The sequence below is a fragment of the Melozone crissalis genome, unplaced genomic scaffold (genome assembly GCF_028551555.1).
Source record: "Melozone crissalis strain CALT ecotype California unplaced genomic scaffold, PUWL_Pcris_2 ptg000056l_1, whole genome shotgun sequence".
NCBI lineage: Eukaryota > Metazoa > Chordata > Aves > Passeriformes > Passerellidae > Melozone > Melozone crissalis.
Genome location: NW_026535834.1, coordinates 7,260,630 through 7,404,074, shown reverse-complemented (window position 1 = coordinate 7,404,074; position 143,445 = coordinate 7,260,630). Strand labels below are relative to the sequence as shown.

Below are 143,445 nucleotides of genomic sequence, written 5' to 3'. Positions count from 1 at the left end.
AAAGGAAGAATTTGTACTGGCTTCTCCAGGTGGAAGGTCCAATGCAAACTCATGGTATCACCAATTCCTGTGGTCATTTCTCACCTCTCAGCTCCACTATACAATGATAATTTAATTCCTGTGGTGTCCTAAGGACAATGGAAAGCATTGTCAGCCCTGTGGAGAAATCGATAAATAAGATTGTTAGGTTATGTTTGAGCCCATTTAGGAGTCTTTCTGCCCCACTAGAGATCTCTCTGACTAGAGGTTCAAGGGTGAAAAAAACCATGGAAGTTTTCCCTGGATTTCCACCATCTCAGCTTCACAGAGGAGTCCACTTAAATTCACCCCCTCTTACTCCCTTGTCTAATGGCTTGGGCCCTATTGAGGCAGGAAGGGACCATGATTAGTGCTCCAAGCTGCTGCTGTGATGTGAACACCCTGGGTTTATTGCTGCTGATGGTGACAGCAGCAATAAACCCAGCATCAGCCACAGGACAGCTCCTGGGGGGACCTGGGAAGGCAGCAGATGGCTGGTGGAGATGGGAATATCCAAATGCTGTCCTGGGAGGGCCTCCTCTGGAAAGCACCTTTCCCACCCTGCTTCCCAGCTGATGAGCACAGGAGGATTGAACAAAATTAACTCATTAAGGCTGGCAGTGTCCTGGGGGGTGTAAAACCAACGGGGGCACAATTTCATTTCCATTCCACCGCTGTTTTCCCTGAGCACTGCAGGTGATGGGGGTGTTTGGGGGCAGTTGTGTCACCTCCTCCATGGTTTTCCCTTCAGCCAGGCAGTCTGTCTGTCTGCCAGGGGAGGGGAGATCAAACATCCACTGGCTGGCGACTCATTAGCTCTCCTCCGTGGGCATTAGTGGTTAACAGCATCATTAGTTTCAGTGGTAAAAGGAGGTTTTGCAGACCCCAGGAGAGAGAGGCTGTTAATCCCCCGGCATTTCACACAACATCAAAACATAGCAAGATCTGTGTTAGGAAAAAAGGGCAGAAATACGGTTTGCTGTTAAGGAACTTACAATTAAAACACTGACCTGAGGTGGCTTTGTTTTGTTTGTGAGTTATGTTATAAAACAGTGATTTTAATGTTGTGAAATACCTTGTGATGTCAGGGAGCAGGCAGCAAAATTTCCACCAGGATCCTGGGGTTCCTTCCCACTTGTGAATATCTGCAATATCCTCTGTCCAGGTTCAGCCCTGAGTCATCTCCCTGCTGTGGGACAGAGGCAGAGTTTATAATGAGGATAAAGAGGCAGCTTTTGTTTGGTGAAGAAACTTTGACCATTTTATGTGTTTTAGGTCTCAAGGGTTGCAGCAGGAACAGGCAGAGGAACACCTGAAGTCCATGCCCACATCGTTGGAAGCTTTCCAAACACTGTCTGGCATTTCACTGTGACCCAGAGCCCTTCTGGTGCTGCTCAGCAGCTGAAGTCAAGCATCAGATGAATACTCCAAAGAAAGTGTTTTTTTTGCTGGTGGAGCTGCAGACTTTTCCAGATTCATGATGTGTTGGTAACCTTGCAAGGAACACGGCCTGCCTCGCTTTTCCAGACTGCAGGAGGTCACACACAGTTCAGACAAGCTTTGGGGAAACAGCTGAACTTCAGGATGTTTGTGTGAACCCAACCCCTGACCTCCCCAGCTTCACATTTTACTGATCCACAAGTACAGATGGAATAGTTACACGGACATCTGTTTGTGTGTGCTGTGGAAAGACACTCAAATTGTTACAGAAAATGAACTTTCAGGGCTGTGAACGTATTGCTGTTGTGTCCCAACACTTGGCAGAAGGAGGAGCAGCACCTGGGATCTGGATGATGCCTCAGGAACACATCCATCCCTGAACAAAGTGGGATTTGTTACTGGTAGGACTTGAATACCTCAACCCCTCTGAGGAAATGGTCTTTACACCCCATTTGTCCTCTCGTGTCTGAGCACCCCTGTGTGCACCAGAGCTATTTAGGCACTGTGTGGAACACTGTGCACAATGTTCCTGAAAGCACATAGAAGACCGGCTCGTTGTTGGAGGAGAAAGGTGGGTTTTACTGCTGCAGCAGTGAGCTGTGGATGCAAGCACCAGAATGCAAAGGTGGCCTCGTGATTCAGCTTGGGCTCCAAGAGGTGCTTCTGGATTTTGAGAGGTTCTCTTCTGGCCATTTTCTTTCTCTTCTGAGGGCTGGACTCCCTCAAAAACAGAAAGTAGAATCACAAGTGGTTTAAATGTTACCCACTGCATGCTATGTTGATTTATATATAAACCCCAAAGGATTGATGGATCAGGGAAAGGAAACTAAAATGGAGTGAGGTTTGCATTTCTGCAGGGTCCTTGCAGGGCACAGAGGGATGCTCAGTGACAGGCAACACCCATGCCCAGGACCTGGAACCCCAGGGGCTGGGGACCACCTGTGACAGTGTTCACAGGGATCTTAGGATGAGGGAAAAGATGAGGATCTGACACCATGTTTCAGAAGGCTGATTTATTATTTTATGATATATATTACATTAAACCTATACTAAAAGGATAGAAGAAAGGATTTCATCAGAAGGCTAGCTAAGAATAGAATAGGGAGGAATGATAACAAAGGTTTGTGGCTTGGCTCTCTGTCTGAGCCAGCTGACTGTGATTGGCCATTAATTACAAACACCCAACATGGGCCAATCAAAGATTTACTTGTTGCATTCCACAGCAGCAGACAATCAATGCTTACATTTTGTTCTCGAGGCTTCTCAGGAGGAAAAATCTCAAGGAAAGGATTTTCCATAAAAGATGTCTGCGACAACCACCCCCTCTGCCAGCATCCCCTGCCCAGCCTGGCACGCTGCTTCCCTGTGGATTTTGGGATCCTTGGCCACCAGCACTCAGCTCTGCAGGAAAACTGTGCTGCATCTGGCCCTGCAGTCTGATTGCTGAGCTTGGTGAAGCATCACCAAATGTGCTCTTCCAGCCCAGAAAGGGGCTGTGGAGACCAGAGGAAGAGAGGTGGTTCAATATGGGAAGCTGCAGCAATTTCCGACGGGCCCCTTTTCCTGCTTTTCCACTCCAAAGCAGAGTGTGGAGAGGGGAGCAGCAGCATTTCCTGACAAGTCTCTTCTGGTAGCTATAGAAACTTAGAGCACAGGCACAGTAACAGAAATACACCTCTTTGCTGGAGCTTCCTTCCTCTGTGGGTCGTGACTTTTCCCTGACACAGCTGCCCCAACCCTGCTGGGCCCCAGGGAGCCTCAGCCCAGAGGCTGAAATGTTGATTTTGTTTTTTTTTATTTCCAGCTGGAATTGAGCAGTGTCATTTGATTGCCTGTAAATGGAGAGATGCCGAGGCAAAGCAGGGAATATCAGAGACCACCAGGGATTAACTCAGGGCAGAGATCCTAAGCATTGCGTTTGTGACAGCAACAACGTCAGTGTGAGAGGGAATGAATCCCTTGGAGAGAGGGACAGATTGGAGCAGAGAGGCTCTGGGGAGGGCAGGGATGCCAGGAGCAGCTTGTTGGCTCCCTCCTGCCTGCAGGTCTGCCAGCCTGGGCTCTGGCTGGGAGCCCTCTGGCTCTGTGCCATTCCATGGGCATCCAAATGGGCATCCACATGGCTTTGGTGCCCAGCACGAGGCCTGGGGACCTGCTGGGACAGGGAGAGGTTCCCTCCACTGCACCTGATGGACTGAGACATCCCCTGAGGTGATTAGCAAGGACACAGGTGGAAGGGAAGAGCTTTTTTTTTTTTTCCTTTTTTTTTTTTTTTGTCTGTTCTCTGGCTTTTCAGGAAATGTCTGCCCATGGATTGTGGCAGAACCTCCTGAGACATCGGCCCTAACACACATTTCCATGCTCAGATGTGTTCTACAGCTCAGCACCCCACAGTTTTTATCCCAGATTAGGGGCAGGGAGACATCTGAGAAGTGCCAAGTCAACAACAGATTGTGTTGCTTGATTTTTCTGCCCCCCTAACAAATGGAAAAAAAATAAGCAAAACCCACTAGACATGAGATTTATGAGCCAGTAGCTTAGTCTGCTTTTGGTGTTGGCTTCTGCCCTGTGCCAAGCCATGGTGGCTGTGACTCTGCTCTATTTTCTCCCCTCGAATATTGTTCAGGGGGAATAATTTACTTAAAATTATTTGGTTAAAATTATTAAGCCTGCAGCTTGCAGCTCTTTGGGGTTTTTAGTTGCTCGGCAGGCAGAAGAAAACTGGATTTATTTTATTTTTTGTGTGCTTTTTGAGGGAATAACAGGTGGCTTTCCCATTAGCAGGGACCTCCTGTGTGCAGGGGATGCTTGGGTGGGCTCCAGAGCAGAGCCTGCAGCACATTCCTGCACAGTGCCATGGCAGGGGGCTGCAGTGGGGACCAGCAGGAACCTCCCCCTGCCAAATCCTGCTCTTGGGGGGTGATGAAACCCCCACCTCACCCCCATCCACCTGTATAAACCCTGCCCTTCTCCCAGCCCTTCAGGATGTGTGGAATCTCCTCAGCCCCATAAGGGATGCTCAGTGTGAGAGGGTGAGGGTGAAACCCTGAGCTTGGTGCTGTCAGCAGAGGGGGGATGCAGGGACCCCAGAAAAGTGAAATTATGGGGTAGGGAGAGAGGGGAACCCTTTGGGCAGGATCAGGTATGTCCCATGAGGTGACAACCTCCCCTCCCTGTGTATGGACAGCACCTTCTGCAAGGCTGCTCCTCCAAACTCAGGCTGTTTCCTCTGCTGCCTGTGGCGTCTGTTCCCATGCACTGCTTTGCTGCTGCCAGGAAGTTTTTCCCAATAATTTTCCTAATGGATGCCTTTCTTTGCTTCAGATAAAGCCAATTTCCTCCTCTGGTAGCCACGGCGGATGCAGAGAACAATGGATACCATGTCTGGGACAGGGACTCTTGTCCCACTTCCTTAGGATGCCCAGACCTCTGCAGGGAATGAAAAAAATTCAGAGAACCCACCCAAGGGGGGAAAAGAAATCCCCAAAAAAGCACTACTGCAAAGAAATGGTTTGGGAAAAGCTTGGCAAAAAATGGTGGGAAGCAAAAATTTAAAGAAAAATGTTTGCGGCTGCTCCAGGACAGGTCCTGTGAAACACACACAGGTGCAACTTTTGAAAAATTACTAGAAATTAAAGAATCTCATCACTGTGAGCTTCAGGAGTTAGGAAGCAGCCAAGGGTGACCAGCATGACGGAGGAAAATTGTGCCCAGGCTTTGTGTGCTGTGTTGCATTGCTGCAAAGGGAAGGTGCTGCCTGGGAAACCTCAGCCCAGGAGCCAGAGACCCACTTTGGGGAGCCAACCAGTGCTGTGAAGCTGCTTATTGTGAAATAGGCAGCTGAATGTATCCAATTATCACCCTGTCTCTGGGTAAAGCAGACAAAACCTGAGCTTGTTTGCTCTCTCTCTCTCTTTTTTTTTTTAAATAGCAGATGGTGAAAAAGTCTGCAGCCCCCAATTCTTTAATCCCTCCTGCGTTGGCTGTTGTTTCCAGACCATGTCAGGTTGCTCTTTCCTGGGCCTGCTCCAGCTCATCTGTATTATCCCTAAGCCTTGTGGAGCGCTGCCTTGTGCCCAGGGAGGGCTGTGTCACCTCTGTCACCTCCCATGGGTGCACCCAAAGGTGGCCCTTGGTGCCCTTTCCTCCTGAGCATCATCCCAAGGGCCCACCACAACCTCCTCAGCTATTTTTATGGGGTTTTAGACCTATCCAAATGCAATTCCCTAGTCTAGATTTGGATGTTATTTATCTATCCAAAACACCGCCCCTTTACCCCTTTGCTCTTACTGAATTTTGTGTAGTTCACTCAAAATAAATGGCACGAATTTATTGTTTTTAATTATCTGTCTTCCAAAAAGCTGGCACTCCTCACAGCCCAGGGTTATCCACACACTTTCTAACATGCTCCTGAGTCTATCATTGAGTTGCTAAAGTGAATTTTGAATTTTTGGGGAGTAGGTGCCCCTTGCAGCCTGGCAAGGAATGCATGATAACAGCTTGAGGGGTGCAGGTTTCCTCCCCTCTGTTGTGCCCTCCTTTATAACCTCACCTGGATCAGGTTTCCTTTGTTTGTTTGCAGAGTTGTCAACCAAGAAGGTGCCAAGATCTTCCCCTAAGTGAGGCTCTGTCACAGCTATAGCTTCCCTGTATCTTCCTCTTTCTCCATCCTCCCTTTCCTGTATCTTCCTCTTCTTCCATCCTCCCAGCCAGTTTTCCAAGAGCAGGAAGGATTGACGGGAATTTGCTCTGGCAATTTCTCTTCCCTTGCTTTCCCTCTGATCTAATATTTCTAAATTCCTTAACAATTTTCACCCCTCGCTTTCCAGCTCCTGAGATCCAGGCCATGGCCAGGATGCCCTGTGCCCTCCCTGGACACTCCACCTCATTTCTGCCCTGTCCTGTCATTGCTGACCCCAAACTGGGACCAGTCTGGCACATCTGAGTCACCAGTTCTTTGGTGGGTGAGGGTGGCTGGCACAAGAGCTGCCTGCTCCCAGTGCTGGCTGCTCCAACACCCATGGATTTGTCCATTCTCCAGGTAGAGCACTCCAGGGATATTTGGGAGCCATTCCCTGTTCCTTGAGGCTGTTGCAGAGCCTTTCAATGCGATGTCAGAGGTTAATTGTGTTTAGGTATTTGGTGCTTGGCAACATTTAGGAAGGACAGAGAAAACATAAGGGACCGGCGTATGTTCCCAAATGCTCCGTAATGATGTCAGCTGAGGAAGATTTCCATAGGAGCTGGAGCATATGGCAAGCTTTAGCACTGCAATCATCTGCCAGGACATGTGCTGTCACCTAATTACACACCCACATTTGTCTCCCCTGCTTTACATTTTGCCTGATTCCCTGCAGAGGCATCAGCCATGGGATTTTCAGGCAGAGCACTGAGGCTGCTCCATCAGAACAGTGGGACATTCCAGGCAAGGACAGCAGTGTCCCTGTGGGCATCTCCTGGGCTCTGTCTCTGATGTCTGAGAGCTGGCTGAGGAGCTAATGCACCTCTTAGCTCCCATGTGGCTAAAATCCAGCTGGACAGACTCCTGTGGAGATAAGATGCAGGGGATAAGAGCAACGAGAGCAAAGATGTCTGTTTAAGACATCAGCAGGTCCAAGGTGACACTCTGTTCCACATCATTCCTACATGCTCGTCCAACTTGTTCTTAAAGATTTCCAGTGACGTGGACGCCTGTGCTTCCCCAGCTAATCTATACCCCTGCTTAATTAACCTTGTAATCACAAAGATTTCCTTAAGCCTCCCTCCAATGTGCTGCACTTTAATTCACCCCTGCTTGTCCTGCCTGTGCAGAACTGTCTCTGAAGGACCTCTGAGGACTGGTGGAAGCCCTTCCTTCTCTCTGTCTTTTTCCCCCCATTTCCTTCAGACTTCAGGTTTTCCACCCTCTGATCACCTTTGTCTCACCCCTTCAGGCTCTGATGAGTTTGTTTGCACCCTTCTGTCCTGGAATTTGGAATACGCACTAAGATGTTTGTATTCTATTCCCATCTGTCAGAGGTGAGGCAGTTATCTCTGTTCATGGGGCAGTTTTTTCTTTATCTCTCCCACAGCCAACCCTCCCTGCAGGAGATCTCTGCTGTCCATGGCCACTGAGTGTCCCTGCAGGGCTGATCCAATCCCAGCATCCCATGGGGAGATGCTCTGCCCAGGGGAGGAGCCAAGCATTCCTACCTGGATCCAATCTGAGGTTTGGGACACCCCAGCAGCCTTTGCCCCCTGCATTGCCAGAGGAGCAGCTTTCTGCTGCCCTGCATTGCGAGAGGGAGCCCAGGCCCATCTGCAGCAGCCCTGGAGCTGCAGAGGAAAACTCCCCCCTTGTGCAGGATCCCTGCTGCAGCAGAGCCACAGCTGGCACTGCAGGAGGGCTGAGCCCCCATGGGATGGGGCTGGGACACCACCCTGACACACAGCGGGCAGGGCATGCTCTGACTCTGGCACTGTTGTTTTGTGTTACCGCACGATTTATTTTATTTTTATTTTCTTCCCTAATAAAGAACTGTTATTCCTGCTCCCATATCTTTCCCTGAGAGCCCCTTAATTTCAAAATTACAACAATTTGGAGGGAGGGGGTCTACATTTTCCATTTCAGGGGAGTCTCCTGCTTTCCTTAGCACACACCTGGCTCCTGTGGTTGCTTTCCAGCCATGAGCCTTGCCAAAGGAAGACCTTGTATACCTTAAATCCAACAACTGTCTCAACTCACCCCTTTTTAAAATGGCTTTTTGAGGAAAGAAAGTATCAGTGGCTCTCATGGGCCTGTCACAGCAGTGAAGAGGGGGACGGACATGGTGATGGAGAAGATGAGGATCTGCTCATCATGGTGGGATTTCACAGAATCCAGAATGGAATCCCAGAGTGGTTTGGGTTGCAAGGAACCTTAATGCCCATCCAGTCCAACCCCCTTGCCATCGAGCACTGTCCCAGATTGCTCCAAGCCCTGTCCAAACTGGCCTGGAGCACTGCCAGGGATGGGGCAGCCACAGCTTCTCTGTGCCAGGGCCTCCCCACCCTCTCAGGGAAGAATTTCTTCCCAATATCCACCAAACCCCACCTTCTTTCTTCATTTCTGACTGTCTCCAACCATGGCCTTCTAGTATGGAAAACAGCATTTCTAAAGTGGAGGAAAAAAAAATAAGTCTCTAATGATCCAAATGTTTTGCGCTTGGAGTTTGATTTCAATGATATTTTCAGGGCAGCTTTGTTTTTATTGTGTCTCGTTTGGAAAGGACGAGAACATTCTGTGCTGATGAAATTGTTCAGCTTAATTGCATGCTAAAAGCATGTTGATGTTTATGTTGTGTGAGTATTAATTTTAATCCCCAATATTAATCAGCAGCAATGTAAACAATGTATCAAGTATTATCTTTTGCCAGGTTGTATTTGTATATAATTTAATATTTACAACAGGTGTTTAATATTTTATATTATGTGATAATGTTTCTCTGTTATTGCTCATCAGGGACATGAAAAGAAATGAAGGCTCTAAATGTCAGTTGGGGAGTTTGGATTAAACATCTGGAGTATTTTTTTTCCTTAGGGGAAGGGCAGTGAAACACTTGGGCAGATTTTTGGGGGTGGGGAGAACTTGGTGTGACCTCAGTTGTCATACCAGTTGGTTGTCCCCATCTGATCATCACCCCAAAACCCTTTTAGCCCCATTTTCCCAGTGGGGAAGGGAAATTCCAGAAGTGTCAGCTTGTGGGGTGGACTTATCATAAAATAGCTCTGAAAACTCATAGATTTTATTGTCCTGACTGAACTATTTCCTTATTTTGCAGGAAACAAGATTGAAGGCAAGATCTGGACTGGCCAAATTTTGCTTTGATTGGGACACTGGGGTCCTTGAAGTAGCTTATAAATGAACTGCTCAGAAAATCATGTCCAGTATCTCCTGCTGCCAGAGTCTGATAAAATTTAGCCATCACGCCTTGTCAGGACTGAAGATCACAAATCCAAATTGCCTCCAGATCAAGGCTGAAAACATCTGCATAAAAAATTATTTTTTACCTGTAAAACTGGTATTTATCCCTCAGGTCTGCTCTGTGCCTGGAACACCCAGCGCAGGCTCAGCGTGGGAGCTGTGGCCATTTTCACCCCAAATTTGTAAGGCAGAAAGAGCTGCTGTGATCCAAAATACAAAATAACCTGTATCTAGTAGATTTACTTGAAATTCTTGAAATTCTACTCTTAAAGACATGGCTCTTGATTCCCAGTACCAGGAAAGAGCAATCCACACTATTTTCTTCCAAAATTATTTTGAGATTTCATGGAAAGACTTATGTAAGAGCTAAACAGCATTTTCATTTTTCATGCATGAACCACTTGGACATTTTTTGACTTTTAAACTAGAAAGGGGTTTTTTATTACTATTATTTTCCAGGAAACCATTTGGTTAAATTATATTTTAATAGTGTTTCAACAGACTCTAGTACAGGAAATAAAGTAGTTACAAGTTATGCACCTAAGCACTGATTTGCATTATATTTCCCCACAAAAAAAATATATATATATTCATTGTTGCTATGAAACCAGAAGTTTTGCTTAGATCAGATCATTTTGTTCTCATGTCATGGATAGAGGGGCTGAATGAACAACGTACTGCCAATGGTGTTCATGTTAAATCTCCTTAAGGGAACCTTTCACCTCCCACACTTCCCAAACAAATAAGGTCTTTTAAAAATGGTTTTGGGTAAGTTCAGTGCTCCTGAAAGTTCCTCCTGGGAGACGCAGTGAGAGGAGTGCTGGGGCTGTGTGTTGGTGTGGAAATCTGAGTTTTGCAGTGATTTATGTCTGGGTTAAGTTGAGGTGTGGCTTTTGCTGATGCATCAGTTCCCTCCTTCAATAGAGGGGGGTCCCTTGAGAATCCTCCTGCTCCTGTTGGGAGCCCAGAGTGGCACCAGGATGTTGATGATGAAATAATGGCAATGAGAATATAATTTTTGATTAAACAGCTTTTTCCAATTGCCTTTTGGAAGAAAACTGTGGTTAGAAGAGATTCACTTGATTCCTAGAGTTGAATCTTTAAGGGAAAAAAATAAAAGGTGAAATTCTGGGATAAAACTTCCTTTGTGTGATGATGTGTCAGTCCTTGGGCAAGGCAAGCAGCTTCTCTACTTCTTTTGGCTGCTTCTATGTATGTACAATGCGCAAGTATCTATATAATCTATATATCAATATCTATATCTAAAAAAAAAGATTTATGCATGCTATGTGTGTAAATATATATGTATAGTGTATGGCTTAAATTTAACAAAAATTCTTGAATATATGAATATATATGTGTGTGTATATATATGTGTGCCTGTGTCTATATATATATATTTATATATAATAGCACATAAACGCTTATATATTTATATATACATATAATAGCATACATATTTATATATACATATGCACACACAGAGAGACATATATAGATAAAAATATATATTTTTTATATATATGTATATATATTATAGCACATAAAACCATATATATTTATATATGCACATAACATACACACAGAGAGACATATATAGATAAAAATATATATATCTTATATAAATATATATAGTATATATGTGTATATATATATGTGTATATATATATGTGTGTGTGTGTATGTATATATATATATATGTATATATAGTTCTGAAAAAGGCATCAAAGACAGAAACTTTCTCTTGCCCCTGCCCCCATTTATTCCTAATTGTGGATGATGGATTGCATTTATATGGCTCTCTCTAATCTCTTTTCTTAAATACAAATATACCTCTGTAAGAATTCCTTGGGAAGAGCTGTGGGCAGAAAGCTAATTCAGCCTCCTTGCTGATTCATATTCCTTGCTTGCCTCAGACATAACAGTGCTGGGCTTGTGGAAGTTGGTGCTTGCAGAAAACCCCCACCTGTTGGAGGGAGCAGCTCTGGGGTGTCTCGTCCTTCCCCCGTTATCAGCCCTGGCTGGCTGCAAGAATAGAGCCAGTGTAACAGCCCGGGAATGGGAAACAAGGCACAGCGGCCAAAATGGGAATGAAAGTCTCTTTTTAGCAGCTGAACAGAAGATAGGAGTTAAAATATGCAAGTCCATGATGGAGCAGGGAAAATGTGTGCTTTGTTAAAATTAACTGGTGAGGGCTGCTCCCCATCCTTCCTCCTCAGCCACTGTGGGAACACCATGGCTCTCCTCCAAACAGGGGCTCAGTTTTGGGTTTGCCTTGTGCCAGCTTCCACCCTTGGGTAGGAGGCACTGGAGGTGCTGTGAGCTGCAAAAATCTAAAAACTTCCTCAAATATCCATCCTGAATGTACACATTTATATGTGTGTGGATGCACATATATAAATATACACGCACACATGTAAAAATAAATGCATGTATATACATATTTTCAAGTCCTCAGCTGCTCTGTTTGCAACATAAACTTCCAGTCTAACTAAAAAAAGAAAAAAAAAAAAAAAAGAGGAGGAAATCAACAGTTGGTGTTTCTTGGAGGGAAGTGATGCTGCCTGCAAAATCAGTTTGTTTTTAGGGCGGCCTTTGCTGGTGTATAACTCATGTCGGGAGTTACCTCCAGCACCTGTGGCAAATTCACTCTTGGTTCAGACTGAATTTGCAGGAGCCAGAGAATTTTAACCTGGCTCCTACCCCTGCTGCATTAAAGAGGAGAATTGTTAACTACAACTCAGCTCATTAAAAGGGGGATGAAAGGAGAGGGCAGCTCGGAGGGAGGGGAATTTACTCAGCAGGGAGCAAGGGGATGGAAAATCCAACATGTGGGACTCCAGGAACTGGCTGGGAGGGCACATTGACAGGGGGAGCCCTTAAAATTTTGGGAAAAGCTTTTTGTACTCCAATTGTACGATTTTCCATAGTGGAGGGACACCTGAGAGTAACTTGGGATGAGCTTCATGCCACAAACCCACAAATCCAAATGGATTTCTTTGAGGTTCTTCAGAAACTCTGGCGTAAACTTCCAGTAGTTGTACTGGTTAAACTGGTGGCCTTGTACAGATACAGAGCAGACAGCTAAGGATGAGGTGCTCCCTTTCTCTTTTGCATTTTTGAAGAAAACCCTCTGTAAGAAAATGCCCTCAGCTTTTGGGGCAGGAAAGGAGCAAGATCCTCATTCCTCACTGTGGAACCAGTGCTAATTCCTGGCTGCTCTGGATGGGTGCAGGAGAGGGATTAGGGGATGCATGAAGTGTAATTTTGTGATCAAAGTGAACTTTTGGGGTTTTTGCACTGGGCTGTGACACTCAGGGCGGCTGTTTGTACCTCCACTAGGTTAAATCAGCATTGTTATCCCTTTAGGAATGAGTAGATATTACCACACTTCCCCTTGAAAAAAAACAATTACTGCATCCATTGGACAGTACATTAATTGACACCGTTTAATTACAGCCTGATTTATCTCTGAACGAAATAAATTTCAAATTTCCAGTGTATTATTCCATTCAATTACTGCAAATCTCTGTCCATTTGCAGCCACAGACAGCTGGGTTGGCAAAGCTGGGCACACACACCAGCACATATTCAGCTTTCCCCTCATCCCTGGGGAATCAGCTCCAAACTCAGACCCAGCAGCCTGATTTCTGCCTCTGGTGCCTTTTCCAAGCTTTTGTGGAGGTGGGATGTTTTCCAGCCATTCCCAGGAAAAGGAGGTCGGGTCTGGGGCCAAATCAAGCTGATACAGAATTTGGGAAGGAGCTGAAACACCTTTATGGAATGTGGGATGATATCCCAGCCTTACTGAGGTCAGAGAGGAGTTGGTGACCATGGCCCTGGGGTTGGGTTTTCTCCTGGAGCCTTTGGTGAGGTCTCCAAGGTAAATCTGGAGTGAAGCCAAGCTGGAATCCAACAATGCTCATCCTTTTAGTCCTTCCAGCAGAGCTGCATCATTTAACCCCAGAACTAGAAGGTACCAAAATTTACTAAAATTTAGATGGCTAAATTTTATCAGACTCTGGCAGCAGGAGAAACTGCATCATGATTTTCTGAGCAGTTCATTTATAAGTACATTTCAAGGACCCCAATATCCCAATCAAAGCAAAACCTGAGGTACCTATAAGGGAACCTTACAGACCCCATTGTTCCAAACCCCTGCCATGGGCAGGGACACCTTCCACTATCCCAGGTGGTTCCAAGCCCCATCTGACCTGGCCTCGTCCCAGAAGCTTACATTTCACAAAATTCCTTGTGTTTTCAGCCACAGAAGCTCAACAAATGAAATAATCACGGGAAGATTTGCCAATCTGGCATAAATTTGTGCAGAAAGAGCTTTTTAGCCAAGGACAGACAATTTGCTGTCAGTGCTGCTAAGCAGTCACAGGAAACGTGGCTCTTTGACAAGTTTGTGATTAGGGGACCACTGAAATAGGCCCCTTTTAAAAATAAATAGAATTATAAATAAATAGAAATAAATTTTAAAATAAAATAAATGAATAAAGAAATGAATAAATGAAAAATGAATAAATCAATAAATAAGAATATTTCATATACCATAATTATATAAATTTATACATACTTCTATACAATATATTATATATTATATTATACAACAGATATACTATAATATAAAAATATATAATATATAATATATAATATATAATATAGAAGATATAATATATTATATAATATATAATATATAATACATTATATTATATATTATATATTATATATTATATATTATATATTATATATTATATATTATATTATACATTATATTTATATATTATATATTATATTATACATTATATTTTAAATTATATTATATCTATACTATAATAAATAATATTTATAAATAGATAAATAAATAATCAATCAAACAAATAAATAAATGGATGAAATAAGTACACCTCTGGCCATATGCTCTTAAAGCCCATCGTATTCCACCCCCCTGCCATAGCAGGGACACATTCCACTATCCCAGTCTTAAAAAGTGCAGCAGGAGAGGGAGGTTTTATTTTATTATTATAATTATTTTCTGTTACATTGGCATTTTCTGAGCAGCCTGAAATTGGGCAGGAACTCAGGGGAGTCTGGGAAACAACACAGGCAAAATTCCTGCAGCTTTTGCCCTTAGCTACAAATCTCTCTGTGTTAAACATGTTTTCTTTCAACACAGATGCCCTCACTGCTTCATCCTGGGGCTATGAAATACTCAGGCATTGTGAAGAGAAGGAAGACAGCCCCTTTTCCAGGGACTCTCCAGCTCTGTGGCAGTGCCAGCTCTGGCTCTAGAGTATGGATTGGAGCAGTGATTTCAGCTTTACCAAACACATTTTTCTTAAACATATGTTTAAGGTTGGGCATTTACTAACCTGAGACCTAAAAGATAATTTTGCCCCAGTCCCTTTCCATGATCAAGGACACTTCCCACTGTCCCAGGCTGCTCCAAGCCCTGTCCAACCTGGCCTTGGACACTGCCAGTGATCCAGGGGCAGCCACAGCTGCTCTGGGCACCCTGTGCCAGGGCCTCACTGCCCTCACAGCCAGGAATTCCTTCCCAATCTTTAATATCTTTGAGCTGCTCACCAAATGGGCTTTCTTGCAAAGAAAAATGACTTTTCATTCCAGGTTAAGCAATGCTGTTCCTTTTTTCCTCCAGCCCTGCAGTTTCTTTTTCATTATGTCTGGGAGAAGGGAACACAAATAGAGACACAGGAGAAACCTGACAGAATTCAGACTAATAGGGAATATGGGACAGCATTTTTGCTTTTAGATCTGTACTGAGCCTCTCATCTTTATTAGAGGAGTTGACAACTGAGCTTATTTCTCTGTGTGATAAATCCACTGTAGTAAAAGGCTGTTTCCAGATGGCAACAGCTGGCACATAGGAGTAAGATATAAGCAGAACATCAGATACACAGATATAAGCAAAACATCAGATACTCCCAACCAAAACTGTTGGCTGGTCAAAAATTCTTCAGTTTTAATGGTGTGCGAAACGCCACGTGAAACACATTCCCTCAATAAAAAGCGTGGGGGATGTTATTTTCAAATGAGCTCTTAAATTAAGAATTCTTTTCTTCAGCCTCAAAGTTTTCCCTCCGTCCTGGATCAGCAGAAAAAAGCCAACACGGCTGATCTTATCCAACTGACACGGGAGGATTGGAAAGTTGGGAGTAGGTGGTGACAGGGATAATTTGGGTTGTAAAGTGCTAATGACCTCCTGGGATCATCAGAGCGTTTGTTTGGGTTCCTTTGGCTACAAATGCCTTTGCCATGAAGGCACAGAGCTGCTTTCAGTTCGGGAAAGGCAGGATGGATGCAGAGGCTGTGCCTGTGGAGAAGCTCTGGTGGCAGCATCTTTTTGCCCCCCAAGCCATGGACACGGAGCTTTCACAGCTGGAACAAGTTTTTCAAAGCAAGTTAAATCTCCTGCTCTTCATCCCTGTATCATCCACAGCTCATTTGTTCCACATTGGGATGGTGTCCCTCACGTTCCCAGCCTGGATAGGAGGTGGGCAGATTTGGGAATTTGAGCAGTGTCCTCCCCTTCTTCCCTCTTGCCACAATTTTCTCCTGCTTCTGGCTGCAAGTCTAATAAAACAAAACCCTGTGCATTATGCAAAGCCTTTAATTTAAAATGCTATCCATAAATCCGGTCAGTTTTATTTTGCCATGGATGGGGTTTTAGCTATATTTGCTGGTTTGCTTTTTTTTTTTCCCCCTAGGATTTCTGCTCGGAATCCTTTTAGAGCTGAGGTTGGGGTTTGCTCTAGGGAATGTCTGCCCTCACCCTCCAGCCTTTAAACTTCTTCCCTGTGTAAAGCCTTGCACGCAGCCACAGAAGTGTGCTATATATTATGTATATGCTATATATTTTGTGCTATATATTGGTTTTGTGCTCTGTTTTGCCTCTGATTATGTATGCTCTGTCTGATGTACATGGGCTGTGTGCTGTGTAGCCATATATTAACATACCAAATACATTTACATTCCATAATTGTTATAGAGACTCCTGCAATGCTTTGGGTTGGAAGGGAATTTAAAACCCATCTCGTTCCAACAACCTTGCCAAGGGCAGGGACACTTCCAACCACGCTAAGCTGTAGGGGGATACAGTATGGGTAAATGAAGATGGTATAGAATATAATCTTGTCCCCTAAAGAGTTGCAACTGAACCAATTACCAAAAATTAGGAGCAGGCCTAATGTTAAAAGGCCACACCTGTAGCCAATAAGAACAATGGTATAAAAGAGTAGATTGATAGAATCAGGAGTCAGATGGTTATTGCAAGGACCAGGAACAGCCAGTGCTTAGAGGAGCTGCCTGTGAGAAGCAGCTCTGAGGAGGTATGAAACTCTGGCAATATGGAATCCTTGCACTATAATGATAATAGAACTCTTGATATACAAGACAACACTAAGCTGCCCCAAAACTCATCCCATCTAGCCTTGAATACTCCCAGGGATGGCAATTTTTGCTCAGAGCTCCTCAGGTTTGGTTAATTTTACAGAGGCAGCCCCCGGGCCTGTCCTCAGGCCCACTCCAGCCTGCCGCAGGCCGAGTGGTTTTTCCCAGGAAAACTCTCCAAAATCAGCTCTGGCTCCTGCTCAGAGAGTATTAGTGTGTGGATTACGTGTAATGCAACCCATTATGCAAGGCAGCCGGGATGGCAGCAGGAATTACAGCCCCAAAATCCCATGGAAATGTGGGTTTAGCAGTCCTGGGTGAGCGCTGGGCCCTGAGGCTGCTCCCAGAGCACAGAGAGGAGGGAGCTGAGCCTCCAGCATTCCCTCCCCAGGGATACCCCTCAGTGCATTTCATGGAATCATAGAATATCCTAAGCTGGAAGGGACCCACAAGGATCAGGGTGCAACTCCTGGCCCTGCACAGACACCCCAAAAATCCCACCCAGTGCATTGTCCCAGCTCTGCAGCCTCAGGGCTGCACCCATTCCCTGCTGTGAAAAATGCGGATTTTATTATTGGCTTTTTGCAAATATTAAAATGAATATTATATATGTTGTGTTAGAAAGTAATGCTGTATTAATTCTCTTAAGCAGTGTGTTAAATATAGTTTTAGGTTATAACAAAATGTTAAAATAGAAACTATGCTATGTAAGATACTTTTTTTAAAGAGAGGACTGGCAGTGAGACGGCAGCCACAGGACACCTGAATGTTTCAGAGAAAAAGGATCTATTGCTCCATTATCAGAAGAAATGAACTTCTTCCTGCCTCATTTAGGCAGCATGTCACCATTAGGATTGTGAGGAAGAAGTTAATGATGACCAGACAGAATCCTCTATTTGAACAGAATTTACGCATCATGTATGAGCTGTATGAATATGCAACAGGTTTTTGCTTTAAGGGTTAATCCTCTGTTAACGTGGGGCCTTTTCCAGCCCATGCTGCCCAGAAAAGGTACCCAGACATCCGTAACTCTTTGTTTCTATTGTCTCATATTGTCCTAATTCAAATTATCCAAATTATTATTACTCTAACTGTATTACTATTTCTATAACCATTTTACTGCTAATAAACTTTTAAAATTTTAAAAACAAGTGATTGGAGTTTTTCACACTGAGGAGCCTTTTCAGAGCCCCACCACCTTCTGGATGAAGAATATTTTCCTGACATCCAACCTAAACCTCCCCTGACTCAGCTCCAGCCATTCCCTCAGGTCCTGTCACCTGTGAGAGTAAAGAGTTGGTGCTGCCCCTCTGTAGGAATGTGCTCCCTGTTGACAGAGTGACAAAACTATCCTTTGTCCCCTTAAAAAGGAAATAAGCCCAGAAGTTTCTCTCTTCAATTAGGTGAAAAGACATCTCACAGGACCTGGGGGACTTCACCTCAAACTTAAGGATAGCTAATTGGACAGAAGCCAAAAAGTCCCACCAGAGCAATTTACTAGAAAAAGAACAAAGAAACCGATCACTTTTGGGAAGTGTTTTACCAAGGGCAAGAACCTCTTGCACCTGGCTCAGTCTTTCTCTGTTTTTTTGTTTTGCCTTTTATTAAAACCTTTTTGTTTCCAACACTACCACAGAAGCCATCCTGCTGATTTTATGCCTTCTAAGGTAGCTGAGCTATCTTGGGTGTGAAATAGATCTCCAAGAGCTTGTGAGACCTTGAGGAGACCCACGTTTCACCCCTCTGCTTCCCCTTGTGAGGATTTTGGAGGCTGCAATGAGGTCTCCTCTCAGTTGGTGTTTCAGGTCCTGGTGCACATCCCAGCAGGAATGGTGGGGGATACATCCCTGCCATGGGGTGCAAAGTCCTTTTACAGCATCCTCAGGTCCTTGGTGAATCCTCTCTCTGCTCAGTCCAGAATGACACAGCTGGGACAAGGCCTGCTGTAAGGTCATGATGTTTGTGGGACTTTTTTCTCCTTTTTTCTCCCTCCAATCCAAATCCACTGACTATTTTTATCCCTGAGCTATCATAGCTTTGTCCTTTGCCTTTTTGGAGTATCATGCTAATTGGGTTGGAACAGAGGCTTTCATTACCAAAAGCAATAGCTCACAAACAGAGTGGCACCAATCATTTCCCAACCAACTGCAGGATTGTTTAATCCAAGGCTGGATTTTAAAGCCAGTGGCACAGAGGGATGGGGATGTCCCACTGGCCTGGCTGTGCATTCACAGGGATGGTGATAATTATCTGAGAGAGGGACATAGGCAGGGCATTGAATGCTTTTCAGGCAGGATTTTGGGGGTTGAGAAAAATGTCAGATTTGATGAAAGATGACTTGCTGCAGAATCCATCCATACCCCAAGCTGAGGTATGACCTGTTCAAACCTGTGAGTCTATAGTGGAAAATGACAGAACCTGGAACTGCAGTGGTTGTAGGTAATGGAAAAGCTGGTGGGGATATTAATATCCCTGCCTTCACAGAATCATGGAATGGTTAAGGAAGACCTTAAAGCTCATCCAGTTCTACCTCCTGCCATGGGCAGGAACAACTTCCACTATTCCAGGTTGCTCCAAGCCCTGTCCAACCTGGCCTGGGACACTTCCAAGGATCCAGGGGCAGCCACAGCTGCTCTGGGCACCCTGTGCCAGGGCCTCAGCACTCTCATTACGAAGAATTCCTTCCCAATCTCCCACCCATCCCTGCCCTCTGGCACTGGCAGCCATTCCCTGGCTCCTGTCCCTCCATCCCCTGTCCCCAGTCCCTCTCCAGCTCTCCTGGAGCCCCTTCAGGCCCTGCCAGGGGCTCTGAGCTCTCCCTGGAGCCTTCTCCTCTCCAGGGGAGCACCCCCAGCTCTCTCCCAGCCTGCCTCCAGCCCTTGGAGCTTTTCTCTGGACTCATTCCAGCAGATCCACATCCCTCTCATATTTGAGGCCATGGAATTAAGTGTAAGGTTAAGCTTAATTACATCTCTCTGTTAGATGTTAGGATGAAACCCCTCAGGAGGGCTGGAGCACCCGAGGGTTGCTGCTTTCCAGCCCCAAAAGCAAAAATGGGGATTTTTTTCCAGCCTGCCCAGCCAGCCCAGCAAGGCAGCCTGGATGGCCCCTCTGTCTCTCCTCCCAAACTGGGATCACTGGGTGCAAATGGTAAAGTCACTAATGCGTAGAGGAGAAGCAAAATGTCCTACAGAGAATTTGTTTGGCCAGCACCAGTCCAGGTTGGCACAGAGGAGTGGAAGCTGCGGAGCAGAGGCTGTAAAATCTCCTTGATCCAGGGGAAGCACTGCTCTGAGGGGTTTTAGGGCATTAGGAGAGCACAGAGCTGGGCTGTGGGGTAGGGACAGAATCCCCTGGGCTGCGTGGTGCCTGCAGAGCCTCTGCTAATCCCTGACCCCGTGCAGGTCCTGCAGGGAATCCAGGGGGCCACCACAGATGCTCTGCTCCACAGGAACACCTGGCAGGTCAGGTTCTGTCCTCTGGAGAGCTGCTCCTGGAGGTGGGGAGAGAGGGAAAGCAGTGAGGAATCGTTTGTGATTAATGAAATCAGGGTGCACACATCCACAGGGATCAGATCAGCCCCAGTGGGGATGTTCAGCAGGGCAGGGTTAATCCCCTGTCCGTCCCCTCCAGCACCTTGCACTGACACTGGCCACAGCCAGATGCTGCTGGGGAAGGTGTAAGTGGTCTGGGAGGAGGCAGAGACCCCTCTACTCCCAATGTTTTCCCTCCTCTGCCCGATTTCTCTTCCATGCCAAGGGGACTGTGATGGGTGCTGTGCTCTGGGCTGCAGGGTGAGCTCTGTGTGCTGGAGGATTTCTTTATTTCTTTTTTGTTCTGAGTTGCAGCCACCAGAAGATGCTGCATTTGGGGATGCTGGCTGAGGCTGCAATGTGACCCACGACACTGGGGACATGGTGGGGCAGTGGGCTCTGAGACCTTGTCTGTGCCTCTCCCTCCTGGGGACACCACACTGGGTCAACCACTAGTCCAGGAGAATGGATATAAACTCAAAAAGTCCAGCCAGCTCAAGGAGGGGATCAAGGCAGGGAATAGAAGCATTTTTCTGCATTTATTTGGTGTTTGAAATTCTCCCTGGCAGCTCACACTTGGCAGGTTAAATCCCTCTCCCTCAGTCTCTTGGCACTAAGCCCACTGGAGGCCGAGCTGCAGCCCCAGCCCTGTCCCAGCCATGGTCTCAGAGGACATGCTCATGGATTTTTCCGAGTCCTTCCCTCCAGCAAAGGCAAATGATGGGTGAAGCTCAGGCTGGGGACAGGCACGGGGTCTTCACTGTGTGCTCCTGCCTCCAGGGATAACCTGAACACCTCCCCAGCCCCAGGGCAGGATCGTGGCTCCATCTGCCCCTGCTCCCACCTTATTGCCCTCCTTGGACCCTGCCACTCTCTGCAGGGCAAAGGGCTGCTGCCCATCATGCTGCTGCTGCTGCTGCTCTTGAGCCTCCCTGACTGCAGATTTGCTGTAGAAATGCTGGATTTTTTTCCCCTAGAAAAAAGATTCGTATTTTCTTAGATCTGCAAGGCTAATTGAGCAGAGGAATCGATTACCATGGCCATGGAAAATGTCTTATCTCTTTAAGTCTATAAAGCACTCACGCTGATGTAGTTAGGAAATACCTGTGAAGCCCCTGAGGTGTGTTCTGCCAGAGAGCAGAGCGGCTGATGGGGTCCCTTCCCTTGAGAAACACAGAATCCAGGGAGCTCTGCCCATTGCCTGCTGCCTCTCCAGCAAGGGGCTCCATGTTGCTCCAGTCAGCAGGAGTTGTCCTTGTCCTTAGTGGTGGAGAACACAGAGGCAGCTTTTGAATTGCTGGGATGATGCTGGTGTGTCTCAGCTCAGCAGTGCTGGTTATCCTTGCTTCACCTCTACTCCTTGGCCTGAAAATGTGGGATTGGCCAATCCTAAACGTGCTGCAAGCACTGAGATCATGAAACACTCAGATTCACAGGATCACAGAATGGTTTGGGGTGGAAGGGATCTCTTAAAGCTCATTCAGTCCCACCCCTGCCATGGCAGGGACACCTTCCACTGTCCCAGGGTGCTCCCAGCCCTGTCCAGCCTGGCCTTGGACACTGCCAGGGATCCAGGGGCAGCCACAGCTGCTCTGGGCACCCTGTGGCTGGGCCTCACCACCCTCAGAATGAAGAATTTTTTCCTGATATCCCACCTGGACCTGCCCTCCTTGAGCTTAAAGCCACTCCCCATCGTCCTGTCCCTCCACCCCTTGTCCCCAGTCCCTCTCCAGCTCTCCTGGAGCCCCTTTAGGCCCTGCAAGGGGCTCTGAAGCCACTCTGGAACCTTCTCCAGGCTGAACAGCCCCAGCTCTCCCAGCCTGTGGTCACCCTCATGGGCTCCTCGTGGTTTCTGAGCTCCAGGAGGAAATTCAGTGAGAGGCACCAACCCCTGGTGTATTCAGGGAGTTCTGATGTTTTAACCCTGCCTTCTGCTGGGAACCTCAGCATCCCTTTCTGACACATGCACCTGTGCAGAGCCACGTGGAGAATTACAGGCACCAAGCATTACAAAGCCAGACTTTGCGTTTTTCTTTGTGTTCAGGATGAATCCTGGGCCATTAGCAATACCTCCTCTCCTTTTTATTTTTATTTCTTTTTCCACCAGGTAATATCAGCAGCCTAAGTGGATGCTTTCTATTTAGTTTTATAATTTTTGTTTGGTTTTTGGGGTTTTTTTTGTGGGTTTTTTGGTGTATTCTTTGTGGTAAGAACCACGTAGTGAGCAATCTGTGTGCTCCAAACATGATAAAGCAGAGATACAGCCAGACCCCCTGCTTGGCTGGAGATTGCTGGATAATATACGGCATTCCGGTGAGATAATAACCCCAAATGGAGTGAGGTTTTCTCCCTGCAGCATTTACATCAAATACTTAGGGTAGCCAGCCTTTTGTGGACAGACGAGTCAGAGGTGGCATCATCTGACTGGAGAACAGAAAAGACTTGAAATAGGGGGATAAAAAGAGCCAGTCATTGAGATGATTTCATTTTTCTTGTGCTTGCAAGGCTTGGGAGGCCGTGGGATGAAAGGGGACAGAGGGAATAATTGGAGTTATGAAGTGTGGGCAGCCAGCTTGCTGCTGGGGAAGTTAACGAGCTCTATGAAAATCAAATCCCCAGCACGAGAACTCACTATGAGGATGCTCCCCCTTGGTGGTTTTTTTTCCCCTGCTGGCTGCCAGCAGGTCCTGGAAAATGGGATTTTGCCATAGATGATGCCAGCAGCCAACCTGCTGTCGCCAGATTGGTTTCTTGGAAAGGGAGCAGAGTTTCTAGGCAAGGCAAATGCAGAGTCTGGAGTGTGCCTGCCTTCCCCAAAGCACTGCCCTGTGCTGGCAGGAGGGTGCAGAGTCTGAGGGTCAGTGCTGCTATTGACTGTGAAAGGTTAGGGCTGCTGTAAAACAGGGCAAATGACATATTGCAAAGGGTGAGCTCAAGAATCTGGGAGAAAATCTGCTAAACTGAGGGCTGGTGAGTGGAAATCAAAAGGAGAACAAAGTGCATTCCCTATGTGCCATTGATACGGGATGCTGCTGGAAGAAAATGAAAATGGGACCCCAAATGTAAAAAAGCAAAATAAAGATGAGGAAATATTTAAGAGAACAAAGACCTTGGTGCATTCCCTATGTGTCATTGATATGGGATGCTTCTGGGAAAAAAAGGAAAATGGGACCCTAAAGTGTAAAAAAGCAAAATAAATATGAGGAAATATTTAGGAGAACAAAGACCTTGGTGCATTCCCTATGTGTCATTGATATGGGACGCTGCTGGGAGAAAAGGAAAATGGGACCCTAAAGTGTAAAAAAGCAAAATAAAGATGAGGAAATATTTAGGAGAACAAAGACCTTGGTGCATTCCCTATGTGTCATTGATACGGGATGCTGCTGGAAGAAAATGAAAATGGGACCCCAAATGTAAAAAAGCAAAACAAAGATGAGGAAATATTTAAGAGAACAAAGACCTTGGTGCATTCCCTATGTACAATTGATATGGGATGCTTCTGGGAAAAAAAGGAAAATGGGACCCTAAAGTGTAAAAAAGCAAAATAAATATGAGGAAATAGTTAAGGACTCTGCTAAATGCTGGGGAAGCCTCTTTGGGAATGTGCCACAGAGTTCTGGTGGTTACCCTCAAAAAGGGTGAGCTGAAATCACAACAGGTGCAGCATAGTGTTGGGAAGGGCAGGGGAAAAGGGCCTATTTTAGGCAAGGAGCTGAAAAATATCATCTGTGTTTGTCCAAAGATGTTGGGAGAGGACACCATAGAGGCTGCCTATAAATACAGAGGGAATGTAAACACCAGGGAGGGAAGCAAACTGATTTAACTGGAAGGGCTGTGTCAGCAGAAAGCCAAATGGCTCTGAAGCAGGCAGGAATGAATCTGAGAGGGGATCAGCACACGGCTCTGGGATCCTGGGGTGCCTGGGGCTAATGGGATTGCTGAGGGTGAGAGACCTCAAAACCAATTTTGAGGCAGAGCTTGTTAAACTGATGAAAGATCTGACAGAGCAGCAGAGTGGGGGCTGAGCTGGGAAATCCCTTTGGGGGTGAATTACTGTGACTTGCATCCACAGCACCCCAGTGAGCCCACGGTAATAGGAGTAGGCACTATTCATAGCACTACAGGGTTCTTTATTTGTATTTTCCATGCCTATCTCATGCTATTTGTAAGGGAAAAAAACCCAGAAATATTTGAAATTAACACAGGAATATCTGAAAATGCCTCCCTGCCCCAGGTTTGATGGATGTCAGGATTAGCACAGGGGCTTCAGGAAGGTCCCTGCTGTTGGTACAAAGGAGCTTGTGAGGGTCCTGTGCTGCTGAGCAGAAGATGCTCAGGAGAGGCTCCCCTGGGGCAGGAGGGTGTTTGTTCTGCAGCAGGAACAGACCCAGGAATGATTTCCCTGTTTTTTGCCCCAGGCATTTCAGTTTTGTTAATCAGAGGAGCTGTTAATTCGCTGGGCTGGAATGAACCTCGTGAGGAGGGTGTTTGGATAAAGCCTTTGGGAGACTGTGCTGTTTGGGCACAAAAGGGGTTTGCTGAGGCTTATGTGGGGTCACAGTGGCCTAATTAGGATTTAGGGGAAATGGTGCTTTTTTTGTAAATGGGTTTTTAGGTAAAGGAAGGAGGTGGCTGGAATGTGCTGTTAGATGTGGAGTGTAGCATTAAATGAGCATGTAAATGAGATGACTCTCATTAGAAAAGGGCAAGTTTGATGAACAGTTCCTGAGAGCTTTCCCTGGAATGATGCCTTTGACTTCTGCCTCCTGCCTTATTATGGCAGGACAAGGAGTCTGGGAGGGTGGGAGGGATAATGAACTGCTGGGAGCACTGGGAGAGCACAGCTTTGATGCTGGTAATAAGGAGCAGCCATTTCACCTCATCCCAAAATTAACCTGCTCGGGAATATGGCAAAAGCACCATCAGGCCCAGGGGGCTGAGCTTTGGATGAGAGTTATGGTCAGAGTTGGTTTTTGGCAGGGGCTGCATGGGCTGGTGAGTCTTTTCTGAGTGTGCTTATGTTCAAATCCAGGTTTGCATGGGAAGTTCTTCCCAGCATCTCCCAAATTTTTCCCCAGGAGCATCTCAGCACCCAAGCCATGGGGGAGAACAAGGCCAGAGTTACCTCCTGCACTTGGGATGAAGCAGGGCTGGGTTTTTCCTGCCTAAAATAATCTTGACTATTAAGCCTTGAGCCTGGACCTTCCCAGCCTGACAAGAGCACTTCAGGATGATTCCCCTTGAGCTCTCTCCTTGCTGAAACAACCTGTGTGTGCTGGCTGTGTGCTCCAGCCCAGCTGAGTGCAAAGGCTCCAGGGATGAAAGCAAAATCCCATTTGTCTTTGCTGACTGCAAACAGTTGGAGCATCAGAGATCTCCATCCCATTTAGAAGCAGGCTGGGGCAATTTTTAGGTAATTTAGGCAATTTTTAGGCAAGGGATGTATTTTGCTGAACGAGGTGGTTTTTTGTTACCTCTCCTTCAATAGAAGATGAAAATCTTGCTTCATATCAGCTGTCTTCCTGAATTTAGTGATCACCTCCTTTGGTTTATTGGAAATAGACTGACAGACATGAGGAGAGCCTTAGGGATTAGTGGAGTGGAGCTGTCCTTATGGAATCTCTGCTGGATCCCCCAAGTGAGGCTGAAAAGGATTTTCTGAGCTCCTCAGCACTCCTGGAGGAGGTTTTAAGCTCCCAGACACATGTCCAGTCAGATATCCCCAGGTGATGGAGATGTTCATGGTTCTCCTAGATAACTTTCCTTTGAGACAAGGAGATTGATGCACTGAGACCATCAGATCCAAAGTATTTTCCTTCTGGGCCTGTATTTTTCTGGGTTGCAACGAAAGCTGTCTCATTCTCCCTCCAGGCTGCTTTTCCTCATCCCTCCTGCATCTTTAACTGAGGGTTTGTCAGGGCCAGGATTAACCCCACAGCCAGTGTAGGTTTAGGCAATGAGGGTCTGGTGTTGGTTACACCCCTCAGCAGGAATTGACATTTCCTAGTTCTGGAAGCTACAGGAACCAACCCTCAAACTGCAGCAGCTCCCACGCTGCTCCCCTGACTCTGACTGCAGCCACTGGCAGCCCTGTAATTGTCACTGTAATTGCAGGGGACTTGGAAACCCTGAGCCCTGCCAGAAACACAACCTAATCTTTCCTGAGCTGTTGCTTTTGAGTGCTGAGCGTGGGGATTTGTTCTTCTCGTGGTGCCAGGGGATCAGTCCTGACCCCAGGGCTGGCAGGGAGGCTCTGGGCGCTGCTGCTCCCTCCCAGGGCAGGACAAGGAGCCCAGGTAAGCTCGTTACAGGGGCTTATTCAGCAGATGGACGAGCTGTTGCCAGGTAGATCTCGTTGCTCATTAATATGCCATTGGCCTCATTTGTGTGCCCTGCTCACCCCTGGCTGTGTCCTTGTGTGGTGCAGGGATTGTGTTTCCAGCCCAGCCTGTCCCTGGCATCCTGTTCCCGTTGTTCCTCAGCTTCCCAGATGGCAATAACTGGTGAGGGACCTGGATATGGCCATCCCCAATCCTGGGGCTTGAGAAATGTCCTGAATGTGGCACTGGGTCACAGTCCCAAGGCTGTGGAGGAATGATGCCCCATCCCTGGATGAGGGATGCAGTGACAGGACGATGGGCAGTGGCTTTAAGCTCAAGGAGAGTAGGTAAGGTGGGATATTAAGAAAAAATTCTTCATTCTGAGGGTGGTGAGGCCCTGGCATAGGGTGCCCAGAGAAGCTGTGGGTGCCCTGGATCCCTGGAAGTGTCCAATACCAGGTTGGACAGGGCTGGGAGCACCCTGGGACAGTGGAAGGTGTCCCTGCCCATGGCAGGGATTGGAATGAGATGGGATTTGAGGTCCCTTCCAACCCAAACCATTCTGTGAACCTATGATTGACTGCAAGAGATACCAAAGGCTTCTATATCTTCTCCAGCTGTGTCTCCCAGTGTTACAGAAACCCCTGGGGAGGGTGTTTGTGAGCATGCTGACATGAGGACAGGTGGGTGACACAAAACACCTCAACCTGCAGCACAACAAGGAGCAATTTGGGGCTGCTGCATTTACCTGTAACATCTATCAAAACTCCCCCAAAAAACCAAAGCCTGGCAAAATTCCTCCTCCTGTGCCATTCTTTCTTAAATGTTTGCCATCAGTACATTTGGTTCTCCATTTTCCCTGGTACTGAAGTGAGAGATTTCATCATGATTCACACTGTGTTCTGCTGAGCAGCTTCAAGCAGCAACTGGGGAGTCTGTTAAACAGGCATCCAGCCCGGAATATTTTGTACACTATCTAAATGCAGAGCTGTAATTAAAAGACATGCTTGAAATAAATGACAGAGGGCTTGGGGTTTGTGGTTTTTTTCCCTCCTTTATTTTTTTCCCCTTCCCCAAGGGAGATAGGAAGGCGGGTGGAAGTTGCACTGAAGTACCAAAAGGCACAACAAGCACAATTGAACAAATAATATCCAACAACACAGGTCGACAGAATTGCTTTCAAATGCTGCATGTTCAGTTATCACCCAGGGAACTTTCTGTCTGATTAAAAATAATTATTGCTGGCATTAAATCTGTTCAGAATTACTCAGCGCAATTCGTCTCCCGCCGCACGCCGCTACCATATGCCTGGTCTGCTGAGTGAAAAATGTCTCTTTTATTCAGAGAAATAATGCTTTGTAAATATTTAAAGATGAATGTTCTGGATCAGTGAGTGGCTATTTTTTTTCCTGATGACAAATATGTGCAAATGAGCTTGGTTTTGGCTGCAGCTCCATTTGAGGCAGGCGCTGTATGGGGCCACATTAATCCCTCAGTGAACTGCAGGGGATGTGCCAGGATGATTTACCACGGGGACAGCAGAGGGGTCACAGAGTCATGGAAGAATTTGGGTTAAAGGCCATGTCCTTCCAAAATTAATGCAATCAGCAGAGATACCTTCCCCTAGAGCAGGCTGCTCCAAACCCTGTCCAACTTGGCCTGGAGCATTTCCAGGGATGGGGGAGCCACAGCTTCTCTGGGCTGTGGGCCTGAGAAGGGCCTGCTCACTCTCACAGCCAGGAATTCCTTCCCAATCTCCCATCCATCCCTGCCCTCTGGCAGTGGGAGCCATTCCCTGTGTCCTGTCTCTCCATCCCTTGTCCCCAGTCCCTCTCCAGCTCTCCTGGAGCCCTTTTAGGCCCTGGAAGGGGCTCTAAGGCCTCTCTGGAGCCTCCTCTCCAGGTGAGCACCCCCAGCTCTCCCAGCCTGGCCCCAGAGCAGAGGAGCTCCAGCCCTTGGAGCATCTCCATGGTCTCCTCTGGACTGGCTCCAAGAGGTCCATGTCCTTCTGCTGGGGGTCCCAGAGCTGGATGCAGCACTGCAGGTGGGGTCTCATGAGAATGAAGCAGAGGGGAAGGATCCCCTCCCTCACCTGCTGCCTGAGTCGCTTTGGATGCAGCCCAGGACACTTTTTGCTTTCTGGGCTGCCAGTGCACATTTGTCAGGTGATGTCCAGCCTTTCATCCACCAGCATCCCAAATCTTTCTTAGCAGAGCTGCTTTCAATCTCTTCAACCCTCAGATTGTAAAACAAGGGTTGCCCCAATCCCAGTGCAGAACCTTGTGCTTGGTCACTTCTGCTGCTGAGCAAATGGGGAGAAAACTTTAAAAGATTTTGAAATCTATTAAGATACCTGCAATGCCTTCCAGCCAACCATAGTTGCAGGCACCTGGATGTTGGGCAAATGCCATGGATTTCCCTCGTTCCTGCTGCTGAAGTCCCAGGAGGATCCATGGGATGTGGGCAAAGGTACAAGAGCTGGATCCCACACTGTGTCTGGATCTGACCCTGCTCCCCAGTATGCCTGGAAGGAGGGTTTGTTTAAAAAATGGGACACATGAACCTCTTGGCATGGCCACACTCCTGCCTGATGCTGACAGAGGCTCGTGGGACTGGATGGGATTGTGGGTTAAAGCTCCTGGGGCTGTGTGATGGCAGCGGAGCTGACGCTTTGCATCTTTCCCCTTTTACACTTCCAAAGTGCTGCAGGGAAAATGCTCATCTCGGTGCCAGAAAACGTATTTGCTGAGCACATTTAACCTCCAGGACAGCTGCTGTGGCTGGGTCCTGGTGATTCATGGAAAGGGAACAGGGCTGCTGGAGGGTGCAGGGAATATTTAAAGCACTGTAGTTTTCATGTTTTGTCCAGAGGCGTTAATTGAGATGAGATCTCTCCCACAGGTGAGATAACAGCCCTGCGAGGGGTGAGAGTCAGCCAGACACGTCCCTCCACTCCCAAAATGCCTCCCAGGGAGTGGAGGTGTTGGAGAGCACATCCAAAAGCTGAATTTCTTTCCCTCAGGATAAGCACAGGAAGAGGGATGCAAATCCCAGGTCTCCAGGTCTGCCACCTCTTCACCTCCATCACCTCTTTCTCCCAGGCAAATTCCAAGTGGCTGGCGATCCTGGCTGGTGCTGCTGGCCTCAATAAACACCCTCTGGATGTATTTGCTCTGTATTCCATTAAAACATGGAGGCAAACAAGGGGCATTAATGAATTCCTTCGTTTATGATGACAATACGTTTTCGAGTCCTCCTATTGATTTGCCGAGCAAGCTGATAAAAAGAGCAAACCTTGCAGTATTTACCGCCCCGAGCCTAAGTGTGATGTCTGAACCAACAGAGGCTGTTTGCTTTTCAAAATTCAAATGAGGACAAAAATAATCTCCTTTCCAGGAGGCCAGCAGGCCCCTGCAGGAGGGCTTTTTTGCCAGACTCACTCAAAGAGGTGTCACAGCCTGGTTGGTGTAGCTGGGATTTCCCCGAGATTTGGGGTCTGTGCTGATGCACACAGGGGCAAACGCTGGGTCAGGCTGTGAAAGCTGGAAACCAGAGCAAAAAAGCTTTTGACAGTCAGCTGACTCATCAACTCCACGTGGTTAATTAGGCATAGTTCCTAATGAAAGTCATTATTTACCTTGGAAAGCAGGAGACTGGGCTGCTCCAGCCTTTGCTGAGTGCAGGCCTGGGCTTTGATGTGTTTTCTAGGGAGGACAGTGGGAAACAGAGGCACATGGCTCCTTTGGGTGCATGGAGACAGGAAAAAACCCATGAAATTAAGAAACTGGAGTGACTGGGAGGGTCAGTGTTGCATCTGGTGCTCTGGGTTTCCTCCATGCTGTCCTATGTTCAGCGGGAGCTGCAGGATGGAGAGGCATGAGCAGTGTGAGCCCAGCTGGCCAGAGGCTGGTTTAAAACCACCCTGCTTAGATTAACTACCAAAGAAAAACAAACCAAAAATCCAAACAGGATTAAAGAATTTCCTTTCTCTCTCTGGAATATTGGAGACCACAGGCCATGCTTCTGCCTCTGTGCTCACCCTGAGAGCAGATGGAGCAAACCCTTCCTCTGCTTTGCACTCCAAAATGCAGCAGCATGCTCAAGCCTTGACCAAAGGGGCCATTACAAAGGCAAGTCAAAGCCTTGATTTAAACCAGCTTGTTCAAATATTTTCATGCTCCTTGTGGTTGGATTCCAGACTTTTACTCCCTGATTACTTTAGCCTGGAAAAAAAAGGGAGAAAAGAAAGGCCCAATTCAGTGGCGAGGGGATGGCACTGCTGAGCACAGGGTGCTACAGTTTCCCCAGGAATTCTTTTGGGTCTCAGAAAGACCCAATTCAGTAATGAGGGGATGGCACTGCTGAGCACAGGGTGCTACAGTTTCCCCAGGAATTCTTTCAGGTCTCAGAATGCCCTGCAGTAAATAAAAACAACCAAAGATTGCTAAAGATTGAGGGAGATAGTTTTGCCCATCTTAACAAGGTATAGGATGCCTTCTGGGAGAGTGAAGTTTGGGAGATGCTCCATGGACACTATTAACAGTTGTGGTTATTAATGAATATTATGATGAGCTTTTGGCACCATCGAATTGTTTTTGTTCAGGATCCTGAAGGGAGTTTGGGTTTCCTGACACCCCCCATGGAGAGTGAGGACTTTTCCATGTTTTTTGTTTCTCTGGGAGGGCAGGGGAGGCTCTGGGGCTGTGCTGGCTCCATCACTGACTCCAGCTTCACTCACAAATTATTTATGGTCATTACTGGCTTCTCATTCTTGGTGTCATGGAGATTCTCCACGAGCAAAAACCTTCTAGTGAGCTCATCTTAATGTCCAGCTTCATACATTTATTTCTTTTTTCCTGCAGCCAGGAATGTGCTTGCAGGATCCCCTTCAGCATCCACGAGCTTTGGCATCCAGGGGGACACTGGAAGGTTTCCCCTATATCCTACATGTAACAGGCACTTGTGTCCTTGCTCCTTTTGTTGGAGATTTTACCCCTGGAAATCCCCTCATGGCCACAATCACCTCTCCAAGGCCACAGAGCAGGCACGGGATCACTGGGGTTTTTTTTGCAGAAGATGATTTTTAGGAGGAAGGAAGCAGCTGATGGTGGTGTGTGTGTGCTCCTCCCAAACAAAGATAAAGAAGGGTGCTCCAAATAACTCTGCTCTTGCTGGCAAGGGGTATTTTTAACCAGCAACACGACACAAAAATAACACAGACGGCTGGAAAGAAAAAGGAACGGCTGCTTTGCTGGGAGAGGAGTTTGCTCTGTTTCATGGGGAAGGCAAGAAATATTTATTGTGCAGCCCTCTCCCAGCTCCCCATCAGCCATGCCATTCCCAGGAGGTGTTACCCATGGTGTTTGCATGGACATGGGGGTGATTTTAAATGGCTGCCATAAAGTAATAAAGGTTGAAAGGTCAGGCTTGGGTACAAACAGCCCCCAGGAGTGTGTTTTTACACCCTGGCCATGCCCTGAACCAAAGAAAGAATTGCTTGACTTTATGGGCTCCTTTCTCCAGAGACACTTGGGACATCTGAGTGTTCTGGTGAATGCTGTCAAAAGGCAGAAAATACAGCTCTGACTCGGTGCCAAACCAAGGAATGACCTTTTCCCACCCCTCCTGCCTGCAGCCTTCCTTCCCCACTGCTGGACCGTGCTGGGAGCGGGGCTGAGCCTGCCCCTGGCAGGGAGAGAGCTCTGGCACAGCCCTTGGGGTGTCTGGGCTTTTCTGGCTCTGATCAGAGCCTCCATGGCTCTGGGGCAATTTCTGTACATGCCTGAGAGCTGTTTTTTTCCCTTAGTAAAGAGCAGGAAATGAGCTGGGGTAAGGATGGGATGTGCAGTGTGTGGGGTGAAGTTTTGGAAAGAGGCTCAGACCCCAGGGCTACACGAGGCATGTGGAGACTGTCAACAGGCCTGCTGATATTCAGGTGGAAAAGTGGGAATATCCCCTTGCAGGTACATGCCTGTGGAGTTTTTATTGTTTTTTTTGTTTTTTTTGTTTTTTTTTTTTTTTGTTGAGGTTGGGTTTAAATGTGTGAGACAGTATTTTTTGTTTATGTGACTTAGGTGTTTTGTTATATGACTTAGATGTTTGTTAGTTTTTATCTATATTATATGACTTAGATGTTTATTAGTTTTTATCTATATTATATGACTTAGATGTTTATTAGTTTTTAGCTATATTGTAGTTTCACAAATTGTGAGTTCTACAATATTTTATTTTAACAAGTCAAAAATGGGGCTGCATTTTTTTCTCTATGATGTTTTTTAAGGATAAACTGTCTAATTAAGAAATGATTCTTACACTATTTTTATTTTTAACTTGATAACTAACTACTTGTGGTCTGTAATGCGGAATTTTTTATTTAGTTAGACAATATTACTTAAACTCATGAAGAAGAAGGTGAAGAAGGACTAGTCTGCTCTAAAATGTTAATCTTTATATATATATATATATTTCTATATTCTAAAACTTTGAACTTTAAGGTTTTTACTATGTGATATACACTTCTATTTAAACTACATACTCACAATTTTAGTTCTATCATTCACTTTTGGAAGCCTTCTTTAGGTTAAATGTAGTGTTTTCTTTGGGGTTAGTGTCTGTCAGCGCAGAAAGTTTAAAAATTCTCAGTAACCAGGGCTCTAACACACGCCCACACACGCAGAGGGGAAATGAAGGTTCTCTGGTGCTTGTCAGAGCATCCTTTGGGGAGAGCAGTCAGGAAAAGGAGCAGCTGCGGAGGAAAATCCCTGTTTGTGCTCATGGAGCAGCCCCAGGGCTCCGGTGCCTCCAGCCCCTCCCTCTGTGGTGCTGTGATGTGAGTCAGGTCCTTCCCTCTGGGATGAGTAATGGAGCTGGGATCACCTCTAACGTGTCCTGGAGACTCTCCCAGCTCCTTATTTCAAATGTTTTATTAGCAGGGATCGGGATGGAGTTAAAGGGTGGGGTGGGAAATGTGGAAGTTCCAAGGGGATCCCCCAGGAAATGCACCCAGTTCCTACAGCAGCATCCGCATTCCGTGGGGAGGGAGCCCCATAACTCAGCTTTCCTCAAGCTGCAGCAACCTCCAGTAAATCTTATTTGTGTTTTAAGGTTTAAAAGCTCCATGGCTCCTTTGCTGCAGCGTTGCAGCACCTGGAGGGAGACTCAGCCCGGCTGATCCTTGTGGTGCTGCGACTGTGCGTTGGAAAATGGGGTGGCGCCTCCAGCCAGGCCCTGGAGCAACCCAAAGGCAGCAGGAATTCAGTCAGAGTGAGGACCAAAAGGCACCTTTCTGGCTCAAAACTGTGCCCTCACTTTTCTTAGTGCTTCACAGAGCAGGCTGATGGCACAGAACCACAGAAACATTTAGGTTGGAAAAGACCCTTAAGGTCATCCAGCCAATTGTTCACCCAGCAGTGCCAACCCCACCACTCAGCCACGACCCCCAGTGCCACGTTTCTGGCTCCATTTTTTTGTACAATGGCTTGAAGAGGTGACTCCTGGCCTGTGAGTGGGATATTTTTACCTTCTGGGGTGCAAATAATGACCTCAAGCATGATGGGCTGAATCTGGTGGGTGCTGAAATGTCCATAAATATGGAAATTTACTGTGGGGGAGGGACTCATACCAAGCCCTCTCCCTTTCAGGATTACAAATAAATTGCATGGTGTGATTTTTAGGGTTGTCCTGTGCCAGGAGCTGGACTTGATGATCCTTGTGGGTCCCTTAGAACTGAGGATATTCTGGGATTCTGTGATAAAGAATCTCCTCCCCATAACCAGAGCGCCAGAATTGCGCTCGGGTCGGTGAATCAGAGGCAAGCAATTTATGTCAAGATTTCCCCTCTCTTGCAAATTATAATGTACTCTATTATCATTATAGGATTATGATTATGTCTAATAAGCAGGAATTTTGGGTGCTGGCAGCTTTTAAACTCCCCTGTAGGGATTTCTTTGCCTGTCCCGAGGCAAAGGCAGGCGGCAAAGTCACGCGTACGGAGAGGGCTCTGTGGTGGCCCAAAATGAGGTGGAATTTGGAGGTCAGGATGAAAGGGACCATTGTGGGGCTTGTCTGCTGCTCAGCACATGGAGGCCATGGTGTTCTGCAGGGCTCATCATGTGTCAGCTCTGAGCACAGTTGCTGACCTTTGATTTTGGCGCCAACGGGTTGGTTTGATGCTCAGCCCATCAAACAGCCCAGGGAGGCTTCAGGGTTTGAAGCTGTGGGGTTTGGCAGAAGTTTGTGATCATTCAAGGCAGCACAAGGTCTGGGTCAGGGGAGGGTTTAGGCTGGAAATTAGGAAGAGATTCTTCATCCAGAGTGTGGCTGAGCCCTGGAACAGGGTCCCCAGGGCAGAGGTTGTGGCATGAAGCCTGCCAGAGCTCTGCAAGTGTTTGGCCAGTTCTCTCAGACACATGGTGTGACTTTTGGGGTCATCCTGTGCAGGGCCGGGAGTTGGACTTGGTGATCCTTGTGGGTCCTTTCCAACTCAGGATATTCCATGTTTCTGTGATTCTGTATGTTAGAGAAGCCTTTTGGGCTAATTAAATTCCTCCACTACCTGCAAAATAGTCCTGCATGGGATATTTAACTGTATTATTAATTTCTCATAGGTACTGAGCAGTTTCAAAAGATGAAATCTCAAAACACCAATATCAAATTAAAAAAAACAAACAACCAAAGGTGAATGCTTTCTGTGATTTGCTGATCTTTCCAGCGTCAGTCTTTAAGATTTTGGGGGCCTTGGTGTAGACTTTAATAATTGCAGTTGGTAAGACTGGATTTAAAGGGCTATTATTGGTACATTAAATGTCTGGCATTTAGTTATGTGTCATTTGTATGAAAATTGAAGCCACCTTCTCCCTCAGATCTCCTGTTAATAGTGTTGTTTTAATTTAGGCTTGTTAATGGGCCATGTAATTTAAGGACAAACCCCTGTGTTTGAAGCATTCCCAATCACTTCAAGTCCCTCATCAGCACTCAGGACTTCCCTGCCTTTGCAGAAGGAGGCAGATGGAAAACACAGGGAGGCAAACTGCAGGTGGATATCTCCACTCCAAGAAAGGGTTATGTACATGCACATGTACATGTGAGTGTCCAGGATATCAGGGATCTGTTCTTGCCCCATCCCTGGAGTGTCCAAGGTTGGATGGGCTTGGAGCAGCCTGGGATAGGGGAAGATGTCTCTGCCCATGACAGGGGGCTGGAATGAGATGGGCTTCAAATTCCCTTCCAAACCAAACCATTCTGTGATTCTGTGGAGACATGGAATGCCTTTGGGAAGGTCTGTCTCCTTGTTGGAACAGCCCTCAATCCCCCCAGTTCTGGGATAAGTTGTTGGGACAGGGGATCCAGGCAGTCATGCCCAGCTCAGCAGCTGATGCTCCAGCTAGGAATTCTTCTCCCAGATTTCATCCCCTGGGCTTTTCCTTCCACTGCCTCCCTGCTGGTCTGCTGGGCTCCTTCAGCGCCAGGAGGAGGAGATGGAGGAAGGCTGTCACACAACACTTGCTCTTCTGAGGATTTTACCAGCACCCATATCTGCTCCTGAGCTTCTCACCACATCCTTGCTCTCTGCAGAAGGGTCTCATGTTCTGTGCTGCTCTCTGGTCCCATTTCCCCACCACAGCTCCCTCTTGGAAGGGAGGCTCTGCTTCTCCTGTGGCTTTAATTCATGCACCTCTCACCGTGTGAGACACCAGAGCACCATTAAGCACATGAACACATCTCAGGTAATTTATGGTCCAGCTTGGGAACTCCGTGGCTTCTGGATGCTGCTAAGTGGTTCTGCAGGTGAAATAAATATCACCCCTTCAGGATTCCAGCTGATAGCTTTATTATAGGTGTTTTTCCCAAGGGGAAAGCGTAGAATCTACACTTTAATTCTTCCCTGGTACCTGTTCCTCCTGAAAAATGTTGCTGAACTGAGTCAGGAGGAGAAGGAAAGCATCTAGGTGCAGAGTCAGTTGCCAGCACTTGGGATTTATGCCATGGAAAACACCATTCCATCAGGACGTGCCTGCCCTGGGCACCTCATCAGCATGATGGGAAGTTGCATTATTTTTCCTGTTGTGTGGATGCAGGATGGGCACCTCCACGACAAATCCAGTGCCTCACTGGAGGATTTTGTGCCTGTGATGGTGGGAGGAATCTCATTAACACAAACTTCAGAGGGATCCAGCCCTGCCAGCCACAAGACAAATGCAGCAGCGCTATCATAATCTATCAAATGGAGAATGACCTTTGCTATCCATTAGGATGAAATGAAAAGCTTTGGGCTTTAACTTGGTTAAAATGCACATGGTTGTCTTTTTAGATCCTGGAGCCCCGGCACATTGCTGAGATTAATCAAATTGTGCATTTTGCAAGTGCTTAAGCAGTATTGTTATGTAACTCCATCTCTGCGTGGCTTCAAGACAGAAAGCAGAATAATTACACTGAGCCTGCCTGTGGAATCATCCTGCTGTGGTCAACAGCTGAGGAGGCAGGAGGGGTTTGGAGCCAAGTGCCAACCCCATGTTCTTCAATCTTGAATTCAGCTTTCTTCTGGTCAGAATTAATTATGTGGGTCTCTAAGGCTGTGTGTGTGTGCCCAGCAGGGCTCAGCTGAAGGACATGGGTGCATCTCATTGTGGCCTGTCCTAAATCTCCCCACAGAAAGGGGTGTAGGAGTGGGTTTTTCTGGTATTTCACTTTGAAAAATGCTGATGTGGCAAGGAAATGTAGCCATGCTGAAAAAAGGCAGAGGAGAGCATTGCTGTGCTGGCATTGGCCATCAGAGAGGGGCCCACAGAGGGAAGCAGGGCCTGGTGGGGGTCTGGGGAATGGGCTGGATGCCAGTGGAGAACATGCCTGGAAAACCCTCTTTCCACCAGCTATTTAAGCAAGAGAGCTCATGGGTCCCTCCTCCTTGATCACACCTTGCCTCTGAGACGAGCACAAATTCAGCCCTTCCCTAAGAGAAGGAATTACCCAGATCATCATGTCCAAAGTGTTGTAGTCAGTGCCTCAGTGTCCCAAAGGACATAATCCAGTGCTGTCCTTCAAGGGATGGTGTTGGGACTGGTTTGAGCTGGATGATCTTTAAAGGTCTCTCCCAGCCCAGCCAACTCCATGGTTGTAAATCCTCACAATCCTCCTGAGCTCCTTGGCCTCCACCGTGTGTATCCTGCACCCAACAGCTCCTTGTGTTTGTCTTCCCTTCCCTTTCTTCTCTCAGACTCTTCCCTGCTTTTCTCCTGGTCACAATGGAGCCCATCTCCATCCTGGTGCTTCGTGGGCTGATAATTTGGGACCATCTGTGGCATGGGCAACTCTTGGTGCTCCCATACCAAATTTGAATCTATTTTTTTCTGCATAACCTCTCCAGTATTTCTATTTTCTTGGCAATTCTTGGCATAAGGTGCAGACAATTCTGCCAAGCCATGTAGGCAAGACAGTCAGAAGGTGCCTGATGCCTTCTTGTCTTCACCCGAGAGCTGCACCCAGCTCTGCATCCCTGGATTTTCAACCATTGCTGCTCCATGGGAAATTGGATCCTGCTGCACAGCCAAGTCCCATTCCCAGCTGACTTGAGCAAAAGCAGGAAACACTTGGAGCAAACAAAACAAACCCCAAAAGTCTGTGTAGCTGTGTGAATTAGGTTGGAAGGAATCAGTCTGGGGTCTCACCTTACAGTCCCTGGTTAGAAAAACTGCTGTGTTTATAGGTTGTAACCCCACCTGCATTTATTTCAGTGTCACTCTAAGCAGATGCTTTACTTAAGCCTATAAATATCTCTTTTTTCCCCCCTGCCTAAAGTATCTGCTTATTTACAAACAGAAATTAAATCCAGTTTAGAGGATATGATGTAACAGGGTCTTATACTGAAATAACGACAAGCTTTGGGTTCCAGCTGGTGTAGCTCAGCTGGCAGATAAGACCATAATACTACTGCACATAGACAAGCCTTGAAGCAAACATATATTCTTGTAGCTTCAGTGCAAAAGGCAAAAAAAAGTGATGATGAGAAGAGTTTGAGCCTTGTAAATCAACAGAGCACCATTGGCTGATCTGACAGGAGCTGAACAAAGAGGAGCTGGAAATCAATCCCTTAATGGAGAGTTCCCCTTGTCAGTTCCTGGAGTTGATGCAAGTCTCTGGGAGGATCTGAAATGATGAGCTGGAAATACATCCTTGTTTAAGCAGGGTCTTTGGGAAATGCCTCTTTAGCTCAAGTTGTGTGAACTTGCAGTCTGACAGTGACATCAGATAAATCACCTCTAAAGTGGGCGCGATCCTGGATTTCTGTTATACCAAATCTGGAGGAATTTCAGGTTGTTAAGCATTGGAATGGAGTGTTTGGGGAGGTGGTGGAGTCCCCATCCCTGGAGTTGCCCAAAGAACCACTGGATGTGGCATTCAGTGCTCTGGTCTGGGTGACAAGGCGGTGACAGTCACAGGTTGGACTGGATGACTTCAGAGGTCTTTTCCAATCTAAATGATTCTGTGACATAGGATGTGCTATTTATGTGTGAGCGCTGGTAATAAACAAGTTTGCATCACTCAGTTATGAATCCATATGTAAAATCCATTTCCAGTGAGGTCTGTGAATACCTGGAGGAGCTGCGTGGCACCGGATCCACGTCCTGCTCGGACCCTGCTCGCCCCTGGGAATGCCTCTGCTCTGGAAGCTGAGCCTTGAATGGGAACCAGTGACTAAATATTAACTCAGAAAAAACAAAAACCCTATTTAGATGTAAATGGAACCGGGGGGGGGGAGAGGGGGGAGTGGGGGGAGAAGAAGGAAGGAAACAGAAACACAGAAAATAGGAGACTACAAGCAGAATTATTTCTTTGCAGATTCCGTTTTCCAGACTTCCCTCGGTGAGTTATCAGCAACACTCCACATATTTGTGCAGCCCAATAGCTGCAAGGCACAAGCACATTCTCCAGGAATGGGGGGTGCAACTGGATGATCTTTAAGGTCTCTTCCAACCCAAACCATTCCATAATCCTGTGATTGCAGATCTGAGCATGGACATCAGCACTGGGCTGCTCCGGAGTTAAGAGAGATGATTGTGAAGGCTGACCTAGAACAGAGGCTGGACAGAGTTAAAGAATAAAGGAGGGATTTATTAAAAGGCCTCAGTGGAAATACCTCGGGCAGCACAAGAGCCCAGCCAGGACTACACCCAAGATGAGCCAAAATGGTCACAAAATGGATGACTGGTCACTCACTTTTTATAAGTTCTGCTCTATTTGCATCTTGCAGTTCATTGTCCCATTCCAGCTTTAGCCCATGCAGTCCCACCCTGCTTGTTTTTCTCTCTTCAGCCTATGTTGTTTGTGCTTTTGGGATTGAGATTTGGATCATTTGTCCTTGGTGCCCAGCTGGAGCAGGAATTCCTTCGTCTCCCTGCTCTGTGCAGAGCTCACCGTCCCCTGATATGAATCCCAGACCCACACACTGAAGCAGCACAGAATCTGATAAACATAAAAGCCAAAACCTGAGGCATCAAGAGCAACAGGAAGATGCAGCAGGAAAACCCTGCAGCAGGAAAACCTAACAGAGTAGTTTCCTCTTTGCCAGTAACACAAGATGCACCTTGCTGGGAAGTGTCAACACTTCAGCATTTGCAGAGCAGGGTCTGTCAGACCTCTCTGCAAGAACGCTAATTGCTTTTAGTGGTGAGGCTGCTCAGCTCAGTGGACAGACCCAGGTGCCTCTGGATCTGTCTCAGCTCCTCTGTGATCAGCCCGTCCTTGAAAAGCAGGTTATCCATGGGTGCCCACCTTTGGGTGGGGAGCTGTCACCCCTGGGCCTGAGAATTTGCAGCTCCAGGAAAGGCTGCAGCAAGCTGGAGATTAGATCTGAAAAGGCAGAGCTCATTTGTCTCCCTGATCAGCAGAATGAGTGCTCAGGATGTGCAAAATGAGGTTAAAACAATGTAATATATATCGTTCCAGCTTTTTTCCCCCCTCTTCTCTTGGTGTCACTGGCAGAAACTGACCAAGACAGAGAGGAGATCTGGGAGAGAAGGAAAGCTGTGTGCTCAAGGTCAGTGTCTTTTCTAAGCTCCAGTGGGAAAATAGAAAGCAAAAAGTCAAACCTCTGCCCCAAAACCCCGAGGCCACGTGGCAAATTAACACCTCTAAAAGGGGTTTCTCCACTGCTGCTCACATCAGTCCAAGTGTTGGCATCACACCTGGCTTGGCTGCAGGTGTGAGGAGTTACCTGTGTCCTACCCTTGACAAGCAGAAAAACCCTCTTTTTCTATCCTATTTTTTCCACTTGCTGGGAAAATGGGGGCAATTCCAAGAGTCTGTCATCCAGGTGCATGGGATTCAGCAGCTGCTCCACACTGGGGGCACCAACACAAGCAGAACGTGCTCAGGAGCTCTGCCAAGGGACCCTGCTCTGTCAGGGCTCCCAGCAAACCTTGTTTATTCCCGCCTTGAATCCTTCCTGTGGATGAAGAGCATGTTATCCTTGGAGACACAACCCAGAGCTGTGCTTGCAAATTGAAATCCTGGGCCCTGCATGTTTCCTGGGAAGCATCAGATCAGTGGTGAACACCCACAGCACGCTGCCCTTCACAGGGGCACGTCTGCAGGGGCTTTGCTGCTTGCAAGGGTCTCCTGCTCTACAGCAGAGGAAAACGTGGTTTTCCTCTGATGGTTTGTTGTTTTTTTGGGTTTCTTTTTTTTTGTGAAAGGCTTCACAGGCTGGGATTTGGAAGCATTCCCAGTTTTTGCAAATAAAACTGTGAGTCTGTCTGAGAGCGTTGGAAGAGGAATCTCAGGAACGTGGGAGCGTTCTCCCCGGAGCTGCTCTTGAGTTTCTCCTCTTGTTGCTTCAAAATATTCCTAAGGCGGTGGTTGTTCTGCACATCTCCAGGTGCTGGAAACAAAGGAGGCATGAGGCCTTACAGCAAGTTTGTTTGGCAAAAAATACAGGCCAAAATTAAAAGCAGGATTTGCCCCTGCAGTTACAGAACCGGAAGAAGGAAATATCCAACTCCGATTCTGCACCACGAGTGAGGACAATGATGGAACAAATTCCCCTGAGAAATCAGGAATGCTCCAACCCTGGAAGTGTTCCAGGCCAGGCTGGATGGGGCTTGGAGCAACCTGGGGTAGTGGAAGGTGTCCCTGCCCATGGCATGGGGTGGAATGAGTTGATCTTTAATGTCCTTTCCAGCCCAAACCATTCTGTGACTCTGTGACAAAATATGAGCAGTGGTCCCTGTGTTGGTGACTGCAGTTTGTGAGAGACCCTCAGCACATCATTTTGCCCCACTTTTCATGTCCCCACACAATATTAGGACAGCTAAACAGCTTCCAGACTCAGATGGGACTTGGGGAAGCCAGGAGACATCCAAGGAGCTGAGATAACAGGCTGCAGTTGTCTCCCAGGCTGTCTGCATTAAAATGAGAGATGTTCCTTGCTTGCTTGTTGTTCCCCATCCACGTGAAGGATATGATGAGTTCCATAAAATTTTATGGAACAAAAGCTCAGGGGGATTTCATTCGCTTTTTTTGTGACTTAGGAGTCACAGACAGTTCAGGAATGTGATGAACCCTGAGAAGAAGTTTTATCTTCTTCACCAAGGACTGAAGACGCGCAGTACCACCAGCAGGATAATCTATTTCCTCCAGGCTACTGCCTTAAAAATGTCAAAAAGTTAAAGGGATTTGAGTAAAAATAGAAAACGACATCCTGGATGATGGGGGAAGGCTTTGTGTCCGGTGGGAAGCCAGGGAAGGCAGGAAGTCAACAGGCAAAGCCCAGCACAAACAGGGAACCCAGCGTGCATGGGGACCTGTGGGCTGGGATGGGAGGAGGGAAAATCAAAATCAAAAATCCCACCTGACTGTTATTCCGGAGGGGAATTGGGGTGGTTTCTGTTTGTTCTTGCTACTCTGCCATGTGCATGGGGCCAAAATGAGATGGGTGCCAGGGCTGGGTTGGCTCTTGGGGGACAAAACACTTTCTGCTTCCCATGGCATCATCAGTGTGAGCAGAAAACCCTGGGATTTATTGCTCCAAGGCCATCCCAGCAAGCAGGAGCTCCTGGAATTTCCATTAGAGCAGCAGTGGATGGGCAATGCCAGTGATCCTGGGATGGAGATGTGGAGCCATGCAGAGCTGAGGGGTGGCCTGATTCCAGGGCTTGGTGCTGAAATGTTGTCTTGGTATAATTGAGTGAAGAAGACTCAGCCTGTCCTCTAACAGCAAATTAAACACAACTTTGTGGGTTTGGTGGTTTGCTGCCAAGTGCCAATACAGCTCCATATTAATGGCTTATGACAGGATTATTCTCCCTGCTTTTGGCAGGAAGCAGCTCTTTGGCCTCAATCCTGCTTGTGGCTGAGGGAAGAAACCCAGCACATCCCATGTATTTACCAATGGTGGAACTCCCAAATACCGCCTAAATCCCAAATTTTCAGAGAGGAGCAGAGCAAATTGACCCTGCATCAATCAAAAAATGCTGCCAGGAAGCAGAGAGAGGTGAGGACCCTTCATGCACATCCCAGGGTGAAGCTCAGTCTACCCCAAGAACAGGAATTACCCTGTGTAACTGTTGGCATCCATCCTCCCAGTGTAATATATAAACATCACAATAAAAATAAAAATCTATAATATTTTATTTAGATACAAAAATATGATATGTAAAAATATATGTATGAGGTTGTTAAATCAACAACTTCTAAAAAATGTTTAATACTTTTAATACTGAGTAGAGAGCTCAATATTTAAATGCCTAAAAGGGGTAAATCCCCCAAACAATGGGGTTGGAAATAGGAAAGCAAAAGGGATTTGAAGCGGTGGGTTTAGGAGAGCAAAGTACTCAGCACACCACCAGGTCAAAACCTCTTTGGGGGGCATCTGGATGAAGGCTCCCACAGCATTAATCCTTTTTAAAATTCACAGACTCCAGCCAGGGACCTCAGTGGTCACAGAGAATCAATTTAAGTGAAAATCTCCAAATTACACACCCAGCATCCCACCCTTCCCTGTGCTTGCAGTGATGAGAGACTGGACAGAGAGGCTTCAAGGGCCTGATTTTGGGAAAAGCTGAGCTGTCAGCGCTGGCAGCAGAGCTTCACTGAACTGAACTGGCAGCATCACTGGAAATAAAAGCAGGGTTGGGTTTTTTTTTTATTTTTATTTCTCCCTGATTGTTGAAGTTTTGGCTGTGTCTGTGAGGATTTGCTGGTGTGGGCAGCAGGGCTGGGCTGCACTGGGGGCTGTGGGACTGGTCAGTGCTGGGGGTGGGGAGACGACAAAGATACGTGTGTGCAAACCACCAAAAACCTCCAGGAAAAACGAGGACAGGCCTGAATTTTTATAAGGAGGTCAGCACAGCCGTGGCTTTGTGCTTCCCACGACCTGCGGACAATGTCCCTTCTCACTGTTACACATTTGCGAAGGGGAGGAGGGGAAAGAATAAAAGTCAAACTTTGTCTCCTTCGCCTTGCCCGTGCCAGCCGTGCCCTGTGGGCACAGAGGAGGTGACAGGGTGGCTGGGGTGGAGGTGGCACCCCGCAGTACCAAGCTGCCATCGCTGCATCCATCACTGCATCCATCAGCAAGGCACAGAGACGATGCAAATTTTGGGAGGTAGAAATGTTTATCTTGATTTCACGGAGTAACCAGGAGTCAAAGCATGAATAGCTAACTACAGGGAGAGAAGAAAAGAAAAAAAAATAAAAATAAAAAAGAACCCCAAAGCCCTCAGGACGCTTCAGTCTGCTTTAAAGTTCTCATGTGGCACGAAACAGAGACATCTGCACTTTTTCTGTGTTTCCTTATCTTCCCAAAAACAGAGGAGCATTTGCCCACATGAACACAACATTTGTGAGAGGATCCAGGCACAGACACGCTGAAATATTTAAATGTAGCACCATGCTCAGTCAATGACCTTTGCATAATTAGCAGCTCTTTCTCTTTCTGATCATGGAGATGGCCTGTGGCTTCTGCCTTTGTGCTGCCTGCTATAGTCTCCATATGCTCCATTTGCATCCTGGAATTATCGATTGCCCTGTGTCTCAAATGTAAAGATTTATAAGCAGCCCTGGCAGGGTTGGGGATCCCAGGTGGGGGGGTTGAGGTCACCGAGGCCTTGGCTGCTGCAGATGGGACGAGCAGAGGGTTTGGCTGTGTAAGGCCTCACTAATGAGCTGCAGGTTGGGTCAGCTCTTGGATGAGGAGGCTTCCTATGGCTCTGCTCCCATCTCTTCCCCAAAATCAGGCGAACAAAAGACGAAATAAATAAAATAATATATAAAATGGATCTTGTGAAATGAGAACTTTTGGTCTAGGCCAGGCTGGACGGAGCTTGGAGCAACCTGGTCTAGTGGAAGGTGTCCCTGCCATGGTAGAAGGTTTGAACAAGATGGGCTCTAAGGTCCCTTCCCACTCAAGGCACTCCACAATGTGATTTTCCACCTCCAGATTGGGATTTATAAGGTTGCTTTTGCTTTCCCCAGGTTGGAAGGGGCTTGGAGCAACCTGGTCTAGTGGAAGGTGTCCCTGCCCATGGCAGAGGGTTGGAACAAGGTGGGCTTTAAGGTCCAACTCAAGGTATTCCACAATGTGATTTTCCACAATGTGATTTTCCACCAGCAGAATGGGATTTATAAGGTTGCTTTTGCTTTCCTGGATGCTTGGATTTGACTAAAACATCTGACCCAGGGACTCCTTCATTCCAGAAGGCAGATAGTGATTTTTATTAGCGAGTGGTTTCCTGTTCTTTTGATTCCTTCACTAATGTATTTTCTGTTGCTGGAGTTGGATGTACTCTCTGTATATGATTGCTAACCCTCAGCAATGAATTCATGTTGATTTTCTTTCAGCTCAAAGGCTTTCCTCATTCATCTTCTCTCTCTTAGTGGCAATAGCAGGTATGTCTGTACCAAAAAAAAAAATGTATCACACACTTTTCACAGATTCCTCTGGTGTTTCCATACAAAATCTTCCCCTCTATCAGACCTGGTAAATCTCAGCCACGCGAGGAAAGGCAGGAGCTCTCAGCGTCTTCCATGATAACTCGGCTCCTTTGTTAAGGGAAGGCATTATCTGATGAGGTACAAGGCATCTCCATCTCCCAGCGATTCCAGGAGCAATCAGGGCCCACCAGGATCGTGTTTCTCAGCCATTACCTGATTGCTGTGAAGCACCGTTCCAGCCCGTCCATCTCCTAAAGAGCCCATAACAGAGACAACCCGACCGGAATCCCGACAATAGCGAGCCTTTCAGCTTGTAAAGATAATGACTGACTAATTACCCGCACGGAGGATGAGTGACCATCCATAACCAGCCCGGCGAGCTCCCGCGGCCGGCAGGAAGGCAGCGCTCCGGATTTTGGGAGCTGCACGTCGATGTTACAGGATGCTGCAGGATGTCGCTCCCTCCGCCACATCCTCCCGACATCTGCGCGCCCATGGTGGTCGCTGCTTTTTGGTGGTGTGTTTGTTGTGGGTTTTTTTCTTTCCGATTTTTTTCCCCCTCTCGCTCGGATTTCAAAGGTTTTTGGGGCTGCAGCAGCCTTTTAAATTTTTTTTTTTCTTTTTTTCCCTGAGTTTATGCACTGGCTGGCTGAAGGCAGCCTGGAAGCCTGCCAGGGGCACCTGGCAATGCGCTCAGTAAATTACAGCAGGGAAAAGAATGTCAGATGCTGGGAGGGAGTTATAAGGCTTTACTGGTGTATACATTTTGGAGGCCAAATGCTGCTTTTATTACATATTCAGGTATGACCTAGCATCTCTTTACCCTAACAAGATGTAGAGGAGGAAATGATGAATTGCCAGGTCTTGCTGCCCACGAAGACAGAACTCCCAAGTTGTTGTGAACCACAGAATGGACTCACAGAGTAGTTTGGGCTGGGAGGGACCCTTTAAGGTCGTCTTGTCACCTTCAGCTAGAGCAGGTTGTTCAGAGCCCTGTCCAACCTCTGCCTTGAATATTTTCAGTGCTGGTCACCCATCAGCACTTTGATCAACTTGTTCAGTGCTCTGCCACCCCCACACAAAACTTCCTCAAAGAACACAAGGTCCCGCAAGATCCCACAGCCCTTTCTGTCCCACTCCACCAAGTCCCAGAGTGTTTTCCTCCTTCAAAATCAGTGCTGCAAAGATTGCCAAAGGCAATGAGGAATTTGGGGAGACAAAGGGATGGGCTCCCATGGACTCAGTGCTTTTGCTGTGGAGCTGAATCCTGCTGGGGAACAGCCCGGACTGGATCCTACTGGAGATGTGGAGGTTTCTGTAACCTGCTGATCATCTGCTGGCTGAATGGGAGCTGGGGGAATGTCTCTCGTTTCTAGTATGCAATAATTTCTAAAATGCATTTCATTCTCTGTAGCAGAAATATGTGGAAGTGATGTTTGATTTTAAAGTGTCTTTGTGGGTGTTCATGCTTTGCTGGTGGGTGAAATATTTTGGCATCTGCAGACTGGGGAAGTTTTGGGTCTGAGATTCATAGTGCTGGTACTGATGGCTCCCATCATTCTGAGACTCCTTGAGCATCTTCTTAAAAGGGGATTTCTTGGCTGATAAAAATTCCTTGGGTGATACCAGCAGCTAGAGAGGGTTTTCAGGGATTGCAATTGGACGACAAACCCTCACCAAGGGAGCCTTTCACACCAGAGCCAGGCTGAGACCACAGATCTGTGCTGTGCCAGAGCTCCAGTGCTTGGAAAGCAGAGCTCCTCTCCTACCCCATATCCTGCAATGATTGGGGTGCTCTCATTATGTCTGACTGGGGGAAGTCTGGTTGATTTATGGGATGGCTGAATTTCTCTTTGTGCATGGGGACCCAGCCATCTGCTCTGGAAGCTGCTTCCCTGGGGGATGGGGACCATCACTGCCAGGGATGGCTCCTGCAGGAGGATGATGTGGTCCAAGCCCAGGGATCCATATCCACCAGCTTTGGCTACTGGGATTAAGGTCAGAGTAGCAGAATTTCCCCTAAATTAGGTAGAAGTAAATTATAGGGAAACTGTGTCCATCTTTTGCATCCCACCACTGTATTTGTGTTAACTTTGCAGTGGAGGCAAAATTAATAAAGAAAAGGGGGTGAAATCTTTAATAGCAAAGGTCCATTCCCAAACCAGCAGCTGGGATAGGATAGAGGGATGTGGTGACCTGAGAGCCGACTTGGCTCTGGGCTGCAAGGTCCTCAGCAGGAGCTGGAGCTGTGGCTGGACCTGAATTCTCCTGGGAAAAGTGCAATAAAGGCAACACCGAGATTTGGGATGCCAGTGTTCTGGTTTTGGCAGGCACACACAAAAGGAGTTTATTTTCATTACCCCTTAGCTAACACAAGTCCTTCAGGAACTGAGCTGCAAAGTGAGTGCACAGTGCTGGTGTTCCAGAAAAAGGGGAGAGCTGTGGGGCGCAGGAAAAGGGACTCAGAACATCCCTCTGGAATAACCCACGTTGCTGTAAAGGACCTACAGAACCATCTGGGCACATTTTGTGTTTTAGATCATTCTCTTTCAAGAGAAGGACCTGTACTGCCTGTCACACCTGGGGATGCCTTTCTGGAATGACAACGGCTCAATTAGAGCCAGCCATTAGATAGATATGGCTAAGGTCATCTTCTATCTACTTAACTTGGATATTTTCTTGCTGGGTCCTTCTAGAACTCCTTGCAGTCAGCTTAAATGTTTTTTGGCTTGTCAGCAAACTTTCCCATTAGAAGTCAGGAATCTCCTCAGGAAAGGGGGGAGCTGTGGGGCACAGGAAAAGGGACTCAGAACATCCCTCTGGAATATCCCAGGTTGCTGTAAAGGACCTACAGAACCATCTGGGCACATTTTGTGTTTTAGATCATTCTCTTTCAAGAGAAGGACCTGTAGTCCTGGGGATGCCTTTCTGGAATGACAATGGCTCAATTAGAGCCAGCCATTAGAAGATGACCGTAGCCATATCTGTCTATCTGCTTTACTTGGACATTTTCTTGCTGGGTCCTTCTAGAACTCCTTGCAGTCAGCTTAAAATTTTTTGGCTTGTCAGCAAACTTTCCCATTAGAAGTCAGCAGCCTGGCCAGGGCCCCACAATACCTCAAAATCCCAGCAATAACCTCTCCCCACTGTGAAAATGAAAACTGATTTCCAGCCTTTGGTTTCTCTTGTCTCAGCTGCTAATCCATGCATCCCTTTCTTTATCTCATGCAACTTTTATCTCTTTGACAGCTCTTGTGGTGCCAAAGCTTTGCTGAACCCCAGGTATGTGATACACATGCAATCACCTCCTGCAACATATTCACTGACTGCTTTAAGGGGGGTGAACGCCTTATAAACTTTGATTTCTTTCTGCAAAAACTTCCTATTGCCCTTTCCCGGGTGTATCAGATCTTCCCAGTGCATCCCAGGTATCCATATTTACCTGAACTCCATTGGATTTTCATTTGTGTAGTGCAGGTCAGACTTTGACTCTTAAAGTTTAAGTTTTTTAAACGTGCTTCTTCAGTAAAGTTTAATTTTTTAAGCTTGTTTCATCAGTGGTTAGTTTGTTACTTCTCATCCTGCAGACAAGTGCAACCCCTCATAGAATTGTACAAATGCAAACATATAAAATAATAATTTATGCAATGTTTTATGGAATTATACAATTATTGATATTGTATTTGAATCTCTTTCTAATTATTGGGCCAGTGATGTCTCACTCTGAAAATTTGCTACTCTGCCAATTTACCTTTTTATTCCAAAATTTTCTTGGTGATACTTATATTTAAGAAGCTCATCAGAGGCACTGCAGAAAAGGAGTTTTTCTGTGGGAGTCTCAAGCCCAGACACATGGGGAGCTCATTTATTCAGCCCACCAGTGTTTTATTTCACCCCAAATTTCTCACTTTCACTGCTTCTGATCCCAGTGAGTCCCTGGTTGAATTTCTGCCTCTGCTTTTTTTAATGAGCATTTTTATGCCTCTGGTAAACTGCTTTGAAATATCTTCTCCTCTTGCCTTGCTGTGCTTTTATATTTGCCAGTGTTTGTGCTATATTCCATTTCCCTCATTTTTGACAGCTGTCTTTTGTGTTCCTAATAGCCTTCCCCACTCTGCTACTTAACTTCTTTGCTTTTAAAAATTCTTTTAGGGTCTTTATTAAGGAGTGTTACATATTAAGCTGGAGCCTGTACCATATCTTTAAGCTGCTGCCAGGGTATTTGAAAGCATTTTATCCTTTTAGCTTTTCCACTTATTTTTTAATGCAATTCTCCTCTGTAAATTTTAGGTGGTACTATGAGTCAAGACCATTACACGCCGTGGTGGAAAATTAAGACAATAGGAGAGATTCTCAAATTGAGTAAGGAAAAGGAAATCTGTTTTAGCCTGACTTAAGTTAGGCACTGAACCCCTGAGACATGGACTGAGAGGCTCCCCTAAACATGCTAATCTTGGTGTTGCATCAATATGAGCAAACCCATCTTATTTTTCCTGTAATTTATTTATCAAATCTGCTTTTAAAACACCTGCTGCTCTTTCTTCTGCTGTTTCTATTTGGTGGCTGCTTGAGAGCCTCACTGGAGACTTCCCAGCCAGAAAGGTATCACCCACCCAGGTGATATCTGCTTGATCCTAACATTAGAGCTGAGAGTTTTTCTCTTTTCCTGGGGTTTATTTCCCTCTCTGGAGCACCAAATCCAGGCTTTTGCCATCCCAAAGTTTAATTTTCCCAGCCCCAACCATCCCCACTGATGGCTGAACATAAACCTGATCCCAGGCCTGGAAACCTCTCTATGAACCAGGAATGGGAACCTTTATCCCTATTGATGCTCTGGTCCCATGTGCCACGAGTTCCACGTGCAGTGGGAGCTGCAGGTGTCATTCAGGGGCTCTTTAGAGGATCCCAGGATGGTTTGGGTTGGAAGGGACCTGAAATCCCATCCCATCCCACCCCTGCCATGGCAGGGACACCTTCCACCATCCCAGGATGCTCCAACCTAGCCTGGAACACTTCCAGGGATCCAGGGGCAGCCACAGCTTCTCTGTGCAACCTGTGCCAGGGCCTCACCACCCTCCCAGCCCAGAATTTCATCCCAATATCCCATCTAAATCTCCCCTCTTGTACTTTAAAAACCTCTTTCAGTACTTTTGAAGCCCATTCCCTAAGCCCCGATTCATAAAAGCACTGAAGTACACTCAGAGTCCAGCACATCTGGAAGTACTTTGCTAAATTAGAGACTTATTAATCTTCCTGCATTTAAAATAACTTTTTATTGCATTTTAAAAATAAATGGGCATGTACTATTCCTTCATGTTTGGGATTTTTATTTTTTTTTTCTCCAAACATTGATTTTTTTAATGCTTGGCTGGATATTCCTCCACCCAGCCAAGCAGCTGCTCGTGCTAAACCTGGGAGCAAAATCCTTTTTTCAGTGTTGATGCAGCCTAGAAGGAGCTCCAAATTATCTGTGACTCCCACTTTTAGGTTTTCTTTGGTTGGAAAACAACCAAACCTCCCTTGACTGCCCTGAAAAGCCACCCTGAGACACCCCAAATCCAAAAAGGAAGGATGTTTTGAGCTGAAAAGTAGCAGAGTGCAGCTGTGGGCTTATTTCCCAATTATTTCAATGGGTTTGGGGAAAAATGCCAGCCAAGTGTTGCTTGTATCAGTTGCAAAAGGAATTTTTGGAGCTGGTGGAAATAGAGGGGCTGGGATTTGGGGTTGGGATCTGTGTGACACAGGGGGCTGTGTAATCTGGGGCAGAGCTGCTGCCTCCTCCTCCTCTGCTTCATTAGCCAAAACGTAGAAATTTTAAATATTAAACAATTCTAAGCAGGTTTCCAGTGCTGGCAGCTATTGGTCTTTGGGAATTGAAATGAGAAAACCTAAAATTTGGCAAGAAAAGACTCAACAGCCCTCAGAACACCTTGTGGGGCTGGGGCTGATTTTCCCTCAGCCAAAAACACCCCGTGGGCAGAATGAAGAGATTGGATATGGACAGATGAAGCAAAATTCCAAGGAAAAAAATGATGGATCAGCCCAAGCTCAGGGTTTATGTCACAGTGTCCCACCACAGGTCCATGGCAGGTGAGTGCCTCTCACCCCACCACAGATGTAAAGATTCTTCTGTGAATCTCACTGGGATCTTTTTTTCCCTGCACATTCGTTTTTCAGCAATGCCAAGAACGGCATTTTCTGTATTTAATAATTTTTTTCAGCAGTGCAAACCAGTGCATTTTCTGTAGTCATGGAGTGGGAGTCACTTCTGTGTTTAATGACAGCAAACTCACTGGTTTGTGTGCTAGGAAAGAAAAATCTGCAGGTTTGGGAAAAAGGTGCAAAGCTGCCCAACTCCCCCCTGTTTTCCAAAAAGAGCAGTGTTAGAAAATGTGGAAGTGGAAAAGAGGGGCAAAATCAGATTTACAAGCTCCTTCTTCATCCCTCCATCCCCAGGTGGGAGCAGTAAAAGATGCTCCAAGTGCAGACCCATCACTGGCTTGTGGAAGGAGCATTTTTTGGAAGATTATTGGAGTTTGTTAATGTCATGTGAAAGCCAGGCTGCTGGGAAGGTCTTGCTTTCAGGGGAGAAATGCAGAAATTGAAGAGGATGCAGCCAGGAGCTTTGTTTTTGACGCTGTTTTTGGGAATTTATTTGTTGCCTTTGACAGTGACTTACGGCCCGGCTTTCTTTTCTATTTTGTTAGAGCAATAAAGAAGATAAATCTATAATAATTCAGCTCCCTGTCTTCAATAAAATCTTGTCTTCTTCACAGAGCCCCTGGGAAGATCTCCATTTTGCCAGCCCTTCGAGATTGGTTGTGTTTTTCCATTTCACCTCTTCACCGGAACGACAGAAAAATAATATTACCAGTAAAATTAATAGCTAAATACAATTTCTGGCAGAGGGAAAGCTTTCAGCAGGAGCAGCTGGGACTGTGCCGGCCCTAAGGATGCTCTTCAGCAAAGGTGGATGCTCCCATTGCTTTTGTATTTCATAATGGGTTGGAAACCTCAAATGTCAGCTAATGAGAGTTTCTATCTTTAGCAAGGATTAATGTCAAGCCAATCTTTGCTGGTTTTGGGTTTTAGTCAGGTGCAGAGGACAAAGGGGGAGAGAAGGATGGTGGGGCAGACACCGAGGCAGAAAAATATCCTTGGAAGTCATGGAATGGGTTGTGTTGGAAAGGACCTGAAAGACCCGAAAGGAACAAAGGGGGTGAGGACATTTCTGTCCCCTCAGACAGAAATTTCTGTCCCCTCAGGAGGAGGCAGAAGAGGCTGGAATTGGGCTCCAGGGATGAGGGACAGGAGGTGGGACAGGGGAGCCTGGCAAGGGCAGGGTCTGACAGCGGGAGCCCAGGGAAGGGGCAGGGGCTGGGCGATGGCGGCGCCGCTCCCTCAGGGGCAGGAGCAGCCCCGGGAGCTCCCTCAGAACCCCCAACCCAGACAGGAGGCAACGCGGCCCCGCAGTGACCCAAAGCTGCGGTGTAGAGACACGCTGTGGATCCCGGGGGCAGGAGGGGATCCAGAGCCCCCGACGTGCTGTGGAACCCGGGCTGCGGTGACCCAGAGCCACCGCTCGGGACCCCTCGCTGACCCCGAGCCGCGGCCGCCGGTGCGCGGCCCCTTTAAGAGCGGCCGGGTCCCCTTTACTCTATGTTTACATAACACGGCCGGGCCGTACCACTGCCGCCTGTGCGGGGGGGGGGGCGCGCCGCGCGGGAGGGGGCGGTGCGCACCCGCGCCCAGCCCCGCCCCGTCCGCCGGCCGTTAATGGGCGCGGGGAGGGCGGGGCCACTCGCAGCCTCGCGGGGGGGGGAACGGCGCCGGTTCGCTCCTCCCGCCCCCCCGCGGCGGCGGGTTGGTCCGTCCCCCCGGAGGCCCCGCCCCCCGCGCCCCCCGCGGTGTAGTGGCCGTTGCCACTGTCCGGCGGTGCAGAGCGGAGCGGAGCCTGCTCGGGACGCGCTCCCGCACCGGCGGCCGGGACGGGGCGGCCCGGTGCTCCTACAGCGGCGGCCCCATGTTTTCCTCCAGCCAGGAGGAGCTGTGCGCGCTGAACAAGGAGCCCGTCAAGTATGGGGAGCTGGTGGTGCTGGGGTGAGTGCTGGGCAGGGGCTCCGGGGAGCGGTGGGGGGAGAAGCGCGGCGGTCCCGGAGCGGCGGGAGCTGCCCCCTGCCAGCCTCCGGCTCAGCGCCGGCCGCGTCTCGGCGCTGCGAGGGAGCGCTCGGAGCTGGAGGGGGGCGCGAGGGGGCGCGTGGCGCTTCCCGCCTTGTCCCCGGCCGAGTGCGCGGCGCGGCCGCTGGAGGCGGGGGAGTGATCCCGGTGCCCGAGGGGAGCGGGGAAGGATGGGTGGATGGATGGATGGATGGATGGATGGATGGATGGATGGATTGGGGGGGGGGTCCCGTTGCCTGAGCGGAGTAGGGAGGGAGGGATGGATGAGGGGGGGGTTGCGGTGCCTGAGAGGAGCGGGGAGGGACGGGGGAGTGAAGGAGGGGAGGTCCCGGTGCGTGACGGGGCGCGCGGTGCGGCCGTTGCGGGCTGCCGGTGCCAGAGGGGAGGGTTGGGACGGGGACCCGGTGCCGGAGGGGAGCGGGGAGGGTTGGAACGGGGTGCCGGGGCCGGAGGGCAGCGGGGAGGGATGAAGTAGGGATGCAAGGGATGGATGGGGGTGGTCCCGGTGCCAGAGGGGCCCGCACGGTGCGGCCCTTGCGGGGTCCCGGTGCCGGACGGGGTCCGGCCGCTCTCGGGCACCGAGGTCACGGAGGGGCTGGGGGAAGAAACTTCTTGCGGGGCCTGGGGGTGCGGGGTTATGGCCACAAACCCCCCCGCTCCCCGCTGCGGGCCCCGTCCCTCCCTCGGCCGGTGCCGCCGTGCCTCGGCCGCTGGCTGCGGGAGAACGGCGTCCTCCGTGCAGATGGCAGGGAAATGACTTTGGAGCGAGCAGGGTGCAGCGCTTATATTCGGATCCGTCGTGGAAATGTTTATTTTCTCGGCTTGATATGGATCTTAAAGTAATCCGCTTGGCATTACGCTGTTGCCCTGCTGTTAAAGCTCGCAGCCGCTCTGCTGAGCGCAGCGGCGGCAGAGGAGGGAGAAGCGTCTAAAGCCGCGCTTGCTGAGAGCCCTCGCCAGCCTCGGGAGAGACGCTGAATTTTGGGAGTTCAATACGCGGTAACGTGTGGGTAATGGAGTAATTTTTCAGCGCTAAACACAGCGGAAAGGTTCGGAGCCAGCCACGAAGCAGCGCGGTCACAGCCTCGCTGCGTTACTCAGCCTCCCCCAGAACCTGGTCCAGATTTGCTGCAAGGTCGTAGAAAAACCCTGTTCTGGTTTCTTGGGGGTTTTTGTTCTGTGCCGGTGCTTTCCTAAAGAGCCGCGTTCACCTTTGCAGAAGAAGTGTTTGAAAAAGAGCAGCCCGCAGGCTGGGTACTCTATCCAGTAGTGCACCTTTTTTCCTTAAGGGATGCTGAATGTTTCCTGTCACGAGACTGGGTCAAGATGCTATGTGGAATAAAACACAGCTGCTGTCATGAACGTAGCGTAGCTGGCGCTTGAAATCCTTGAATTTGAGTCCCTTGGTTCGTGAGGAATACCCACATCGCACTGAATTTAATAAAGAAACGTTCTTACTGTTTCATTTGTGGCAATGGAGGGTGAGCTCAGCTGTGCAACACTGTCTCTGACAATAAAGTCATAGTACAATGCAGAATCTTTAATTAAATTAGAGTGCATAAATTGATGTTGTGCTGCAGAAGCTCTTTGTGCACAGCTGGAAGCATTTTCCTTTCTGTTGCTTTCCTATTTTTAGCAGCAGTTGAAAGTGCAGAAGTATGAAATGTTTTGGCTCTGATCTTAACCTGGCAAAGTCTGGTGAGCTTTGCCTTTAACATGGGGACTCATTGATCTCGCCTTATCAGTTCTGCTGGGCTCTTGATCTTCACTGTGTGCGTTGAAACACGCCAATAAAATCGAAATAAAATGTAAAGAGCTGAGTTTGGGTCCTGTTTGAGTTTCAGCCGTTCTCTAAAACCACTGAGGCTGCATCTTGTAGGTGTAAATGTACTGAAAATGCAAACAGATGCTGTTGTCCTTGCAGGGCAGCCAGGGACAAGAAGTCTGTGCAGGGGAGCTGAGTGTCCCTGTGGCTGCACTCAAACAATGGGGCAGTCACTGCTCACACAATGGGATGCAGGGCTAGGTAGACGTGATGGAAGCAATCCAGGAACTCTCGTGACTTCAGTAAATGTATTTTTAATTTTTAGACGGAAGATTGTTGTTTTAAGAGCCCTCTGCCACTTCAGGAGTTCATGACTGCGTGTCCTATCAGAGGTGTCTTAAATGTTTGTAGTGCCATAAATAATGCAAACACCCCTCTCTTTGGTGACTCAACATTTGTGACTAGGAACTCTTGGAACAGCTTAAGCTGTTCAGTATGCTAAAAAAACCACTTAATACCTGTTTTGTATTAAAATCTTGTAATCTGGAGTTTCATTTAAATAAGACAATGTAAATCTGCTCCCCTCCCTGCAGTGAAACTGAGACCTGGGGACCAGCAGAAGCGTTTCTGTTGCAGCTCCTGTTACAACTGCCTGATTAAAATTGATAGAGCAGCCTCGCAGCTAGGTTAAAAAAAAAAAAGAAAAAGCTGTTTTGAGACACTGTGTGGGTTGTTGTTTTTTTAAAAAAAACCTTGATTGTGATGTTGATGAATAACTTGTGTCTTGAACTGTGAGACTTTTAAATTAGGTGGTGAAAAGGATGATGAACAAAGGAATTGGCATACCTGGCAAACTGCTGAGCTCTTGCTTTTAAGATGACAAAACTTTCCCTTTATCTTTTGCTCTCACTCTGCCTTAGCAGTATTAAAGTGGGGTTGCTGTACCTTGACCTTTAAATGGAGGGACAGGTGTTTTTTTGGCACATTCTTATTGTCTCAATAGTTGGGATTGCTCAGTGTGCACCTCAACGTGAGCCCCAGCAAAGCCCGAGGCATTTGGTGTGTGCAGCAAACGCATCTCTGATATCTCCCAGCTCTGTGCTCCGTCTGGGCTGGCAGTGATGTGGCAGCGTGTGTTTGGTGAAGGTTTTGCCGAGGTTTACATAATCAATGCTGTAGTGAATAGAAACAGTTTATGTAAATGGAGCCAGACAGGTCAAGATGGCTGGTAAAGAAGAGATCATCTGCTTTATTGTGAATCTGCTTGTGTACATCTGCTCGTAGCATCATCTGCTCACAAAAGGCTCTGGATTTCTTGGTGAAGCAGAAACATTCATATTCTAATTCTTTTTGAAGAAAAAAAAGACAGCAGCTTTGTTTGAAGTCCTGTCAAAGTAATGGCTCATTATATATTTCTTGGAACGTGGGGCTGGAGGGAGTTAAGGAGATGCTGAATGCAGTTCCGAGTACCTGAATAGTGTCGGGGTGTTGGTTTCTGCCTTTGTCAGGAGCTTTTGTTTGACTTCTCTGGTGCCTTAATGTTGTGAGGTGCATGTCCTGGCCCCTTTGTCCCCTGACTCTGAATTGTGCCCTGAAGCTTTTATTCCAGCAGTGTCACTTGTGCTGAACGTGTGAGGAGCCTGTCCCTGGCTGCAGGGGGTGGCTGTCACTGAGGCAGGTGTCAGTGGCCTGGTGCCCTTAAATCCCTTGGGGCTGCACGCTGGGGATGGGCAGCTGTGACCTCTCAGCAAAGTCACTTGATTAAAATGATGTAAATTGAAGGGGGAACAGCAAACAGACATGAGCTGTAGTCAGTGGCTGAGCTCTGTGGCAGTGAAAGATTTGTACCTGACATTGAATGCTGTTTTTGGATGGGGTTTCTGGTAGCTGTGTGCATGTAAATGGAATATTTTTTATTAACCAAAGGCTTTCTTGGTGTTTGCTACTCCTTAGCAAGGAGGTACAGCCTGGTGCATCCTCGACTTTGTTGTACAGACTCACTGGATTTTGCAATATCCAATGCATTTTTAAAATTTAACCAGACAAAACTCTAAGGGCTGTCCCTCAGTGTTGTTACTGTAGTAATTTTGAAATTTTTGCCAACTTTTTGCGTGTAAATTTTCCATTGACTGCCATTAAAATAAATGAATTGGTTAATTTGGAGGCTTCAGTGCTGAAATAAGCAACTGTGAGTTATGTGAGCATTTTTTAGTGTGGGCTCTTGGACATCCTTGAATAAACAAGCTGTAGTTCTGCTTAAATTTAACCTTTTGAGAAAGCAGAATTAAAGGATAGGTCCTGGAGAGCCTGGTCTGGTGGAAGGTGTCCCTACCCATAGCAGGGGGTTGGAGCTGAATGGTCTTTAAAGGTCTCTTCCAACCCAACCATTCTGGGATTCTACAAAAATTCTCACTTGTGTTCACAGTCATACATTTTGTGGTAATTTTTGGGCAGCTCTTCTCATTGATGGACCACTTTGTACTTGAAGCAACTTTAGATCTGAAACAGTCTTTTTGTGTTAATCTGAAGGTACATGCATTTTTAAATTCCTGTTTTTCATATTGGCTTTTTCTGACTGATCAGAGTTCCCACTACCACTAACGACTTGCAGGGTAAATAAAGTTTCTGAAGTGTCTTCTGCTTATAAACACATTTTTATTTTTTTAACTCACCTGTCGGGCTTTTCACATCACTCTTGCTGTGCAGTTCAGGAAGAAGCCAGGGCAAATGCAGGAGCAGAGTGGGATCTGTGCTTGTCCTTGGGTGCTGTTTGCTGCTGTGCATGGACTGAAGGAGGAGGGAGAGCCATCCTGGCGTGGAATTAAACTGGGACTTGCTTTGCACAGAGATGGATTTGCTGCTGCCAGGCTGAGGCTTGGTTTAATGACCTGGTGATTTCCTGCACTATCTGCTATAGATATATTGGGGAAACTGCTTAGGTGACTCGAGTTCTGCTTTTAAGCCTTATTTGAAAATGTACTTTAGGTTTCATTTAAAGGAATGAGTGTAGCACATAATGGGAACTACCAGTTAAATGTGTTCAAGGTCATGAATCTCTGAGAATCATTGGCTCCAGCAGTCATTGCTGGAAGGCTGCTGTTCTGGAGAAATAGATTTGGGGTTTTTTTGGTGTTTTTTTTTTTTTCTTTGATATTGACAGTGGCTTCTTGGTGACCTTTATGTCTTGTGCTGGGTTTATGGTGGATTTTATATGTGCATATTGCAAATGTGTGATCAGGGTCAGTTCAGAACTTGCAAGGAGATTAATCAAACACCAGAAGAATTGTGTCTGAATAGAACATTAACTGCAGAGTAGGAAAACAGTGGAAAGGATTATATCTGAGGAAAGGTCTGTGGATTTTTTGGAAAGCTTATGTATGGCTGGATAGAGCAAACGTTTTGCTTCATTTAAGCTAAGAAAGAAAACATACTTGAGTTGGTTTTTTACAGCTGTCCTATTCCTTGGAGTACTGTTGACTTTCTCAGAGTGCAGATTTGTATCCAGCTGTAGGCTTTATTCACAACATCTCAGTACCCATGTAAAATCAGAGAGCACAAACGTCAGACTCTAAAATCTATGTTTATTGAAGCAAATCACAGCATCAAACGTCTGCATCTTTAATGTTTGTTATAAAAAGGAAACTGAGTGCATTCTGGAAGTTAAACTAATCCCCTTGGTATGTGCAGGCAGGAGGTCACACATGTGGAAGTGAAAGACTCGGGGTTTTTCCCTTAAAATATGGAAAACAGTTGACTCTGAATAAACAAGTCTGGGAAATGTAGGATTTGCCTTTAATGCACTTCTTGTGTAGAACCAAGTAGCTGTTCCTCTTCAGCCCTGGCAGAATCAGGGATTAATAGTTTTCCATTTTCAGCTGAAATTTGTACATGGGTAAATATTGTAAGAGTCCACTTGGTTACTTTAAAATATGCATATAAACCAAGAAATGACTTTCTAGGCTGTTAAGGTTTGTTTTTTGTTGCTGAAAGCAGTATCTTACTTAAGCTATTTCATGTTCCTTCTTAACAGCAGGCTGTTCTTTGACTGTGATTATTACAAGGTTGCTTGAGAACAGATTTTTCCTGAGAAGTCAGGAACTTATTATCCAGTTCAAACTGAAATTATGGCTGGTTTATACTTACAGAATTAATGCTGCTCTCTAACTTGCTCAGTAGTGACAGAAGGTATAAACTTGATACTTTAAGATAACAAACTCCTTCTGTACCCTAATGAGAAGGTGTGTGAGTGTATGCTGAGCCTGTGCCTTGCTCTAGGTGGGGTTTGTTAGTTCAGGGTGCCAGCAGGGAAGTTTTACAACTGTTTACAAAGTCCTGCAGAAGTGTTGTGTTTCCTGTTGGTGTTGTCTGCACATTCCCAGTTTGTCCTGAGCACGTGTGGCTGTGAAACCTTCCAAAGATGACTCTGGTGGGTTGGCTGCAGTCTTGTTTAGTGCTTCTTGTGGTGTCACCTCAGTCTGGTTATTCTGCACTGTCATACTCATGGCTTATTGTCCTGTGGTCAGCAAGGCAAGTGAAGTACAGGAGGATTTGGTCTAAGCTCCCAGCTGGAAGCAGGATCTCGAGCTGGTTTCCATTGTACTTTGTGCTATCAAATCCTTTTTTGCTTCTGCTGTTTGATACCCTAAATCTCATTTGTGTTGGGGATGCTTTTTCTTTTATCACCAGAAATCCTTCTGTTTATTCTTGCTCCATCCCAAGGTCACCACTGGAAGCTTGCACGTGACTTGTCACGAGTTCAGACCTTGAGGGACAGCAATGAGGATGCTGGCATAGGGACTGTGCCTGCTTCCAGAGACTTCTGAGGCAAAGCTGCTCGTTCTGTTTGTTTTATAAAGACATCACTGAATGGTGCACTTGCATTTTTCACTACATCTGCATAGTAGACCAATATGTTGAGGGGCTCCTGCCTTTCCTTCAGAGGGCTTGTTTCCCTCCTGACAAAGTGCAGTTCAGAATTTTATGCCTCCCTTATTTTTGCATCATATTTGTTTTTATCCTGGTGTAGCTTTATACAGGTTAGTCCTGAGTTTTGAGTTCATAGTGATATCCCCATACTTTGGGGGGCCAATTTGTGCCTTGTCTGACAAACTGTAAGTAACATCTGGGATTAGACTGCTTTAATCCTATTACTTGCTAGCCTGGAATAGTCCTGGTGCTCATGTTAAGGAAAGAGTACAGTTGAGAGCAGTGGGGGTTCCAAAGCAGAGATTAGTGAGCTCTGGGGGCTGAGCAGGAGCAGTGCTGTCCCACCAGCTGTGCCCCCTCTGTGCTGACTCCTCTGTTTGACCTTGTAATGTCACCTCCTGTGCAAACACTCTCCCTGGGTCTCTGCAGTGTCCCTGGCTGAATAATGATTTAAAACCAAAGAGCAGGGGGGGACAGTGGGCAGCAAACTGTTTGTAGGGTTTTCTTAAAGTCTGAGTAGGCATTGTGGTGCTGGGAGTTCAGCACTAAGAGCAACCTGTCTTTGGGTTTGCCTAGAAATGAACATCTCTCCTGCTCTTTACACAAACAGCACTTGTTGGCTCGAGTTAGAAGATCCTAGGATTCAGGAAGACAGTCCTTGTAGGAAATCCCTGTATGGTAAAACTTCAGCAGTTTTAAATATTTGGTGTTTGAAGACTTGTCACTGAAGGGCTGTGTGGTGGGAGGATGCAGCATTTTAGTGTGATGGGGTTATGAGTGATGTGTGAACAAGGTGACACTGGACTTGCATTGTCTTCAGCTACACAGTGCTTCTACAATTACTCCTTCTGATTAGTGCAACCTCTGTTCCTAAAAATAGCAACTATCAGCTGTTTTGCAATGAAATTTCACTGAGTTCTTCATATTCCAGCCTGGGAGTGCTCGTGTGAGGTCACTGGGAAGCACGCCCACAGCTGGGTAGTACAGCAGTTACTGGCTCATGGAGGAGAGAGAGGAATTCAGCTAAAAGCTTTCCTCTGTTTCACAACAGAAATGTCATCTGGAGGGAGCACATTATAAACAGCAGTGGTGAAAATGGATACAGACAAGGTCTGCAAAGCTGAAGTTTGTTGTGTTAAAAGCAAAGTGGTTTGGAGATGAGCTCTGTTTGATGAGGAATGATGGGAAGGTGCTGATAGCTGAAGGACCTGTTTAGGCATCCTGCTTTCAATAGCAGCTTGTTTATGCTGGAGAGAGGGAAAGCAAGCAGGCTCTGCTTTGTGTTTCTGGAAGTGATTTACTTCAGGCCATTTAACAGTATAATTTTCAGTATTTCATGCTGACCTCACTGTAGATACAACTCGTGTTTCAAGGAGGATGGAGTAGATGTGGGCTGCACCAAATCTGGGCAGCACAAGGCTTCCTGTTCTCAGGAATTGGTACAAAGGCCACGCTGAATGTATGTCAATAAAGACCTGATGTTCTTCTGTCATATTTACTGCTTTGTATTAACTGTGATACAGCAGCATTGCTGTGGAGCAACTGATTGTGTTTACCAGAGGTGCCAGCAGGCAGCAGCCAGTCAAATACTGTGTAAAATGTGTTGTGCTGCCTCCCCAAAGGAGTGGGGACAGGTAAGAAAAGTTATGAGGCAGCTGGCACATAGTAGGTTAAAAGGAGAAGGCCAAGAAGCATTGTGGTCTCCTGCTTGAGCACTGTAATGTTAACTGACCCCTATTGCAAATTTTTTTTTTTTCTCTTTATGTTCAAGGAATTGAGAATGAAAAGTTCTAAGTGTTTCTTTCTGAGGAACACTTTTTAACTTCTTGAAGCACTTGCTGAACTGTAATGATGTGTTTAGTGGGCTTTCAAATTACTCTTCACCCAGAAATGTGTGTGCTGTCTTTAATTTAGAATCCAGTTCATAAGCTGTCATAAAAGAATTGTATTCTTCAAACTGGCTGGCTTTAGCAATGCCTCAACAAACAGGTAGGCTTCCAACTTCTGAGGTGTATCCTCTTAAGGCATGGAAATGTCCTGGGTGAGGACAGAGTGGGACTGATAGTGAAAGCAATTAGTCCCTGTATGAAAGTAAACAAATTGAAGTGAATAAAAGCTTAAATCTCTGCTTGCCTGTTACAAATAAACTGGAGCCCAAAGGTGCAAACCCTGGAGCACATGCCCCTAGGAAAAGGGAAAGAACTGTTTAGTCTGGACACAGAAGTTAATGGGCTGAAACTTTGATATAAGCACAGCTGTATTTCTTCATGTGCAACAGCATGAATTCATTTTGATTGTTGGTGTCTGATTTAGTGCTGGTGGAGGCAGAGCCTTTGAAACAGGAGTAGAGTTTGTGTGTGTCCTCCTTTGACAGGAGATGCTGTGCTGGTGAAAGAGAGCGAGGGCTGTGAGGTTCCTGCTTCCCAGCACATCTGTGCCAGGGTTCAGCACCTCTCAGACTGACTGTGTTTTTTATGGAGCATTGACTAATACACCAAAATGTTGCTGTACTTTCAAGCTGCCTTCCTCGTAGAGCGTGTTTGACCTCTGAGAGCAAATAGCTGTGCAGCTCAATGCTTGCATTCAAAATCATTTTGGTGTTGAGGACAAATCTTTCAGACTTGATAGGATTCATTACCTTGTGCTTGCCTTAACCTTCCTGCTAACATAGATGCAATACTTACTTTGGATTGCATTTTGAATCTTAAAATTTGCTGGAGTAGTTTCTCAGTGCATCAGGGAGTGAGTTTTGATTTGTGAGTTTGGTGTGTGGCTTTCTGTGCTGGGCAGTGGGCACAAGTCCCATTCCAGTGTGATGGGAGAGGTGGCAGTGCCCTGCTGCAGGTCTGGAGAATTCAGAGGAATTCTTCCTAAGTGTTCTCTCATCTGAATCTGCCAGAAGATTTAATTAAATGGGCTGTCAGTACCTTGGTGGCTTTTGCCAAAAAATTACTGGCAAGTTAAGCAAATGGAATTATTTGGTGTTGGGGCAGATCTGTGAGGAGGTAGGTGTTGGTTGGTTCATGTGAGCAGCTGAGTAACTTCTATCGGAGCAAAAACTGGAGAAGGAAGTTGGGCAACAGCCAAATGGACAAGCCTTGCATGGTTTTTTTATTTCACTTTTGTTTTAGGCTGGGCTTCACTGGAGGAATGAAAATGAAAGCTGAGAGATGCCTCAGAGCAGCCCTGGTGGTGCAGCTGCCCTTGGATGGTGCTGGCAGTCTGGGAATTGCAGGATTTGCCTCCACGGGCAGTGGCCCTGGGAGCTGCAGTGCCTTGGTCTCACTGGCTGTGCTGGGATTTGTTCCCTAGCTGGGATGCCTTGCTCAGGGTGCCAGGGTACAGACTGCAAGCTGCTTGTTTGCTTTTAGGGATGTGCACTGCGAATTTTTCCTGTAATTTCCATAAATATTTTCTTAATACCCAAATGGTTTTTTCTGCCCTTTTTGGTAATGAGTCCCTGTGCCCGTTTAAAAGATTTTGATGGAGCTTTCCCAAAATCTCTGGATATGTTCCTTCTTTTGACTATGAAAGATAACTAAGCTGGGCTTTTTCCAGTAGTTTCAGTCTGCTTGCTGTCAGAGCAAAAGAGCTTTAACTTTTGACTTGGGTTTGCTGCCTTTTTCCATGTTTGAGCACAAAATGCTGGAGTTCCATTGCTCACTTAGCTGTGCCTTATCTCTGGTTGTGCAATTCCACTTCAGCTGCAGAACTGAGTGCCATATACCCAGTTTTATTTCAAGTTCAGAGTTTCAGCATGCAGAGACTGGTGTTACCCAGCAAATAGCTCTCCATGTAAGGATGCAGGGAGACCACAGAAAGTACAGTTAGTTCCCTCTGTAAGCAAAGCCTGGATTTAAGTGATTAACAGGGTTTAAGTCAAGCTCTGTGTACCCTCCTAGTTTATTACGTGCAATGTGACTTCAAATTCAACTCTGATCATGTATTGCTGGTTTGCACCTTGAGCTCTTTGGAGGAGACTGGTTTATGTTATGGCTTTACCTACTGGCAGTCTCTTGGTGTGGAGAGACAATGGTAAAATGATGCTTTGTGAAAGGGCAAGCAGAGTGAGGCAAAAGTGATTTGCTCTTTCACCTCTGGGCATTCTGTGGCCAGTGCCGGCGGGAGGGAAGGAGCTGGATTTGGGGCTGGCTGGGGTCCAGTTGCAGACTCTATTCAGACCCAAGCCAGAAGGAGTATGGGCTTATTTGTAAGTTTTGGGTAGAGATGACAGTTGAGAAAAACCAGCTGTCTCACTTTTGTGAGCTGAGGAAATTAGTTCTGAATATGTCAGGTGGTAAAAGTGTGATCCTTTGTGCTGTGCAGAGACTGAGAAAGGCATTAAAGATCAGTTTGTCATGCCTAAGTCAGGAGACTAAAACATTTAGCCGAGTTAAACTAAGATAAGAATGTATGATGCTCTTTAATATCCAGAAAATAACTGTATTCATTTGTAAAAACAACTCATTTATTGTAGCCATGAGTCCAAAGGAATGTTCTCCCACCTCCTGCACCATTCTTACTTGTGCCTGAACTGAGTGGAGCTTGTGTGAGTGATTGTGAGCAGCCTTTGTTTATTTAGTCATTATTAAATCTAAAGGCTGGTCTGGTTAGGGATAACACACATTTCATTTTTCTTCCTAGACTTTACTCTGTATTTGGAGAAATACTGAGTTTATTTGATATACAGACCTATGCAGTGTGACAGCTATTGTCAAAAATGTGAAAAAAATGTGGTATAGCAAGCAGAATTTGACAGGACCTTTTAGTTTCCTGTTATTTGTTGTTTGTTTTGGAAGAACAAAAATCCACATAATGACTGTTCAAATGGACAGTTTGTCTTGGCATAAATGAATCCTGGTTAAAATCTGGAGAAGTTCTCAACCGGTGCTTGTTTCCCTGATGGTCATAACTGCTTGTAGTGATGCCTCAGGTTTTAGCTTTTATGTTTTTCAGATTCTGTGCTGCTTTAGTGTGTGGGTCTGGGCTTCTTGTTTGGGGATGGTGAGCTCTGTGCACAGAGCAGGGAGACAAAACAATTCCTGCTCCAGCTGGGGACCATGGACGGCCCATCCAAATCTCAGGTCCAAGAGCACAAACAATGGTGAACTGAAGGGAGAAAAACAAGAAGGATGGGACTGCATGGAGTAAAGCTGTAATTAGACAATTAGCTCCAATATGCAAATGGAGCAGAACTTATAAAAGTGAGACCTTTTGACCAGTGACATTTTGTGACCATTTTGGATCACCTGGGGTGCAGCCCTGGCTGGGCTCTTGTGCTGCCCAAGGTGGATCCATTGAGGCCTCCTGATAAATCCCTCCTTTATTCTTTAACCATGTCCAGCCTCTGTTCCAGGTCAGCCTTCCCAAGGCATCAGTAGCCTCTGGAACTGCTGCTGTTTGTGCTGTGGGATAAGCTGTGAAGGATCTGCTGTTGGGACAGAACAAGGGGTCAGTTTGGGCTGGTGATGCCACAGCTGGAGAGAAGCAGTCACTCACTGCTCCTGCCTGCCCAGGCAGTTTCCTTGCAGGAGGACACTGAAGCCTCAGCTCTGCTGGCACCACAGGCTCCCTCTCCCAGTCATTTTCCATCTGCCTCTGGTGAATATGCTGTGATTTACTGAGAGGTGTAGTGACAGGTGAGGTTGTAGTCTGTAACTGGAAATGAAGGATGTCACTGAACTGATTTTATTCCACAGCCTCCTGATGCTATTTGAGCTCTGGTGAGGAGAGGTTGTAAAGATGAATGAGATTCCTACCCCCCTCCTTGTTAGACATCAGGGAATCCATGTGACTGATTCTCACCTCTGAGAAAAAGCTTCAATTGGAGCTGTCACCTCAGTAGACAAAGAAGGAATCCAACTGCAAGACATGTACCCAGAGGAAATCATGCTTTGCTGGTTCCCTGGCTTATGAAACTCCTTGTTTTTTCATTGTTCTCCTTGTCACTACCAGTGCTTCACCTCTGCTGCCTGCAGTAGTAATAACAGTGTTGGGATGTTGAGTTTGAGTGAGTGGTGATGGACACAAATGTTCTGCTACCCCAGGTGACTGAGGGATGGATGTAGGAGAGGTTTGGGTGTAGAAGTGAATAACTGATTGTTGTCTTTTCTTGGAAAACCAGCTTTTGTGAACACAACCTGAAACTGCTTTGAGTATTGTCAGCAATGTCTCCATGTAGTTTAGCAGCCTCATATTTTGCCTCATGGATGAGCTCAGTTTAGAGCTAAGAATAGTATTGTGTGTTACTCAAACATTTAAATTTTCTGGATGTGGAAAAATCTTCTTTTCCTAGTGGTTGTAAAATAACCTCTTGGAGGATTTTTGTCCTTGGCTGAAACTCTAAAAGGAAAAATTTTGGGATTTGTCCAGACATGAATGCCTCTCCAGTAGATTTCAGGCTTGTTCCTTTCTAATAGGCAGTTCCAAGAGAATTGCTTCTGAATTCTACAAAGATACTGAAACAAAACTGATGGGCTGTGAGTATTTCTGGATGTCATTCTTATCTTCTGCTCCCTCTCAAGGTGGTGCAGCCTGAGAGATTTCTACAAATGCTTATTTTTGATAGGGCTGTAGGAGGATAGGAAAACAGCTGTGAGACACCCTTAGAGATATTCCTATGGGTATAATGCCAAAGAATTGACAGAGTAGGAAAGGTTTATGTTCTGAAATGCACATGCAGCACCTTTAGCTGGGCAAAGGAGGACAGGAAAGAATTTGGTATCTTGAAAACCCACATGAAAACAAGATAATACAGACATAATCTGAATCTTGAACATCCTCATGCCCTGCTGTAGCTGCGGAGCTCTTCAGCATTGTACCACTCCCCTCTTCAGCTGGAAACAGTGCAGCATGGCCAAGGTGCCCTTATGGAGAGTGATGTCAGGTATGAAAACTCGAGGGCAGCAGGGAATCTCTGGAGCCAGGCAGCTGTAATCAATTACTTGATTTCTGTGTCTCTGAACTAGCTCCTGCAGTCATGCTTTGCTGGGCACTGCACTTCCAATTTCAGTCTTGGGCTCATGAGCTTTATTTCCACAGCTGAATTTCCATTTGGCTTGCAAAAGCTGCTTCTGAGTCCTGTAATGCTGTTTGATAATATGGCCTACTGTACTTGGGGAAACATTGCTTTAAGCAGATCCTCTGTTTTCTTGGTCTGGTTTGCCCCATAGGGCGTCCTTGCCTTAAAAATCAAAGGAGTCTAAAGAAATAGAGAGAAACATATGGGGTGGCTTGTTTTCTTGAAAGTTGGTGAACAAAAATAGTAATAGTATGCTGTCTGTCTTTGTGGGTGTTGGCAGAGAAAAAGAGCTGGATTTCCAAAGGAAATAATTTGAGGGAGAACTATCTGTGGTTTTAAACTTTTCTTTTCTACAAGCCATTGTGCCACTTGTGCACATTACTTAATATCTGTTGGAATGAAACTTCAGCTTGCAGAGTTTAACCAGAAGTAGGCAGGCTGGAATAACCCTGCAGAGGAGCTGAGCTGAGTGTTTTGCTCTAGGAAATTTCTCTGCTTTAGAGAGTTCAGTGTGGCTTCAGAGTTTCAGAGCTTGCTCTGTGTGTGAACACAGTCTTGTGTGGTTGTTTTGCACAAAAGTCTCTTGCTGTTTCAGTGAGGAGGAGATGCCTTCCCATCGCAGAGCACAGCAAGATCTCTTGTTCAGGCACTGCTGCACCAAGCTCTGTAGTGAGATTCTTCAGAGATCACAATCTGAGCATTAGAACCTGGAAAAACATTAGGAATTCATCACTTGTGTTGCTTTGATTCATTCTTAGTAAGTGGTGTTTTCTGAGGCCTGTGAAAGGTCAATGTTTATTTTATGTAGCATTTTGGGAAACCCTCTTAAGGGAAGCAAATCTCAACATTCTGTTGGTGAAAGTGTGAAACTGAAAGGCTTTTCTGTCATGAAGGTACATAGATCAGAATTCATTCTGCTGATCAGCAGTAAACACCTAATGGCTTTGCAGAAATCTTTTCCTGGCTAGAGATGTCTGATTAACTTTGTTATAGATGATGATAAAAGCAAGCACCCAAGGTTGCTCTGAATTAGTAAGCTGTCAGCGTGTTTTAAGTCTGAAGAAGATATATTGAAGTGCAGCTCTCTGCACTGCTGCACTGTTAATTTCTGGTTCATTAAGACTTTTTTAACAAAGCCCCCACAGTTACAGCAGGGCTGTGATGCCTCTGTAGGTTTCAGGTAGTTCTTTCAGACATGATAGGAAGAATTATTTATCCTGTGTGGATTTTAGGGCACATAACACACTTGCTAACCTAGAACAGGCAGAACGGTAATTCTTCGCTTTTTCTCTTTACTTACCCACTCTAAACATGCTAGGAGCAGGCAGAGCAGTGGATTATCTTCCCTTTGACAGCTTGTGCCATGGAGCAGTTGATGTAGTGCAGAATCAGTGATACTAAGGAAGCTGCTGTGTTCAGAGGCAGCAATGCTTGCAAGTGCTACAAAGAAGGATACCCAATTCTTTATTTTCTGTTTCCGAGGCAAATATTTGGGATTCTGTTCAGCAATTGGGGTTGAACTGGGAGCTGTGCATTTGTAAGGGTGTCTTTTTCCCTGGGAAACTAAAAGCAATGTTCAAATTGATGGAATTAGACTCGGATGTTGCAGCTCAGGATGCAATAGTTGAGTGCCTCACTTTCTATTCAGTGCACTGCTGGTGAGATCACCTATATTCACAAAATGGATGCAAATTTTCTCTCTTCCTCTGTGCTAAATGGTACTGAAACCATCCTAAGACTATTCTTGTTATGCTTGAGTGTTTGAAAAAGCTGTAACAGACATCCTGGAACTTCTTCCACTGTCTGTGGAATGACAAAAATGACATTGCCATGCTTGTATTTGGAGGTGAACTGAAGTTATGAGAAAGCTATCACCTTTTCTTATGAAAATGTGAACTATCAAATAGTCCTTGATAGGGTTTTAGGGAAAGCACTTGATTTCTTGGGAAATGACTGTTGGGACTGTACTTTTATTTTCAAAAGGCTCAAATGTTCCTTTGAGTGAAATGTATTTTCTCCATAATGTTTAATGTAGTGCAGTTTCAGCTGTAACGTGGTGTTATTACTGCTCATTCCTCAGGCTAAAATCTGAGCACTTTGGTTTTGCACCTTGGAGCATGTGGGAAGTACAAATAGAATATTCAGAATGTCAGGGCAGGTGGGTTTTGAGGTTTCTCGTCCCCTTGCATGGTGTGAAGTCTGATTTGTCTCAGTTTTGAAACTTGCAGCCTTTTCTTGATGTGATGTTTAAGAGCAGATTGTAAATAGTTTCCAAACAAAGCTGTGTGGTTCCTAAGCCTCTGGTGGTGTGGATCAACAGGATTCCTCCTTGCCTTCTTTCCTGCTGTGCACTGAAACCCAGCTGGGTGTAGTACTTTGAAAGGGATTTTGTGTTTTACTGACTTGTTTTGAGTGCACTGAAAGTCAGATCTCACTTTCTGCTGTGTCTGTGTGTGTTTAACCAAACACCATATCCAACAATTCCAGTGGCATTTGGTGGATTATGGATCCTTCTCAGACGAGCAGCATTTCCTCTGTGCTGTGAGATGTTTAGGGTTGGAAAGAGGATTCTCTAAACATGGTGCTCTGCCCACCTCTTGTGCTCTTTTAGCTGGAATAAAAAGCATGCTTTGAAATGAACCTGATTAGTTTATACCCTGTATTTTGCTGTGCATTTTTGCTGGTTTTCTGCAGTGGGGACTGGTTTTAGCTGGCAGCTTTGGAGATGGGCTTAAAGCACTCAATAAAATTGCCTCCTTGTTAAGTGAATGCTGGGGGGAACAGTAAAATGTTGGAAATAAGGATTGTTAAGGAAATCATTATGTGAAAGAAGAGGTTTCCTTACCCTTTACCCTTTGCTTTCTGAAAGGGAAATCTCTTGCATTCTAATGCTCTGCTGGCATATTACTTCTGTTGGAATTTTATAATATCTTAAATGTGGGTATTTTTCCTGTTAAAGATGCTACATTTCTTTTTCCTTGATCATATCATGGTTATCTGTGTTTTATGTTGTGAGACTCAGGTCATCCCTGCCTAGAGAGTTTTTAGCTGTTAAGTTGTTTGGAATTTGAGGTTATTTGACTGCTTTAATTGAAGCTTATCCTGATGCTCTAACAGGTTACATCAGCATGTTCTTGGGTTCTTCCAGAGTGTCAGCTTTTAATCAAACTCTTGTGCTACTTACACAGCTGTCTTTGATTTCACAAAAACAAAAGTAACAAATTATTTTCCAGAAAAATAATGTGGGACAACTAACACACTTGCTGAGAAAAATCAAGGAGTGTAGGAAGAAGTTTGTGCAGAAAGTTTTTCCCAGCCCAGGAGAAACATCAGCTCTTCTGTATTCCTGACTGCATCCCCCTGGTCTTCTGTGCTGCAGTAATAAAGCCCTGACTCCTGTGCCCCTCACTTGGGGCTGGTTACTCCTGTATTATTTTACTCCCGAATTTCTCTCTGCCCCTCAGTGAGAAAATAGCCAAGAGTTTTGGGAATCTTGGAGGAAGCTGGATGTGTGGTGTAAATAAAGCTGTTTCAAAGCAGTTCTTACACAATCCATTTGGTATTTGCAAGCCAAGAGCATCCTTTAATTTTCTGTATAGAGTGAAATTAACACAGATCAGGTGGGTTTTTCTTCAAGTGCCTGTATTATGTAAGCTAAACATGCATGAGGATTAGTCAGCTGTATTTTCTATAAATATTCTCCTGAACAAAACTTGATTTTTTTATTACTCTTATGTTACAGCTGTTATAATAGCAGGGTACTCCTGCTGGTGCTGGAGGGGGATGTGTGGAGTGGAATAATTACAAATATGAGTATGTAGGGTACCATATCCTTTCATCTCTTGGTGGGTGGAACACAAGGAGACCACAGCAGCCAGGAATAGCCTTTCCTCCCCAAACCACAAGAGTGACCAGTTCTGCTCCAGAACACCAGGGAATAATTAAGGTCACCCTGGAGAACCTCAGCGACTGCACATGTGACTTCTTGTGGTGTTTCCAGCAGATAAGGTTCTACTAATTTGTATACCCTGGCAAGGAGGAAAGTAGGTTCTGGCTTATCTGATCTGCAGTAGGTGCCTCTGAAAGCTTTTTTGTTGTTGTTTTGTCTTTTTTTTTTATTTGTGGTGTACATAACCTGTTACTGTGTGCTCAGCTAATCCACGGGGCTGGCTGGGTGGATGTGAACATCAAAGTTTTGTGAGTGTAACATGAGGCTTTGGGGTGGCTCACTGCTGGGTTCCCGATGGTAGGAGCAACTTTAGAAAGGTAGCTAAAAAAAGTAATTAAAAGTAGCTCCTCATCATGAGCCAGTGATGCAAATCAGCCTTTTCTCTGAAAAATCTGGGGTCATGGCACAGATCAGGCCAGGCTGCATTTCCCTGAATCACTGCAGCCCCTTTGGAGGCTGGAGGACAGTACAGGGAGCAGGTAACAAAGCAAGGAGTGCTAAAATTTAGTGCTGAAGAGGAGAAGGCTTGTGGTGAGCACACAGGGCTGATCACTGCGCCAAGGAGTGTTCCAAAAGTGCTGGAGAAGGGAATGCTCCCTGAAGTGTTTTATGATGTAAAATGACTTTGCAAATGCAAGTTGTAAGAACAAACATTTGTCTCAGAAGCAAAGAAAAAACACCCCCAAACTGCTTATAGACACAATTAATAACTCCAACATACTTTTCTTATGGATAATCAAATTCACAGATGCAAAAACATTGCTTTTAATTGGGTGCAGAGACGAGATTATTTGGGACTTTGGAACTTGCTGGTTTGGATTTTCTTGCTCTGCAGGAAGACTGGCTTTGTTAAGCTGTACAACTGGTAGTGATTAGGAAGCATTTATGCCTATGGAGATGTCTTAGCCAGCAGAGTCTGAGGTGGGACTGTGTCTTTCCCTCAGAACTTCCTCCCAGGTTGCATAAACCAAAGGTCTTGGATCAGTATTTTTTGTTAATCAAAGAATGGAAGCCCTTTGGTTATCCATGAGTTGCTTATTGCTGTAGCCTTTCTACTTAATTCAACTTTAGTTTTGTGCTTGTAGCTACTATAAGCATTTTCCTTCAGAAAGAAAGCAAAATCTGGTGGGAATTAATCTTCTAGCACATGAGCCTGCTGTGAGAAGGAAGAGAGAAGAGGCTGTTTAAACTCTTTGGTGGATTTGGCAGGAAGTGCAGGAGATTTGCTTGACCTGGGTCTCCCTTGCTTGACCTGGATCTCCCTTGCTGTGTGCATGAGGAAAGTTTTAACTCTAAAGATGTTAAATCCAGGCCTCCCCACTGTGTTTCTCCAGACAAACTCGAACAGGGGTGTCATGGATCAACTGGATCAAGCCTTTGGGTTGGGGATGGAGCAGGTGGCTCTGCCAGCTCTGTGTTCTGTCCCTCAAAATGCAGCTGTACATTTTTCCAAAGGTGCAGTGAGGAAAGGGAACCTTCTGGTCAATCAAGGCTTGTGGAGCTCCTGGGAATGAGGGCAACGAGGATAAAACAGTATAAATAGAACAGTATCCTCCTTCCAGCCTCCAAGAAACCTCAGCATTAAAGGTGTTCCTTGCAATCTGCTGTAGGGATCTGTGAAGCTGTTGAAGGAGCAGCCAAGTGTTCACTGCCAGAACTCCCAACAGGAGCAGGATTAGCAAAGCTCTGGGGGTGGAGCTGCTTCTGGGACACACAATCTGCTGGGGACAAGCTGAGACCTAAATTCATACTGAGTTAATATCTGTGACACTGATGGAGCACCAGAGCACACCGTTCAAAGGAGGAAATGAACCAGGAGTATCGTGTTAGTACAGAAATACTCCTTAGCTTTGCTATTTGGCAACTCTTCCCCATGAGGCTGAGTTTGAGAATAACTTCACTGTTCTGTTTCACTGAAATTCTCAGATAAATTGCCAGTTGCAGACAGCAACTGCTTGTTTTCTGAAGCTGTGATGCAGAAAAATGTGCTTGAAATAATTCTTGCCTTTTTTTTTTAAAAAGGAAATCCTTAGCCATTCTTTTGCTGAACTATTACTAGACACAAAATGAATTGTTGAGGTTGATACAAGGGAAGAGGGTGTAAAGACTATGAAGAACTGGCAGTGATATTATATAAAGGGAGACACAAATACACTTATTTTGTTGTCAGCTTTGTGTATATTGAAGCTTTCTGTTTGTGTTTTGCTATAAACATGTGACTTTTTCCTTTTCAGTGTGTTCAAGGGGGGGAGTGTTGGATGCTTCAGCAGCAGAGGGTTTCCAGTTAGTCAGGACTGGAGTGTGGAGCTGTGAAAAGCTCTGGGACTGGGTGTTATAAAGGTGAATAATGAATCTTTAGCCTTCATATGTGGTGGATGTCATGGAAGCTGTGGAGTTGTAGCACTTCCAGGGGATTCCTCTCCTTTCCATGTTGCTGATACAAGTGCTTCTGTGGCTTTGCAGTGGGCTGCAGAGTGAGGAATGTGGTTTTAAAACTGAACTTATAAATCTAGTTGTATTTCCTCTTCATGTGAACCAAGGAGAGAAGTAGTGGGAACAAATTAATAAGTGAAAGGTGAGACTGCTGCTTTTGGCAGCAGTGTGGGACCACGCTGGTTCAGGGAAGGTGAAAATACAGTGTAAGCACAAACTGAATTTTGTTATGTTTAGTGTATGTTCTACAGGTTTCTACCAAATATGGGATCAGAATGTGCTTACAAGGGAGGATTTACTCAAGTCTGATTTTGCTTCTGCAGCTTTATTGTTTAGTGAGCAGAGATGTGCTGTTTGACTCACTAAAACTATGGAAACAACTGAACTGCAGCATCTCATCTGTGTATAGCCAAGTCTGTCATTTCGGATGGTTTTCATCCAAAAATTATGAGGTGTGCTGTAGATCTGCTAGTAATAGACAAGGAAAGCAAAGTGAAATTATTCTTTTTTGTCTGGGGGAAATATTACCAGTGAAAATCAGGAGCTGATCAATTTTAGTCTTTTGGGAGGTAGTTTGCATAGGTATGCAGAAGGATTTAATTTTATGGTGGCTTGTATTTTGATAGCATTGTAACAAAGAATCAGCTACATCCAGCACCTTCAATGTCAGCTAGTAGATACCTAATTCTTAAAGATGACTTCCTTGAGTTGAAGTCAAACTTTCCAAGGTGCAGGTCATGATTTGGAGCTGTTGTACCAAGTAACAGAACTATCATTTACTCTTTACCACTGTCTAGGCTGGATTTTTTTTTTTTTTTAAAACAAAGCCAAAATAAACATAAACCAAAAAAGCTTGTGTAACAAGCCTTCTGACAAACAGTTCAAAGCTTGTTGCTAATCTGTGAAGTAGACAAGTCCTTGTAGTAGTACAAGTAGTACAAGACTTGTAGAAAGTAGGAGCTTGCCACAGTGGACTGTGGGAGAGAGCAAGTGTGGTCTTGCTCTCCAGACAGCCCTGAATCCAGGAGGAGGAGAGGCTTTCATTACACATCCCAGCCATGGGAGAAGCTTAATTGGAGTTTGCAGCTCATTGTATACCAAACTCTTCAGTGTTTGATGTAAATCTGTAGGAAACTGGCTTTGGTAATTATGGTGCCCATAGCCCATGCCAGCACCACTCCCTTATTTGCAAGGAATAGTGCTATCAACTGAGATAATTATCCTGGGAGGTTTCATGAAGCAGCTTGTCCCAGTGCTGCTGTCACTGGGAAGCATTTGGAGAAGCACAGGACTGCTCCTTCTGTGACCGTGTTCACAGGGGTCTGAGGGTGAGGGAAGAGATGAGGATCTGACTCCATGTTTCAGAAGGCTTGATTTATTATTTTATGATATATATTACATTAAAACTATACTAAAAGAATAGAAGAAAAGGTTTCACCAGAAGGCTGGCTAAGAATAGCAAAAGAAAGAATCATAACAAAAGCTTCTGTCTTGGACAGAGAGTCCAAGCCAGCTGACTGTGATTGGCCATTAATTAGAAACAACCACATGAGACCAATCACAGATGCACCTGTTGCATTCCACAGCAGCAGATAATCAATGTTTACATTTTGTTCCTGAGGCCTCCCAGCTTCTCAGGAGGAAAAATCCTAAGGAAAGGATTTTTCATAAAAGATGTCTGTGACACCTTCCATGTGTGTAGCTCTGATGAACATCTGGAGAACTTCCAAAGTGCCCCACACATCTGTGTGTGAGCAGGGTGCTCTCAGAAATGACTGCTCTGTCCTGTAAAATGGATTTTTTCCTAGTTTATTAGTTGGAAACAATATTTGTTCCTGGTTTTTTGGCGGGTGAAGGAGAGTTCCAGTGGCAGTTCTTTTGGCCTTCTTGTGAAGCAGAAAGTTGTGTGCTCATGTGCTGGTTCCTAAGCTGATCCTGGAGCTATTGGAAGAGTGTAGAGGAGATGGGAAATGGCTCTTGCTTGTGGAGTGGCTTTGTGATAGGGATTTGGTGATGGGGAATTTGTGTCCTCAATCCTCGTCCCTTCTCCATAGGTGAAATTGTTTTTTTCCTAGTTTGTTTATTAGTTGGAAACAACATTTGTTTCAGGTTTTTTGATGGGTGAAGGAGAGTTCCAGCTGCAGCTCTTTTGGTAGTACTGGTCTTCTTGTGAAGCCAAAAGTTGTGTGCTCATGTGCTGTTCCCTAAGCTGATCCTGGAGTTACTGAGAGTGCAGAGGAGATGGGAAATGGCTCCTGCTTGTGGAGTGGCTTCGTGATGAGACAGAGTGGAAACTTTTTCAGAGTAGAAATCCATTTTGATTTTGGTGAAATGTACTTCTTTGAGTTAAGCCTGTAGTTTGAAAACATAGCTGTTTAGTCACCAAACACTTTAGAGGAAGTGTTTGATGGGGAATTTGTCTCCTCAGTCCTTGTCCCTTCTCCATAGGCGACTCCATCCTGTTGCTGCTCAGAGGGAGGCACTTGGTGCTCGCCCAGGCCCTGCTCAGTGGAAGGAGAGCAGAGAGGGATGGAGAGGAGAGGGCAGGGCAGCTTTTGTTGTAGCTCTTTGTGCCTGTGCTTAGAAAAGCTGACTGAGCAAGGTGTGGGCAGCAATTCCTCCTCCAGGGTGCTGAATCCAGCTGTGTCCTGTGGGGAGGGGAGGCAGGGACAGGCAGGGCTGTGGAGCTGCTCAGGAGCAGGGCATGGGAGGTGGGAGGGAGCTGCCATGGCTGGCAGGACCCCAGGGGGAAGCAAAGCTGTGGCTGCAGTGCCATGGAAAGGGTTAATTTGTGGGGAACAGCTTGAGAGGCCTGGCCTAGGAAAAATGAAGGTGTCTGCTGGTTGTGGAAAGAGGCAACTTCTCACATCCTCCTTTTTTTCCCCTTTTAAAACATGTTTGTCCCTAGGAATTGTCCCAGCTCTTTCTACCACTATTGGATCAAAATCAAACTTGAAGGTCTGTAATTGAAACATAACAAATCATAAAATTGCCACTCAGTTCCTCCTGCCCTTTGTGGAAAGGAAATGTGGAAATGGGCACAAGGAAAACCTTCCTGAGAATTTATCAGTGGGGTGAATGAGTTCAACATTCACTTTGCTCATATTTCCTTCCTATTTGAAGACTCCAAGAGGTCTTTTAACCTTGAACTTCTTTATTTATGTATTTTAAAAGTAATTAAACCCCACAAAGACCTGAATTGTAATAGAGTGGACTTCCCCAGTTAAAGTTGTGTTCTGAAAATGAGGGAAACCCCTCCACAAACAATAAAACCCCACTTGCCTGGTTTTAACTTCCAGTGGAACTGCTTTAATTCAGTACTGTTTAGCAGTTACACAAGTATAAGAAAAATTAATAATTACAGTATATAAAGCTAGCAATGGTAATCTGTAGTAGTTATATATTATTTCTGAGGGAATTGTTACTTTTTTAGGTTTCCAGATAAAAATACTTGTAGAAAGAATGTTGTCTTCAACAAGTTAAAACTTGCTAGCATATTCCTGATAATATGTCTTTGAAAGAAGGCATGTGCATATACCCAGGGAGATTCAAGTGCAGAACCAATAATTATAATAATTATATAAATAATTATAAATAAATAAATATGTATATAAAGATATATTTATATAAATAAAAATAAATAATACATATAATAATAAGAATGCAAATAACTCCTATTTGAAGTGCTGCCTGTGGAACATTTTGATGTATCTTTCTAGAGATTGGTCTCTTGTGATGAGGATCCACAGGCTGCACTTCTCTGGAGTAGAGTTAATAACAAATTTCCAGGGTGCAAATAGGCCTGGCATGAAATAGTAGTGATTTACTCCTGTTGGTTTTGTGCTGTGTTAGGGAATCTCCTTTAATATTCCAGAAAGACCCAGAGATCTTCCCTGTGAAAGTGGGAGTGAGAGGACAAGTTCAGCTGGAAGTCTCTCAGTTCTCTCTGTGGCTTTAGCATCATGTATTAAATGTACATTTTTAAAATGTCTGGGTTTTAAGTTCTAGAGCAGTGAGATTTGAGATGATTTTTTATCTTAAATCTGTTCTTGCTTGTGCTCAGTCATTCAGCAGTCCTGCCCTTGGGATTCCTAGAAGGGTGGGAGGCACTCCAAGTGATTCTCCTGTTACACAAACACACAGGATGTAATATTTGTATCATTATCATTACATACACAGGATGTAATGATAAAAAAATATTCTGGGTTACTGCATTGCTGCCTCTTTCCTTTTCATATTCTTTCTCTGCCTGCAGTGTTAATCTGTAATAATAAAGATTATAGGAGAGGGATCCATGAGATCAGTGTAGAACAGACCTCACCAGTAAGACAGAAGAGATTTATCAGTGGAATAACATCTGTAGTTTCTTGGCGTAAGTCTGAAATCTTTGAGGATCAGGAATAGAAGATTTAGTAAAGCCCTGAAAGCTTTTCCAGCTGAGAGTTGGCAGGAATGGTGGTGAAAACCTGACCTGAATCTTGGGAGTGAGGTGGTAGTGAATTCCATGCTTGTGCACTGCAAAGAAATTTCCAGTTGATCCCTTCCCTGGGGAAGGAGCTCTGTCCCCTTGAGGCTTCAGACTTCTCTGAATAATTAATCCATTGGGTCTGTGTCCTCAGGGAGAGATGAAAGAACTGTCAAGGGCTCCTGTGTTACACCTGATAAAGAAAGTCATTAGTGAGGCTGAGATAGTCACATAAATTAAAAACACTTGCATCCTCTTTCCTTAATAATTAATAGATGAAGTCTTTAGGATTAAAGTTTTGTAAAAAATAGGGGAGACATAACTAGAAAAGCATTCTATAATGGGTAAAATTCCTTTCTCATAGTTTTACTTGCCCCTAAATTACTTTGGTTTTCTGTGTTGCCCCTGTTCTCCCTCCAGTCCTGCATGAGATGTGGGCAGATGGGTGGTAGGGTAAAAACATTCCAGAACTGTTCATGTTCTGAAATTAAAGTGAAGATGCAGAGTTTGTTCTTCTACATTCCTTTGATTTTAGAGGTGAAGAAATGTCTCTGCACCTGAAAAACTGAGTATTTCATTTGTAGTTAATTACCTTTTAAATGAGAATAAAATTCCAACCCCTGGTAGGTAAAGAATGTTTGAATGCTCAATTCAGGAAGCAGAACTTAACTTGATACTTTTTTTTTGTTTTGCCCCGTGCATTTGATGATACCAGAATATTGTGGCCAAATCACCTCTCTCTCTCCTTTGCTGCTTTCCAAACTTGGTGGTGTTTTATGCTAAACTCTTTTCCTTTATTTCCAGGTACAATGGATCCCTCCCTAATGGCGACAGGGGCCGCAGGAAAAGCAGATTTGCCCTTTATAAACGATCAAGAGCAAGTGGAGTTAAACCCAGCTCTGTCCATGTCGTCTCTACTCCTCAAACTTCAAAGGTATGTGACAATGAGAAATCAGGTTTTTGATGATCCTGAGTGGAGAGCAACTCAGGGATTGCTGCTGATTTACCTTGCTGCCTGTTTATTCTGTGCTTGGAGAATACTTCTGTTTAATGAAGAGGCTGCAGTGGATTTGCTTTCTGGGGTATATAGCTTTAATCCAGTTACCTGTTTAAAATAGTCTGGAAGCTCAGGTGTGAGATAACCTGACCTTCCTGCCCCTGTTCAGAAAGCTGGCTGTCAGTGCTGGCTGTTTTATCTGAGCCATAGAAGTAAGTACATGGGTTAAAAACACAAGTATTTTAGTTTCTTTCTCACTGGAGTGATATTTCTTTCCTCTTCAGTAAGATAACTGACATGCTATAAAAAAATGTTCTGATCCCTTTGGACCTTTCATTTTTCTTGCTAATAATGATGCTGTACAAATTTTTACCTGAAGTTGAGTGTGGGTGAAGGAGGAAAAGCAGCAAAGTTAATATATTAACAACAACATTAATATATTAACATGTTCTATACTAATGTGTAGAACTGTCCAGGTCAGAGTTCTGGTGGTGGAATGTATTTCAGGCTGCAAAAGCTCTTCCTATCTCCATTCTCAAAGCCTTTTCTTAAAGCAAGAAGTGAGTAGAGTTTATGCTAAACTGGAGGAGGAGTTAAGTAGTGGCACTCACACAAGAGGATGGTTTGTATGAAATTTACCTCACTAAAACATCTCTTGGAACAAAGAGAAAGAACCTACACTGTGCTCAGAAATGTACCAAGAGAAGAATGTTGTTTAATACATAGTATGGGATTGTTTTATTTTCTAATACACAGTGTATGCCTGAACTTACCAAAATACACAATATCAGAGCTTGTTCTCTTTGAACAGTATAGGGCTTGCCTGCTGCAGATAAATGTGGAGTCTTTTGGCTTAAAAGTTACAGGAAATATTTTACAGTGTTTTTGTTATCAAAATGGAGGCTTTTGTGAGTTAAATCTTCCTGATGAAATCAACTTTCAGAATAGAGCTGTAGTATATGTTGGTAATTCTGGTTTGTTGCTTAAAATGTAACAAATAGGGAAAAAATGTGTTTTACATAGTGGATGAAAATATACACATGTTGTCACTGGATGATCTTAAGCATTTGGACTGCAGATTGTATTTCAGCATTTCCGTTGCAAAATATTTAAACACCTGGCAGACACCACAAGGAATCTGGTTAATGTTCATCTGTGGTGTTATTGTAGTGCAGATAAAATATGTGTGCTGTACAAATTAGTGCCCTTATAAAGATAGCAGAGGATCTGGGACATTAAAGCCTTTCCTCTGAGCATTTGGATTCGGGTGGATGTGTCAAGCTGATGCATTTTGCACTTTCTCTGAACCCTCAGAAAGGAGCTTTTGTGTATTTGTGCTGCTGTCTGGGGCAGGGCTGGTGGATGTGTGCCAGAACAGTGGTGCAGTGGCTCTCAGTGAGTGCTCTTCCCATGCACTGAAAGGACACTTAGATTTTAAAGATGCTGTCATCAGCTTTTCTCACATCTTAGGCACCAGAGCCTGGATTGTTTTACTGAGAATTGTTTCTGCATGTAACTTGTGTAAATGCCTGAAGAAATATGGGCTAATAAAGAGTGAGCTGCTTAGTTCTTAGAAAACAATGGGCTACTTGACCTCAAAAGTTCAGTTGTGCTCTCAGTCATTCAGTCTTGTGTTTAAGAAAGATAAACCAGCAGAAACTTTTACTTCATGGGATGTTAACAAGTTTCCTCCCTTTATATCCTTCATTTTACCTTTCCAGCTACCAATTTTCTGTTTTGTTCTGCTTTTCTGTCACTGTAAACTGACCCTGTGAGTAAAAACACAAGTGTAGGGCACTGATGCTTTTTGGGGGGTGGATTTAGCAGAGGAGGGAGAAGCCCTGACTGCCTCCATTGGTGTTGTCTCTGACAAACAGAGGCTGGAACAAGGTGCATGGCTGTTTTGTGCTGATTGCATTAATGCAGCAGCTCAAGAACTGTGGCTGTCACCAATTTTAAGTTCGTGTGTCACCCTCAACACTGCAATAGATGGAAAGAGGATGCTTGTCATGTTCCATTGTCCCTGCTGTGCAGGTGTCAAGGACAGCTGGGGTAGCAATGGCTTCAGTAGTAAATTTAGCTGAGCTAATTGCATATGAGTCACTGCCTTTTGTCTTTTTCCACTGAGCGCTTGTTTTTTGCCACTCTGCCTTCTGAGGTGCTGAAGAAAATTCAGAAATATTTGGCCTTCTGAGGGTATATGGGTATGTTTAGGGGAAAAGCAGTGCATAGGGTAGTAAGTATCAAGTTTTTTCAGAGTTGTTATTGTTAAAATACAGAGGAATCTCTTCAACATTATGCACTGGACTTTAAAACCTATTTTATTTACTCTGTGCTTTGGCACCATAAATTTTGTGGTGTCCCCTGTTTGATTTTTTTTTCTAGCATTGTCAAAATTGTTTTTACTGTAAAACTCTTCTGCTGTCCTAAGCTTGTCTGTGTGGACATGTCTGGGATAGGTGTTTGGGGAATGGAGTGTGAGTCTTCATTAACTGAGTATGGATCTTTCTCAAGATTTTAATAATCTCCTTTGCTGAATTAGTTTCTTTCAAAATCATCCCATCACAGCAGAGGCCATTCCTTGCCTCTTGACCTGGGTCTGATGATGAAGAGGAAGGTTTATCAGTCACTGTAACAGAATTTGTGAAAACCTTCCTCTGACTACCAAACTCATAGGTGTAAGTTTGCTGTTGGCTCATCATAACATAGGGTTGGTGATTTTTATTTTCAAGCTATTGGAGCTGTTTAACAAAATCAGAAGTCCGTTGTAATGTTTATTTCATTTAGTTGAGTTGTGTTAACTGTTGTTTTCATGTCCAATATTTAATGCTGTAAAACTCCAGTCAGTGTCTGCTGATGTCTGATAGGATTTCAGGATTTACTTGGGCAGAAATTTTCCAGTAAGTGCTGAACTTCAGGGGAGAGTGGGATAAAAGGTTGTCTTTCAAATAATCGCCTGTGGGAATGATGGGTTGCTGAACTGGACTTCACTGGGTTTTGGGAAGAATAAAGGAGACTTTTATAAGGGTTTTTGTGTTTTGAAGGTTTGTGACTTTTTTTGTGGTTGGGGATATTTGAGTCTAACAGGGAAAGAGGTGTCTGAAAAGGAAACTGGTTTAATACCACTGTGGAATAATACTGGAGAGCACTGTTTTTCCTGCAGATCTTAAGCAGGTCAGTAATGTGCTATGGGAATAAAACTGTATGATCCCAGTTCCTGCCAAGTGTAGATGTTCCTGTTCCAGTCCACATCCAATCTCTCTTGATAACCTAGTGCATCACTAGGTTAACACTTTGCCCTGTACAAGCACAGGTGAATCTTTATTCCTCATTGCTCTTCTTCATGACCAGCCCTGGCTTCTTGCTGGATGTTTTTAGCTGGGATTCTTTTTGTGGAACAGTGGGAGAGAACTGCCCCAGTCCCATATGAGAGGGGTGCTGAGCACTGAGCTCATTGGTGTTACTGGGAACTCTGATCTTGGAATCCCCCATGACTTTGGCTCTGCAAGCATGTGGATTTCTCTGTTGGCTTCTGATGCTTCAGAATTATTTCCATGGGCCTGAAGTTTAGAGAAATGAAGAAGAGGCTTCATGTACATTTGAATTACCTGAAGTATGGCATTAGGAAGCAGGAATTGTTGACAGTAGTTTTACTCTGGAAATGTGACTGAATTTCCTTGTTACAGCATGGATGGTAATTGAGAATATGGGCAAAAGAATATAACTGCTGAGCACTGGAAGTATTCCTTTTTAACAAGGGAATGTTGGGCTTTCTTAAGTGATTGCATGTGTATAGTGACTCCAGAAAAGATTCCAAATACCTTTTGAATTGCTGAAGATGAAGACTTGAAAAACCCCACCTTTAAAACCTTTTTATGGCTGTGTGTCTTGGTATTTATTATGTCTGTCTCTCTTAGGATCAAAGTTTTCCTTTGGTAACCTGTGGTAGATAAAGGCAACCTATTTTCTCCCCTATGAAATTACTATTTCAGGCTGACTGAGGAAGATGTCTCTTGACTTCCAAGACCAATTACCTGCCGAGTTGGCTTCTGCTTTGTGCTATCACAACAGCAGCTTGGATAGTCACTGCCTGTGTTCCTGCAGCTCTAATCAAGTTTCCTGCTGCTGCTGGAGAAGAACAAAACACAGCCATACGAATAATTATTAGGTCGGGGAGAGAGCTGCAATTTGTGCTTTGAGTGACGAGAGAAAATGAAAGTATAGGATTCTTGTGATTAGTGATCTACTGTAGATATTGCATCTGCTTTGACGTCCTTTGAATTGGGAGTAAAAAGGCCACAAATCCTCTTGGCACTGACAGCTTTTTGGTGTTCATGCTGAATGAGAGCTGTAGAGCTCAGCTGCTGTCAGGAGGATGCTGTGCCTGTCAGTGGCTTCTCTCTTTCCTGTTGGGCTTATTTATGGTCTAATCAGTTCATGGAGCACTAATTTGTTCTGAAGGAACTTAATGGCATAGGTGTCTCAAGAGCCCTGGCTTGTGCAGAAGCAGCTTTTTCTTGGCTCATCAGACTGAGTTTGCTTGAATAATAGTTTCCTTGGTGTAATGTCCTTTTCTTCTATTAAATGAGCATCATCTGAACGTGTTAACTCCCCACCCCTGTGCCCTTGCAAATAGCAGGGAATGGTTAGGCAGGAGAAGACGGTTGCACCAATTTCACTGGTGGGGCTGGATAAATAACAACCCTTACTTGGTTTGAAACCCTCCCTCCTGAGCCTTTGGGTCTGTGTCAGAGGTTTTGGAAAATCATTTTATAGTGTTTTCTAACAAAACCCAGATGTTTAGTGAAGGAAGGGGAATTAAAAATTGCTGAGGTCTACAACGATTATTTTTTTATGACTTAATGTTGCTTTTTGTTTTCATGCTCCCCCTTCAGAGGATAAAAAAAAGACCAAAAAAAATGCTTTCCTTGTAAACTCTCTTTAAACTACATCTGCTCTAAATCAATATTTTAGAGCAGATTCTACTTGAATGTGGTGCCCTTTGAAAGCAGAGAAGGATGCAGTGATCACCAGGCTGGTGTCAAGAAATGGGGGAACATTTCATTTCCCCATAAGCTTCCCTTGGCTTCCTGCAGGGAGCCAGGCTGTGGGAGCACTGCTGTGCAGGATCTGTCACTTTGCAGCTTCCTTGACCATGTCAGAAATAACCTGAGGGCTTTGGGCTTGTGACAATGCAGAACCAGGGAAAGGAGAGGCTGCATCTCAGCTGAGGTTTAAATGTTGTAGTGTAAGGTCAGACACTGCAAATCCTGCTGCCCATCATGGAATGTCCTGGATTTCTTTGTGCCACGGGAAAAGCGACGAGTAGGATTTGTACTGGGGATGGCAGAGCCACTTGTTTCACTGGAAGATGAAAATTTCACAGCTTGAGCTTAATGTAGCATGACTTGTTTAAAACTGTCTTGTTCCAGTTTGACTGGTTCCTGCATGCTTCCCCAGAATTTAGAATGGAAATCTTGGACCACCTGCTGTAGTGGTGAAGCTCTGTCCTGTTTCATATTTATTCTGCTTGGACTCTCAGTTGCCTGGAATAGGATCTGGTTTTGAAATCCTGAAATGGATCTGGTTTTAGAATTGCAAGTCTCCCGAGAGTTGGGCTGCTCTGAGCTTCCTAAAGGTCAGGAAAACTCCCCAGTCTGGTGTGGCTCAAATGAAGCTGGATGGCCTGAGCACAGTATTGCTGCCTTTGGAACTTGTTGGGGATAACTCACCCTGCAAGCTGGCAGTACTGAGGACATTCTCTTTGGAGTATTAGGGTGGTGGGGATCTGCTGTGGTGTTCAGGGGTTGGGTGGGCTGTGCTGGAGCCCAGCTGGGAGCAGGCTGATGGCTGCAGAGCCTTGTACACAACTGTGAGAGCTGGGACTGTCAGCAGCTCTCATACAGGAATTCCTCTTCTCTCTGAAGGTTGTTTCATGCTCAAAAGAAAGAGCCATGACAAGGAGAGTGTGGCAGCTGATAATGGATATGCTTTTTCTGTTATCTCAAACTAAATTGTCTTAAATGGATGGAACATTGTGTTTTGGAAAAGTCAGGTAGTGTGTACTCAGAGTATGGAATTGCTCTCCTGGAACAGGGGAGTTGGAACTGCATCAAAGAGGAGATGAGGCTTCTCTGCTTCAAGGCTTTGTTGAGAGGGGCAATTATTTTGAAAACACAGAAAGCAATTGAAGCATCATGGGCCAACAGCAACTTTCCAAAGAAACAAACAGCTGCTACTCCTGTTTTACAAATTAGAAAATACTTGTTTGCCAGAGTGCTTAGAGATTTTGTTGATGGAAAGAACAAAATCTAAATATTTCTCTTTCTGGGAGTCTCTTATGACTCCATCTGTAAAATGAGTAATGTTATCTGTTTGCCAAGAGAAGAACTAAGAGGAGTGACTCTCTTGTGACATTCAAATATTCCTCTTTCTACTCTGTAGGTCTCTTGTCTGAGACATGTTTATGCTTTCTTTTGGGTGTAGATTTACTTTGTTTTGAGATCCTGCTGGTTTGTTCCTATTCAACACCAAAGACCTCACAAATATTTTAGGAGAAAGCAGGGAGTACTTTATCCTGATAATCTCTTTAGAAGGGATGTATCCCCAGCAAAGTGCTTATTGGCTGCATGCTCCAAGCCCTTCAGCTCTGCTTGCAGAAATTCTCTGGCAGTCATAAAGCAATCCAGAATTCTTCAGCAATGTGGCTTTGCTCCTACAAGATCATTATCTTTTTTTTTTTTGATCATCCCTGAGGTGTCCTTCGTGAAAACAAACGAGTCCAGCCACTGGACCTACATCAGAGCTTGTACTGAGGTGACCTCTGTGTCAGACCCAGTGTGTTCTGTACAGACTTGCCTTGAAATTCTGCATGTCTCTTGTCCACAGTGATTCTGCCAGTTCTTCAAGAAGTTCTGGACTCTGCAGATGCCTGCTGTGAGATAATGCTTGTGGTAATCTATACTTTGGGCTTCTAATTTCAGTAGCAGCAGATCCCTATCGCTTTGACTTGAGGAAGCTCATTAAAGGCCCAGCACTCTCAGCTTGCTCTGTTCAGCCTTCCCCCAGCTCTGAGGGATCTCCCTTCCCCTGAGTTCCCCACAGCCAGGGAATGGTGGATGCTTTCTTCTCTGCTTTTTGGTGCCAGGGAGGGTATCACTCCCTGGCCACATGAAAACTCTGGGCTTGGTGCCCCAAGCTGAGGATTGCACATTTCCTGAGAACTGTGGCCTGAGGACAAGGCCAATGTCTGAGCAGGGATCTGTCTCAAGCTGGGGTCATCCTGAATTGTTGCCCTCTCAGCCTTGGATGTTGACAACAACTACCACTTTTGTGGTCCTAGAGATTTTTCTCTGGGAAATATCTTAAGGATAATTCCCTTAAGGAAGTTCCCTTAAGGGATCTCTCCTTGTAAGTTTAAGATATTGAGAGACATGCTCCTTTCTCATTTGCCCTGACCCAGGATAAGAAAAGGGGAAGCAAGTACAAGTTTGATTTCTATGTATTTAGTTTTCTTTCATGAAGCTCATGTGGCCAAAGAAGCTCTGTTTCTTGTGGCTGTAGCTGCACAAATCTGTTTCTCCTCCCAGACTTCACAACTGATGGAAGGCTTAGATGACAAAGCACTCCCAGTTTGCAGCTTGGGAAACTCTTGTGTCCAAAACAATTCTGTTCAGCATTGGTCAGGGGTGTTCTTGAGCAGGAGAATCTGAAAAGAATATGGAACTTCCCTGGTGAGATAAACCACATTTTATACTTGCACTACAGCAATGCAGATTTCTAGGTTTTATTGCTAACCTCAAATCCCAAAGAAGTTTAACAGAGAAGATGCTTTCTTTTGAAGTATCAGATGACCTCTGAAAATCAGGGCTTTGTGGGACCAGAGCATGCACATTTACACTGTGGTGACCAGGGAATTTCTGAACCTGTAGCAGCTTGCTTGTTGTGCAGCTCTTTGGGAAATTCAGTGGAAGCTGTTCTTTGGGTGCTGAGTTAGAGCCTCTGAGGATCAGAGTTTGTTCTTTTCCCCAGATAGTGCTCTTCCTGACAGTGCTGCTGCTGTTTTTCAGCTTTATTTCAGCTGCATGAGTCCAGGATTCCAGAAGAGGCAATTAAATCATATTCAGAGAAGGTGAGGGAGAGGTGCTTTTTTGTGCTTGAGGTTTTTAGAGTTTGTATTACTAAAGCAGAACTTCTGTACTTCATAAATGCAAATAAAATGGTGTCAATGATCAAGAAATCCCTTCAGTGGTTATGGGCTGATTTCTGTAATTTGTAACTTTGAGGCAATGGACTTTAAATATACAGGCCTAGCTAGTTTTGAATTTTCTACAAAGGTTTGGAGGGAATGTTGAATAGAACAGTGAGAGCAAGTGCACAAAAGCTGGAAGGTGGCCTGAAAGAAATTTTGGGGAGTCTCTCTGGATTGCTTTTGACTTGTAGCCTTCCTATAATGGGCATTTACCATTATAAACTTTGGACAAGAGGCTACAGTGTGAAACATGCAGAAGTTTTTCCTCCTCTTTGTTATCTCTACATTAGCATTTGGTTTTCCACACCTCTGTCTCTTCTCCAGCCCACCAAAGAATCTTCCAGTGCTGAAGGTCAGTGCCTTGGTGGTCCAGGTGGGAGGCAGGGTGGACAAAGCTGACCTTGCTTCAGCTGCTCCCAGATTGTTCCCAAGGAAAAGCTGGCCTTGGAAAGCTGGATTGTGAAACTTGCAAAAAAGCACATCAAGTGTTCTCCCTAACTCATCCCCCCCTCCTCCTCCAAGCTTTCTCAAATCTTTGCCTGGTGTTTTGTCACAAAAACTGACTCTGTTGCTACTTGAGTATAATAAATAAACTGCAGAAGTCAAAACAAAATGTTTGCAATTTTGTTAGAGAGACAGTCCATGCTGAATGTCTTAAAATATCCCTGTGTTATGATCTTGCCTGTTACTGGAAACACTCTCTCTAACTCTCCTTTTCTTTGGTTAAAAATACCTTGGTTATTTAATGTTGTCTCTTGGTGTCTTTGCACTGTAGTAGCAAATACTGCTGGGGTTGAAAGTGTCACTGTGCCATTATGGGATGCATATAAAAACAAGGCTCTTTCTGAGGAACCTTTTTTTCATCTCCAGATGAAGATGCACTTGCTAAATTTAGAGGTAGGGCTCTGATTTTTCTCTGACTGCTGAGAAATTCTGTGTAGGAATCCTCTGATTAAAATTGAGCCATAATGCTAAATAAAAATCTATATGTGCATTCCAAACACAGCATGCCAAGGGACAACACTATCACCCAGTGTGGCTCTTTGAATGCACTGAGGTTTTCCCAGGCTGAAGAAGTAATTGGTTTTTACTTGGTGGCAGCGAGTTACCTCATTTAGCCTTAAAAACACTAAATCACTTTGAAACAGAAGTGTGGAGGCACCTTCCTCAGTCAAAGGCTTTGGTGGCTTCAGACACATATGGGAAAAGGAGAAGATTTTGAAATGTAACAACTGATTTTTCTGCTTCAGGTTGGATTTGGGCTATGCAAAGGCTGAGAGATGATGGTTGTCCCCACAAGGGGATGTTGGAGTTTCCCTGGAGCTGTAATCCATTCTGTTCATGTTTACCAGCCAATGTTTGGCTGCAGCACTGATGGTGGAGCAATAATGTGAATTGGATGATTCCTGATACCCAAAGAGTCTTGCTCCCTGCACTTTGCATTAGGCAAAACCCCACAACAATGCTCAAGGTCCAGCAGTGGAGACCATCCTTCTCTGTGGCGGCCAAGAGAAGAGTTGGAGAACTGAAGAAAGCTTGTGGAGAAAGCAGTGTCAGGGTGATGGAGGCTGAGGCTGGACCTGTGTTGGAGCATTTTGAAGATGCTGAAGGTTTGGCTGAGCAGGTTTGGGCTCTGCAGGCTCAGGGGGGCTCAGCTGAGCACCACATGCTGCTTTGGAGCACCTGGGTTTGGTCAAGGCTGCCCTGACTCAGCTGTGTCCAGAAGGCCACACCAATTTTGGTATCTCAGTTGCTGATACGAGCCTGGCTGAAGGTCACTCCAGAAGGAACTGTAGCCAGTTTGTGTACATGGGATGTTTGACAGGTTGTAATCCTTTGTCCTTCAGTCATTTTTCTGCCAAAACCTTGAGTGTCTGCAGAGTCATTTTCTGAACTCCTGCCAGGATTCTGGGACTCTTTGTTTTGAAGTCAAGGAAGTTGTATTCAAGGAAATGTCATATCCAGAATCAGTTGTTAATTGTGGATAAATGGTGCACAGGCTGTTTTTAAGCAGTACTTTCCCAGCTTTCACTTGCCAATTTGTGAAGTGTGTTGCTAGCACCAGTAGAAGTTCATAAATCACAGATAGAATCTGTGTATCTCATCAGCCTGTCCAGTGTTCCAGGATTATCTCAGTCTGGTGTTCCTCAGGCTTGATGAACAGGAAGGAGAGAGCCCTTAGGACACTTGTTGCAGGTACATGATGTCTCTTCTTTATCATTTATATAACTTTTTTCCTGTTGTGTATCAATGTGTATTTGAAGAACAGTGAAGATAAAAAGTAGATTTTTTTTGAAACAGAAATCCTCCTCACTCAAATATTATGTACTCACTGTCTCCAGACTGGTAAAAGCTTGCACATTTATTTGCCATGATTTTTCTGTTTATATTCTTTCTTTATTTTTTCTTTTTTTGTTTGTTTATGCTTGGATCTAGACAGTGTTCCTCTTATTACTGAAATAGATTAGCAGTGTTAAAGAAGACATACAAACTATTGGGAGGGAGAATGTAATTTACAATTATAATTCTTTCTTATGAAGCATTCACTACTTTTAAATCTATTTATTTAGTGCCTGCTAACTATAGGCAGTATGATGATGATTGAATGCTTTTTCATGCAGGCTCATGGAGACTTGAAGTGGAATAAGATTCACCTTTGGAATTCACTGAGATAACTTTGTCAACAGCAAGAAATTGCATGCAAAGTGGAAAGGCCAAGAATGTGCTGAATGTTTTGGCATCATCACTACTGTATTAATCTAATTTCTGATTGTGCCTTGCTGTACTAGTTCTCTATTAATAGTTTCTTATACCAAAAGTATGTTTTGCTCTAATCTGGGGGAAAACACCTTGCCTTGAAAATAGGGTTTGTGGTTCTATTCAAGTGCTTTTGGCAGAAACTAAGATTAATACCTGTCTGAGGCAGGTTGTGTCTCCTTGTCAAGTGGCAGATGGGTTGGTTGTCTGTGTAAACAGTGAAACTTGCTCTGTGATGTGGTGTTCTTGCTGCAAAATTGTTGGGCTGGGACTTAATTCCAACTTTACCAGTATTTTAATGCATCAAAAATTGGGGCTGAAGGGGTTGAATTGAACTCTTTGATAATTGACAGACAGAATCTGGCTCTGATGGAGTTGTGGAAGGATGTGTAGTATGAACTTTTTATGAGAGGATGATGTTTAATGTGGAAATAAACTGACACAGAAGCTTGAGCTTTGTCTTTTTCCCTTATGCATCACCTCCTGTGCATCTTATAAATGCAGACATAATACAGAATGTAAAGAAATAGACTTCATGAATTGGTTTGTAAGCCTGGGTTAAAGTCCTGCAGTTATTTTCCTTCCCATCAAACCTCCCCTCTCCTGTCTCCTGCCACTGACCTGTCCTGTGCTGCTCCTTTCTGCTCCTTTGTCCGTGGGAAGTGAGGGACACCAGCAGTCTAGACACTGGTTTTTGCTTTTTCTGATTGGCCTATCTGTGAGATGCCTTTGAGCTTTTTAGGTAAACATTGCTGAACATTTTCTTTTTGGAAAGAAAAATGTTAAAAACTGTACTCCTGGGGCTTTAAAAGAGAATTTTCCTTCTCATTTTGCATTTAATATATAAAACATGTATACACTGTGCTTAGCACTCACTACTGGTGTAGAGCCTTGCTCCTACTGGAATACACATCAAGTAAAAATAGGCTGGTGTGCTCAGGAATTGTGAGATTTGATGTGTCCCAGTTTTCATTTGTTACAACACTTGCATTGTGTTGGTCTGCCACTCCATGTTGATAATGTTTTGATTTTTATTTCTTTTCTCTTGAGCTGGCAAAAGGAGAACCTTGTTTTTGCCATAGCGAGTTTCTGTGCTGGTCTCTGAACACAAATTGCACCAACAGAATGGTGGGGATGTATTGACAGGATATTCCATATAATATTATGATAAATCCATATAACATTAGATCCAGAAGAGATTTTTAATAATCTAAAAACACAAGACTACAAATCGATCTCTTCATCATTTGTTTTGCATGCCTATGTTCATGAAAGTAGTTCAGAGCCCTGATGGTTCTGGCTTAAATCCTAAAGTCTTCACTGATTCCTAGGATTGAATTTTCATGAATAAAGAGATCTGAACTTTGGAAAGCAGGAAATGATAGGATTTGGTTGCATTGCTGTTTGTTCACGTTTCTGTGAAGGGGAATCCTGGCCTAAGAGACATGATTCTGTAATTAGAATATTAGTTACACTAGATCACCTCTTTCAGCTTTACTGAAAATCAGTGCTTTTCACGCTTTGCTAAGTGAGATGCACAGAGACAAGCACTAAAAATTACATGTTACACTTCAAACTCTTCCTCTGTCTTGATATTTTCCTTGGTACTGAGGCCTTTTGCTGCTGAAGGGAAAAATGTAGGATACAAGCTGTTCTTTCATAGCTCTCATTTCCTCAAAACTATTATTATTTTCCTTGGAAGCCTGTCTGAGCAGAAAGTGTCAGTCATGGTTCTGTGTGTCTGGTGGCACAACACTGATGTGTCATCTCCTGGTGTCACAAATAAAATGAATTTTTCCAGGTCAGGACAGAATTTCAGCTCATTCCTCCCAGAGTGTTTGCACTGGAGAAGCCTCATAGTAACAACTCAGCTTTTTTTTTTCCCCTCCAGGAGGAATGTCTGCCTTTTGTTCTTACAACTCATTGTTCTTTTCTGAATGCCTTCCCCATAAGTGCCGTGTGGGTTTTTTTGTTTGTTTTTCTCTAAAACTGAAAATCTTGAATTAATTTGTGAAATGGTGTTTGAACTTCCTAACAGAAGTTAGTCAGGTTGATGTGCAGTGAGACAAAGCTGCAATTATCTCTATTTTTGTACTCCCAAGGGGCTTCATTACAGCAGCTCCTCTCTCCCTGCTGCCGTGTCCTGGCAAGGTGAGGTTCAGGATTCAGCAGACACAACAAATTATTATTTTCTGTGTGTGTGTAGTGTTTCATCCCTGCTGATGGAACATTTAACTGGGGGTTTGTTTTTTGGTTTTTTTCCTTGCTGTTGTTGTAGTAACAGGAGAATCTGTGCGAGTTCAGACAGACTTTGCATTATTGAATACTTGTTTGGTAGTTGTCTTGGTTTGAACAGACAGGTGTGTACTAAGGAAGGCAGGAGCCTCCCCAGAAATGGAAAATGTAAACCCCCTCCCTCTGAATTGTTATAAATTTGAAATTAAGGGGCTTTCAGGGAAAGATATGGGAGCAGGAATAATAGTTATTAGGGAAGAAAATTAAAAAAAAAAATAAAATAAACAATGCAGTGATACAAAGCAACACTGACAAAGTCAGAATACACCTGACAGACCCCCTGTGTGTCAGGGAGGTGTCCCAGCCCCATCCCATGGGGGCTCAGCCCTCCTGCAGTGCCAGCTGTGGCTCTGCTGCAGCAGGGATCCTGCACAAGGGGGGAGTTTTCCTCTGCAGCTCCAGGGCTGCTGCAGATGGGCCTGGGCTCCCTCTGGCAATCCAGTGGAAAGGCTGTGCTGGTGTCCCAACCCTCAGATTGGATCCAGGTAGGAATGCTTGGCTCCTCCCCTGGGTGGAGCATCTCCCCATGGGATGCTGGGATTGGCTCAGCCCTGCAGGGACACTCAGTGGCCATGGACAGCAGAGATCTCCTGGAGGGAGGATTGGCTGTGGGAGAGATAAAGAAAAAACTGCCCCATGAACAGAGATAACTGCTCCACAGAATAGAATACACACCCCCATTTCCAGCCCAAGACTCTCTCCCACAGTTGTGATATGGCAAAACTATTGAGGGCTCTGCTGCATCAGCTCCTCCCCTGCTGCCAGCCAAAGGCAGGGACCCTTCAGCCCCAAAATGGCTTTAAACTGCTCTGTTTCTAATATTGCTTAATGCAATTTGACAGACACATAATGCTCTAACTCTTAAAGCCTCTAACAACAATTTCATGATGGACTAGTGTGGGTTTAAGCAGGCTTTCCTGAAGTTTTAGATTTGCTGATCCAGCCCTGAGGGCAAGTACTTAATACTTGAGACCCTCCAGACTGTTAGTTACACTTCATAGTTAACATTTCCTTTTTCAGGTAGTGCTTTGTCTTTTCATAACACTTAAACCTCCTTCAATTTGACAATTTTAGCTATCAAAGCTGAGGCTTGAGTGGCAGCACCAAACCGTAATAAGGATGCATTTCATTACAGACACAAAAACTGTCTTACATTCATACTTTCCTCTGCAGAAAATTGTCTCTGTTGTTCATTTGTTGTTTCAAGGCCCTTTAAATATATTTTTTAACAAATTAATGCGTTTTTTGGCTCATATATTTTAGTAGGACATAGTTCTTTTTTCATAGTGATATCTTTCCCAGCATTTAAGTATTGAGTGCAAGTCAGGGGAACTGAATAGTTTAGTCATGCATTTATAACTCCTTGTTAAGGGAATGTCTATAATATTTTGAAAAGAATGTGCTTAAGTAGCTACCTGCAATTCACAGAGCTCTCTGCCTGGAAAGTGAGCTTTAGCTATTGTTCAATATTTATTTTTAGAAACTGTGATAATGTGGAGAGGTCTATTCAAAATATTTTACTTAAAAGAGTATGTCAATATATAGATTTGGCAGGATGCAAATCCTGTCTTTCTCAGATGCTCTCAGCAAGGAGAGGGGGAAAAAATGTACAAAAACCAGTAAGAATTAAATGCTCTGGTGTTGTGCATTATTTTATTGCATTTCAATGGAAGATGGATTATATGAGGGATACCCCCACCTTCTGCAGGTGGGATTTGTCACTGGAGTTAAAGACAAGGTAGAGTGCCCAGGTGAACAGCCTGTGGTAAGCAGCAAATGGGAGAAACTCATTTAGCAGGCTCTAGTCCCAAAAATTCCCTGCTTACCTACATAATAATGTGAGGAATCTGACATTTCTGTGACTTGCTGAGTGTAAATGAGATGTTGGTATAATAAAGGACACGTTCAGAAAGTGTATGAGGATGCAGTAAAGAGGAATTCTAAACTATTTATCCTCTTGTTCATGAGGGAGGGATCAGTTCCTCATCCATTTGGGTTGGATTGGATCCCTTTTCTGAAATGAGGTTGCTGGGAGCAGGAGAGAGCCTGGCTGTGCCTTTCCCAGAGCTTGCACAGCACCTCCCTGCTGCCTTTTGTCATCCCTCTGCACACATTTTCTCTGTATTTGGGGAAAACAGCAGAACAGCAGGTGCCTGTTCACTGCAGGGTTATGAGGTAACTCCTGGTTTATTGAGGACTTCCTAGAAATACCATTTTCTAAATAAGTGTGTTCCCAAGGATCCTAAGTGGCTAAAGAGAGAGGGAGAGAGCACCTGCTGGCTTGGTAATTGATTGCTGGAGTGAGAACAGTGGGGAATTCCTGAAGAGCTCTAATGGTCCTCGAAGAGCTGGAAAGGGATAAGGAGAGACCAGGTCCCTGTGCAGGATGGGAATGTGGCACCACTGAACACTGGCATGAAAAGTCAAAAAAAGAGAAATGAAAAGGAGCTTTAGGTGATGCTATCTTCACTGTTATCAGCTGGCTATTAATTAATTTAAATCCCAGTAAATTATTTGTGAAATTGGAATTCCTGAGCTGGTTACTAATGGGATTCCATAGTAGTAAGCAATTTTCTAGCATTAAATGCATCACGTGAAAGAAAACCTTTGAAAAACAAGAAATAAAACACCAAATAATAAACCCCATAGATTTGATAAAACTGGTAGCAGTTCAAGTGTTAGAAGGGTAAATAAAATGAAACAGCTGCATTGAGTGGTTTGCCCATTTAAAAATGGTCTTTTTAAAAAAACCACATTAGTTAGAATTAACTATAACCAAAATACTATCAAAGTGAAATATTTGGAGGATTTCAGTATGGCCTGTGGGTATTGCAACAGGGTTTGTGCCTTGGAAATGAGAGTTGTCTCCAATTGGTAAAAATGGAATTCTGTAAAAATGGAATTCTGTAAAAATGGATTTCTGGACTGGGATGAGCAGAGAATTGTGGAATTGAAGAGTCTGTGTTACCCAGTGCAGACCTGCTGTCAGGTGTTCAGGAGGATTCTGAAATGCTGGAGAGGATTCAAACAGGAGCAGCAAAACTGATTTGAAGGAGGGAATGGAGAGACTCTGCCTGGTATAGCAGCAAATGAAAACTGGCAGCTGAAATGAGCTGTTGCACAAGTTACTCACCACAAGTGCCCAAGAAACCTGGCACAAAGGGCCTCAATTTGATTCTGAACTCCAGCAGCTGCCTAGGAATTCCCACATGCTGCTGTATGAAAGCTGATTTCTTTGAAGAAATCTGGTTTGCTTTTAATTTCGTGTATTTTACACTTCATTGATGAAATCAAATTAGCATGAAGCAGATTGACATTTTTTAGTCAAATGTGATGCACTTAAATTAATGTGGGGGACAACAGGATGACTTTGGAAAATAGGTGGTATTGGGAAAACTTAACCTGATTAGGAACTTCTGTTTAAAAATATAAATTATATTTTCTTTGTGCTCTTTTGGAGAAAATATTAAGTGTGCAAAAGTATTTGGTTATTCTGAAGCAGATGTTCAGTGTTGTCTTTAGGGTCTGGGTGGAGGGTGGAGTGAGTTATATCCCAGTAACTGCTGGGTTTTGAAAATGATGGAAAATGTTCCTGTGTGTTGTAGTAGGCAGTGTGTGGAATGGGAGGGTAATGGCTGTTGTAAAAATAAATTAGGGCTGTTTGTGAGTAAGTGCTAAAATGGAACCTTTTTTTTTTTAGGTGTAGAAAATGATGATGCTTGTAGTGAGAGTAAAGTCTCTGTGTACATAATGTGGGGAAAAAACAAACCTGGGAAGCATTAGTGTGGGAAGATTAAAGGAAGATCCCATCTTTAGAGCCCATATGTGATTTGTAGCTCCAGCTCTGTCTGCAGAGACAGAGGGAAGGGGCTGAGAGCCCTGAGCCTTGATGGATGCAGGGAAACCCTCTCAGCTCTGGGGGCCTTTTGTTCCTGGTGCTTCATTAGGCAAAGCAGATGTGAGATTTAAGGGATTATTTGCTACTCCTACAGAGGCTCAGCAACAAAATCCAATACCAAAAGACCTCAAACTTGAGCTTGTTTCATCTGGGGAATTGTAAATTTGGAATGATGCTGTGTAAAGTGTAAAATGTAGTTTATAATCAACCACAAATTTTGGTTTATGGCTTCTGTGCCATCATTTAAAATCCCTGTTATCCACACTCCCTGACCTGTCTTAACAGTCAGAGGGCAAATCTCCTGAGTGGAAATGATTTTATATCAGTTGCCACATACAGAAATGAAAAGGTCAGAATGAGATACTGTAATAAAAGGTGTTCTGAATTACCTATTACTTGTAATAGCTGTATTAATAATAGTAGTGGAGGTTGAGAGAGCAGGATGGGTTAATGTAGCCGAATAAAACACCTTTTAGGTGTGAAATATTTTCTACACATTACCTTGCTTGTTAAAGAATACATGCCATTATCCCAGAGATTTAATAAAACATTGGAAGATCAGTGCAAAAATGAATGTTTTGATAGGAGAAGATACACTGGGACAGAGGTAGTTGGAAGTCAGGGAGCTGCAAGTGGGGAGTGCATTCAGTTATTGAGACACTCCAACCTTTCCTTCAATGTTTATGGAAGCCAAGAGAGCTTCTGCTGCAGTTTTCTGAAAGGAATTCTTTAATTAAAGCCAACTATTGGTGTATGATTTGTAGGTTAAAAGAATTTTTGTGTTGGCACTGCACTCTGTGGTCTGTATTTCTGCAGCATTGCTGTGCTATTAAGTTCTTGTTTTTAAGGATCAGTGAATCTGTACCAGCTTGCTGGGTGGTTGTTAGAAAAATGGATAATTTTTTTTTCAGTTATAATTATATTAAATGTGAATTTAAATAGACTCTTCATTTATATTGACTTTGAAGAGATTATCTTTTTGGATTTCCATTTATTATATTTGCTCTAAAAATATATAAGCTCTTAATTATTTTTTTTTATCTGGCATTTGATCTGGATTGCCATTTTCATCTGTTGTCTTTAATTAGGCTTCCTGCTGGGTTTTGTAGCTTTACAGTTCATACCTTGTGAAAGAATCAATTGATTTCAGTGCAGATTCCCACGGTTACTATTCTTAAATTGCTTTCTTAGCTCAGCAGAGTGGTGGCAGAGTTCTTGCAATTTGATCTTCACAGCCACTGCTGTTTATTTAAAATAAAACAGATTACTCATGATTTTTCTACAGCCTGCATGAGATGATTTGATAATTTATTTGTAGGCAGTGTTTGCTCCGAGGAGTCACCAGTGCTGCTTCTTAATTCACTCGCCCACAGTGTCTTGGGGCTGCCTCTGGATACCATCCAAATATTCCAGAAGTGCACAGGAATGTGATTAAAATTGAACCCAAATAATGTGATTTCGGTATTTTTAATTTTATATATATGAATATATGTTTTCCAAATCCTGTAACAACTGTCAGTAGGTGTTTAGTCAAGAGACTGTAAAGGGCAGGTAAGTCTGGAGATGGAGGTTGGTGCAGAGGAAAGGGACAGGGGAAATGATTTAAATGATTCTGGGATTTATGGGGCAGCTCTCTGGAAGGTCAAAATGGGGGTTTTTGGCAGAGGATTTGCAAAAGGGAAATTTTAATTTTCTTATCTCCAGCATAAAAATGATGGGTGACTAAGCAGTGATCTCTTGAGCTGAGTGTGAAATGTGTAATTGCTGTTCCAAGTCCTCAGTAAACCCATAAAATAGTGATAGTGAAGTGCTTTGAAACATGTCAAATACTGCTCTTAAAGCTCTCAGGAACATTTGTGTACATTCATGATTTTTTCTTAAATTAAGCATTGATTTTGAACACATTTATTATCTTTATTATGGGCAGCTGATAGTGCTGTGTGTAAATACCTTACCTGGCATGAAATTGGGATTCAGAGCTCTGCCAGGAGAAGAATCAACACAGCAAAGATTTTCCTTCCTCCTTGCTAAAACCTAGCTTCAACAACTGATTTAAGAAATAAAGTAATTTAAGACACCAAATTACCTTTAAATCAGTTAATACTGGAAAACACAATTAATTTTTATGTCAAAAACTTCTACCCAGGCATGCTGAGTGGGGGAAAAAAAGGTCCTTGAAGTGCTTTTTGCTGTATGTAATTTCATAAACCTGTTCTCCACATAAATGTGGGCTGCTTTATCCTAGAAAGCACTGAATATTCTATAAACCTAATTAAAACTGTGCCTTATTAACACTGTGGACCTGCTAAGTGCATTGTGTCATTATTTAAGACTGTTACTCAGTGTTTGTTTCATTCAATATAAAGCCCCAAATCCCACCTGCCACTGGGAAAATTGTATTTTTCATAGAAATAAGTGACATATCCTGTAATTTTGCTCTTGCAACACTAGATTTGTGCCCTACCTCTTTATTTTTAAAATAAAAAATACTTTTAAAGTATAATTTTAAATATTATAATCTTTCTGTCTGTGTGTCTGTGTTCAGATAATTTGGGGCTTATTACTAAAGATACATCTGGGGAAAAAAAGTGTTATTATGGGATGGAGTTGTGTTTCACTTCTGTCTGAGCCAGGCTGTTTTGGAGAGGGGCAAAGCAGGTCATATCAGTGGTGAAATCATGTTGTGTGAAGTGCAGAGCTTCTGATGAGCTGTTCTCTTATCTGACATTACACAGGAATAGAAAGCAAGTTGCCTGTAAAGCTTGCTTTAAATTTTAATAAACTGTAGAAAAGATAAGTGGTAATTTCCTGATGTGGATGCATCTAGTAGAGCCTGCTAAACTCAAATTCCAGGATCATAAATTTTAAAATGAATCTTTGTGGCTTGAATTTTTAAGCTGGCATGATAGATTTAAATTTTAGGGAAATAAATTTCCCTTCTTCTCCTCTGTCTGTATCAATCTTACTGAAAAACGACAGAAGATTCAAATTTGAGAACACAATGAAAATAACAGGAAGGGAGAGCAATAGAGGCCACTAATCCTCTAATTACTTTCTCTGAACACTGGGAATTGGGCTGCAGAATATCCTTCAGTACAATCTAGAGTAAGCTAAATTTATTCCATTCCAAAGCTGTAAAGGGAAGGGTTTTGCTACCAACTCAGAATAGTAATGGGCTGTGGTGGTCTTTATCTGATGGGAGGGAAGCAGATGTGGCTGCTCTGTGAACGTCTGTCTGCAGATTTGAATTTTCCTGCCTCTTAATTGCCCTGTGCTGGCCCCTTCCCACCCGGGGGTTTGAAATGGAGCTAAACAATCCCATGATTTTATAAACCACGGGGCACAGCCCTCTGCCCTGGGCATGGGGGCTGAGGGTGTGGCGCATTTACAGCAGAATTCACAGAGTGACCAGGTTGGGAGAGACCTTAAAGATCATTGACCCTGGCACCCAGTGCCACATCCAGGCTTTGTTAAACACACCCAGGGATGGGGACTGCACCACCTCCCCGGGCAGCCATTCCAGAACTTTATCACCCTTTCTATAAAAAACTTCTTAATATCCAGCCTACATTAGGAAGTGGCTGTGTTGGATTCTCCTATAAATTCTTTTTGGCTGCACACTGCTATCAAAGCTGTTTAGTAGCAGACATGACCTGTGTTTTGGCTCAAGTGCTCTCAGCCAGTTCTTTTGTCCTTGCTTTGCTCACTAATGTGCTGTTGGTATTGATGTTTTCCCCAATCCCTCATTCCACACTGAAGTTCAGTAAACTCACAAAGATGCTGAAGTTAAATGTGTGGCTTTCAGCTGAACCTCCCTCTGCTGGTGTTGCTTGTGTTTTGTGAACCTGGCTAAAATTCTGGAGTAACACTCAGGCACAAAACATTCTGGGATAAATGAATCCTAAATTTGGTTGTAAGCACTTTGTTGTATTTCTGGTGAGTGACTGAGGATGGGATTTGCTTTCTCACAGTTTCTCAGTTTGCGGGGTGGGGAGGCAGTGCTGGTCCCACATCCCCCAGAGCCCTGACACCTCCTGGCTGCTGAGATGATCTTTTTTTCTCTTCCCTTGTATAATTTAAAAAAGGTTTGGGAATCGGGACCAGCCTTTTTTGCACAGATTCAGAGGCAGCACCAGAGGGGTTTACAGTCACTTATGTGTGGAATGAGCCTGGCAGCTGCACATGTGGAGAGGAAAGCTCCTTGCTTCCCACTTGTTAGCAACTTGATTTTTCAACTCCAGTGCAGCACATAAATCAGGATTTAATTCTGACTGCTGTTTAATGTATTATCTTGTTGACTTAAATCACTTAAGTAGCTCAGTTAAACACAGTTCAGAGTGTGTGTGTGTTTTTAAATACATTAAGTTGTGTGTGAGGAATGTGAGTAAGCTCTGAACTTTGCCCAGGGAAGATGCTTGGTAATGTGTATAAATGAGAACTGGAAAGGTTACAAATAAATACTGTGTTCACTGTGCACTTGTAGGGCTAAAGAAACCCAAAGTGATTTTTTTTTTCCACATGCAAGATGTGGGCTGTTAACTTGTTAGTGAACTGAGAGCTCAGATCATCCCTTTTATCCCTGAAGGAGCCAGATCCTACAGATTCACCTGTTTTGTGCCTTCTGCCCCCAGAAATCCCTTGCAGTAAGAAAGCTCTGTTTGAAAAGTGGGCTTAACATACTTTTGCCCAGAGCTAGTGTCAAGTTTGCCCAACTTGGTTCAAGCACCAAGTTGGGCAAACTTGACACCAGTTGAACTATTTTACAGGATATTTTTTTATTATTGAAAGTCTCCACAGAGGAAATTGCCACAAAGTCCAGTTTGCAATGACTTGTTGCAGTTCCTGCAGCAATCCCAGACCAGTAAAAAATGATCTGATTGCTTTGGGGTTTGTTCTGTCAGGACAACATTCCATAGTGTGATTTCTAGAAAGCAGTTTCTGTCCCTTGATGGGCTCTATAAAATCTTAACTGCTTTCTAGAAGCACTGAATGGCTTTTTGGCAAGAAGAATTTGCTTTTTTTCCCCCCCTCTCTTGAGAGGGTTTTGTGCAGCTGCTTAACAGATCTGTTAAGGTAACTGTCTGGAGAGTCTTTGGCTGTCTTAATGTAAAAGTGACTCGTGTCAGATGCAGTTTATGGATTCTGGGAGCTGTGGAATGATCTGCAGCCTCTCCTGGTGTTATTGTGTGCTCTCCTTAGCAGGCAGGCACAGCTTGGTGCTCAGGGGTGCTTTGATTCACAGAAGCATTCACTGCTGATGAGCTGAGTGTACAAATCTTTCAGGCTGTGGATTGATAGAAGCCCTTGAGGGGACTTTATCACTATATTTTTTTCTTTTTTTTTTTTTTTTTGTCTGGCTTTTAGTTAAGGATTCTAATTTGTGGCTATTTTGTGTGCTTGGCATACCCAAATACACGAGTGTAGCCAGGCATCTGCTGCTTTTGTTCTGATGTGTATAAATGAATTGTAGCCTGTTGGCACCAGAATGTTCACTTACAAACACTGTTGCATCCTTCTCTAATTACTGATATTTTTGTGGGTGTGTCAAGAGATTTGGGGATGTGATCCAGCTGCAGTGACAAAATCATGTTTATGCCTTCATGTTTAAATCTATAGTCTTATAGTCTTCCTAGAGAAATCCTACTGTTAGGAAATTAATGCCAGGAGTTTTGGGGTCAGAAGTTTTGCTTTCCAAAAAGTCACACATGAGGGAAAGTCTCACTGGTGTCCAAAAAAATTTTTAATAATTTGAGTGTAATCTGTACTGAGAGGAATGTGGAGATCTAAATACAGTGGAGGATCCCCATATAGTCTGTAGTGATCAGTTAAGACAATGAAAAGAGAATCCCTGCTGGAGTAAATAAGAAGTAGTGGGACTTTTTTTTAAAGTGTGGATAAGTTATTGTTGAGTACAAATATGAAAAAATGCAAAACTTCTAAAAATCTGCGTGTGAGAGTTTGATACAACACCACTGAAGGTCTCCTATGAAGATTAAACTGCATAGGACAGTGATAAATAAAAATGTCTCCTGAGGCCCCAAAGCAGCTGAAATTGTCCTCAACACAGGGATCCCAGCAGGCAGCTCTAGAGCAACTGTGCTAGAAAGTGTCACAGCGATGTGCAGGCACAAATGTGTCCAGAGCAGCATTCTGGATTTTGGGAAGGATGATTTATGCTTTGGGTAGTTGATGTATCTGACAGTGCTCCAGTTTTGTGTGCTGCCTCTGAGCTGGCTCTGGCTCTGGTCTGTTTGGGGGAGGAAATTCAGCAAACTGACTAAAAGAGGAAAAACACAGATAATTCCAAAGATGGATGAAAGACCACTTATAATATATTGTACTGAACGTGGCAGAACAAAATGGAAGCAGAGAAGAAAAATCTTAAGGGCTGGAAAAGTGAAAAGGTGAGATTGGGAGGAAAATGATTCATAGGTTGGTTCTGTAAAGTGTTGGTTCACAACCACCAAAAGCTGGTGATTTACAAAGCAGCTCCTGAGCTACTGTGTCATAAAGTTGGTGTGTGTTGGTATAAACTGGTGTCTGCTTTGAGCTGCTTTTACTTATTAGAGGGAGAGCTTGTCAGGAGTCCTTGGAATGAGGAGGGACTCTGGTCTGGTCATTGGCTGCAAAAATGATGGTTTGGACCCCTAACTTCAATCTGTGCAGTTTCACCAACACCCCCTGTGCATTTTGAAGATGTTTTGAATACTCCCTTTTGTTTGAGGAGTAGCCTACTCTACATTCTTCTGTATAACCAAGTGTCTTTATCAGGCCTGACTTAGCTTTACAGTAGCTTATCTAGGAAAAACTAGAAAGTTTCCTATCTAGGAAACTTCTCCCTTTCTGCCTCCTTCCTTGCTGCAGGACCCAACCAGAGAATTAGGGGATGGCATGTTTTATTGCTGCCTCTCTGGAGAGGCTGCTGTGTGTGGTATTGGCTGCTTGTCTAAAACAACACAGATTCAGCAAATGGAGAAAAAAAATGGTTTAACATCTGCCTGTTGAGTTGATAAATGGTGAAGTGCTCCAGTGGCAACACACAACCCCTCATGTGCACTTGGAGCAGATGGCTTTGATGTGTGCTCCAGACAAATGTGCTGTGCCTTCTGTCCCCTCTAGCCTCAGCAGCAAAGGGTGCACAGAACAAACCTGGGAGTGCTTCAGAAGCCATAAAAATGTGAAGTGTAAATAAACCACACTGTGCTGACTTTGTTTCTGTGGAGTCACTGAGCTTTGAGTTTTGGGGGGGATCTGCTTTCAGGAAAGGGAAGTTGGGTGGGTGACCTGCTATTTTCATGCTTCAGCCTGTTCATTGTGACAGGGATTGCAGACAGTGCCACACATAGATTGTTTCAAAGTGACAAAATTTAATTTCTTTGGGATGGCACATTTCCTTCCCTACATGCAGTTACTGGCTCTTGGTTGTTTTTTTGGTCATTTCCTAACACTCATTTAGTTGTCAGGAGAATATTGACAGCTGAAGTATTAGAGACAGACACGGTGTTAACATTGATGTTTCACAAATGACTGCATAGATGTTTTTGCAATTGCAGTGTTTATAAAGAAAGGGAAAATCCTGGAAGAATGGGATTGTATGGAGCTGTGCAGGAAGGAGATGCAGAGTTAAAAGAGCTGGGCCAGTGGTTCTGGTTGATTCAGATATTTCAGTCTCTCCTACAGGCACATTAAAGCCTTAAGTTTTCCATAATAATGTGTCTTTCTTTGCAGAAGGCTGTAGGAAAATTACAGTATATATATAATAGCTGTATCAGTAGGCAGAGGTCAGTGTAAATTTATTGAAATACTGTGTTAGAGAAGCAGCAATTCTGGGCAATTACTGTTAGGTTTGAGATAGAGTAAAATTGCAAACAGTCTTTCTTTAGCTAATGTTCTATTGGCATTTGTCTTAATTTGCTGGGAAACTTCCCAAGTGGTGGACATGCTTTTCTGATGTGGGTAAAATATCAGTGGCTCATGCTCAGGAGCTTTTGTTATGTTTCCTTATGATAGCTCAGAGTCTGCTGGCTCTGGCAGCCAGTCTGCCCAAAAATCCAGTGGAAATGGGATGTGTTCTTCACTTTTGAAGGCTTCCTTCCTTGCTGGCTAAAACTTCCTTTTAAGTTGCAAGATCTTTTGTCTGACATCCCTGAGTGTTTCTTGTGTTCTCTTTTTATAAAAGCAATGGAAGGCTGGCAGCCAAGTCTGAAAGCATTTAACTCATGAAGGCTCTGCTGTCATTAATTTTAAACACGTCACTGTGGTGTCGGTCAGCTCAGCTACCAACAAAGAAAACTAAAGTGTTCCCATAAATCATTTTATTGTCCTAATCCAACCTAATTAACTAAACCAAAAATCCTATTCTGATGAAGCAGCCCTTCCTGTGAGACATCTGCCTCTTTCTTAATGGATTTTAGCTTTTATTTCTGCTATAGTGCACAAGAGTTGGTGACCATAATAACGTTAAGTCCCTCTTGCCCTCTTTGGGGAGCTCACCTGCCACAAGGGAATTCATTTTAAATTTCCAAATGCTGAGATTTTGTTTTTCATTCCTTGGAAACATGGTTTGCAAGCCAGGAGGAAGCAATAAAATCTCTATTTGTAGAAGTGGATTAGACTTGCTCCCTGCAAGCTTTGCAAGTAAAGGCTCTGAGAATTTTGGGATCTGCTTCTGTAGTTCACTGACCGGCTCCTGACACGGAAGGTTTGACTTAGCAGTGTTCAGTTGATGTAATCGTGCAGTGAGCTCCTGACCTGTTCCTGAACTCTGGGCTGGAGGTGGCTCAGGGGAATGAGCAGCACTGCCAGTGTGCAGGGCTTTGCTGTGGCACACCAGGACATGATCCCAGGCAGGGAACATCTGCCTGAGCACAGACAGAAATTCAGTGTGGGAGAAAAAGGTGGAAATTCTGAATAAAGAGCTATTTCTGCTCCTGGGGATAATCTGTTGAAGATTTGTTAAGTTCTAGTTTTATTCCCTCCTTTTTCCTGTATCTTGGCTGAAAAAGCAGAACACTAAGAAACGCTGGTTTTAAATACAACCTCTATATATTCTTATTCCCTTTATCTATGAGGTGCCTTTACATGGGGTGAGGCAATTTGATTTTCTCCCTCCTTGAAATGCTGATAAAACTGATAGCATCCCCTTTCCAGGGGAGTGAGTGGAGAGCAAAGAATTGAGATGGACTGAGATATTCCAGGGGCTGCCAAAGTTGCAGTGTTGCTGCTGGGAAAGCAGACTCTGTTTGATCTCTATTTGATCTTGGCTCCTCTGAGACCTGACAGATTTGTAAGTCATAGCCTTTAGCTGCTGCTTTGATTGTGAGGGCAAAGTGCTGGAACGAGGTTTTGTTCTCAAAACGGAGAGAAAGGAGCAAGAATGAAAAAGTGTGTGTAAGGAGGCAGGGGAAAAACCAAGGCCAAGTGTAATTCCAGCCAGCAGGAAGGATATCACTGGAAACTTGAGCTACTAGCAAAGCTGAAAAATGAAAAATAACAAAAAAGGAACATTTGCTTGGGCCGTGTTGTTGTGAGGTCATGGGTCCTTTCAATCTCTGTTAAAATTGGGCAGTTTTGGTCCAAAATCACCAGAACACAAGTCTTGAGGTGTAGTGGGGAGCTGTGGGGTTTGCCTGGAGCAATAGGGAGGAATCTTCCTGCTCACCAGTGAGGCTTGGAGCCCCATCTGGGAAGCCCCATGGGGATGATGGATTGCTGTGCAAACATGAGCCCTGTCTTGGAAAAGTGCTGGCCAAATCTGTCCCTTCATGCCATGTAGAATATGGCACTCAGGGTTCCCTTCCTGCTTTTCTTTGGCATTTGGACTTGTAAAAATCCCTCAGCCCCACTGTGGACATAGTCACCAGCAGTGGAATTACTCTGGAAAAATCTCTTGCTGCTGTTTGTTCCCCCTGTTCCTCCACAGGGTTTTTGTCAGTTCGCCTTCACTTTACTGTTTCTTCTGAAGGGAATCACTTGAACTCAGCACCTTGCGATGGTTAAATGTAGAAAATCAAGTGTTGTGTAGCAGCTGGATTCACCCAGGCTGTGTTTCCCCAACATTTCTGCTGGACAAGGGATGGAATTTTCTGTGTCCAGCCTGGATTAGCGTGGTATGCTCAGGCTATGGATGTTAGTGAGATTTTTCTAGCATTTGTATCTGTTAGGAACAAATTCAGGATGTTTTGGTTTTTTTGGTTTGGTTTTTTTTTTTTTTTTCCTGTTCAATTGATAATTTTCATTAAACTTTTAAGAACCTGAAAAATAGGAACAAACTGCTCGAGTAAAGGAGCCCAAAATGCTGGAAGTGCCTGAAGTAGATTTCCCTCACTACTCAGGTGAAACCTGAGATTTATGTTTGGATTTGATGGTCTTAAAGGTGTTTTAAAACTAAAATGATTCTACAATTGCACTCACTCAAAAGTTTAGTGGATTCTAAGAAAAAGCTTTGAAAGTACCCAGTGTTGCTCTGGTGGATCTTGGCAGCCTTGGAGTGATGGTGAAGAGGCAGAGGTAGAGTTTAGTGCCAAGTTCTTGTTTTTCCTTGTTTTTTTTCCTGCCTGGAAGGTGGACATGGTGTTGTCCAGCCTGAAACTCTGAATTTATCAGTTAGAACTTCTGAAGCTTCTGTAATTCTTATGGGAATCAGGGCTTTTCTCAGGACTGCAGTTGCTACACCAGGGCAGTATGTGACAGCATTGAGGGGTTTGAAGAGGGAATCCTGCTGACAGGGAAAGCAGTCTGAAAATTTGAATGCTAAAAGCTGTAAAAGGCAAACTCACTATTTTGGTTGCAAAAAACCCAGATTTGTGCAATCAATCTCCAGACTCTTTTGGGACTTGTAGTAGTGTGGTTCTGTATTTCCTCAAGCACTCAAAATCTTTTCATCATGATTTTGCCTGTGTCTGCATTCCACTTGCAATAGTGTTTTATTAGGAGTCTTAACTTCCACTATTTTGTGTAGCTCCTAAAATACTGTTGCTTGTCATTTTTTTAATTTTATTTCTTGTCTTGGAAGTGACCAATTGCTTTGAGACCAGCACTTAAAATATCTGTAAAGTGTCTGAATTGGAGAGTAACTGTTGGTGCTGAGCAAGCTGTGAAAGCACACAAGTTGAAACATTTCTCATAACGTTCTTGCCTTTTTCCAAAAATGATTACACAATTCCAGGAAATTAAATGTAGCATTTCTTCACTGAAAATAACTGAGTATAAATAATGGAAAACAAAGGAGGGGGGGAGTAGATGGGAAAGAAAAGTTGGGAGGGGAAAGGAGCACACAGAAAAGAAGATTATGTCCTACCCTGGAATTTCAGAGGACACACTGACCCTGGTCAGTATTATTAATATATCAGAGCCCTGAGCTCTGTAGGCGTGGGGCACGACCTGACTCAGTAATTCAGGAAGTCTTTGTGTGTTTCCCTCTGTGCTTTTTCCATCAGACCTTAAAACTTTCAGCTTGGGTTCTCAGCAAAGCTTCCCAGTGAAGCAGGAGCTTGTCTGACACAGGATGAGCTCGGGGCACACATCCCTGCCTGGGAGCTTTACCTGGGGGCTGGTGGCCGGAGCTGCAGGCAGGACTGCCTCATTTACCCTCTGCCCTCTGCTGCAACAGAGATTTGTGGAAATGAGTGAAATCTTGTGTAGGAAAGCTGTTGCTTTCTGATCTTTGAAATGCTGATAGCTGATAATGAGTATGAACTGATTATTAAGATATTAAGCTTAAAACTTGAGGTGTAAGGGTCTCCTGTTTATTTCTTTATTTCACTTCATTCTTTTTTTCTTTATTTCTTTATAGCCTGAGAGCACCTTTATTTCTTTTATATCCTAGGAGCACCTGAGACCTGCCCAGGGTTTGAGATCCCTTTCTTAGTTGTCAAAAAGGCACAGAGGAAAAATTGAGAACACAGTTCAGTGTCCTGGCAGGTCACAGAGTGTGACTTAATCCAAACTGCATGTTAGTACCATTTGTTCTTGCAACAAACTACTATAGTGTGCCACTGTAGTGGTTATTACAAAACACTATAAATAATCTGGGAAGTTCAGAATTTGGCTATTACTGATTACCAAGTGTGTTTACATCACTTCTCAGCTGTTACAACGCCTAGACTTCGTTTTCAAGTTTTATTGAAAGCTTTATTGCAGAAATGAAGTAGTGGGAAAGGTTTTATTACCTAATCCTAGAATGGTTTGGTGGGAAGGGACCTTAAAGATGTTCCAGTTCCACCCCTTGCCATTGGAAAGGACATTTTCCACTAGAGCAGGTGCTAGAGCTTCCAGCATGAGGCACATTGTAAAAGCATGGTCTGGTTGTAAATGCATGAGGTTTGCAAGAAACAATTCTTCCATTACGTGTTTTCAATAATTCTGTGTCAAATACTCTTGCTAACCCTTAGCAGGCTTTTAGTATGCACATAGATGTTTTTAATACCTCCAGCATTCAGAAGGATTTTTAATGATTTGTTCAATAATTGATGGAGCTTTGGCATAATTTAGGCTTTTGTGAGGGATGGCAGGCAGATGAGTAGAATATACTTAGTTGTTTAGTTTAACCATCCCTCTCTGTGAATTCTTTAGGTGAAAAGCAGAACAAAGGAAAGGAGCAAGTGAGAGAACTTCTTGGAGGAAATTATCCCCTTAACTGAAAAGTGGAGAAAGCCTTAATTAACTTATTAATTCATTGCTTAAGTGTCTGCAAAGTGTTTTCTGAGCAGTAACAGTCATTACCTTCCAGAACTGTGTGTGGTTATATGGACCTTTACATTTACATCTATTTCCCTGTTAGCCAATAAATTCAGTTTCTCAGCTCGTTTCCCTCAGTCTGGGTGAGATAAAGTAGAAAACCGGAGCTGTCCTCTTGCTTCTTTTAAATACTGAAATCCTTTTTAATCTTCGATGCCAAATCCATATCTGTAGACACCAGTCTACTTTGACAGGTAGTAAGAAGTACCCTTTAATGAGGAAAACCACACTGAAAGTCTGGATTTTGTCACCAGCTATATAAAATTGCTGGGCTCTTTCTGATATAACTAGAAATTTACTTCATCTGAAGTCCTGGCTTTTAACTGGAAATCAGTTCTATTGTTCACTTCCTTCAAAAATAAACAAGCCAAAGCTCCCTCAGTTCCAAGTCTTTGCCAGGGTACAAGTTGCTGCAAGGGTTAGGAATTGAATATAATTTCAGAGAAAAAGGTGTTTGGAAAAAATACAATATTTTTTACATACAGAATACCATATAAAAATGATATGTATGTAAAAAATGATATGTATGTAAAAATGTATGTAAAAATATGTATAAAAATGTAAAAAAAGTATTGGATGCTTCTGAACTAGAAACAAACAAATACAGCTTGGGGTTTTCCATTAAAAACAAACAAAAGGAATCCTATTGTATGTGCTTAGCCAACCTTGTAATAACATGTTACCCTACACTGCTTTTCCTGATCACAGCAAAGGTGTTTATGTAGAAAAATGATTTGATTACAATATTTTTGTGTGTAATAGACATCTTTTTTTTTATCCACAGGCAGTCAGCTCAAAAGGCCACCACAGCATCTCTTACACATTATCCAGAACCCAGACAGTTGTTGTGGAATATATTCATGACAGAGATACAGACATGTTTCAGGTAAGGCTCTAAAATACTTGGATTGTTTATTAAAAGCAACATAAGAAACCCCAGTTCTGCCTTATCCTCTGGGTGTTCTCTGTGACCTGTGGGATTTCCACAGCCTCACCCAGCTGCATTCATATGGGAGCACTTGGAAATTTTGCATTATTCTGCTCTTTGCAAACCCACAGCAGCATCTGCTAATATCTTACTGAGTTACTCCTTTAATTGTGCTCTGCCTTTTCTCCGAAGACAAACAGTACTGAAGAGAAAAGTGAGCTCTGTTTGGATTCATGAATTAGCACAGAATTACACCCACCCCCTCCAGATAATCATGGAATAAAAAGGAAGAGGAAGGAGTAGGACATGGGATGGGGAAGGAGAAAGGTAAAAGGAGCTGGGCAGTAAGGAGGACAAACCAATGATAAATGATATTTATCATTTCACTCATTATGCTGAGTTCTGAGGGGTGTGCAGATCCCTCAGGTGCTGTGGGCTGAGTTTCTCAGAGCCCCCATCATTGTCCAGCACATGCTCAGTGTCCCCTGTCTGCATTTGTGGTTTTCTGCATCATTTACCAATCTGATAACCTAAGTGCTATTCTTGTGCCATGGTTATTTTTATGTATAATAAGAGAGCAGAAATTATAAGTGTGTACTTAGATTTCAAACTTGGGGAACCCAAACATGCCAAACAACCCTTTTCATTATGGACTGTCAGGTCTGTGTTATCTAGAGCATCTCACCAGGAATTGTTATCCCTCCTCATTCAGCATTTCATATTTAGAAGGGTCAGCAGCTGAGTGCTGTTGACAGAGAGGAAATAACTCTTTGGAGGTGTTGTTGCTTCTCTTGACTTCTGTGTTTTGCTCTATATTAAATTTTCCAGTGTGTCTGAAACTATTAGGTCCAAATAGAAATTGATTAAAACCCAGTCTTATTCATTTGCTGCAGAATGAAGGATTGAACAGCTAGGATGAACAGAAATAGGTTTTTCTGTGTTGACTAGTGAAAGAAAAATGTAACCCATCCATTGGGGTTACTGTGTGATGCTTGTTTAGCTCTTGAGTAGCTACAGCACAATTTTTTTCCTGTGTATAAATTTTGAAAAGCCATTTTTGAAAGCTGGATTTTTCCTCTTCTTGAGTACAATGAAAAATGAATAAAGAGTTGCAGAACAGCTGCTTTTTCAGGGCATAAAAATCTATTGCACAGTGTCCTAGTGGTGGGTACAGGTTTTTTGGGGGAATAAGGCACCATTTCACCCTTGGGGTGTGTGGGGGGTCCTGCTGGGACTTGATCTCAGTGTGACCTCGAGTGCTGTGTCCTGGGTCAGGTTTCTGCTCTCTGGCTCTTTCCTGAGGGCTGCATTCCATGCATTGGCCTGCAGGAGTGGTCTGTTGGGCTGTGGCAGTAATTCCCCCTGAAGCAGGGCCAGAGCAGCTCAAGAGGTTTCCATTATTTATATGAGCCACTAGATTGTAACTGTTCTCATGAATCTGTTGGACAAAAGTTCCTTGAGGATGTTTAGGGCAGCCCTGTGGTACATGATGACAAAATTCATGTCTGTTGATCCACAGAGCAGAGTTTCATTGTTGGTCAGGCATCACTTGGACAGACAGTGCTTGGAGTTTGATGTTTTCTTTTTAAATGTGTGTTCTTGGCTTGTGTAGGATGTGGAAGTTGAAAAGAGGAGGATAATTTCTGGGCCACAGGATTATCCTGGGCCTTGAGGCCCCACTTTGACTGCAGTTAACATGTATTATCCTGGGCAAATCTTGGGTTTTTTGTTCGTTATTCCCACTGTGCTTCTTGAGCTGTTCTGCTGTGTTGTTTGTAGTTTTGGTTTTGGGTTTTTTAAAGGTAACTATATTATGAAATCTGTGTGCAAGTGTTGCTGTGTGCCTTTGTCTGAGTGGCACCCAGGTCAGATTTCTTCATTTAATTACACAAAAGAATGCACAAATGTGTTCTTCTAGCATCCCCCAGGCTCTGTATGCTCCAGCACCCATGTGCTGCTATAAATGAAGATTTTCTTCAGAGTTTAACCATTCTGTTGATGATGCATTAGGTGAAGTTGAACCTGTTCCTTCATGGTGAAAATGGGTTGATTATATCTACTCATGCCACTACAAAACCCAAAATGTGCAGCTCCTACCCTAAACAACCACAAGTTTATACAAGAAGCAGGTACATTCAATACAAAGCATTGATTTTTTTTCTGAAAAATGACCCTTCAGAAGATGCAGAATCCAATTCTCACTCTCACCAGAGTGAAATTCTGTTGAAGCCCTGAACCTGCAGCTGTTAAATTCTGTGCTGGCAGAGTTTTCTTGTCAGGAGCAGTGTTTCACTGACAGCAGCAAAGCCTGCCTCACACAGTTTAACAATCACCTGCAGAGGACACAACCCTGCTGCCTCTGCAGCACCTGGCACATTTATGGGTTCTTGTTGGAAGAAACTTGGGGAAATCAGATGGCACAGTTAACAAGAAGGGTCCCAAAGTACAGCCTGAAGTTGCTAAAAGAAGAAAGTCTTCTGTGCTGTGGTGGAAAATGGGAGAAAAATGAGTAATGAAGGGTGTAAAGAATAATGGACTGGGTCTGCAGTGACTGTGCAGATGAGGAAAAGTTCTGCAGGGTGGATGTTGATAGCATCAAGTTTTCCCTTTATTCCTTAGGCACTTGCTTTTCAGGTGATCTCAAACCCAAATTCATGTTTTAATACAGAGCTTGAGAAAATTGCCAGATTTTGAAGGCCACTTTTTCAAATAAATTCAAATGCTGAAAGTAGCACGATACATGAGACTGATGCTCTAGAAGGTTTTCTCAACTGGAAAAGGGAAGAAAACCAAATATTGAAAAGATTTGATTTTGCACAGACATACTTGTGACACAAATGAGATAAGTACTAAGTGTTTATATAAAATACTACTTAATATCATTCTAGAGATTATAAACAATGCATCTATGTGCTTTTTTAAGATCTTAATGGTTATATCTAAAGAAATTGGAATTTCATGGTGAATGATTACTGTGATGTAAGGCTGGGAGCACACACTTGTGTGCTTTGTCATCCTTTAAGGAAAAATGAGGCAGATTTTTCTCTAATTGCATCTAAAAGCTTTGAGAGAATGATCTATTTCAGAGACTGCAAGAGGCAGAAACTTGTTATGAACAAATTAATTTCATATTTGTTATTGATTATCCTTTAAGAGACTCCATGTACAGATGGAGAACAGTCAAAAGTTATTCATGAGGTTCTTGCTGCTGCTCAGTTCTGATTCTTAGCAGGAATTGCTTTGTATTGGAAATAGAAACCTGGTAGAAATAATACTGTAAAAGAAAGAAGAATATTGCTTTGTAAGATTTAGCTTCAAGTTGTCAAGTTCTATAAATCAGGAATATCTCATCTTAAATAGTTTCTAAACCCTCTCTCCTGGGTATTCTAGTAGACACTTTGTGTGAGAAATTGAAATGTAGGCTTTTGATTAGGCCTTGTTGAGTATTTGCTGTGCAGGGAGCTGATCCCATTTTGTGCCTGTGCTGAGCCCTGTGATGTGGAGGCAGTAACTGGAGGTGTCACTGGGGACAGGAATTCTGACATGTGTTACACTGCAGCCTGCACACAGAGCTTGAAGCAGAAGCACAGCAGAGATCCCTGCGCTGTTCTTATCAATCCAGTTGTGACAAGGCTTAGGTGTTGATAATATTCATTTCCTTAACTCTGTAACAGTGTTGCTTTAAAGCAGGTTTAGTTTGCAGAGATCTTTGTTAATGATAGAACCATACATGGCTCCCCATCAAGATCTGAACTTCTGGGGGGACAGTGAGATCATGTTTAGTGAGGAGGTTATTTAATATCAATGGAGATACCTGATAACTGAAGGTAGTTTCATGTGAAGAGTATTCCTAATTCTGTTTGATCACAAGGTGTCTGTAAAATTAATATTCTGTTCCACTTCTTGTTCCTCAGCTCCGCTCTCCCAGTTAAGCTCAAAGTTGGTGTAACACTAATTTGCCTGTAGAAATATTGATAAAGCCTCACTGTCTGTCTGGCAGTCAGATCCTTCCATCCATGTAGTCATGAAGTTTTCTGTCCCAGATGTTTCCAGATTTAGAATTAAAATTTCTAGCTGACAAGACAGAAAAATCTTCCTGTCTACTACTGAGTCTTCTGAGTCTTCCTGTCTACACATTATTGGGTGTGTTTCATTTCTGCTCAACTCAAGAAAGTTTTTAAATTCTCTTAGTCATGATTAGGAATAAATTCTCTTAGCATGATTAGGAATAAATTTCAACATAGGGTGGGTTTTGCCTGACAACTCTTCTTCTTGGGACTACAAATCCTGAAAACATGAAGGTGGGTAGCTCTTTGTTATGGCATATCAAAATAACCAAGTTCTGGGGCTAAAAAAAGTCTTTTATTTTCATGGAAAATGTATTTCGAACTAGAAAATGTGAATAAAACTTGTCAATCCAAGCTAGTGCTTTCCTGGCTGACAGAATGTGGTGGTAAGTAATTTGCTGTGGTTGGATGAGGAAATAGCAAGGTGATAATGCATTTTTTGGTGACAGTACTCTTATCAAACAGATCAGCTGTGTTGATCTGTTTCAAGCAAGCATGAACATCACTTGTGGTAAGTGAAAATTTGTCATTCCATGTCTGTGACATATTTCTGCCTAGGACAAATGTGGAAATACAGGTTAGTTTCTGGTTGGATCTTGTCATCCAAAAATTCAGTACATAGAAGTTTGCTGATGTCATCAATATTAACCTGGCAAAACTATGTCCTCAATGCTTCATATTTCTGTAGGTATTTCTATTTGTACCATTATCTTAATTTTTTTGCAGGTTGGGAGGTCCACAGAAAGCCCCATAGACTTTGTAGTAACAGACACTATTTCAGGAAATCAAAACAGTGATGAAACCCAGATCACCCAGAGCACCATCTCCCGATTTGCCTGCAGGATTGTTTGTGACAGGAACCCACCATACACAGCAAGGATCTTTGCAGCTGGCTTTGACTCGTCTAAAAATATATTTCTTGGTGTAAGTACTGCTAATAATGATGTTACAAGCAAGCTCTGGTTTATATTCTGTTACTTTCCAGCCCCCAAATCTCCTTGTACTTGTTGATAACTTGTACTGTCATTAGGCTTTTATTACTCCAATGCACCAGCTGCAGTGTTAAATAGAAACTGCATTTTTATGTGCCTGAGTTATCACCAGCAGAGACTCGTGGTCATAATTGTCTTTAACAATGAAGCTGCACTTGAGGAGCTGTTAGAGGATTTTCTTTAGGTTGGTTTGATGTGTTTCTGTCACATGTAGGAAAAAGCAGCCAAGTGGAAAAACCCTGATGGCCACATGGATGGATTGACAACCAACGGGGTGCTGGTGATGCACCCCAAGGGAGGCTTCACTGAGGAGTCCAAGCCCGGGGTGTGGAGGGAGATCTCTGTCTGTGGAGACGTCTACACGCTCCGGGAGACCAGGTCTGCTCAGCACAGGGGCAAACTGGTGAGTGGGAACCTGTTGGTTTTGTTTTTTTTTAATTTTTATCTTTGTTGAGGTTGGGATTGAAGGTACTTGAGATGATAGTTCACATTCGGACTCAGGTGTTTATTATTTTTTCTCAATGTCACAGTCTTACAGCAGTGAGTTCTGTAGTTTTTCATTAACAAGGCACAAAAATGGTTAACTATCTCTTGTTACAAGGTCTTTGAAGGCTAAATTAAGAAATTACACTAAATTATTTTCACTTTTAACCCAATAATAAAGTCCCAACTGTGAACTTTCCTGTCCAACTACAAAATACCACCCAAACCCATGAAGAGGAAAGAAGGTAAAGAAGAACAACCTGCTTCTGCCCTGAAACTTCTATCTTGCTTCCTATTTATTACTATATTCTAAAACCCCAAACTCTCAGTTTTCCACCCAGTGGTATCACACACTTTTAGCCAGCTACACACCCGTAATCTCAGTGCTATCAATCCATTTTGGAAGCCTGTTCCATGGCTTCAGGTCAAATGTAGTGTTCTCCAGGAAGTCAGAGTCTGTTTGTACAGGAAGTCTGAAATTTCCAACATCCAGAACTCCATCAGGAAGTGACTGAAATTAATGAAGGAGTACTGTGGATGTGAGAGTCTGGTCAGAGAGAGAAAAAGCTAGATCAACTTTCCCATGAATCAGTCTGGGAAGTTTCATGGAGCTGGAGAGAAAGGATATTAATCAAATGGAAACAATCCACAGGTGGTGTTTTGTAACAAGCTGTTTTCTCATCAGGTTGTTTACAAATGGGTGTCTTCTTAATTAGCCAGTGGTGATGATGTTTTGATTAAAGGACCAATCAGGTCCACCTGTAGAGAATTAGAGTGTAGAAAGGAGTGGGTTCCTAATAAAATTGGTTTTGGCCTTCTGAAAATGCATGGAGTGTGTCACTCTTTATCAGTGTCACTTCTGACTCAGCAGTGACAGGGTATTTGTTTTCCAGGCAGGTACAGGGTGGCTGGCCCTGGGCAGTGGCACTGTGAGTGTGTAAATCTGTGTTACAGCAGATTTTGCACTGTTCTTCTGTTCCTGAGTGTGTGGGAGAACACTCAGAGCTTTCTGCTAATGCCACTTTTCCAACTGAAATAGCACAGAGTGTAAAAGCAAAATATACTCTGCTCTGGGATCTCCATCTCTGGAATGTTCTCCTGGGACATGGGGATGTCTGAAGTTGCTGCATGGGGAGCTGTCTTTTGCAGCACTGCCAGAAGAGTCCACTTTTGTGCAAAAGCAGTTTGGGTAAGGCAGCTTCTGTTTGATTCACCTGCCACTGGGAAGATAAGAGGAGCCCTGGAAGTATATTCCTGTTTTCTCCTGTGAGGCAGGATGAGCTTTGCCTTTGCCAGAGGTGAGGGATTTCAGCTGCCAGGGACTTGTGACACATAAAACCAGGAGAGAAGCTCAATTAAGTGACTTTGCAACTCTGCCATTGGCTTTGCAGAAACCTGACTGCAGGAGGAGTTAGGGGAGTGGAGTTGGGCTGCTCTGCTTTCAGCAGACACCCTTCAGGACATAAATTGCTTTGTCACACTGATGGTGGCAGGCAGATGTTGCCTGGGGACCTGGACAGATGATGTGGCAATTGCAGCCTTTGTGGTTAGCAAAACACCTTTTTAGTGCTGCTAAAGAGAGGCACAGCAAAACAAATTAATCCCCCTCCCTGCATCCAAAACGAGTTGAATTCTCATTTAAATAAAATTGCATGGCACACTGGTATTGATGTGATCAGTATTCCTTGATTGGGTTCATAAAACCAAATGCAGGCTGTAAAATGAATTGAACACGTTGCATATGAGGGGAGCTTTTTGTTTTGCTGTTTGTGAAGGAATTATCTGAAAAGAGCATCAGATCAAGGCTTCTCTCATCTCTACTTCAACCACTACATTTTTCTGCTGGAATTACTTGGCACTGGTGACCTCTTATCTGTATTCTGTATTGTACACTGAGGTATATTGTGCAAGGATGATCCACAGTTAATCTGTGAATTTAAACTGGATTAAAATGTAAATGCTAAATTGGTTGTCATTCATAGTATTCTTAGGCAGATGTGATGATTTCATGTGACCTACTTAATGTATTTGTTTATATTTGGCTGTTTGTTCTGCATTAGTGGTGTTTCCTGCATACTTTCTGTGCATAAAGCCAGGCAGTAGGTCTGCTTTTCTGTTTAATTTTATAAAGAGCCTTTTTAATATATATTCATCACTAATGAACTGATAGCAAAAGCATGGATTGCTTATATGTTTGTGACATTAAAATAAAGAATATTTCAGTCAAGTACAATGTGTGTTTGGCATAATCCCCTGAAAATGTTGTAAGTACCTGCATTTAATCAGAGAGAAGCCTTTAGGCAGTGCACGATGGGGCTGTGTTTGCTTGGCTTACCTCATTAAATAAGAGGGCTAATGAGTGGGATGGGTAATTGTTCATAAGCTGAGCCTGTGTGACTTCAATTTTGTCACCTGAGAAATTCAGCTGGTGATTGTGTCTGCTGCAGTGCTGAGGCATGGAGGTACCTGTGCTGCTGCTGAGGCACACTCTGGGGGCTCATGCTTCTGCAGAATGCTTGACCCTTGCCACAACCCCTGAAAGAATGGTTTCTGAGAGGCAGGACAGCTGGCCTGTCCTGGGTAGCAGTTTTTAGTCCAAAAATTACTTTTTTGTTTTACTGTGTGAGCAGTTTCTGTCAGTGTAATGTGGGCAGAGAATTCCAGGAGAGAATCTGCTAATGCAGCCCTCAGGGAATGGCATGTCTTTTCTTCAGTCTATCAGGACTTACTGAAATATGACAAAGGAACAGAGAATCAATATTGGAGGAAAAAAATGCGTGCTCAGGGGCCCGAAGACTGTATAATAATTTATATTGCAGCTGCCAATGCAAATCCCCTGTACAAGCACAGAATAAGAGAGCAGTGCTCGTTTTAATCCTAGATATAGGTTAGGAGGTGAGGTGGATTCAGGACAACAGTAAGACAAAATTAAGCAGGTTAAATGCTGAGAAAGGGGATGTGGTGTCTGTGTGCTGTTTGTGAGGTCCCAAGACGAGGGAAGAGATGAGAATCTGACTTCATGTCTCAGAAGGCTGATTTATTATTCTATGATATTTCATTATATTATGTTAAAAGAATGCTATACTAAAACTATACTAAAGAAGTAGAGAAAGGATACATCAGAAGGCTGATTATTTGATGATATTATATTGTATTTGATGATATTATATTGTATTAAAAGAATTCTATACTAAAACTATACTAAACTATACAGAAGGATATATCAGAAGGCTGATTTATTATTTGATGATATTATGTTGTATTAAATGAATGCTATACTGAAACTATACTAAAGAAATAGAGAAAGGATACATGAGAAGGCTGATTGATTATTATATTATATTATAGGAATGCTATACTAAAACTATACTAAACTATAGAGAAAGGATACATGAGAAGGCTTAACAAGAATGAAATAATAAAAACCTGTGACTCCTCAGAGCCTTGACACAGCTGGACTGTGATTGTTCATTAAATTAAAACAATTCACTATCAAACAATCACCTAGCACAAAAGAAGCAAAACACAAGGAGAAGCAATCAGATCATTGTTTACATTTCTCTTGAAGGCTTCTCAGCTTTCCAGGAGAAGAAATCCCAGCAAAGGGATTTTTTTCAAAAGATACCATGGTGACGAAGGGATTTTTCCAAAAATACCACGATGACAGTGTGTGTAACAGCTCTTTGTGTCCTGCCACCAGGTGGAAAACGAGACCAACGTGCTGCAGGACGGCTCCCTGATCGACCTGTGCGGGGCCACGCTGCTGTGGCGGACAGCGGACGGGCTGCTGCACTCGCCGACGCAGAAACACATCGAGGCTCTGCGGCAGGAGATCAATGCCGCGCGGCCCCAGTGCCCCGTGGGCTTCAACACCTTGGCCTTCCCCAGCATGACCCGCAAGGACGTGGTGAAGAAGAAGGACGTGGAGGAGAAGCAGCCTTGGGCCTACCTCAGCTGCGGCCACGTGCACGGCTACCACAACTGGGGCCACCGCAGCGACGCGGAGGTGAACGAGCGCGAGTGCCCCATGTGCAGAACCGTGGGCCGCTACGTGCCCCTGTGGCTGGGCTGCGAGGCCGGCTTCTACGTGGACGCCGGGCCCCCCACGCACGCCTTCACCCCCTGTGGACACGTGTGCTCCGAGAAAACTGCCAAGTACTGGGCCCAGATCCCGCTGCCTCACGGCACCCACGCCTTCCACGCCGCCTGCCCCTTCTGCGCCACGCAGCTCACCGGGGACAACTGCGTCAAGCTCATCTTTCAGGGCCCCATCGACTGAGGAACCGCACGGAAATGACCACAATAAAAAGTTTTTTCGAACGGTTTACTGTGAAGATTTTTTGCCACTAATTCTAGATTTTACCTTTTTTTATAATGTTGTTGATATAGGGGGGTGGTAGGGCAGGGATGGAGGGGCCGTGGTGGGGTTGGGATACATTGATACCTGGAACTCGACAGATATCAGTGGTGTTGCATGCTCGAAAGCAGCATATTCATGGAGTCTTCTTGGTCAAATTGTAGTATATTTGTAATCTTTTTATTAGTACCCTGGATCAGAAAAAAGGTGTCTTAAATGATTTTTTTAAGCTAAGATTTTTTAATGGAAAGGTTTTTTCTTCTAAACTTTGACAAGCCTTTAAAACCTATTTTTCAAATCTAGAAGGAACATACAGAATGTAACTGTCTTTAATTTGCAATATAATTTAACTTGAATAGTTTTCTCAAGGAGCAAATACAGAATGTGTGGACAACCATAGGTGAATGTTCACTAGAGATAATTGGATATGTAAGAGAAAAATTAGCTGCCTAAAATGTAGAGGATAAAAGCTATTAAGATATCTATTATGGTATAACACAGCTGGCCAAAAAGGCATCAAAGATTACTTGAAACTGAGGAAATCCTGTTTGCATTGATTTCCTTTCAGTGTAGTAGATATCCACTGGCTATTAGGTATGGGAGATGGCTCATTATTTTCTGGTTTTTTTTTCTTTTTTTCCATTTAACCTGCATCTGATGAAACCACTTTGCTCTTTTCCATACCCAGCTCTGGGGTTTAAGCTGATGTTGTGTGTATGTGTGGTCTGGCCTTTTTTATTTCTGCTTTGCTTGCCCTCAGTGCTCCTTCCCCAGGACCTTTGGGTGAGTGGAGGCCACAGATTCCCAGAATGGTTTGGGTTGGAAGGGACCTTAAAGCTCATCAGTTCCTCTCCTGCCATGGCAGGAACACCTTCCACTGTGCCAGGGTGCTCCCAGCCCTGTCCAACCTGGCCTTGGGCACTGCCAGGGATCCAGGGGCAGCCACAGCTGCTCTGGGCACCCTGATGGAGCCAGAGCTGTGCCCAGGCTTTGCTGCAGTGATGAGGGATGGTGCCACAGCAAGAGGTTTATGTGCAGCTGGTACAGAATTTATTTCCATAAACCTGAATTTAGAAAAGCACTTAGTCTGTCTTTAAATCTGAGCCCATGGCTGGGACTGTTTAGAGTCTCAAGAGCTTCAGTGCATTGTGGTTATGTGCTGTTATGTTTTGAAATTTACAAGAAAACAATTTAAAATAAGTTATTTTTTAAGCTCACTTTAAAGCATTTTCACTAGAAGGGAGAGCATCATCATTTCCAGTTCAGCTGAGCATTTTTGTTCACTTTTCAACTTGCTGCCATCTGTCACCTTTTCTTTTGCAGATTGAGTTGTGTTTGTATCTCTTTTTTCCCCCAAATGTTTGCAAATCAAACAACATTCAAATGTAATCAAATATATGCACTGGGGTGGTACATCTGTAGTGGATCACTTGAAATTCGTGACTTTTTAAGAGAGCTGATAAATGTTTACTATGGAAATAATTAAATCAGAATTTCATATGAGGTGTACCCTGCCCACTGTTAGGCTCATTTCATGCAGAATGATAACTCTTTGATTTGTGGTTGATTTTTTTTTTTCCTTTATGCTTTCTGTACTCTTGGTATCTGAGGTATCAATCTATCCAGGTTTAAAAAAAGAAATTGGGAGAAATCTATAACCTCTCTAGATGAAATTGATCATTCAAGCTCAGTTCTGTTTAATCAACTATGGCTTTTTGCTATATTTGTGCCCTTTGTATAAATATATAATTTATATGATTTTAATATATTCTGTATATATATACTTGAATTGGCCTGTTCATATTTTGGTTGTAAAATTGTTTTATAGTTAACCTTGTAAACATTTTACATGTCCCTTGCCAATGGTGATGGGATGGATTTTGTCTGCTGCTGTTTTTAGTATAACTTTGCTGTCTACATGTTCAGCATTTTAATAATTTGAAAATAGCTTTACTTTTCTTTTTGCTGTTAAAAATTAGCTCTGCAGCATTTTTTTTGTCCTAAAAGCCCCAAACTGTACAGTTTTTGTCCCACTCAGTGATTGGAAACAGGACAAACCTTGTTGACCTACAACTCTATGCTTCTTCCTAGTGCCTTTTCAGAGAGATCCTCTTGTGATTCCATATTCCAAGTCCTTTCTCCCAGCCTCGTGGCTCGTCTCCACAGAGGAGCAGCCCAGCCAGGTGGGGGAGAAGCCAGACACAGAGGTGCCTCTTCCTCACCCCTGCAGGTTCCTCAGGTGCCACAGTCATTCCTGGTTAGCAGATACCTCATGTGGGAGAGGCAGCCTCACTCCTCCCTGCCTGCTGGGCTCACGCCCAAGGATGCTCCTGGTGAGATGCTCCTGGCTGGCTTCAGCCCTGCAGCTCCCTCCATGTGAGCTCAGCAGGGGCTGCACATCTCTGAGCCCCCACAGGCTGGAAACACCCAGGCACCACCTCCCTCCCCCAGCTGCTTCACTGCTTCCCTGCACTGTGCAGTTTAATTGCTGCTCAGGGCTTCATCTCCCTTCTGCTCCCCGTGGAAGGTGATGGGAGAATCCTCACTGGAAGCACAGCTCACCACCAGGCTTGCTGTGTTTTGGCTGGATGATGGTTTGTGTCCAAGGGAAGTGTGTTTGAAACTGTATAAACAAGATTTATTTTTCCTTTTGCTGTTGGCAGTTCTGTGTAACACAAGGAAAACTGAGAATCCCAGAACAGGCAAGGCTGGAAGCGACCACAGAGCTCATCTGGTCCCACCTCCCTGCTCAGGAAGGGCCATCCTGGAGCACAGGGCATGGAATTGTGTCCAGATGGCTCTGGAGTATCCCCAGTGAGGGAGACTCCAAACCCTCTCTGGTCTCTGTCCAGGGAAGTTCTTCCTCATGTTTGGGTGGAACTTGTGGGCATCAGTTCCTGCTCATTTCTCTTGTCCACAGAGCAGGGCCTGCTCCATCCTCTTGGCACCTCCTTTGGATATTTTTACACATTTATGGGATCTCCTCTGTTGTCTCTTCTTGGGGCTGAGCATTCCCAGCTCCTTCAGCCTTTCCTCCTCAGAGAGGCTCCGCTCCCTTCATCCTCATGGGAGGATTTGCCTCTGCTGTTCCTGCTCCAGCATCTCCGTGTCCCTGCTGTCCTGAGGGGCCCAGAGCTGGGCACAGCACTCTGGCTGGGCAGAGGGGCAGGATTCTTTGGGAAGCAATTCCCCAAGGTTTGTGTGGAATTCAGGGACTTTGCTGTTCAAAGCTAGGGTCAGTCCCCTCTGCTGGCGAGGCAGAAGAGTTTGTAACATGATTTTCCTCAGACCCGGGTGAAATGATGGAGATTCAGCTCTTAGCCCTCACCTTCCCCCAGCTCCATAAACGCCTCTTCTGCTCTGGTACCTCTATAGTAAAAGGAGTTTGTGGATAAATCAAATTAGAGTCAGTATACTTGAGAAGCACCTCAGGTTTATTCATTATTTCAGTGTTATGATGTTCCCTACATCCCATTTCCAATGCTGGCAGTGTATTCCATCAGGATTTTTTTATCACCTGTTACTGTTGATTCTGTCTGAATGCCTCAAAAGCAGCTTTGACTGCATAACTTAGAACTAAAAGTATTTTTCTAATCTGATTTTTTTTTTTTAAGATGATATCTGTCAAATCCATGCACACTGGAGCTGGAACCCTTCCCTTTCTCCTGGCAGCTTTCTGGGAGAGTGCTGAAGTCTAAATAAAATGAGTGGTGAATGCTGTTCTTACTGGAATTGTTGTCTGTTGTACAGGACAGTTCACATGAAACTGTTTTATTCATTAATTTTTTTCAAATTTGGTAGTTTTTGTGCATCAGGCTACAGTCACAGTATTGTACAGGTCAAGTAATTAGAGAGGAATTTTTTTTTTTTTCCATTGTGAGGGTGGGAATGGGGATCAGAAGAGAAGAAAGCCATGACTGAACTGGTTCCAGTAGGGACAGAAGCAAAGGAACTGCTTGGAAATGTCACTGGAGCTGTTCCTGCTTTCAGGGCTCATCCATGCCCTGCAGAGGATTCTCCTGAGTTTGTTGGGAAGTTCTGGGATGCTCTGGAAAGCCTGTGGCCTTCCAGAGAGCCACTCCTTGGTGTTTTAGTGGCAGTTCCTGCAATTTGAGGGTTTGGCTTCAGAGCCTGAGTGAGGGGCCAGAGATGCTGAGTGTGTCATAGTGAGAAACTGCAGTGGAGCTGTGAACAGAACTTAATTATGTTTTGGTGCTTAATTATATTTTAGGGCTGTGGTCATTCTCTGCTTAGTGCTCTTGCAGTAGCTGGTGGATTCCTCACCATTTTTCATTCTTCTGGAAGTGAAAGGAAGTTTCTCCAAGAGCATCATGTTTCTGTTCCTCCATCCCACAGTCTTGGCACTTTCCTGTGCTTGGAGAACCATTGGTGGCTGTGGTGAGGACTGACCTGATGGCTTTTAAATCCATTTTTGGCCTGGTAGGAAAGCTGACCTGACACTTCCTCCTCATTTCCTCAGTTTTTCACCATCCTGTGAGTCCTTGGCCTCCTCATTTTTGATTTATCCACACAGTTGCAGGTACGTAGATAAATACAGCTTGGAAGGAAAACAAGGAAAACACAAGCCAGGTGTTTTTGCAGTGTCTTTTGACAGATTTTTCTCATTATTCTGGGTTTTCTAAGCACTGGTCACAAGTCTGCACACTCAGTGTTGTGAGGTGAAAGGACAAATGTAGAAGGTAAGGCTGGTTTGGGGGGTGGGGGTGGAGAGGGGGGAGTTTCTAGGATGGAGTCACAGTGGCTCTGCAAACTCTGTCCCACTGAGTGGATCTTGGAACAGCGGTGGAGTGACCCTGGACAGGCAGCAGAGACAGATGTTTACTGTCTGTGCTGCTCAGTGTTCATTTATTGGCAGCAGAAGAAAAATTGGACCTGCTTGGATACTCAAACACCAGGAAAAAAACCCCATGTCTGTCCAGATTCCCTCACTGGGGACGTATTTATGTTTTCCTGGTGGGCAAACCAGTCTCCAGGTCACCTGGAGTCCCTCCTGCTGCTGTCCTGGGGATTGGGGATGGGAATGGCTCTGGGGTCCACCATGGAGAGCCCTTGGAAGGCAGCACAGCTGTAGGAAAAGCCTCTCCCACAGCGAGCCCTGTGTGATGGAGGGGGATGTTTACCTTAAAAAGTGTGAGCAGCTGTTCAACTTCTGGGTATATTTGTAAAATTGGTCTTTTTATACACCGTGTGAAATGGACTGGAATAATTTCTTTTGCTGTTGTACCTGTGGAAGTACAAGCCATTTTACAGGAAAAAAAAAATTATAAAACAAATTAAACTATTATCTCAGTATTGTCACTGACTCCTTCAGTTTATTTTCCCTGCTGGTTGGTTGTCAGAGCTTGACTTTGATTTGCAAAAAACCGTATAAACAACTTCAAAAATAAATGGTTTCTTTTACTCTTTTATCCCCTTTCTACTCAGCAAACAAAACCTGAAGCCTTTGATTGAGAATTCTTAAATATTGGAGGTAGTGGAGCGTATTCAGGTGTGAGTGCCCTGGAATTTCAGTTAATTCCCTTCCCTGAATTTTAAATTGAACTGTTTGTTTTCAGTGCCAGCTGCCTCCTTGCAGTGTTAACATAATTGCTAAATAAAAGCAATTTCCAGGAATAATATGCTTTGTGACTCTTAAAATTAATTTCCATAATGGGAATTCAGTGGTTTGTTTTCCATCTGTGTATTCTGCATCCCTTTTTTTGCAGGTGGTCCCTGTAAGAACAGGAGCTTCATTTTTTTAAAGGAGGTAAAATGAATAGTCTGCTTTTTTTGGGATTTGGAAAAATAAGTGTTGGTGTGAGCACAGGGAAGGGAAATAAGGATATCTGCAGTGTTTTCTAGATGTGGGCACCTGCCCGGCTGGCTCTTGTGCTTCCAGGGAAGTCAAGAGTGCTGAATCCTTTCCAGGGAAGTGCTCCTGGGTGAGTTTGGGATGTCTGGTGTAGCTGTGCTCCCCTCCCAGCAGAGCAGTGAATCCTTTCCTGTGGGAGTGCCCTGTCCACCTTCACCCCAGCACTCTGTAAATGCTCTTCTGAGGGCAGGGGTGTGCTCCTGGTGGATTCCTGGGCAGGAATTCTGTGCTGGGACACAGACAGTGCCCAGGGGAGCAGAGACAGGCAGGGCCCTGCTGGTTTAAAGCAGTTGTGGGTTGGAGTGGGATGGTCTTTGGGCTCCTCTCCAACCCAAACCATGCCAGGGTTCCAGGGCAGCCTTGGGGCAGCTCTGCTGGCAATCCTGGGTGGGGGAGAAGTTTCTGCTGCTCCTCAGAGGAGGGGAAGAGCCTCAAGGCAGGAGCGAAGGCTGAGAGGGAGGGACAAGGAGAGGTCAGAGCCCCAGCCTGGGGAGGGGGCTGAGGGAATCCTCATCTTATCCCACCCCTGCCATGGCAGGGACACCTTCCACTGTCCCAGGATGATCCAAACCCCATCCAACCTGGCCTCAGGCACTGCCAGGGATCCAGGGGCAGCCACAGCTGTTCTGGGCACCCTGTGCCAGGGCCTGCCCACCCTCACAGCCAGGAATTCCCAGTTCCCAATCTCCCATCCATCCCTGCCCTCTGGCACTGGGAGCCATTCCCTGTGTCCTGTCCCTCCATCCCTTGTCCCCAGTCCCTCTCCAGCTCTCCTGGGGCCCCTTCAGGCCCTGCCAGGGGCTCTGAGCTCTCCCTGGAGCCTTCTCCTCTCCAGATGAACATTCCCAGCTCTCCCTGCCTGGCTCCAGAGCAGCAGAAGTGTCCCAGCTCATCCTAAAGCAATCCTCAGTACCCCTCAGTACTGACCCTGTGTGAGCTTGTTTCATGCAGATTGTGTGGATTTTGTATCAGTTCTGTCACAGCTTTGTTGTTTAATGGAAACCTTCAGCTTTCAGCCCATTCTCCATTCAATTTATGCACGACAACAGGACCACACATCATCCTAATGATCCCATTCCCTTGCTGCTTTTCTCTCCCCATCCCTCCAGCTCCCTGATTAAAGATGTTGTGGTCTCTTTTTTCACTCCCCTCTGAAGGGAGCATCGATTCCTATCTGTGTTACCTGGCTGTAAAATTTCACTGCTCACTCACTGCAGCTCGAGCTGCTGGGAAATCATCTCTGTGAGAGCTTTCCAGGGCATCTGTGGCTCCTGCTTTTCTCTGCCTTTCAAGGCATGGATGCATATTTTTAGGAGGAACTTAAGAAATCTCTTTCATGTAAAAACTAAGGCAGACAGAAGTTTGACAGAGGAGTCTGAGCCCGATAGTTCTTTTCTTTTCCACTCACTGAAAACTCCTGTCTGAAGACAGGAGATGAGAAAAGACTTCACAGCAGAAAGGAATTGAGTAGAACCCCAGTTACATCAAGGCTTAAAATCCTAGATGTGCCTGTAAATAATTAAATTTATATATTTATATATAATGTAATGTAATATAATATAATATAAATTGTATTATATTATACTACATTACATTATAATGTATATACATTATAATGTAATATATATTGTAGTATAATATAATACAAATTATATTATATTATATTATATTATATTATATTATATTTTTATATACATTTATATATTTATATACATTTCTTTATATATGCAAAGAAATCCTCTTGGGGGAGCATTGCCCTTAAATGCTGTATTTTTAAAGGAGCCTGACCTTTGAACTGAGCCCAAATCTGCTAATTCTGGTAGGAATTGTCCTCTGCAAGGACAGAAGGGGAGCAGAAAGGGAGCCAGGGAGCAGGAATGGGATGTGCTGTGTGAGTTTCTGGGTTTCCTCAGGATTTGGTCCTGTCCCCCTTTGGTGCCTGTTGAGCCAAGGCCACAAATGCAGCTCAGCTGGGCAGGGAGAGCAGGGAGCAACATCTGGCACATCTGCAGAGCATCCCCTGCCCTCTTTTATTCCTCCCTGATTAAATGGAGTGAGGAGCCAGGGAAGGGCTGGAGGAAGGGAGAGCAGGCCAGAGTAATTCCCCTGATGAGAGGGTCCAGAGGAGGATTAAGCTGAGCTTTGTCCAAGCTGTGTCTGTACACAGGGAGTGGTTTGGCTTTAGATGTGGTTCAGCAAACCTTACTGGGCCTGGAGGAATCATGGAATGGTTTGGGTTGGGAGGGACCCCAAGGATAATCCCATCCCACCCCTGCCATGGCAGGGACACCTTCCACTGTCCCAGGGTACTCCAAGCCCTGTCCAGCCTGGCCTTGGACACTTCCAGGGATCCAGGGGCAGCCACAGCTGCTCTGTGCCAGAGCCTGCCCACCCTCCCAGCCAGGAATTCCTTCCCAATATCCCCCCATTCCTGCCCTCTGTCTGTTTGCATTCATTCCCCCTTGTCCTGTCCCTCCATCCCTCATCCAGAGTCCTTTTCCAGCTCCCAGTGGCAGAAAGGCACCAGGGGGTGCTGCCACAGCCATCCCATGCCAGGGGAGCTGCACAGGCACCCAAAGCCAGAAAAATTCCCCTTTCCCAGGGCAAGGCACGAGCTGACAGGAGGGCAGGTTTGGCTTCTGCCTTTTCCCTGCTCAGCCCTTGGGTTGGTTTTCATTTCCCCTTTCCTATCCAGAGAACAGGAACTACAGAGCTACCTGGCACTGCCTGACACTATCTGAGATTTTTCTTTTAAAAATCCGGCTTTTCACTCAATGGTTTTATCCCCTCCCTGCAAGCAGATAATAAACATGTCCCCTTTTTGTCCGTGGGAATGTTCTGTGCAGGACCCAATGTCTTCCCTCAGGTGTTTGTTCTTCCTTCACCCTGTGATGCTCCCAGGACTGTTGTCCTTTTCTCAGGATCTGTTTTCTCCCTTCCCTCCCTGCCCATCAGGATACACCACCCTGTTGGATTAGGCCCTTTTCCGACCCAGAGATGGGGCAACTCTGCCCTTAAGGCCATTTCTGTGCTTTTTCTGTGCCTTTTCAGTTCCTTTGCTGGATCTGGGCACGTGGTGATCTCTGCTGCTCAGTGGGACTCTGGGGTATGGGGTCACATCCCAGCCTTGCAATCCCCCTGCTCCCACCACGAGGCACCTGGGAACTGTTGGGAATTGCTGCTTTTGCTGGGCTGAGCTGAACCTGGTGGGATTGGGGCTCCCCTGGCTGCAGATGGGGCTGGAATCCTTCCCCACCTGCCAAACTCCCCCTCCTGGGAATTTGGGGCTGATGGTTCCATTCCCTCATGGAATCACTATGGTTGGGAAACACCTTTCGGATCATGGAGTATAAGGGTTTTGAAGCTCTGCTTTCCAAAGTCAGGGCTTTTTCTATTCAAAATCCTCCTGGAATTCCCTGCTGTTGGTAGAGCTCATGAGGAAGGAGAACACTCCTCTTTGGTGTTTATTCCTGCACATCCTCCCAGTGGAACCAGCTGGTTTTTGCATTTCTTTATCCTTTGAGCTGAGTCCTGCACCAATACCTGTGCTTTTCCCCCTGCTCCCACCCACGAGGCACCTGGGAACTCTTGGGAATTGCTGCTTTTGCTGGGCTGAGCTGAACCTGAGGTGGGATTGAGGCTCCCCTGGCTGCAGATCCTCACCCCATGGGGCTGGAATGATCCCCACCTGCCAAAATCCCCCTCCTGGGAATTTGGGGCTGATGGCCCCATGGAATCTCTAAGGTTGGAAAACACCTTCAGGATCATGGAGTGTAAGGATTTTGAAGCTCTGCTTTCCAATGTCAGGGCTTTTCCTATTCAAAATCCCCCTGGAATTCCCTGCTGTTGGTAGAGCTCATGAGGAAGGAGAACACTTGATGAGGAAGGAGAACACTCGTGTTTGGTGCTGATTCCTTCTCATCCTCCCAGTCGAACTGGTTTTTGCATTTCTTTATCCTTTGAGCTGAGTCCTGCACCAACACCTGTGCTTTTCCACCTGGGACAGACACCTGGTGGGAAAAAACCTGGCTGATTCCTTTTGCCTTGTTCAATCCTGGATCCACACTAAACCACCTTTCTACTTTTCCAGAACTTGCCTGCTATCCACAATCAATTTATTAATTAATTAGAAGTCATTAACAGCACTGTGATGGCTCTGGGAGGTTTCTCACTCTGCACCCAACATTTGCTTTTCACTTTTCTGCCTTTTTTTTTTTTAAACTCAATTCCAGGATTTACAAGGTAAAGCCCGTCCATGGAGAATCCACCAGCATCCATCAAAGTCCCTGAGGTTTTTATTCCCTGGTGATTAGCTGGGTGCTCCCCTGCCTTTCCAGGCAACACACCCATCCCATTTAATTGGATTATGCAAAGTGTTTTGCAGGGAGGACGAGGCAGAGACCTGGGATGAGCTCAGATTTGGGGATGGAGACGAGGATGCGGTGGGAGGGGGGGCACTGCTGCCTTCCCTCGGATGCCTGGGGATTTCCTTTAATTCCCTCAGCAAAGGGAGCGGGAACCAGAGCAGGAACCAGAGCAGGAATTCAGAGCAGGAATTAGAGCAGGAACCAGGAACCAGAGGAGGAACCAGAGCAGGAATCAGGGCAGTTTTTCTTTTTCTCATCCTGGCTGGAGGAAGCTGCTGGGGAAAATGGGGTGTCTTGGTTTGAAAAGCCAGGTGTGCGCTAAAGAAGGCCGGAGCCTCCCCTGAAATGAAGAATGTAGACCCCATCCCTCTGAATTGTTATAAATTTGAAATTAAGGGGCTCTCAGGGAAAGATATTGGAGCAGGGATAACAGTTCTTTATTAGGGAATAAAATAAAATACAATAAAATAAAATAAACAATTCAGTAAAACAGCACTGCCAGAGTCAGAGCATGCCCTGTCCCCTGTGTGTCAGGGAGGTGTCCCAGCCCCATCCCAGGGGGGCTCAGCCCTCCTGCAGTGCCAGCTGTGGCTCTGCTGCAGCAGGGATCCTGCACAAGGGGGGAGTTTTCCTCTGCAGCTCCAGGGCTGCTGCAGATGGGCCTGGGCTCCCTCTGGCAATGCAGGGCAGCAGAAAGCTGCTCCTCTGGCAATGCAGGGGGCAAAGGCTGCTGGGGTGTCCCAACCCTCAGATTGGATCCAGGGAGGAATGCTTGGCTCCTCCCCTGGGCGGAGCATCTCCCCATGGGATGCTGGGATGGGATCAGCCCTGCAGGGACACTCAGTGGCCATGGACAGCAGAGATCTCCTGGAGGGAGGGTTGGCTGGGGGAGAGATGAAGAAAAAACTGCCCCATGAACAGAGATAACTGCTCCACCTCTGACAGATGGGAATTGAACACACATTGCCTTGCATTCCAGGACATGGGGGTTCTCCCTGTCCCTGTTTTCCACTTCCTGGGATGCTCCTTCATTTCTGCCTCATTCCACACACATCCCAGTCACCACAAAGAGTTTTTTCCTAGGGTTTTATCTGCAGGTTTATGGCCAGCTCCTGATTTTCCAGCAAATCCAAATCTGTCAGAACAAAAAGGAACCTGGCAGAGGCCTCACCTTGGTCCCTGTCCCTGCCCTTAGCCCAGAACATGGATCTCCAAAAAACACCCTGGATTCCAGGCAGGATGTTGGACGTGGATTCCTGGAGCTCCCCACCAGCCATTGTGGCATCATCCTGATTTTTTCCCCCCTCTCCTGCCCTGTTTTGTTTTAAGGATTAACATCTAGAGCTGTGTGGATGTATCAGAATTGTAGCTATCTTTTATTTTCCATTTTTTAAAGCCCACTTGGTTGCAGGGGGAAACACAACCCCAAAGAGAACACACATCAAAAGAAAGCCAAATATAGCACATTTTTTTAAAAAAATTAAGACGATTTTGAATAATAGCAATGTGTGAGTGAGATTTTGTAAAAAATCTGCCAACTTTGAAGGCAGTCTCAGGACTTATGAATATTTAGAGCTGACAGTCCCGGACAGAGGCTTTTCCTTGAGCTTATTTGGGAATGTGGTGCTAAACTCTGGTGATGATGGGCTCAGAGCAACTCAGGGAGTCAGAGTTGTGGGAACTCAGCTCCTTTGGTTTTGGGGGGTTTACAGGGAGGGTGATGTTTGACCATTCATGGAATCATGGAATGCCTTGGGTTGGAAGGGACCTTAAAGATCATCCAGTTCCACTATCCCAGGTTGCTCCAAGCCCCATCCAACCTGGCCTTGGGCACTTCCAAGGATGAGACATCCACAGCCTCTCTGGGCATCCTGTGCCTCCCCACACAGAGGCATTGGGGTTTTGGGAAGCAGCCCAGCCTAGGAAATCTGCTCCTCTGAGCATCTTGGGTTATGGTCCTGAGCTTGGAAAGGGGACTGGGAGCTGGTTTAGCCTCCTGCATCCTCAGCACACCCATCTGGTCTTCCTAAAATGCTGTGAGATGTGAAGACATAGCAATTTGGGGTTCATTTCCCCTCCAGAGCACGGGGGAACCAGAATCCCAGAATGGTTTGGGTTGGAAGGGACCTTAAATCTCATCTCCTTCCAAACCCTCTGCCATGGGCAGGGACACCTCCACTGTCCCAGGCTGCTCAAACCCCCTCCCCAAAATAATCTGGGGGGTTTTTCCTGGTGGCTTTGGCAGGAGGAAAAGTGGAGGTGAGCAAATAATGAGCCAGAGGTGCAGCTTGAGGGTTGCTGTTGGTTTCGTGATAAAGGTCCTGGGGTGCTCAATTCCCAAGGAAATACTGCTGCAATAAAGTGATCATAGGTTTTTCCAGATGTGTTTAGGGTTAGGAGGCTAAGAGGAAATTCCTAGCTGAATTCCTGTTTGTGGGATAATGCTCTTTCCATGATCCTCCCTGCCAAGAATCACTTAATTATGAGTAATTAAAAAAAAAAAAATAACCCAACCTATAGCAGGGCTTTGGCTTGGCTCGAAAATGCTGAGGGATCTGGGGACAGGAAAATGGAATAAGGGAATAAACAACAAAAAATGTATGAACTGAGTGACCTTCTGTGCAGATGGGACTTGGCAAAGAGGGGGAAAAAGGGATGTGGGGGAGAGAGGGGATCTTCTTATCAGGGCAGGGATTTTGGAATTTTGTCCCATGCCCATGCTGGAGCCAGGGATGCTGTTGGGTTTGCTAAAAAAACCACAGCTCCTTCTCACCAGAAATTGCTAATTCTGACATTTCCCTCTTTTTCCTCCCTGCCAGACAAAAAAAAAAAAAAAAATTAAAAAAAAAAAAATTAGTGTTTTCTGCAGGGATTTGGGATTGCTGTGATGGACCCAGGGCTGTTGGATCAGTGGTGGGTGTAAAAATGCAGCTTTCCCAGGAAAACATGATGTGTTTGGGCAGGGACTGGCTCTGAGATGAGGTGAAATATCTGAGCCCTGGAGCAAAATCTGAGGAGATTCATTTAAGTTTTCCCCTTCCCTGCCAGGGATTTGATTATGGACCCTCCAAAATACAACACTTAAAGCAGAAAAATTATTCCAACATGAAACTTTATCCCTGAGAAATCAAAAGTTTTGCTCAAACCTCATCTTATAGGAAACAACAGAAGGAAGTTTTGAGATTTTTTTTTTTTTGAGATTCCCCCTCAGCTGTGCCCCACCAAGGAAATCTTGAGTAGTTTGAAAAGTGGAGTTGAAAATGCTCTTTGTTAATTGTTTGCCCTGGAGATGAGCATCAGATGTTTTGGGTTGGTTTTATTTTTGGTTGTTTTTTTTTTTTTTTTTGGCGGGGGGGAGGGTTGTTTTGTTTTTTGGGGGTTTTTTTGCTTTTTTTTAGTTTAGTTTTTTTGTGGGGTTTTTTTTTAGTTGTTATTTTGGTTTGGTTTTGGTTTTGGTTTTGGTTTTGGTTTTTTTGTTTTGAAAGTGCTTCAAAACCACACCGAGGTCTGGAGCTGTTGCACACCTGTGCTGGGTTCTGGGGATGGATTCCCTCATCCATAAGTGAAGCATAAACCAAAATGGGATCTTCCTGTGGTCCATCCGTGTTATCCTGTGACTCAGGGCACCAAGGGGACAGGGAGGGTTGGCACAGGGACATTTAACCCTGCAGGGCTGTGGGTTGAAGCTCCTGGCAGGAATTTCTCCTGTTTTCTGCTGGGGTGGGTGCCCAGAGCCCTGGGGTTTGTATCTGGAGGGGTTGGATGTGTTTCAGTGGGTGTTGTGCTCATCAGACCCATCGAGGGCAAACTCCTGGGCTCAGGGATTTGGAAACATTCCTGGCTTTGTGGCAGAAGGGGAGGGAGCTGGAAGTGATGCAGGGAAAATGTGATGTAGAGGGAAAAAGGGTGGGGGAGGATGGAAAAGGAGGGATGTTGAGGTTATGATGACCACGGGGGCAATAAAACAAGTGTGAGGCTGGGAGGGAGCCTGGGGCTCTGAGCTCCTTCCCCAGGTGCTGCTGCCTCCATCTGGCTCTGTGGCCTGGATTCTGGCCAGGGGACAGGAGGGGAAAGGTGGGGAGGGGGCAATAAAAAAATGCTGAGGAATGTGGGCAAATTGCATCTCTACAAACTCATAGCTGGGTTTGGGTTGGAAGGGACCTTGAAGTTCATCAAATTCCACCCCCTGCCATGGCAGGGACACCTTCCACTGTCCCAAGGTGCTCCAAGGCCTGTCCAGCCTGGCCTTGGACACTGCCAGGATCCAGGGGCAGCCACAGCTGCTCTGGGCACCCTCAGGGCCTCCCCACCCTCACAGGGAGGAATTTCTGTGGTCCATGCAAGGCCCTTCCTGTTCCCATTCAGTTTAGATCTGGGCAGAGGTGGGATTGCAGCACCCAGGTTGGGATGGGCTGGGATTCCTGGGTGGGTGCTGAGGGGACAGGACCCCCGTGCACCCCCAAATGTGTTTGGTCAAAGGCTGAGCTCCATGATCTTGGAGGTCTTTTCCAAGCTCAGTGAGCCTGGGATTCTGTGAAATGTGGGTGGGAGCAGGGAGGTCATTGTTCCCCTGGACTCAGCACTGCTGAGGCTGCACTGTGGGGTTCGCATTCTCTGAACCTGAGAGAAGCAGAGAAATGAACAATCAAAACAATTATTATCTCATTTGCTGCCCTTGTGTTGTGCCAAAGTAGAATGCAATGTGGAGATTGTTTACACAAAGAGGTGTTTAGTTTACCCAAAGTGGTGTTTTGTTTCCTTGGCCTATCAGGGCCAGGCCTGTGTCCAGACAGTCGGTCAGCAGACACTCACGAGATTTTGTTGAGTACTGTGCAATTTCAATTTAGATGTAGTGTAATACAGTCTAGAGTAATACAGTATAATAAATAATATAGTATAATAAAGTAACTAATTAGCCTTCTGACATCCATGGAGTCCTTCTCATCGTTTCTCCCTGCCACGGGGGTCGCCTTAAATCCAACCCTGCGCCTGGAGTGCTGTGCCCAGCTCTGGGCCCTCACTTTGGGAAGGACATTGGGACAATGGAACATGTCCAGAGGGGACAACAAGGCTGGAGAGGGGCTGGGAACACAAACCCTGTGAGGAACCCCTGAGGGAGCTGGGGGTGCTCAGCCTGGAGAAAAGGAGACTCAGGGGTGCCCCCATCACTCTCACAGCTCCTGAAAGGTGCCTGTGCTCAGCTGGGGCTGGGCTCTGTCTGCAGCAGCACTGACACACCCAGAGCACACAGCCTCGAGCTGCACCAAGGGAAATACAGGTTGGGTATCAGGAAAAAGTGTTTTACAGAAAGGGTGATAAAGTTCTGGAATGGCTGCCTGGGGAGGTGTCACCATCCCTAGGTGTGTTTAACAAAGCCTGGATGTGGCACTGGGTGCCAGGGCTGAGTTGAGCTGTTGGGGCTGGATTGGATTCCATGATCCTGAAGGACTCTTCCAACCCAGTGATTCTGTGGATGCCCAGATCCAGGGGAAGGACACAGCCAAACACCTCCTCTTTGATCAAACCAGGTGCCAAGGCAGAGGAATGTGGGCAAAGCCAAGTGTTTGGTGGCCTGAAGGGACCCACTGGTTGCAGATTGTCCCAAGAGCCAGGAGCATCCTCCTGGAGGATTCATCCATCCTGACTGTTGTGTTTGTGGGGTGCCCAGAGGAAGGAAGGAATGATGAATCCGACTCCATGTTCTCAGAAGGCTATATTATATTATATTATATTATATTATATTATATTATATTATATTATATTATATTATATCTAAACTACACTAATGAATACAGAAAGGATACAGACAGAAGGCTAATGAGATAATAATGAAAACTCCTGACTCTTTCCAGAGTCTTGACACAGCTTGGCCCTGATTGGCCAAAGAATCAAAATAATTCACAGCAGAATCCACTGAAACAATCACCTGTGGGTAAACAATCTCCAAACACATTCCACATGTGAGCACAACACAGAAGAAGCAAATGAGATAATTATGGTTTTCCTTTTTCTCTGAGGCTTCTCAGCTTCCCAGGAGAAAATCCTGGGTGAAGGGATTTTTCCAGAAAATGCGAATGTGACACCTGACTCATTGCCCACCCATCACCTCTCTGAGACCACTGGGAACAGCAAATTGTATCCTCACTGCCTTTAAAAACCCTTTTTAACCTTTCTGTAGGTTTTGACAAGGTTTTCCTGGTGCAAAAAGCCCGAGGGACTTTGTGGAGCAGCCCTGGCTTAGATCCTGAGCTGCCTGGGAGAGCCAGGGGCTCACGGATGCAGGTGGAATAATAAGGATGCAGAGGGCAGGAAAATTTATGTTTGCAGGGCAGTAAAACCTGCTGAATCCCAGGCTCTAATTTTCTCCTTCCTCACCTCCAGGTGTAGTTTTCCATGGATTCAGCCCTGCACATTCCTGCCATCCCCTCCTCGAGGTGGTGCTGGGCAGGTTTTGGGGAGCTCTGGGAAGAGGATCCCCCACAGGGAGCTCAATTTGTGTTTAACCCCTAAATCTGTGTTTAATTTAAATTTGTGTCTAACCTCCACCTAAATCGTGCAGGAAGGGTTTATGTGAGGCTGTTGCAGAGAGGGATGAGGGAATTTATCGTGCTCTGCTGCTGCCAGGGAATATTCAGGCAGTTGAAGGATTCCTGGATTTATGGCAGAGGGAGTACAAAAGCAAGGGGATATTCCTGGATCAAGCAGTTTAACCTGCAGAATTGAAGGTTTTTAGGGATGGAGCAGGGGCACAGGGAGGCCACATCCAGGGGTAAAGCAAAAGCAAAATTTTCTGATGACAGGGAGCTGCACCAGGGAGGAGGGGAGGGATGATCAGGGGGTTTGGGGTGGGATTTGGTGCTCAGCACCCCAGGAGCTGCACCCTAACCCTGGAGGTGCAGAACAGCAGCAGAGGGTGCCAGTTTTCCCTCTGGCCATCCCAGGCTGTCCCCCATCCCCTCAAGCCACAGCTGCAGCCCATTCCTGAGCCCAGCTGGGTTTGGGAGGGAGGCTGAGCTTACCTTGAGCTCAATAAAACCTGTTCTCTCCCAGGATTCACCTTTTCCTGGGCACACTGAAATCCTGGTGAGCTGCCCTGCAGCAACCCCAGCTCTGCACCTTGTCCCCAGCTCCTGCAAGCAGGTCCTGCCGTCCTGGCTGATTTTCCATTTTAATCTCCTGTACTTTCAGTATCTTTGAGTCTTCACTGCCTTGAAAATGTCTTTTTTTTTTTTTTTTTATTATTCTCTCTCTCTCTCTCTCTCGCCCTTCATGCTACCATCAGCTTTCTGACATGAGGGTTTTATTGGAATAAAAGCAGATTTTTATCTCCCAAGCCTGTTTATTAAACTCTCTCCCTTCTTCCACAGCGAGCTGCCACCCACCCTCCCGGACGTTTGTCGATTCAAATCAGGTTTAATCAACTCACAATATTGGACACAGTAAAATTGGATTTTTGAAAGCCCAATAAAGTTGTGCCACTGCTCTGGAGGAGCTCAGATTTCATCACGTCGTGTCAGCAGCCACCAGGAACAGCCCATGAGGAGCTCATCTGCAGGGAGCAGCAAGCTGCTGAAAATGGATGGAGCCTCTCCCGAAGAAATATTGACTATTAGTATTCTTATTAACATTCTGCTGTCAGAAATGACCAGTGGTAATAAATACAGCTGTAGCTTTTCATCCCCCTGCCCATTCATCACTGTCTGCCTGAGCTTCCCTGGGTGCCCAACTGCTCCCCACTGTGCACATGAACCCTCACTGGGCCCCATCTCTCTGCCCAAAAGGAGCTGTTTGCCCTCATGTTGTGTCCTTTATCATTAATAATTATATCATCTTTATTAATAATTATATAGTTATTAATAACTTTATTATAACAATAAAATAAGTAATAGTTATATTATTAAAATTTAATCGTTATATTCATATTAAGTTATATAATTAATAAATGTATCAATAATTACATTATAATGATAAAATAATTAATAGTTATAGTAGTATTAATATATATAATTACAGAAAAAATTATAAATTAATACATAATATAAAATATTAATAGTAATTATTATAATGATGACTAATATAAATATAAATATAAGCTATATTATAATAAAATATAATAAAACAATTTCTATTATTATTTATTAATAAAATTTCTGTTAATATTATAAAATTATTATTATTATTATTATTATTATTATTATTATTATTATTATTATTATGTTTGCGTTGGAAGGGACCCTAAAGCCCATCCCATTCCGCCCCCTGCCATGGGCAGAGACACTTTCCACCATCCCAGGTTGCTCCAAGCCCTGTCCAGCCTGGCCTTGTGTGGTATTTTTGGGGTCCCCCATTGTGGGGAGGAATGATGAACTTGACTCCATGTTCTGAGAAGGCTAATTTATTATTTTATGATCTATATTATATTAAAGAATGCTATACTAAACTATGCTAAAGAATACAGAAAGGATACAGGCAGAAGCCTAAAAGATAATAATGAATCTCATGACTCCTTCCAGAGTCCCGACACAGCTGATGGTGATTCGTCATTAAGTTAAAACAATTCACATGAAACCAGTCAAACATGCACCTGTTGGATAAACAATCTCCAAACCACATTCTAAAGCAGCAAAACACAGGAGAAGCAAATGAGATAATTATTGTTTTCATTTTTCTCTGAGGCTTCTCAGCTTCCCAGGAGAAGCAATCCTGGTGAAGGGATTTTTCCAGAAAATATGACAGTGATAGCCTTGGGCACTTCCAGGGATCCAGGGGCAGCCACAGCTGCTCTGGGCACCCTGTGCCAGAGCCTGCCCACCCTCACAGCCAGGAATTCCTTCCCAATCTCCCATCCATCCCTGCCCTCTGGCAGTGGGAACCATTCTCTCTGTCCTGTCCCTCCATCCCTTATCCAAAATCTCTCTCCAGCTCTCTGGAGCCCCTGGGAACTGAGGCTGCAGATCCTGATATTCACCTGTGCATCCCAAAATCTCCACAGGAGCTTTTGTGACTCTGTGCTTTTGTGGAACCAAACCTTTGGGGGTTTAGGGCTGGGGATTCAGCATCACTTGTGCATTCAGCTGTGGAGTGATGGTACCCCTATCCCAACATCCCAACGTGGCCAGCAGGACCAGCCTGGAAGGGATTTTGCTGCTCTGAAGGAGTTAAATACTCACTGAGCACTGAATGGGTGTTTCTGCTGCTGCAAAGTGGCATTTTAATGGCTGGGAATCACTGGTGCCTGCCCACTTCAGGATAAAAAATGCCATAAAGATAAACCAGGTTGTTTTGGTGGGCCTTTTGTGATGGGATGGGCTTTGCTGGGCAGAGCACAGCAGCACTTGGCACTCCTGTGGTCCCAACCCAGCAGGAACAGTTCCATTTTTAATCATGAAGAAGCACCAAAGCCCATTTTTAAAATATGTTTTGAATGGCTGCATCATAAATTAAGGTCAAAATACAATTTCTAAATTCTCCAGCTCTGATGCACAATTCACTTTATTGATTTTCTGTGTGATTTGTAGGAGCTCCCATCACTGTTTTGACAGTTTTATCCTGGAGTAATAGACTTCCTTTTGGATAATTACAGTTCCTACATTAAATTTCAATCTTCTGTCGGACTCAGGTAATCACACTTAGATTGTGTTTTTTTCTTTAGCTGTACATACCCAATAAACTTCATATTACAGCACTAATTGTTTTAACACTGGGATTTCAACAAGGAATTTCAACCTTTAAACTACAGAGACAAGTTTAAGGGTTAATCATACAAAAAAAGTAAAAATCTTCAACATCGGTAGCAACACTTATTTTTTAAGCAGTGAACACCTATTTTAGGGAAAGAAACAGCCAAACAGGTGCTGTTGATCCATCACAGAGGATATTTAAAGCTGATGAATTGCACGTGCCCACTTTGAGTGTGTCTCATCCTGGGTCACAGAGGGTCCCCAGTGAAAGTGCCACCACCTCCCTCTGCCAGCCCAGCACTGTGGGTGTTTGGGGCTGTTCCTTAGCCTTTCCCAGAGTGAGGAAGCAGATTCTCCCTCCAGAGCAAGCCCAGGAAGGTGTTTCACAGCTGATGCCAGGGCTATCTCTGCATCTCCAGCCTGCAGCGATCTCTCCCTCCGGTGCCCGGTCATTAAAAGGAAATTAATTTCAGCAGGCCCTGACGTAAGTAAACTCTCAGATTCCTGCTCTGTTGTGACTGTGAACCAGCTAGATCTCTCTTTAATAGCTTATTTAAAGCACACTGGGCTCCTGACAGGCCTGGTGATGGATGGAGCTGTCAGCCCCGCTCCGTTTGGAGAGGAGAGGAACATCTCTTCAACCACGGGCTCCATAAATCAAAAGGATGAAAAGCAGCCAGTGCATTTTCCTGGACAGGAGAGTCCTTCTCCCTGCAGAGTGCAACAGGCACGAAATTCAGGCTGGATTGATCAGGTCTGGAACCCCTTTGGACCCCTTTGCTGGAATGGGAGGGAACGGGCACAGAGTAGCAAAGCCACACCTTGGGGACCCCACACTCACCCTTCATGGCAATTCCAGTGTCACTGTTCATGGAAACAGGGAATTGATGCTGTTCCCTGTGCTCAGTGTGCCCTGGGGATGTGATCCCTGGGGGTTTGGCACTGCTGGAAGCAGCACTCTCATGCCAGCTTTGCCTGGGGAGGTGGTTCTGCCCCTCGTGCAGAAAATGAACTCTTGGGTTTTTCCTGCCACAGAACCACCATCATATGGCACCAGGCTGAGCAAAATCCCCATCCCTGGAGGGATTTAAAAGCCATGTGGATGTGGCACTTGGGGACAGGGGTTAGGGTGGGCTTGCAAGTGCTGGCAGAATGGTTGGGCTCGATCTAAGAGATACTTTCCGACCATAATGAATTTAAAACACCAAATATTCACAGGGAAGAGCTGTGGATTCCACCAGGTGTGAGACCCTGCTAGCACTGCAACCTTTTCTCCATATTTTTTTTCCAGGCTGCCTTTCCCAGAGAGCTGATGGATGGGAGCAGGAGCCACCCCCACCCCCCTGCAGATGAGTGATTCGCAGCGCCTGAGTTTTGTTTAATATTGAAAGATGTGCAAAGCGTGGCTCTGACCTAGATTGGAGCTCTTGGGGGGAAGGCTGGGGAGCAGCCAGAGGAGGCAGGGCCTGTGCCTTGCCATGGAATGATGCTGCTGCTGCTGCTGCTGTGATAAAATAATCATTTAGGGATGGGAATTAACCCACTTAATCAGCGCTGCTCTGGGCTTGCTCCTTGCTGAGTGCTCAGAGGTGACTTGAGGTGCACAGACCCTGCTGGGCCCCAGTGGTCCCTGTGGCTGCTCCCAGCCTTGCCTTGCTTCCAGGATTGCAAAATGTTTGAGCCTTCCCTTTTTTCCCTTTTCCTTTTCTTTTTCTCCTTCCCATTCTTTTTTCCCTTCTCCTTCTCCTTTTCTCCTCTTCTCCTTTTCATCTTTTCTCTTCCTTTCCCCTTCTCCTCCCCCTCCTCCTTCTCCTTTCCTCCTCCTTCTTTCTCCTTCATCTTCTTTCTCCTCCTCCCTCTCCTTACCTTTACCCTCCTCCTTCTTATTTTCCCCTTTTCTCATTTTTCTCTCCCATTTTTCCTTTCTGTTCCTTTGCTGGGGCTCCCCTCTAGCAGCATCCAGCTCCTTTGGGATCACCTGCCCTGCCACGCCAGGAAAGCAGAAGGGTCCTTCAGGTACCAAGGATGGACATTTTTTAGAAAGCACACCCAAGGAGCTCTTTTTAGGTCAGAATATGCATTTTTAAGCACTTCCCATCACATCCCAGTCATCACAGAGAGGTTTGTGGTTGACATAGAAACCTTGGGATGCTCCCACAACTCCTCCAGGCTTGTCCTAAATCCCTTGGTCTGTTTTTTTTTTGGGAAGAGGAGGCATTTTGTGTCACAGCAGTGGCAGATTGTGGCTCCCTGTTTGTCAAGTCCAAGGGTTTCACAGTGGAGCTGTCGAAGGAGAAGGGAAAACTGGTGAACCACATAATTAGTTTTTGATTCAGTGATTAATATCACTTGCAAACAGGTAATCACAGCCTGAGCAGGCTCTTCCACGATGTTCCCCCTAATGAACCAGCGTGGCTGGCTGGTGCTTTGCCTTTCAATGGGAACACAAATGTCACATTCACATTTTATGGAAAAATCCCTTTGCGCAGGATTTTTCTCCTGGGAAGCTGAGAAGCCTCAGAGAAAAAGGAAAACAACAATTATCTCATTTGCTTCTCCTCTGTTTTGCTCATGTGGAATGTGTTTGGAGATTGTTTAAGCACAGGTGATTGTTCCATTGCATTCTGCTGTGAATTGTTTTCACTCTTTGGCCAATCAGGGCCAAGCTGTGTTGGGGCTCTGGAAAGAGTAATGAGTTTTCATTATTATCCTTTTAGCATTGTGTAAGTATCCTTTCTGTATTCTTTAGTATAATATAATATAATATAATATAATATAATATAATATAATATAATATAATATAATATAATAATTATCTTAAAATAATAAATTAGCCTTCTGAGAACATGGAGTCAGATTCACCATTCCTGCCTTCATCAGGGCACCCAGTGAATGCAATACACAAACACTGGGAATAAACAAAGGATGTAACAGGGAAAGCAAAGCTCTTCCTTCAGGATCAGACTCCTGATATCCCCCAGCAGCTCCTGGCCCCTGCCTCATCTGACACCATCCCCTGGTTGGTCCCCAGCCCAGCACCCTCCTGTCGCCATCTGGCAGTGGCAGTGGCCCTGCCAGCCTTCCCTGCCCACGGAGAATTCCCAGTGTTTTTCCCTGGCACAGACCAGGGAATCTGGGACCAGGGCTGCAGCTCAGAGCCTTTGTTTTAAACCCAGGGCTGGTGGTGGGGTGTGGGATGCTGATGGCTCCATAATCTGGTCCTGCAATAATCCCGGAGCTGCAGGGCCTGCCCTCATTTCAATGTGATTTAGCCAGGCTCTGGCTGCTCTGGGGTTTGCAGGCAGGCAGTGTGGCCATAACAATAATTTGGGGGGATGTTGTTTTGGGGCTGATATCAGGATGAGCCCAGGGTCAGCTCCAGAGTGTTCCCAGCTGGGATGGATGCCTGAATCCCCATCCCAGCAGGTGA

At 44.7% G+C, this 143,445-nt stretch overlaps 1 protein-coding gene across 2 annotated transcripts; it reads left to right on the top strand.

Moving 5' to 3' along the window:
* Positions 1-53,549: 53,549 nt before the first annotated feature.
* PELI2 (pellino E3 ubiquitin protein ligase family member 2) lies at positions 53,550-120,113 on the top strand. Of its 2 annotated transcripts, none has more exons than XM_054286778.1 (6): positions 53,550-53,696; positions 79,138-79,267; positions 110,054-110,155; positions 114,991-115,188; positions 115,471-115,659; positions 119,440-120,113. In XM_054286778.1, exons 1-6 carry the CDS (start codon positions 53,620-53,622, stop codon positions 120,016-120,018), a joined length of 1,275 nt encoding a protein of 424 aa, XP_054142753.1. In that variant the 5' UTR covers positions 53,550-53,619; the 3' UTR covers positions 120,019-120,113. The 2 variants fall into 2 exon arrangements, with proteins under 2 accessions (XP_054142753.1, XP_054142754.1); XM_054286779.1 differs by having other exon boundaries at positions 53,599-53,696; positions 115,107-115,188.
* Positions 120,114-143,445: the final 23,332 nt, after the last annotated feature.

What these genes read in the sequence shown, in the direction of transcription:
- PELI2 (XM_054286778.1), top strand. Translation starts at nt 53,620, where the DNA reads ATGTTTTCCTCCAGCCAGGAGGAGCTGTGCGCGCTGAACAAGGAGCCC. An exon ending in CTAAAAATATATTTCTTGGT is followed by an intron (nt 115,189 to 115,470) that starts GTAAGTACTGCT and finishes TGTCACATGTAG; the next exon opens with GAAAAAGCAGCCAAGTGGAA. An exon ending in CTCAGCACAGGGGCAAACTG is followed by an intron (nt 115,660 to 119,439) that starts GTGAGTGGGAAC and finishes TCCTGCCACCAG; the next exon opens with GTGGAAAACGAGACCAACGT.